Source organism: Bacillus rossius, chromosome 3, assembly GCF_032445375.1.
Source record: "Bacillus rossius redtenbacheri isolate Brsri chromosome 3, Brsri_v3, whole genome shotgun sequence".
In the NCBI taxonomy this organism is placed as follows: Eukaryota; Metazoa; Arthropoda; class Insecta; order Phasmatodea; family Bacillidae; genus Bacillus; species Bacillus rossius.
In genome coordinates, this window is record NC_086332.1 from 74,024,823 (window position 1) to 74,169,001 (window position 144,179).

Consider the following 144,179-nt stretch of genomic DNA (forward strand, 5'->3'; position numbering starts at 1 on the left):
GTCACAGCATCACATCGTACCGTTTGTGTTATAATAATTATTTCACTTAGCACCATATTTAACATACATGTCGGTATACATTTGCCTATAATCAAAGAAAATATTGTTTGTGTGATTAATGAAAAAAATGCAAGAAACATTTCAACACAGTTTCGTGCATAGTGCACGTAACAAACGCCCACTCAGCCATTTAGTTCTTCAATTCCTGATATGTTACCTTTGGAATATGTGCTGCTGTTGTCCGAAAAGTCCCATTCACTGTCTGAGCTGGACTCGCCAAAGTTAACAACAATTTTCTCAATTTCGTGCTCCATTAGACAGTCACCTGTCCAGTACTCTGCTTTTGTATGTTTTACATGTAAAATAGCATTTTGCCATTCTTCTTTGGTGACGCTATTGATTGCTTCTGTTGTGATGTTTTCAATGGTACGTGATTATTGAGCGACATTTTTTTCAGCAACACGTGATTTCACAATGTTCCATACATAATAGCATTAAGCTCACAGTGGTATGGTGGTAATCTTATTACTTCATGCCCATGTTCTTCTAACATCTCATCTATGCGAAACCTGGAAGGTGGACGTCGACCACGAACGAGCTGGAGGAGTTCACATTTTGTCATGTCATTGCCATGCGGAATGTTGTTCTGTAACCATTGGATGATATCTTGTTTTCTTGTACCGGCTGTTGGTGGCTTATTTAACTGAACGTAATGATAAGGGACATTATCCATTACAACCAACGACTTAGCAGGAAGATTTGGAATAAGCTTGTCTTGCACCCATCTGGAAAAGTAACCGGCTATGTAACTGGCTATGTATAGTTTTGTGTTTTGTTGTTCTGCCCGATGCCATTTGTCAATGCACGTTATATTACAGTCAGGATTGAGACAAAACATTAAATTTTACAATAATTTTTTTTGCCCACATTTGAAAGAATTATTTCCAGTGTTTAAAAAAAGATAGAAATGTCGTCGGCTGTATGACAGGGATAAATGAACGCCCATACGTACGACAGGTTTGTCATGGCAACGACGCCTTATAGAAATACGACTTTCAATCCATGCTCTGTCTTAGTGGCGAACGGTCATATCGATGACGCGTCATCCCTATGACGGTTGAAAAAGATATCCATGCTCGCCCTGCTGGAGCTGTCCGCAACTTTGCCATTGGTAAGCCTTCCATCCAAGTTGTCGTTAATGATGGAAAATATGCCATATAGCTCACTATAATAGGTAATTACGTGACTTATGCACCAAACTAGTCAAACAAAAAGATCCGCACTGCACCACAGCCAGATGTGAACTGAGAGTCGCATCGTCACATATATTCACATATATTCGCAGCGACTGTATGAGACGCGAGCCAAAACAATAGCCAGGTAAATTTTTATAAACAGGTTCTAGCTTGCACTTAACTGACCCAGTGCAAATTTCGTAATGTCAATTTAAGCTATCTAGTGGTTAAATTATTTTACTACATTTTATGAACTGAAATAATATTCTTTCTGCATTATTCAGGCATGCGGTGTATAATTTTTAATAAAAACACGTATTTACGCAATTTAAAGTAACTTATGTTTTTATGCAATATATGAAGCTATAATTTTGTCATGGCATATTTTTTGTATCATCCACTATCTGACCACAAAAATTAAACTTAAAGTATTTTTACTCCTAAAAGTGTTTTCAAGTAATCATAAACTGAGTTTTGCATGGGAAATTAGTGACTCAAAGCTACTAATAAATACAAATGTACCCAACTTACCTATTAGCAAGATTAAGTTAATACAGCCTGGATATTCTGATATTGATTTACAGTCCAGTTAAATTAAAAATACTATAACTAATTTGAAAGGGAAAATTCTAATGTGTTTTATGCAAATGGCACTTTTTTGTACCCAGAGTTTGCTAGCAGTCTATAAAATACCTCGTTAATTAATTTCACACACTATCTTATTGTTAATTTGTATATATCTGAACTGCGTGTACCATACAGACAATACAACCCTGGTTTTAGTCACAACGAATTAATTGAACAGTACTCAGTGGAACCGTTAATCAACTGCACATAAGTGAGTGAAGTGTCATGTGTGTACTTCAAACAGTGGTAAGAGTAAATATATATTGTCTGAACCCTACATCACATGATATTTGGCAACTCACGACGGCACCAGTCCACATGCCTTCATTTGTATGCTAAAACTATGTATGCTAGAATGAACACAACCGAGACAAATTTTATGCACTTTTACAATGAAATAAGAGTGTACATACAATGCAGTGTAATGGCAAAAAAAATAGTACATTGATTTATTTAAAATTTTGTTGAATATGTAATTTCACGTATACATCTATATGTTTTATCTAACGCATAAATTGTTTTATTAAAATATTTACTTCTGTGTAGTTTTATTGAAGCCTGTAGCACAATTTGTTTATCTAAAAACATTTGTGTAAAATTACATAAACTCTACTTGTTTTCAAATATTACACTACAAAAATGTAGAGTTACTAAATATTCTATAATTTTACGAAATATTTTCAAAATAATTTTTAATTTGCACTACAACAGTGTATTTTTACACCAAAGTTAAATTTTTAATATATCACCTTATGTTTGTCTACATTACATGTTGTTGTAATCATTTGGCACAAGTAGTGATGCATTATAGATTCACAGTGACAATAGTGATGCACGATAGACTCAAAAGGACAATAGTGAGAAAAATTATAATTACTAATAATGTTTTCAAATGCATAATCTTTGTATAAAATTATACACGCCACGTTGGTGTATTAAAATTACAACATAACGTTTAATTTTAATTTATGTTAGTTAAATTTTACTAGGACATTGCGGGCTAAAACCTATCAGAAAAATCGTCAACTGTATATTTTTACACCAATTTGGAGTTCTTAGGATATTAAATTACATTTGGTGTAAAATTCTCACGATGTATTTTACACAGTTAATGTGTAAACATATACTAACTATTGGTTTTTTATAATTATACGACAAAAAATTTAAAAAATACACTGACACCAATAGAATGCAGTTACAAAAATATATATGAATGGGTTAGGTTAAAACGTTGTTAAGTTGGGCCCAGGTAAAACCATCATAGACACAGGGTAGAGTCAGTTTTGCCTATCTTTTTGGAGGGCCTGCATGCCTTAAACTATTGTAAAGATATTAATTTAAAACTGTTATTTTTGTTTTATTTTTATTTTGTCTTTAATTCTCTTATATATATGTTTTGGTTATTAGGTTATAATATGCTATACTTAGTCTTAATACTATAATACAGCCCTAGTGTGCTGCCTTGCACAGGCCATCTCCTCTGCCAGTCGCCACTCCGAGTCTGTTTTGCCTTATTTTTGCGTTTGGGAGCACACGCTGATGGACGTTATTTTAAAATGCTAGGTACATTACTTATTGTAATATGCCACGTCTCACGCAGGAACCAGGCGCAGGAAATACATTTAATATATACTACTTATGACGTAGATCTATATTATACACTTTAATTACAGTGATGGAACTGATAGCATGTAACAGAAACCTGCGAATGGAGACCTAAATGCATTCGCAAGGTATTTATTTTGAAGTTTGCTATTGAAGATCCTGTGTCTGTTAGAAATACTACCGGCGCTGGAGGTGAAGTCTGCCAGGCGGGTCGCGCCCGTCGGACACAGGGATTCAGCTCTACCACACAGGCAGTGAGCACTGGGGTTCCGTGCGTACACCTGCGTGCTTCGGGATAGTTTCGATTAGCAAACAAGTTATTTTAGACACGATTATTGAAGCCAGCAACTCGCGGAGAAAATTTTCCCACCAGTACCAGTCCGCAACGGCGGGGGGCCGGGGTCGCGTGATTGGCCGATCGCTCAACCAATCACAGCGACCTACATACAAAGTTCTTCGGGCCAAGATTGAGACCAGCGTTTTATTTATTTATTTATTTATTTTTTGCAATGCAAGTCTGGATCTTGTTCACTCAGGAATTAAGTATACGGATTTTGCTTAACGCATCTTTCGAGTATGTATTTCGTACCCCTAAACTATCTTAGGTCCTTTGACCATGTCGCGATGGCGCCGCCGTGAACCCAGGTCTCCTGCAGACGTCTTCATGCCCGGCCGCGCTGCCCTTGTCGTCTCTCTTCCCCCGCGGTCGGCAGCGCGGTGTCACTCGCTGCGAACACTGTCTCAGGGCCGGCGCGTCCATACAGGCGAACTAGGCAACCGCCTAGGGCGCCAAGTAGCTGGGGGCGGCGCAGCACCACACACAACAGCTCATATCATATGTTAAACGATTATTGAAACTAGATGGAAATGGATTTTTGTAACAGTTTGGAATGTTTATATTGATATAAGTAATTATTTCAAGTCCACTGTGACCTGTTTATGATTTGTAATAAGTAAAAAAGTAAAAAAAGTAAAAAAAAAACACACACACAAGCCTGCTTACATTTGATTGTTGACAAAATCTTAGGCTTACGTGATGTATTTTGAGGCAAGGAAAAAAATTTTTGGTGTGTCCGGCGGGCGGGGGGGGGGGGGGGGGGGGAACATTAAGTTTTTTCTCCTAGGGCGCCAATTTACCTTGCACCGGCCCTGCACTGTCTTGACGTGGACCTAGTCTACTAGTACAACACTGCTAGTCCTTCCTCAAAACAAGCCTAACACATTTCTCAATGTCCTACAATTTGGCTTTGAAGCTGCTATGACTTACAGTTTATTGTCTTTTTTGCTTTCATCTGGGAAGCATTGGTCAGGACCAACTATATAATATACATATTCTGAGGAATATCTTATGCATGTTATTCGGGTGACGACTTAACGAATGGTAGGTGCAAAACAAAAAAAAAAAACGAAAATATTACAGAAAAACATAAACACGTATTCGTTACAATCTGTAAGATGCTTACTCGATGGCAGTTTAAGAACACATTGTCTGCAAAAAAAATATCTATACAAATTGAGGAGTTACACATTTGAATCAAATGAACTTTTAACTTCAGGATTTATTTTAGGTTATTACTGTTTTAATGATATGTGTAGACTGTGAAATGTATCTCAGACATTTAATTTAATTACATAAAGACGGGCCGAACCTTAAGAGACAATGACTTGTTAACCCTTGGTCACTGTAGCACTACGTGATTTAGAATTCCCGGGAGTGAAAATTGGTACCACATCGAGGGAAATTCATAGGATAAGCTTGGGACCCACTAACCTATCCACTGGACCGGAACTCTTGGGAGAAGTCGGAGAAGAATTTTTCCGGAGACTTTCGAAAGTATTGAAAAAAACTTTCGCTGATCTTTAAGTAAATCGGGGAACAGGTGGTGGAATTCCTCGTGCATTTCTCTCTTCTCGTTAATCGGCGAACCAACCCCAAACTTTTTCACCTCTCCTCCTCTTCCAATTCTAGTAAATTAAATTTCAAAAAAAAAAAATCTCAGAGCTAATCATGACGTTGAAAATAAAAACCAAACTAACCTTACCTGAAAACTACTAATAAAACTAAAATGAAACAAAACTGGTCACACATTAATACTGCTGTACTCCAGGTTACCACTGAAGGAATTGAGCGGAGCGGAATCAAAAAAACGGCGTCTGTAGTGTACGTCGCCTCAACTTCCCCCCTCTCAACCACCCGGGGTAACTGAACAAAAAGGAACCATCGGAAATGTCCACAGGACGGCGCGGCGCGCAATAGTGTGCGATGAGCTTCAGTCAGCCGGTTTGCTGAGTCTGCCGCCCGGTAGCCACTGCAGGTCTGCCGCTGCTGTGGACCGTCCAGCGACACTCCCTGCGCCCTCCCGGGCGAGTTGTGTACGTCGTGCCCTTTCGTGGAGAACTGGCACGGTCGTGTCCTAGCACCTTCACGACGTTTACTTACAACCACAGCGAACCGTGGCAGCTTGTAGATTCCTCGTGTGTATTTACGCTTCTTACCAACCAAACCATGTGCACGGGAGGTAGGTGCACAGCCACTGATAACGACGCCCGTAGGCACGCTGAGTATTAACAGGTAAAAACTCTCATGAAGTTCCATGTTTGGCTTCTCCCTGTAATGTAAGGTAGGTTATTAGATTCTACACACACACACTATCTTTATGGTATAATATAATATACAATATCAGTGCCCCTTGAAAATGTCATATAATATTTATTTTTTCTCCTCCCTCGCCTTTATATGTCTTATTACTATCTCATTTCTATCATTATTCTTATCACTAGTTATTACTGACTTATTTGTTTATATAATTATGATCTATTCAGATGGCGTGTTGACACAGTTTCATTGAACATTAGATTTGCTTTGCTCATTTGCTACACGACTGTTGCAGGACCCAATACCTGAAAGGGATATAAGATCAAGAATGGGATTTAAATGTTAACGACTTATGTCAAGCTTTGCGTCTGTGACCGTGTCTGGTCACAAGACGTTAAATTAAATTTCCACCACCAAAACATTTAAGGACATGAAGAAGCTTACCTTCTATGTTGACATGTGGGAATAAACTGACCTCTTGTGACGTCACGACTCATAGATAAGCTACGGCTGTGTGCGGCAGAAGACAGTGCACTTTCAACAAAATACCATAGACAAAGTGGAGACTTCATTCCTACACAACATCGAATTCAGTGTTACCAACTCCGAATTTAGCAAGAAGAAGAATAAATCCCGGAAATTGGTTGTTTATCGATTATGTGAACTGGTATGAAGATCTTTCTAGAACATTCGAAAATTATCTCTATTAATCCCGAGAAATAAGAGGGGCAATAGGAGGGAAGGGGGGGGTGAGAAATGGGTATATAATCCCGGGATTTTGATCAGTTAGGCATGGAGCAGCAGGACCATCACCAACATCATCATGAGGCATTAGAGAGAGAGAGAGAGATTGACAGAAGGCAAGGTGTTTTTGGAGAGCTAAGTATGGGTGTTGTAATTATTTGTTATGATATGGGCAGTAGAGTTTAAAGTTTTGATAATGATGAAAACAACTGTGAGTAGTAACCATTGGACTTGTGTTTTGTGCGAATATGATGCACCTGTTTAAGCTTAGTGTTGCTTTAGGTGTTCATAATGTGGATTGGCACTTGGTAAATTTTGTTGCACCTCCTGTGCATTTTGCTGTTGTTGGCGGCCATATTGCTTTCAATAATTAATTGATTTTTAGCTCTCCAAAGACCTTTTCCTTGCGAGTTGATTAATGGTTTGTTTATTTTTGGTTTAAAGTCATTAAGCATTTAAATGTACCTTGTAATAAATTTTGGCTCTATCAAAGTCAGGAATATTTATTGTGTGTAAAGTATAAAATATTTGTTATTTATGAGATCTAACTATTCTTGTATTTATGAGATATCTCTAGTCAATTATAAAACATTTGTGATATTTTTATGAGATCTAACTATTTTTGTACTATTTGTGAGATATTAAGATTAACAATAAACTTTGAAAATATATTTGATGTGTTCGGTCAATGTTTTTGCCACCTTACATTTTTCAGCATAGGTTTTGATGTTCACGTTGATTTTGAATTTTAATATGCAGGTTAGGCCCCATCTGGGCAAGTATTTACCTTGTGGGAAGTAACAGGGATTTTGTGCTTGCAGTGGGAGTTGGGACTCTGATGGGGCCCGGCCTCATTTCCTGCGCAGCTCTGCTTACCTTTGCTCACACTCTTTTGTAAGTGTGGCATAACATTGGGGAAGTTGGTGATATTGTTTACTCTTGTGTTTGGAAAAGTTGCTGGGTGTTTGCCACAATGTCTACAGGACCTCGTACTGCATGGATCCAGTCCCTTAGCAAGGCTTCTCTGATCGCGTTACTCACAGATGCAGGGATATCCTGCCAAGAGAGCGACTCCATAAACAGTCTCCGAAGCGCGGCCCGCTCGTTAGTCAGAAAGGACGATGAGGCAGTTAGTGAACCGGGTGAGTCGATTCTGAAAAAGTTAAAATCTCTCCCCAGTAATGTGGTAGAAAGGGTTCCTCTGCTTAAAAGTCTTGGGTTGTCTTTGGTAGTAACATTTCTGGTAGAGATTCTGAAAGTAAGCAAACTTGGAATATGTAGTGATAAAGTAGTGTTTGCTGCGGCATTGCTAAAAGTTCCTGAGTTACTTCAGCCTATTTTCAGTGAAGCTATTCACAAGAACTGGGATTTTGCAGGATTAAGTCAGGAAGTTTTGAAGAATGTGGGATCTAGTGTGGCTATTCAGAAAATCCGAATGCAGATTCTGGATAGGAGTCAAAGTCGCCATGAATCTATGCGTTCATTTGTTTATGAAACAATGTGTCTGGTGGAAGTGTTAGGATTTCCCTGTGAAGAAAGTTATTTTGTTGAATTGGTATTTCATAATCTGGCCCCAGCTTACAGTCGTTTCTTCGTTTTCTCTAAGAAACCAGCCACATTGTCTGAGTTGCTTATATTGGTCACCCAAGTAGAATTAACCATTGCTGACAGTAGTTTGAGTATTGCTCCTAAACCTAAGGTCTCAACACTTCAGAAGTGTGAATTTTGCCATAGAACTAACCATATCACTGAGAACTGTTTTCGGCTTCAAAATTCTAAGCCGGTTAAAACCGAAAAAGGGAAAGTTTTTAATGTTAAGCAGACTAACATTTCTAAAGAGTCGAGCTCCCAGGCAGAGGTTCAGGCAGTGGATAATGTGAGACCCGAAAATGGGAATGTTTCGAATAGGATTGAGGAAAAGAAGCAAATTAAATGTTTTTTGTGTGGTAAAGAAGGGCACATTCAGTATTATTGTCCGATTAAGAAAAAGCCGCAAGGTTTGAATTATGTATGTAGAATGTAATGTGATCTCTCTCTCTCTCTCGAGATCAAGTCTTTTTATCTAAGAGTATCCTGTTGTTATATGTGAAAATGTAACCTAGTTAAGCAAAATATTGTTGTTGATCTTTGTTAATATTATGATTCTTGAATATGATGTGTTCAAAATCACCATGCTCCTTTTAAGATTTTATACGCTTACTAATGATGTGTTTTTGTATGAAATATTTGGCATATGTTGTCTAGTCAAGTTTTGATCTGTGATATAGTTTGTAGGTTGTACGATGAGTTTGTTTTTAACATGAGAATTAGTGTCTTGGAGGTCTCTCTCTCTCTCTCTCTCTCTCTCTGTTTTTTTGGGAAGGGGTTGAATTACGTAGGTCTCTCCTTTTACTCCTCTTGCTCCCTCTGTTTCTGGGATTACCTCGACACCGAGTACACCGACTGCTGCATGAGAACTTCGAGAACTTCATTTTCTTCAAGATCATCTACAGTTCAGCATCCAACAGCAGAAGCATGCCGCTCCCCCGCTACAAAATCACCCACCAGTTCGTCTCAGTTACATCAGCTCTGATGGCAGCTCGCCCACCAGCAGGTACTTCGTCCGCTTCCTTGAATACTTCGGCTTCTAGATCTGTGGAAACTGACAGGTGAAGATCTGACTTGTGACTGGCCATCCCAAGACTTTTCATCACCTGGAAGACGATGCCCTCCTGCAGTGAAGTTTCAGGGGAGGAGGATGTGACCGTGTCTGGTCACAAGACGTTAAATTAAATTTCCACCACCAAAACATTTAAGGACATGAAGAAGCTTACCTTCTATGTTGACATGTGGGAATAAACTGACCTCTTGTGACGTCACGACTCATAGATAAGCTACGGCTGTGTGCGGCAGAAGACAGTGCACTTTCAACAAAATACCATAGACAAAGTGGAGACTTCATTCCTACACAACATCGAATTCAGTGTTACCAACTCCGAATTTAGCAAGAAGAAGAATAAATCCCGGAAATTGGTTGTTTATCGATTATGTGAACTGGTATGAAGATCTTTCTAGAACATTCGAAAATTATCTCTATTAATCCCGAGAAATAAGAGGGGCAATAGGATGGTAGGGGGGGGGGGTGAGCAATGGGTATATAATCCCGGGATTTTGATCAGTTAGGCATGGAGCAGCAGGACCATCACCAACATCATCATGAGGCATTAGAGAGAGAGAGAGATTGACAGAAGGCAAGGTGTTTTTGGAGAGCTAAGTATGGGTGTTGTAATTATTTGTTATGATATGGGCAGTAGAGTTTAAAGTTTTGATAATGATGAAAACAACTGTGAGTAGTAACCATTGGACTTGTGTTTTGTGCGAATATGATGCACCTGTTTAAGCTTAGTGTTGCTTTAGGTGTTCATAATGTGGATTGGCACTTGGTAAATTTTGTTGCACCTCCTGTGCATTTTGCTGTTGTTGGCGGCCATATTGCTTTCAATAATTAATTGATTTTTAGCTCTCCAAAGACCTTTTCCTTGCGAGTTGATTAATGGTTTGTTTATTTTTGGTTTAAAGTCATTAAGCATTTAAATGTACCTTGTAATAAATTTTGGCTCTTCTAGCCTAGAGTATTGAAACCAAAGAAAAGTATCAAAGTCAGGAATATCTATTGTGTGTAAAGTATAAAATATTTGTTATTTATGAGATCTAACTATTCTTGTATTTATGAGATATCTCTAGTCAATTATAAAACATTTGTGATATATTTATGAGATCTAACTATTTTTGTACTCTTTGTGAGATATTAAGATTAACAATAAACTTTGAAAATATATTTGATGTGTTCGGTCAATGTTTTTGGCACCTTACATTTTACATCATAGGTTTTGATGTTCACGTTGATTTTGAATTTTAATATGCAGGTTAGGCCCCATCTGGGCAAGTATTTACCTTATGGGAAGTAACAGGGATTTTGTGCTTGCAGTGGGAGTTGGGACTCTGATGGGGCCCGGCCTCACGTCTAAGCCAAATAGAGTCACTCTCCTTGTATGTGCTTGCTTTAAAATTGTTATTGAACCTGGTTTTCTGTGTTTTCTGGCTTTGCATAACATTTATTTATGCGGTATTCTTATCACGGCGGTTTTTTTATCCTCCAATCCAATGACAGCATGTGACGTTGAAAGGGCTTTGTTGTTTCGAATTTTTCTTCTTGGCCCGTTTCGGTATCGATTGTCTTGATATTGGTCTGATATACTGATACCTGTAATATAGGCTTTGTTAATACATCATCCTTACTCATATTTGTTTCTAGAACATTTCCTTTGTTCAATGTGGGGTTACCTAGATTTTCGTGAAATATTGTGTGATCATTTCAGTGTCTGTGAATATATTTAGCAATAGTGTTTTGCATTTCACTTGCTTTGTTTTCTTCCGGAAATAATGCGTCTGCAAGAGGACAAATAATTTAATTAGATTGACCGGACCTGCTCTTACTTACTATTTATTCCTTATTTCAAACACGTCTATATATATAATATTCGTACGTGATTGGCACACGTGGTAGTGCATATGGAATTTTAATATTCACGCATTTCACTATTTTTCTTCAAAATCGAACTCCACAACTGATGTGGCGAATTTTTTTATTCGCATACAATGTTCCGCCATGCTTCTTTAGCATCTCGGACTAGTATGGTCTGTCCAATAGTAAATTGTCTGCCAATAGATATTGCTTGAACAGATGGCAAAAGTGTTTTTACATCTAGATTGCTGGAGAGCTCTCTTTTATTTATGCTCAGAATTGAAGTTCAGTTTGTGCAGGCTATAGCTCGACCTAAACTTCTTTGCTGTCCACGCATTTTCAGCTTCTGGGCCTTTAGAAATTATGCTGGGGCTAATGAAATAATGCCATTGATATGTAAGGCACCTCAGCCAGGGAGTTTGCCTAGTTTCGCGGTCATGGGTAGCTGTAACACAGTCGGAGAAACCACATCGCTAACAAAGTTAACTGTACGAGCTATAGGTATATTCGGCAACACCAACGAGAAAGTGTGACGCGGTGTAAACAAGCAGGTGTTGGATGTTTGGCATATTTCCGCTGCTTGTATAATCGACGAGGTCTAGAAGGCAAATTGTGTCTTTAATACCAGTCAAGTGACTTTCTCACCGACGAGTATTTTAAGCAGGAAACACTTTCGTTTATCTCATAACCCGCCACAAATTAACTGTCTCGGCGGTTAAGAACATTATAGTGAACTTTTTTTACACTCACAAAATTATTATCTTTGAAAGATTTCTGCAATGTGAGTGCATAACTGGATGTGAGCTTTTGGACATACGCCATTGCTAAGCACATGTATGTCTGTAGAAGAAAACTACTAAAAACCAAAAGACAAAAAACACAAAAAAAAAGCAAAACATTTCTGTTGTCAACAGGATATATACACCACATTATATTCCATAACAGGAATATGGTCAACAAACTAAGAAAAACAAAGAAAAATGGACAAAGAGAACGAGCACAATAATATTGAACCCCAGAAAACATTTAGCACAACAGTGGAGACGAGACAAAAACACACCAAAACGAGAAGACGAAACAAACACAGTAGTTTTCCAAAACAGTAACAAGCGATGTTTCGGGAACTGCTATCTGCTGCCGTCCTCAGGCTGAGACGCACATGGTACGAAAACACAGGTGTGACTGAGTAGGGGCTGGAAAATTGAGGGTACATCAAGTCACAAAATTATTGTCTGTGCTGACCGGCGAAATATACCGTGTCAAGCAGGCGGGTGAGTTAGTCCGTTTTTATCGGAATCCGAGCGCCCTGCATTCCACATGACGCAGTGCGCAGTAGCGCGAGATTCCAAACCGCTAATGCCTGCCCCCTGGTTCAGACTGTCCCGAGCACTCGTGGGCTGTGGAGTTGGAGGAGGCCACAGCCAGGCTCGTAGCCACGATATTGTGAAGCAGGCGGTCCAGTGGGACCGTCATATTCATTTGAGGAAGTTTTCTTTATAACAATTCTAAAAAATAATTATTATCACATCTAAATCTCAGGGAACAGTAATATTTAGATCTCAGTTTACAGAAAAAAAAAATGCATGTTTTATATTTCGGTTTTGTAATTTTTTTTTAAAGCTTCTTTCGATATTTCGTTAAAACAAAGTCATACGTCAAGTTTTTATTAAATACATACTTAACAGTTAACACGTGCTATTGTGTACATTAAGTATATACTACTTGAATAAAACAAAGTAATATTTCATTTCATTTCTGTGTATAAGGAATCGCAGGCTACAATGGCGAGGAAACGCGTTATTTTAACCAACAAAGTATTAAAATAATGCTTCCGAAGTAATTTCTCTCTCAATTAATTTAGCTAATTTGCTGGAATTTTTTTATATCAGTCTTTTTTTTTTTTTTTTTTTTTTTTGTAATCCTACAAAGGATGAGGGCTAAGTTCCTGCCTCGATAATTTATTTGGAGTTTTCAAATTTCATGACATTACGTGATTAGTATTTTAACAACATTTTAAACATTTCACACTATTTTATACTTTAGTTTTATCCGTGTTTCTCGGCTTTCTTGGCCTCTGCTGACCAGAACATCGTTCCACAACTTGAATAATGCTTCAAGCTTAACATCTACAACGTAATGACTTAGAAGTTAAGGCGCACCCTTATAAATCACGGTTTTGATGGTGACTTATGTGTTTTTTTTTACTTAATGTAACTTTGCAGTAATGCTGCCTTAGAGATACAGCCGCATGCCCTGAGCTTATTTAGAGCACCGTGACAGGGTCTCTGGTTCGACACTCGATCAGGCAGCAGAACACGCCACGCCACAGCTTGTGACCGGCTTGTTTGTGCGTGTCCGGGTGAGAAGCAGTAGCAAAGCTGCAGTTTCGGGTTCATGGCGCTTCACTTGCGTTTTTTTTTAAATTTAAACTCTGATGTCCATTGTTCCCGGGTGGTTACGGTGACCGAGATGAAAATCATCCACTATCTCCTCTGCTACGGATCCAGATAGTAAATATACCGTGCATTAATTTATGTTCCTACCACTTTCCAAAAATGGTTCGTCTTTTCAAAAATTGTAAGAGGCAAAATTTCAGATAAACATTATTAGATTGACAAAATATTTTGAACGAATTTGATAGTATAAGTACTTATTAGAACAGTTAATTGTTTTAAAATTATACCACTGTTTTTTCAACATCTTACAACTGTGGTTTATCTTATGAAATGTAACAAACAAAAAATTTAGAAACAATTGTAAGATTAATACATAATCTGTATGAATTCGATGTTTTGCCTAAGAAGGGATTTATGAATTTATTTGTCCTCCAACACTCGTTTCCTCCACCAGTAGTATAGAATAGGGCATACTGGGACAGGGTCCAGGGTGAGGTGCCGAGGTGCCGACCGCCATATTGGATTGTGACGTCACGGCGGCCATCTTGGATGGTTGTGACCTTGACCTTTGACCTTGACCCCGGCGGCCATTTTGGATCCGCCATCTTGGATCCGCCATCTTGGATGACGTCATTGTGTTCTCGAAAATTCCGGCTATGTGTTTTCCGCCATTTTGTATGATGACGTCACCGTTGCAATTTTGGTTACGGCCGCCATCTTTAATTTTTTTTATTTATTATCCGATTTTAATAAAAAAAATTTAAAAATTATAAAAAAAATTAAATAATAAAATTTTAATAAAATATTAATAAAAAATATACTTTTACGACACGGAGCTCGGAGTCCTCGGTTCGAACCCGACGAGTGCAAAAAATTAAAAATGGCTACCGATCCTTCCCTCACAGTGGACGCAGGCAGACTGACCCCCACCACTTATGTCAAAGTATACATATCTTCACCTAGTATGACGTCATGTCCGCCATCTTGAAATTTGGACGCCATCTTGAAAATCTTTATTTATTATCCGATTTTAATGAAAAAAATTCCAAAATTCATCAAAAAATTAATGTATTTGAATTCTGTTTGATTATATCGATGTACGTCCTTGGTTCGATTCCCGACGAGAGTAAACTGTCGATCCTTCCTCCATGAAAGCTACCTAGACTGATCTACCACCACCAGTACCAAGGTATATATCATCAACTGGTATGACATCATGTCCGCCATCTTGTCTTCATCTGCTGGAGACCACCATCTTGTTTTCGTCTGCTAGAGTGTGCCGATACCATGTAGTATAATTATCTGGTCACCATACTTTTGTCCTCAACTGTTGACATTGATCATTGACCTTGACCTTGAAATTTGACCTTAACCTTGAAATTTGACCTTGACCTTGAAATTTGACATTGACCTTGAAATTTGACCTTGACCTTGAACTTAGACATTGACCTTGAAATTTGACCTTGACCTTGAAATTTGACCTTGACCTTGAAATTTGACCTTGAACTTGAACTTTGACCTTGACCTTGAAATTTGACCTTGACCTTGAACTTTGACCTTGACCTTGAAATTTGACTTTGACCTTGAAATTTTACTTTGTCCTTGAAATTTGACTTTGTCCTAGTCGACCATCATGGATCCGACATTTTATGTTCTGTACATGCTACCAGGAGCGACCACCTGCTGGAGTACACCATCTTGTGCGTGTACTCGTATTATAGAGTACATTTCCATCTGGTTAATTTTATTCTACCCGCTACATTGCAGTAATCATTTATTACCGAGGTGCCCCCCGTTATCTTGAAATTCGGACGCCATCTTGAAATCATGTAATAATGTAGCTAGAAAAGCGGAAAAAAATCCAAAATTCATCAAAAAAATCACTCATTAACTTACATATCGATTTGATCCGCTCCAGTCCTTGGTTCGACCCTCGATCGTTACAATAATGTTTAATTTTATGAAAAAAATAATAACTTCAATAAACCATGTTCAACATTCTTAAAGAGACTTTAAATCCTCTACTACCATCATCCTATAAGCCATCAAGACCACCATATTGGAAATTCGTAATTGTAATGCTAGAGAATCGGGAAAAAGTTCAATATTCATTAAATAAATTTGTAATCTATATACTGATTGATTAGATCGACTAAGGTCCTTGGTTCGATCCCTGGACGATACAAAACAACTTTAATTTTAAAAAAAGTACCAGAAAAGTGTAAGGTTCGAGAAATAAAACACCACAAAGTCTTTTACAATCATAATATTTACTACACAATTTCTATCCTACTACAGGATCACTTGCGAAAGACAGCAATCTTATAAACATTTAGCTTTGCATAGACGTGCAACGACTACTTCTTAGCTCCAACAGCTCCAAATGCTCCAACAGCTCCAAATGCTCCAACAGCCTCCAAATGCTCCAACAGCCTCCAAATGGCTCCAACAGCTCCAAATGCTCCAACTACCTTTTCTTTCAACAGCTCCAATGATATTGGGCTACAATGCTACGAGTCTAAGAGACAACGAGGCTACAAGGCTACGAGTCTAAAAGGATCTAGCTGGTTCCGAGTTATACATGGCTGAGAGACTGCATGACTAACCGACTGGCTACGAAACTACATGTCTATGAAGCTACATGGATACAAGTCTACTCGGCTCCAACACGCAATGAACACACAGTACACACAGGAAAACGAAAAGTACACACAGGAAAAACGAAATGTACAGACGGGAAATCGGAACGTACACACAGTACACACAGGAAACGAAACGTACACACAGGAAAACGAAACGTACACACAGGAAACGGGACGTACACACAGGAAAACGAAATGTACACACAGGAAAACGAAATGTACAAACAGGAAAACGAAATGTACAAACAGGAAAACGAAATGTACACACAGGAAAACGGAATGTACAAACAGGAAAACGAAACGTACAAACAGGAAAACGAAATGTACAAACAGGAAAACGAAATGTACAAACAGGAAAACGAAATGTACAAACAGGAAAACGAAATGTACAAACAGGAAAACGAAATGTACACACAGGAAAACGAAATGTACACACAGGAAAACGAAATGTACAAACAGGAAAACGAAAGTACACACAGGAAATCGGAACGTACACACAGTACACACAGGAAACGGAATGATCACACATACAGTAGCGGAAACACAGACTTATTTGGAAATCAGGATACAAGAAATAAAACATACTTTTTTAAAATATAAATAATTCATTTTATTTTTCATTAGTACACACATGACAGTTAATCAAATGATTAATGTATGGAGCCAGCGTTCCGAAGTTCTTTAAGTATGGTCGATACTTCCACGATATACGAGTAGTTTCCTCTACGAACAGATGCCACCATCAGTCTTAGCCGGTCAACCAATATGTTTGGATCTTTCCATGATGTGGAATCAATCTCTTCTGCCACCATCATCCTTGCACGTTTATTATAAATATTCTGATCTCTGCTGTCCTCCGTTTTAACACCAACCTCAGGGTTACTTTCATCATCGAGCCAGTGATCATCACAAGCTTGATCAGATTTATTTATTATAACACGACGTTTCCATCGCTTCGGTCTCAGGACACCACCACATTTTTCGGTCTTGTCAGCTTTAGGTTCTGCATCACAGTCTTCGATCACGTCGCCAGCTTCAGAGTCACTGTAGCAATCACCGTAGAAGGCATCGTCTTCACCCAGATTACCGTATAAGAACTCGTTATCGTCGATGTCGAAATGTCTGCATCGCCTTCATGCTTCCTTTTTAGGAGTCCATTATTTTTACAAAGTATGGAGTATCTGCTAAATATAGGCTTGAGTGTATTTTCACTTTTCAAAGTGTTGATACTTCCAATAGTTTCAGTCTTCCCGAAACCATCAGCATCCTTCAATATTTGTTTCTCGTCACGATCGGCGTGCTACGGCTTCCATCATTTCTATATTAATAATATTATTTGTCTTAAAATCTCCGCGTCAGTGTCACTATCACAGACGTAAAGATATCATCTTTGTAGCTGTCATCAATATTACCATGAGCTGCATCAATATCACTCATTTTATGATATCGTTTCCACATTTCAGTTGTCAGTGATTTACCCGCAATCTATGATCTTGTGAGCTCCATTCTCATTTTCTGTAAAAGCTAGTGTGTACAGTTATATTATTTAATCCTTCAACCCATCATCCCAAACCCAATTAAATCATCTTAGTATATAGAAAAAAATCATCAAAGTTCCTTTCATTTAATCATAGGAACCGCTTCATCCCTTTCACCTTTAGTAGGTATAGTTTCTTGAGCCCAAGAGTCTTTCATTATATACCATGCAGTGTTCTTCAAGAGATGTGATATACCACCATTTCAACATACATATCCATACTATCATTAATTTGTTTACACAAAAAAAAACCTTCACGTTATTTTTACATGTCTTATTAAATTACCACTTCGACTAAAATAATTACCACACATAGTAATTTCTACAAAGGACACATTGTCCAAGACATTTTAACCAGCATCTGTCTGAAAACAACCATGTCCCATCTATATCACAAAGTAAACGAGGGTTAGTGGAGAAAGGTCAAACAAGTGCTAGTCACTCATAGGGTAAGAACCATGTGTTCGATACCTATCTCTAGCAACTCTGTATTTTTCTTACCTCATGTATAAAAATATCTTCCTATACATACGTTTTTAAAAATATTCACGTACGTCTAGTCAAAAGTACCTAAATTCAAGCACGTCAACCGCAAAAAAAAAATTCTCAAGGATAGAGGCAGAGACTTCACGATCGTGACACGCCTACCATCACCTGCAAATGAACATTGACAACTCGCGCGGGAATTGCAAGCTGGCAGAATGCTGCGACACTCATATGTTTTGCTCAAGACATGCATACATCACGCCGCTAGCCTTCCAACTCATTACATGTAAAACTCCAGTGGAATCGTAATCAAGCTCATGTAAAGTACTTGACGGAACCACTTCAAAGTATACATCACTGAACCAGAGCAGAAAATCAGCCTACGAACGTATATCCTGCTACCTACAAAAATAAATGTGTAGCACATAGCCTATACGAGAGGAGTCGATTCCTACATACCATACTCAATACTCTGATAATTATAAGCAGCAAAATATTTTAAATCAAGACCTTAGCCAGTATACATTTTTTCTGTTATGATGTAAAAATTCATGTTAGTAGTCAGCAACGAAGGAGTGAGTAACTTGGACGAAGAACCGCTTACCAAGTATCCGGAATCTTACTGATACAGCCCATCCAGTGCACCAGCATACCCCGAAGTGTGGTCAATTGATAAACATTCTTTAATTTTTTAATATCACCTCCATAGTGTACACCAATATATGACAGGTTACGATTAAAGACCATAAATTTTCCCACAAGTCCGTTAGTTTTATTTCGAGAAGTAATAAATTATTTCTCAAAAATAATAAATCAAGTTTTTAGTCAGATTTGCTCTAATGCTACGGTATTACCTGTACCAGCACTTTACCAAAACATCTCCCATAAAAAATCTTAAGAATGCAGATGACATACACAGTCAAAAATAATTTTAGCAAAAAAAAACAGTCTTTATCATTATTGGTAAAACAAAATAATACACACAAACAAGACAAAACGGACATTACAAACCCGACCTAAATTACGTGTCACATGTAGTTTATTACATTAAGATAAACAATGTAGGTTAGGGAAAAATAAAAAAAAATTCTTTAATTCTATAATTTATTTAAAATTGTACATTTATACACAATAAAATCTGACATGGTATAAATATCGTATGCATTTCTCAGTCCGTGAACATTCATTTTTATTAAAAATAATTATTATAGTTCGTATTAAGAATGACAAAATACAAATAATTCATACAGATCACGATACATCAGTTCAGGAGTGTAACACCTTAGAGGGTCTGAAATTATGCTAGAGACCTTCCTTTACAAAATTTATAATGTTTTTTCAAGTAAAATTTTCGTGTAACCTGTATACCGCACTTCTCACACAGAAATTTTACACGATCAAGATTTCTTCTGCAGCCATGCTTTTCGTGGAAGCGTGTACTTCGTAGTCGTTCAAATCGTTTACCACAGTAGCAGCACTCATACAGATATTCATTGCAATTACCAACGCTTCCCCGATGTACAACTTGCAAATGAACTTTGCTTTTACAATGCCTAATCAAATTACTTTTGTTTGTGAAATGTACACCACACGGGTCACACGGAAATGTCACTCGATTAGCGTTTCTTCTACAGACATGATTTTCATGTCTTCTTGCATGTTGTCGGTATTTAAAACTTTTGTCACAGTACGTACACAGATGTCTCGTCGTTAGACCTTGAGTCACCGACGGCTCGGAAAGTATCTTACTTTCAATGTGCACTGCTGTTGTAGGCGACGAAGTCCCGTATGTTGCATGAGCTGGAGATTTCCCAGTCGACATTGACAGATCATCTGTACTGGATGCCAAAGAATATGATGTATACACGACTGATGCAGAAGCTGGGAATTGCTCACAAAATGTTGTATTTACCAAATGCGATGTAGTTGCAGGTATCGGAGTCTCCTCTGCGTTCGATAATGCACACATTAAAGTCTCTTGAAGTGAAGAGACAGTAGATACAGCCATCATCGGGATCTCTGGAGATGGTAGCCTCGTTACCATCGGAATCTCTGGAGCTGCTCTCATCGTTGTCATCGAGATCTGCTTCGTCATCATCACCTCAGTCGTCAGGGACCCCGGTGAAGACACGAGACCCTCCGTCAAGATCTATGCAGTCGTTGACCCAGCCACCATTGGGATTTGTACCGATGTCGACGTTGCTACCATTGAGTTCGGATACACATCAATATTCATATACAAGACTTATATGCAGACAAGCCAAATCATCAGATCTGCACTGCACCACTACAAGAGGTGGACTGAGGGACCTGCTGTCTAAGTCTCGCTTAAATAACCATGTTCGCTTGTAAAATACGCAAGTCAATACATCATCCATTGTTATTACTTAACAAAAATAAGGAATTTCAAGGAATGTTAATTTAAATTATATATACAATCAACTAACCACACATCCTACATACACGGTTAATTTAGACTTAATAGAGGAGCAAGAGTCTGTAATCAATGGAACTTTCACAACCCAAACAAAATTTAAAGTAGGTACTCAAATTTAAATATTATGTAGAGCTACACATAACATCCAACTGACTCCAAATGACTACAACACATGACTAAAATAATTTATACGATACCAGGTTAGGTCCAAAGTCAATTTTTTTTTGTACCTCTCATCTTCAGTTCAGAGGACCTTCAGTGTTGATATAGCTACAGCCAAGACATGTCCAGTACCACACATCTTCAAAGCCTTCAAAGTCGATCCTTGTTAAGCCTTACGACAAAAGTCTCCGAAACAAGAGACCTACTCTACAAGATTACTGGACATTTTAAGCTTGTCATAGCACACATCGATAAAAATCTTCGTAAATAACCCAAAATATTATCAGACCACTAGCATTCGATTTATGCACATACAGTAGGTCACCAACATATTCGTCAACACATAACCATTCTACATTAAGCTCCTCACTTACTTATATCAGCCTAATCGACTACACTCAGCACACATAAACTAAAAGAAGTCAAATAACATCCTATTATTTATTTACATTCGAATATTTAACAGCATGCCGACTGCTAATTAAATAAGCCTGACAGTGAACATGTTAGCAAAGTTTACTTTTATATAGGACCAGGAATCCATTGAACCTTCAGAACCTAGCTACACATACACAGTGCTGGATGCAAGGAATTATACACTCATTTGTCATCACTGACACTCATTTTACATCATAGGCACTTGAGTCAACACTCATTTTCCATCATTAACATTCACACAAACGCAAATTAACCACCATCGACACTCAATTCAACACTCACTTTCCATAATCTAAACTCAATTCGGCACTCATTTCCCATAATCGACACTCAATTCGACACTCATTTTCCATCATCGACACTCAATTCGACACTCATTTTCCATAATCGAAACTCAATTTAACACTCATTTTCCGTCATCGATACTTAATTCTACATACTCCTTCCTTCTTCGACACTCATTTTCCATCATCTACATACAGTAAAATGGAAACTTTTCATCATCCACACACACACACACACACACAGATACATATATAAATATATTCATACTCAACTCAATTCTTTAAAGTAGCAAACACATGAACTTTATTAGGGCAGGAATAACGACACATTTTAATAACAATTTTTAAAATTATAATACAAAAGTATAAAATTTCATCAGTCAATACACATTACTAACTTATTATATATACCCTGAAATTCTAATTTCATCAAGAATAGTCCACGTTTCTTTGATAACTGATACAATTTCGTCATCTTGTGAAACAAGTAAAAGTCGCAACCTGTTCGTTAACACGTTCGGGTCTTTCCACGATATATAATCAATTTCACTTGATGCCACCATCTTCTTCGAATGTTTGCTGAACATATTCTGAAAATCGTAATAATGATTATGATAATTTGTATCAACATCATCGGTGATGTTCACATCTTTATCAAACACACTGACATCTTCATCTTGCATATCCCAGTATTTCGAATTTTTTGACATTGGAGTACCATCATTGGTATCAAGCTTACTTGCTAATTTTTCAAAAAAAAATATTCCAAAGTCCGTAGAAGTCTACTATAAGACGACTTGTCACTTTTTTTGGAGATGTTACTTTCATTATCTTCTACCTTACTTATATCTTCAACACCAGTTAAGCTATTTCCTTCCTCAAAACCTGGAGATATTTTAACACAATCGCTTTTAAGACTAGGTAGATCAATTTCATTGTAAGACATACTGTCCCCGAGCATAGCGTCTCCATCTACGTACTTTATCTCCTGCGCGAGCTTGGCTTTACAAGTTTTATCATGTCTTTTTAAATTATCTCTTCGTGTCAACCGTCTTCCACACTTGCCACAAATTAGTAATTGACGGTATGAGCTTTTATCACATTCGTTCTTTTCATGTCTACGAGCATTATAGATGTTATCAAATTATTTGCTACAGTATGTACAATGTCCTACAGATCGAGATCGATATTTGTGTATCGTACCTTCACTAGTCTGTACGTACTCCATAATGGTTGAATAGCAACTAAAAGTATTTCTTAGGTACTTCGTATTTTTATGTATGAACATTTATCAATTATTTACGAAAAAAGATTTTTTTTTTCTCATTTTGAAAAAAAAATCATGTTCCACGCAGTTTTACTACCCACCTTCATATTTCCTCATATGTTATGTTGTAAAAGCAAACAAAGTTGGTTGTAGGTTATGGAATGCTCACTCACGATCTCTTGAAAAAGGTGTACCTCCCTAGATCTCAAGAGGAAGAACATTGACCTTATTTAAAAATTAGTGAATAATATCATGGTCTAGCAAGAATCACAAGATAATCTATTCTCATATTAGCAACCATCATGTATCAGTTGTCTGTATAAGCAGTCAATGTTTTGTGTGGGATGCAGGATGCTCCCTTACGATCGCAACAGAAGGAAGGCTTCGCTAGAACTCAAGGGGAAGGGAAATCTTCGTGTGTGATAGCGTTTCTCAGTTGTTTCATGACGTAGTGATCGTCTGATTAATGAACTTTGGTTTTTGTGTGATTTCCACCTGTTAAAATTATTTTTTAAGTGTTGATTTGATAATATGACTTCGGAAATTTATACGAAACTCTGAATAAAATTACCTATCTTAGACACCAAGAACAATACAGTTTGTCCTTCATGTTAATGCTTATCAGCTGTCTCAAAGCATATTATTTGTCTGAGTAAGGTTATTATTTTTTAAATCCACCTGATAAAAATATTGTAAGTGGTGATTTATTGACAGAATTTCACTTATTAAATGTAACTCTGAATAGAAATGACATGACTCATTAAGTAAAAAATTCTTCATGCAGAGATAGATTTTTCACAAATAATCAGGAGCACTCGGAGAAAACCATCAGATGTCTAGCCAGGAATAATCAGAAACACTTGGAGAAAACCATCAATATATTAACAAGAATAATCAGGAGCACTCGGAGAAAACCATCAGATGTCTAGCCAGGAATAATCAGAAACACTTGGAGAAAACCATCAATATATTAACAAGAATAATCAGAAGCACTCGGAGAAAACCATAAGATGTCTAGTCAGGTATAATCAGGAGCACACGGAGAAAACCATCAATATATTAACAAGAATAATCAGAAGCACTCGGAGAAAACCATAAGATGTCTAGTCAGGTATAATCAGGAGCACACGGAGAAAACCATCAATATATTAACAAGAATAATCAGAAGCACTCGGAGAAAATCACCATAATATTGTCAATAATAATCGGAAGCACACGGAGAAAATCACCATAATATTGACAAGAATAATCGGAAGCACACGGAGAAAACCACCACAAGTTTTCTTTGATATCATAAAAATACAGAAAAAAATATTTAATAAATATCAAAAAAAATAATAAAAAATTTTAAATGACAAAATAAAATACAAAAAATAAATAAACAGATTCTGCTAGCTTGTGAACATCTCATTGTTGAGCAAAGATATAGTTCTAGTACAAGCCAGAATTTTATGTATTTTTTGTATTTTATTTTGTCATTTAAAATTTTTTATTATTTTTTTTTTTTGTTATTTATTAAATATTTTTTTCTGTATTTTTATGATATCAAAGAAAACTTGTGGTGGTTTTCTCCGTGTGCTTCCGATTATTGTTGTCAATATTATGGTGATTTTCTCCGTGTGCTTCCGATTATTATTGACAATATTATGGTGATTTTCTCCGAGTGCTTCTGATTATTCTTGTTAATATATTGATGGTTTTCTCCGTGTGCTCCTGATTATACCTGACTAGACATCTTATGGTTTTCTCCGAGTGCTTCTGATTATTCTTGTTAATATATTGATGGTTTTCTCCGTGTGCTCCTGATTATACCTGACTAGACATCTTATGGTTTTCTCCGAGTGCTTCTGATTATTCTTGTTAATATATTGATGGTTTTCTCCAAGTGTTTCTGATTATTCCTGGCTAGACATCTGATGGTTTTCTCCGAGTGCTCCTGATTATTCTTGTTAATATATTGATGGTTTTCTCCAAGTGTTTCTGATTATTCCTGGCTAGACATCTGATGGTTTTCTCCGAGTGCTCCTGATTATTTGTGAAAAATCTATCTCTGCATGAAGAATTTTTTACTTAATGAGTCATGTCATTTCTATTCAGAGTTACATTTAATAAGTGAAATTCTGTCAATAAATCACCACTTACAATATTTTTATCAGGTGGATTTAAAAAATAATAACCTTACTCAGACAAATAATATGCTTTGAGACAGCTGATAAGCATTAACATGAAGGACAAACTGTATTGTTCTTGGTGTCTAAGATAGGTAATTTTATTCAGAGTTTCGTATAAATTTCCGAAGTCATATTATCAAATCAACACTTAAAAAATAATTTTAACAGGTGGAAATCACACAAAAACCAAAGTTCATTAATCAGACGATCACTACGTCATGAAACAACTGAGAAACGCTATCACACACGAAGATTTCCCTTCCCCTTGAGTTCTAGCGAAGCCTTCCTTCTGTTGCGATCGTAAGGGAGCATCCTGCATCCCACACAAAACATTGACTGCTTATACAGACAACTGATACATGATGGTTGCTAATATGAGAATAGATTATCTTGTGATTCTTGCTAGACCATGATATTATTCACTAATTTTTAAATAAGGTCAATGTTCTTCCTCTTGAGATCTAGGGAGGTACACCTTTTTCAAGAGATCGTGAGTGAGCATTCCATAACCTACAACCAACTTTGTTTGCTTTTACAACATAACATATGAGGAAATATGAAGGTGGGTAGTAAAACTGCGTGGAACATGATTTTTTTTTCAAAATGAGAAAAAAAAAATCTTTTTTCGTAAATAATTGATAAATGTTCATACATAAAAATACGAAGTACCTAAGAAATACTTTTAGTTGCTATTCAACCATTATGGAGTACGTACAGACTAGTGAAGGTACGATACACAAATATCGATCTCGATCTGTAGGACATTGTACATACTGTAGCAAATAATTTGATAACATCTATAATGCTCGTAGACATGAAAAGAACGAATGTGATAAAAGCTCATACCGTCAATTACTAATTTGTGGCAAGTGTGGAAGACGGTTGACACGAAGAGATAATTTAAAAAGACATGATAAAACTTGTAAAGCCAAGCTCGCGCAGGAGATAAAGTACGTAGATGGAGACGCTATGCTCGGGGACAGTATGTCTTACAATGAAATTGATCTACCTAGTCTTAAAAGCGATTGTGTTAAAATATCTCCAGGTTTTGAGGAAGGAAATAGCTTAACTGGTGTTGAAGATATAAGTAAGGTAGAAGATAATGAAAGTAACATCTCCAAAAAAAGTGACAAGTCGTCTTATAGTAGACTTCTACGGACTTTGGAATATTTTTTTTTGGAAAATTAGCAAGTAAGCTTGATACCAATGATGGTACTCCAATGTCAAAAAATTCGAAATACTGGGATATGCAAGATGAAGATGTCAGTGTGTTTTATAAAGATGTGAACATCACCGATGATGTTGATACAAATTATCATAATCATTATTACGATTTTCAGAATATGTTCAGCAAACATTCGAAGAAGATGGTGGCATCAAGTGAAATTGATTATATATCGTGGAAAGACCCGAACGTGTTAACGAACAGGTTGCGACTTTAACTTGTTTCGCAAGATGACGAAATTGTATCAGTTATCAAAGAAACGTGGACTATTCTTGATGAAATTAGAATTTCAGGGTATATATAATAAGTTAGTAATGTGTATTGACTGATGAAATTTTATACTTTTGTATTATAATTTTAAAAATTGTTATTAAAATGTGTCGTTATTCCTGCCCTAATAAAGTTCATGTGTTTGCTACTTTAAAGAATTGAGTTGAGTATGAATATATTTATATATGTATCTGTGTGTGTGTGTGTGTGTGGATGATGAAAAGTTTCCATTTTACTGTATGTAGATGATGGAAAATGAGTGTCGAAGAAGGAAGGAGTATGTAGAATTAAGTATCGATGACGGAAAATGAGTGTTAAATTGAGTGTCGATTATGGAAAATGAGTGTCGAATTGAGTGTCGATGATGGAAAATGAGTGTCGAATTGAGTGTCGATTATGGAAAATGAGTGCCGAATTGAGTTTAGATTATGGAAAGTGAGTGTTGAATTGAGTGTCGATGGTGGTTAATTTGCGTTTGTGTGAATGTTAATGATGGAAAATGAGTGTTGACTCAAGTGCCTATGATGTAATATGAGTGTCAGTGATGACAAATGAGTGTAGAATTCCTTGCATCCAGCACTGTGTATGTGTAGCTAGGTTCTGAAGGTTCAATGGATTCCTGGTCCTATATAAAAGTAAACTTTGCTAACATGTTCACTGTCAGGCTTATTTAATTAGCAGTCGGCATGCTGTTAAATAGTCGAATGTAAATAAATAATAGGATGTTATTTGACTTCTTTTAGTTTATGTGTGCTGAGTGTAGTCGATTAGGCTGATATAAGTAAGTGAGGAGCTTAATGTAGAATGGTTATGTGTTGACGAATATGTTGGTGACCTACTGTATGTGCATAAATCGAATGCTAGTGGTCTGATAATATTTTGGGTTATTTACGAAGATTTTTATCGATGTGTGCTATGACAAGCTTAAAATGTCCAGTAATCTTGTAGAGTAGGTCTCTTGTTTCGGAGACTTTTGTCGTAAGGCTTAACAAGGATCGACTTTGAAGGCTTTGAAGATGTGTGGTACTGGACATGTCTTGGCTGTAGCTATATCAACACTGAAGGTCCTCTGAACTGAAGATGAGAGGTACAAAAAAATTGCTTTTGGACCTAGCCTGGTATCGTATAAATTATTTTAGTCATGTGTTGTAGTCATTTGGAGTCAGTTGGATGTTATGTGTAGCTCTACATAATATTTAAATTTGAGTACCTACTTTAAATTTTGTTTGGGTTGTGAAAGTTCCATTGATTACAGACTCTTGCTCCTCTATTAAGTCTAAATTAACCGTGTATGTAGGATGTGTGGTTAGTTGATTGTATATATAATTTAAATTAACATTCCTTGAAATTCCTAATTTTTTTTAAGTAATAACAATGGATGATGTATTGACTTGCGTATTTTACAAGCGAACATGGTTATTTAAGCGAGACTTAGACAGCAGGTCCCTCAGTCCACCTCTTGTAGTGGTGCAGTGCAGATCTGATGATTTGGCTTGTCTGCATATAAGTCTTGTATATGAATATTGATGTGTATCCGAACTCAATGGTAGCAACGTCGACATCGGTACAAATCCCAATGGTGGCTGGGTCAACGACTGCATAGATCTTGACGGAGGGTCTCGTGTCTTCACCGGGGTCCCTGACGACTGAGGTGATGATGACGAAGCAGATCTCGAGGACAACGATGAGAGCAGCTCCTGAGATTCCGATGGTAACGAGGCTACCATCTCCAGAGATCCCGATGATGGCTGTATCTACTGTCTCTTCACTTCAAGAGACTTTAATGTGTGCATTATCGAACGCAGAGGAGACTCCGATACCTGCAACTACATCGCATTTGGTAAATACAACATTTTGTGAGCAATTCCCAGCTTCTGCATCAGTCGTGTATACATCATATTCTTTGGCATCCAGTACAGATGATCTGTCAATGTCGACTGGGAAATCTCCAGCTCATGCAACATACGGGACTTCGTCGCCTACAACAGCAGTGCACATTGAAAGTAAGATACTTTCCGAGCCGTCGGTGACTCAAGGTCTAACGACGAGACATCTGTGTACGTACTGTGACAAAAGTTTTAAATACCGACAACATGCAAGAAGACATGAAAATCATGTCTGTAGAAGAAACGCTAATCGTGTGACATTTCCGTGTGACCCGTGTGGTGTACATTTCACAAACAAAAGTAATTTGATTAGGCATTGTAAAAGCAAAGTTCATTTGCAAGTTGTACATCGGGGAAGCGTTGGTAATTACAATGAATATCTGTATGAGTGCTGCTACTGTGGTAAACGATTTGAACGACTACGAAGTACACGCTTCCATGAAAAGCATGGCTGCAGAAGAAATCTTGATCGTGTAAAATTTCTGTGTGAGAAGTGCGGTATACAGGTTACACGAAAATTTTACTTGAAAAAACATTATAAATTTTGTAAAGGAAGGTCTCTAGCATAATTTCAGACCCTCTAAGGTGTTACACTCCTGAACTGATGTATCGTAATCTGTATGAATTATTTGTATTTTGTCATTCTTAATACGAACTATAATAATTTATTTTAATAAAAATGAATGTCGCACAGACTGAGAAATGTATACGATATTTATACCATGTCAGATTTTATTGTGTATAAATGTACAATTTTAAATAAATTATATAATTAAAGAATTTTTTTTTATTTTTCCCTTACCTACATTGTTTATCTTAATGTAATAAACTACATGTGACACGTAATTTAGGTCGGGTTTGTAATGTCCGTTTTGTCTTGTTTGTGTGTATTATTTTGTTTTACCAATAATGATGAAGACTGTTTTTTTTTTGCTAAAATTATTTTTGACTGTGTATGTCATCTGCATTCTTAAGATTTTTTATGGGAGATGTTTTGGTAAAGTGCTGGTACAGGTAATACCGTAGCATTAGAGCAAATCTGACTAAGAACTTGATTTATTATTTTTGAGAAATAATTTATTACTTCCCGAAATAAAACTAACGGACTTGTGGGAAAATTTATGGTCTTTAATCGTAACCTGTCATATATTGGTGTACACTATGGAGGTGATATTAAAAAATTAAAGAATGTTTATCAATTGACCACACTTCGGGGTATGCTGGTGCACTGGATGGGCTGTATCAGTAAGATTCCGGATACTTGGTAAGCGGTTCTTCGTCCAAGTTACTCACTCCTTCGTTGCTGACTACTAACATGAATTTTTATATCATAACAGAAAAAATGTATACTGGCTAAGGTCTTGATTTAAAATATTTTGCTGCTTATAATTATCAGAGTATTGAGTATGGTATGTAGGAATCGACTCCTCTCGTATAGGCTATGTGCTACACATTTATTTTTGTAGGTAGCAGGATATACGTTCGTAGGCTGATTTTCTGCTCTGGTTCAGTGATGTATACTTTGAAGTGGTTCCGTCAAGTACTTTACATGAGCTTGATTACGATTTCACTGGAGTTTTACATGTAATGAGTTGGAAGGCTAGCGGCGTGATGTATGCATGTCTTGAGCAAAACATATGAGTGTCGCAGCATTCTGCCAGCTTGCAATTCCCGCGCGAGGGGTCAATGTTCATTTGCAGGTGATGGTAGGCGTGTCACGATCGTGTAGTCTCTGCCTCTATCCTTGAGAATTTTTTTTTTGCGGTTGACGTGCTTGAATTTAGGTACTTTTGACTAGACGTACGTGAATATTTTTAAAAACGTATGTATAGGAAGATATTTTTATACATGAGGTAAGAAAAATACAGAGTTGCTAGAGATAGGTATCCAACACATGGTTCTTACCCTATGAGTGACTAGCACTTGTTTGACCTATCTCCACTAACCCTCGTTTACTTTGTGATATAGATGGGACATGGTTGTTTTCAGACAGATGCTGGTTAAAATGTCTTGGACAATGTGTCCTTTGTAGAAATTACTATGTGTGGTAATTATTTTAGTCGAAGTGGTAATTTAATAAGACATGTAAAAATAACGTGAAGGTTTTTTTTTGTGTAAACAAATTAATGATAGTATGGATATGTATGTTGAAATGGTGGTATATCACATCTCTTGAAGAACACTGCATGGTATATAATGAAAGACTCTTGGGCTCAAGAAACTATACCTACTAAAGGTGAAAGGGATGAAGCGGTTCCTATGATTAAATGAAAGGAACTTTGATGATTTTTTTCTATATACTAAGATGATTTAATTGGGTTTGGGATGATGGGTTGAAGGATTAAATAATATAACTGTACACACTAGCTTTTACAGAAAATGAGAATGGAGCTCACAAGATCATAGATTGCGGGTAAATCACTGACAACTGAAATGTGGAAACGATATCATAAAATGAGTGATATTGATGCAGCTCATGGTAATATTGATGACAGCTACAAAGATGATATCTTTACGTCTGTGATAGTGACACTGACGCGGAGATTTTAAGACAAATAATATTATTAATATAGAAATGATGGAAGCCGTAGCACGCCGATCGTGACGAGAAACAAATATTGAAGGATGCTGATGGTTTCGGGAAGACTGAAACTATTGGAAGTATCAACACTTTGAAAAGTGAAAATACACTCAAGCCTATATTTAGCAGATACTCCATACTTTGTAAAAATAATGGACTCCTAAAAAGGAAGCATGAAGGCGATGCAGACATTTCGACATCGACGATAACGAGTTCTTATACGGTAATCTGGGTGAAGACGATGCCTTCTACGGTGATTGCTACAGTGACTCTGAAGCTGGCGACGTGATCGAAGACTGTGATGCAGAACCTAAAGCTGACAAGACCGAAAAATGTGGTGGTGTCCTGAGACCGAAGCGATGGAAACGTCGTGATATAATAAATAAATCTGATCAAGCTTGTGATGATCACTGGCTCGATGATGAAAGTAACCCTGAGGTTGGTGTTAAAACGGAGGACAGCAGAGATCAGAATATTTATAATAAACGTGCAAGGATGATGGTGGCAGAAGAGATTGATTCCACATCATGGAAAGATCCAAACATATTGGTTGACCGGCTAAGACTGATGGTGGCATCTGTTCGTAGAGGAAACTACTCGTATATCGTGGAAGTATCGACCATACTTAAAGAACTTCGGAACGCTGGCTCCATACATTAATCATTTGATTAACTGTCATGTGTGTACTAATGAAAAATAAAATGAATTATTTATATTTTAAAAAAGTATGTTTTATTTCTTGTATCCTGATTTCCAAATAAGTCTGTGTTTCCGCTACTGTATGTGTGATCATTCCGTTTCCTGTGTGTACTGTGTGTACGTTCCGATTTCCTGTGTGTACTTTCGTTTTCCTGTTTGTACATTTCGTTTTCCTGTGTGTACATTTCGTTTTCCTGTGTGTACATTTCGTTTTCCTGTTTGTACATTTCGTTTTCCTGTTTGTACATTTCGTTTTCCTGTTTGTACATTTCGTTTTCCTGTTTGTACATTTCGTTTTCCTGTTTGTACGTTTCGTTTTCCTGTTTGTACATTCCGTTTTCCTGTGTGTACATTTCGTTTTCCTGTTTGTACATTTCGTTTTCCTGTTTGTACATTTCGTTTTCCTGTGTGTACATTTCGTTTTCCTGTGTGTACGTCCCGTTTCCTGTGTGTACGTTTCGTTTTCCTGTGTGTACGTTTCGTTTCCTGTGTGTACTGTGTGTACGTTCCGATTTCCCGTCTGTACATTTCGTTTTTCCTGTGTGTACTTTTCGTTTTCCTGTGTGTACTGTGTGTTCATTGCGTGTTGGAGCCGAGTAGACTTGTATCCATGTAGCTTCATAGACATGTAGTTTCGTAGCCAGTCGGTTAGTCATGCAGTCTCTCAGCCATGTATAACTCGGAACCAGCTAGATCCTTTTAGACTCGTAGCCTTGTAGCCTCGTTGTCTCTTAGACTCGTAGCATTGTAGCCCAATATCATTGGAGCTGTTGAAAGAAAAGGTAGTTGGAGCATTTGGAGCTGTTGGAGCCATTTGGAGGCTGTTGGAGCATTTGGAGGCTGTTGGAGCATTTGGAGCTGTTGGAGCATTTGGAGCTGTTGGAGCTAAGAAGTAGTCGTTGCACGTCTATGCAAAGCTAAATGTTTATAAGATTGCTGTCTTTCGCAAGTGATCCTGTAGTAGGATAGAAATTGTGTAGTAAATATTATGATTGTAAAAGACTTTGTGGTGTTTTATTTCTCGAACCTTACACTTTTCTGGTACTTTTTTTAAAATTAAAGTTGTTTTGTATCGTCCAGGGATCGAACCAAGGACCTTAGTCGATCTAATCAATCAGTATATAGATTACAAATTTATTTAATGAATATTGAACTTTTTCCCGATTCTCTAGCATTACAATTACGAATTTCCAATATGGTGGTCTTGATGGCTTATAGGATGATGGTAGTAGAGGATTTAAAGTCTCTTTAAGAATGTTGAACATTTAAAGTCTCTTTAAGAATGTTGAACATGGTTTATTGAAGTTATTATTTTTTTCATAAAATTAAACATTATTGTAACGATCGAGGGTCGAACCAAGGACTGGAGCGGATCAAATCGATATGTAAGTTAATGAGTGATTTTTTTGATGAATTTTGGATTTTTTTTCCGCTTTTCTAGCTACATTATTACATGATTTCAAGATGGCGTCCGAATTTCAAGATGGCGGGGGGCACCTCGGTAATAAATGATTACTGCAATGTAGCGGGTTAGAATAAAATTAACCAGATGGAAATGTACTCTATAATACGAGTACACGCACAAGATGGTGTACTCCAGCAGGTGGTCGCTCCTGGTAGCATGTACAGAACATAAAATGTCGGATCCATGATGGTCGACTAGGACAAAGTCAAATTTCAAGGACAAAGTAAAATTTCAAGGTCAAAGTCAAATTTCAAGGTCAAGGTCAAAGTTCAAGGTCAAGGTCAAATTTCAAGGTCAAGGTCAAATTTCAAGGTCAAGGTCAAAGTTCAAGGTCAAGGTCAAATTTCAAGGTCAAGGTCAAATTTCAAGGTCAAGGTCAAATTTCAAGGTCAATGTCAAATTTCAAGGTCAAGGTCAAATTTCAATGTCAAGGTCAAATTTCAAGGTCAAGGTCAAATTTCAAGGTCAAGGTCAAATTTCAAGGTCAAGGTCTAAGTTCAAGGTCAAGGTCAAATTTCAAGGTCAATGTCAAATTTCAAGGTCAAGGTCAAATTTCAAGGTTAAGGTCAAATTTCAAGGTCAAGGTCAATGATCAATGTCAACAGTTGAGGACAAAAGTATGGTGACCAGATAATTATACTACATGGTATCGGCACACTCTAGCAGACGAAAACAAGATGGTGGTCTCCAGCAGATGAAGACAAGATGGCGGACATGATGTCATACCAGTTGATGATATATACCTTGGTACTGGTGGTGGTAGATCAGTCTAGGTAGCTTTCATGGAGGAAGGATCGACAGTTTACTCTCGTCGGGAATCGAACCAAGGACGTACATCGATATAATCAAACAGAATTCAAATACATTAATTTTTTGATGAATTTTGGAATTTTTTTCATTAAAATCGGATAATAAATAAAGATTTTCAAGATGGCGTCCAAGTTTCAAGATGGCGGACATGACATCATACTAGGTGAAGATATGTATACTTTGACATAAGTGGTGGGGGTCAGTCTGCCTGCGTCCACTGTGAGGGAAGGATCGGTAGCCATTTTTAATTTTTTGCACTCGTCGGGTTCGAACCGAGGACTCCGAGCTCCGTGTCGTAAAAGTATATTTTTTATTAATATATTATTAAAATTTTATTATTTAATTTTTTTTATAATTTTTAAAATTTTTTTTATTAAAATCGGATAATAAATAAAAAAATTAAAGATGGCGGCCGTAACCAAAATTGCAACGGTGACGTCATCATACAAAATGGCGGAAAACACATAGCCGGAATTTTCGAGAACACAATGACGTCATCCAAGATGGCGGATCCAAGATGGCGTATCCAAAATGGCCGCCGGGGTCAAGGTCAAAGGTCAAGGTCACAACCATCCAAGATGGCCGCCGTGACGTCACAATCCAATATGGCGGTCGGCACCTCGGCACCTCACCCTGGACCCTGTCCCAGTATGCCCTATTCTATACTACTTCCACCCCTTGCAGTTATGGCTGGTCGTATCAAAAATGTATTTAGACAAAAGTTTTTGTCATTACCTACTTCTACGACTTATAATATGTTCAAATAGAAGCAATTATTTGTCATATTATGAGAATAAATCGTTTTTATGTTGTTTTTTTTTGTAAAAAATTCCTACCCCGTGGGTTGGATTTTGCCCATTAACGACTTGACGAAGATGTTCCATTACTATATTTTAGATATCAGTTTGGATGTGATTTTTGCAAAATAACGACAGTTATAGCTGCCATAAAAATATTACATATATATAAACGTTTGAGTTTACGATTGTTTTGGTGTCTATATATCTTGAAAAAAATACGACATAAAATGTTCCGAAAGTCACACCATGGTAACGCCTACAATATGTAGTCTTCTTCGAAATCTGCCAAAAATACATTTTAATATACCAGTTTGTTTTCAATTTCATAAAAGCTGTTTACATATTTAAAAGAATGTAAACTACATTTTGGCAGTGTCGAGTTACTGTAATTGGAATAAAAACATTCTGTTATTGTATCTACTCGAAAATGTCTAAGGCAATAAATGTAAATTCAGATACGAGATTATGTTAATCGAGGAGTGTTGTTGAAAATAATGATAATTTGTTGAATAACAATGCAATGCAAAAGAGTAGACCTCTGTCTCTCTGATACACATTTAAGTTAAGGTAGCAAAAAATGAAGTGTTAAAATTTTATTGAGCAAATAACGGAATAAATACTTCAAATTAAATTTTTAGTCTCAATAAAATATTTACACATTTTTTCTTGTGTAACATTGTTTTATTCATTATTAAATTAGAAAAATGATGTTAATTTAGACCAAAATTATTGGAAACTGGTAATATATTGATTTCAATTATTAAATCTTTTAGGATTATATTTCATTTTGTAATTAGAAAACAAGGTTCACAAACAAGAACAAGTGCGGCAGTAGATTTTTTTTTAGTTTTATTATAATAAATAGAAATAAATAAACACAAATATTTCCAACAAATAAATATACTAATATACATGAAATTTTTATGGACATATATGTAAATATTCTGAATGAAATTAGAGCTTCCTTCTTACATAATACGGCACTGATTCTCAGAATTACTTTTTATTGATGATAACTTATTTAAGCAGAAAACAAACTGTGATATATTTTTAATATTATATTAGAGCAATACTATTAATAGCTACACTCTAGTTCACTGGCTTTGCATTTCATAAAAAAACAATTGCAGATAAGAAGAGCACTTTTCTAGTGTCCCATTTGCTGATTAAGTTTGACTCTTCTCCAGTACAGCTTTCCAAGGCAAAAACGTTATCCTTATCTCATACACATTTACATTTTAGTGGTACTTAATACTCTAATTTTCATAGACATACTTAGTATTACTAAAGGGTGCTATGAACACAAATTTCATTCAAGTATGATCACAAGTTTTCCGTATTTTTCAGTATTTTTTTCCACAATGTTTAAACAATGTAAAAGATTTGAATGAATTTTTGCCTTTAAACATTATTACACAAATAAAATTTCATAATTGACAACTCTTTAGAAAAAGGTTAATACCTTAGCTTAAAAACATTTCAGAGCAATACAACAAAATTACTTTTATTCTGAAAACTGCCATTGTACAAATACATATTTTTTCTAATCCCCTGCAAACTAAGTAGAACAATAAAAAAATTAATGTTGGGGCTAATAATGACCTTTGTCGGTAATCTAATCAGAGATTTCATTTACCTGGAACTAAATAACTATCATAAACAGACAAATATTGTTCTCCAATAACCACAAATCACATTTTAATTACAGCAACATGGCACATTGTATTCAAGATCGCATTGGTCATGACTTCATTTTGTTAGATGAGAAACTTCATTGACACTTATGTTAACATTAGTCCATTAGCAGTTGATTTAAGGATAATTGCCTAAAATTACCTTCAATTCACATCTGTTACAAATATCAAGAGATAATTTGCACATGACATAGTGTAACCTCACGCAGACATGTAATTTCAAGATTATTCTGTATAAGGAAGAACGCCTAATATTTATTCAGTATGCTATATTTGATTAGACGATAATCCTTAAGGTAGAGCGACACTCTTCAACTTGGAGATATTTCACTTTTGTTAAAACCGTAATCCATTAAATTACAAAGAAGTGCATTAAAATCCGAAAGCCAAATAACAGTTATAAGGCTGGAGACAATTGTATTTCACGAAAATATCTTGTGCCAAGATATTATTCAAAATAAGAAGCTGATTCTTAATGCTGGTATAGTGCTAGAGTTAAATTTCACAAAGCGTGAATTTTTTTTCAATCAAATCATATACGTTCAGTAATACATAAATATTTGTATCACCTGCTTGAGTACTAAATTAGTTCTTACTTATCGGGACGAATTCAGAACATTGCAAGTGTACACACAGTATTACAAAGCCAACCAATCAGTCGAAATATTTCTCAAAATTCAACGGTCTCCACATTAGGCAGGATAACTCTAGAAAGCGTGGTGCGTCTTACTAGCTGACTTCACTCCGCTTACCTAATCATGTAAAATGGTGGAAGAATTTGATAGTCAACTCCGTGCTTCAATGATCCAGGCTGGGATCTTACTACTGATGACTGAATGGTTGCCATTAGTTTGAGGTCCTCTATCGCGTATTTAATCACGGTGGATTAATCGCAAACGGCGTAAAGACACATATACACCTCCTTGTGATGATTGTGCTAGATACATAATTATACATAGCTTATGGGAGGTCATGTTTGATTCCATTTTAAACAGATTCCGTGGCCATGACCTGAAGTCACATAATTTAGATGAAAAACTGCACAGCTGTTTCAAAACCATATGTTTTTATGAAAATACCATGGTATGAATCTGGTTTTTAACAGTTTTACGCACCATTACCTGGTGCGTTATATTCGTCATGAAATAAACTGGAAAACTACTAGCACTTGTTTTATTAAAATAACATCCCATGGTGTTGTTTGGCCTTCCTAGCTGTATAACGATCTATGTATCTCTTCAATTAGTTCCGTGTTCCGTCGTCGGCAGCAGTAAGCGGCGCGGAGCCGGCTGGCCAGTGGCAGCGACTGGCGCAGAAGTGCTGCGGACGCGTGCCGGTCTTGCCCGCGACTGTACGCTCTCGCCGCCGCGCGCCAGGATGCAGTTGGAAGCACCGCAGAGGCGAGGGGACACTTGACTCGCGGAGGCCTACCACGGGCAGGCGCCGGCGCAGTGCCCCAGGTACAGTGCTGAGCGGCTCGACACCAGTGGGGAGGCTGGGTGCGATACACAACACTCCGTGTGTGTGGCACGCGAGGTAATGTGGCTCCCCATGCAGCAGTGCCGCAGGTTGGCTGCGTCGACTTCAAAGACACTGTCTTGTCTTCTGCACATTAGACTGTCATTGGCTTACGATTATCCATCAGAATTTTCAAAATCAGATATTTAAACATTTAAATGTTGTTTGTTTGCTAGTGGCTTTTGAACAGTTTACAAAAAAATATTTAGTATAAAAAAGGTTAATTTGATGTAAACAACTAGCGGATGCCATGTTCAACACGGAGATTTATTCCAGATGAATTGTTGGCATGTTCGAATTCATAAATTTATGCGTGCATTCTTAAGACATCTGCATTATGTACTTTAAGAAAAGTGGTCTGCTAAAAATAGCATCCCTCCAAAATAAAACATTGCGAATGGTTGAGCTGCAATGGCAGAAACGCATAATGTGATACCAGCCTTAAGCTCATTTAAAATCCCGGGGATTAAGCAGCCCGCCTAGGAAGGTGTGTATTTGTGTTTTGAGATGGGATGATATGTGGGCTGGTTCTTATAGCGCGGTTACGCCTCTAAGCGCAAGGCTGTGGTCTGTCGCGCAGTCTTTTAATCGGGCACAGGGTAACAATGAGATTTTAGTGGCAACCATAACATTATCCAACGGGGGAATGAAGATAAAGGTGTAGTGCCTGACCCTTAGGTGCTTTCAAAATTCTATAATGGTGTTTCATGCCAAAAATGTGCTATTAAAATACGTGTTTACCCTTTTTTTACTGTCCTAAAATACAGTTAAAAAAACGAAATCAATAACAGAATTATTCATCCGCCTTTAGCGCATTCTCAAACGTTTTTTATTAACATTCCCCACTCGTACATGTTGAGCAGGTTACCAATATCGTGTTTATTTCTGAAGCTCTAGCCACCGTGTGTGTGCCCTGGTAGGCGGAGCACTTATGACCTCAACAGGGAACGAGATATTGGCGAAGGAGCGCAGCGCAGCTTGGACGCCCGGGGAGAGCGTGCTGCTCCCTGGCGGCGACGGAGACTACTGCGGCCACACGACGCCCTCGATCCACGCCACGTAGCTGGACACGCGCGTGTACACGGCGGGCTCGGAGCTGCCGCACAAGGCGGGGCCCATGCTGGTCACGCCCACCACCGACATCATGTTGCTCCACTCGCCGGTCACCGTCTGCAGCGGCCCGCCTGAGTCGCCCTGCAACATGCAACTGGTGAGCTGAGTGGGGTAGGGGGCTGGAGGTGGTGCATAAGCTGTGATGGGTAGCCTCAGCCTCTGTGTATAGCTAACGGCTCTAACGCCCCTCCTGGTTGCGTATGCGGCGTAACCGCATCCATGCCCATGGGGGCCCCAGCCTGGACAACCTTATAGGATATGAAGGCTGGGTTATCAAAAATGGAGGAGAGATCCTCAAAACCTGCAACATGCCAGTGGGTCACAAGCACCTGCCTTGAGCTACCCTGAAGCGAGTTTTCCGCTTGGGTTTAAAAATTAATAATATTGCACTGTGAATGATATTAAACTGTGTGGTTGAATATGTGTGCAAATATTTAAGCTATATTTTATTTAAATAAATATAACTCCACAAGTAAGTATAATTTGTTTGATAGTGTTTAACTCAGTTCAAAAGTGTACTACGTTGTATATTATAGCAAATGTTTGTTTGAATAAAGAGATAATTTGAAGGCTTATAACAACATGACCACCGATTGCATTATTCGGTAGCTCTTGTAAAAATTCAATTATCTGTTTATCTTAAAGTAATAACAGTAATCTACAACGAAAATTAAAATTAAATTTTTTTTATTAAAGATTTACTAAACCAATGGGGATGAAACAACGCATGTAACTCAAAGTGACAGTATAATCATAATATTATAATACATTTCTCAAATACACCTCTAAGCCCGAGGCTCAGATTGGGACACAATCTTCTTGTAGTGCATAGGACAACTATGAGATTTGCGTGGTAGCAATGTCATTATGTGGCAGGCAAATAAAGATAAAGGTGCGGTGCAAGTCACTTGTTGCGTACTAGTTTCTGCACCGGGTGGCGCTGCAAGCGAGAAAACAACAAAGCAGTATTCGCGCATGCCCTTATCTAACACATTTTTGAGTTACTCTTTGTGACCTTAAAATAAAATTCAACAATGCTTCCAATATTGATACTGTTAAAATTAATAGCTGGGACATACTGTCTATTCTTATAGCTCACTCCAGCTTTACTCTTCCACAAATCCTGGTTACGCCCCCTAGCCCCTCTGCAGTGCGCGCGGACTCACCCTGCAGGTGTCCTGGACGCCGTCGGGGTCGTAGGCGCACACCATGTCCGCCGTGACGCCGTAGCGCAGCGCGCGGCCCGCCCTGGCGTACGTCTGGTTGCAGCGGCCCAGCGGCACCGACTCCACCGTCGCCTTCATCAGGTAGCGGCTCTTGGTCTCGCCTGCGCCGCGCCAGAACAGTTCCCTCGCTCGTTGGCTCCATGCAGCCAGTTGAACCCCCCCCCCCCCCCCCTTCCGAACAGCGAACACTCATATACACACATTTCAGGGGAAATATAATTAGCATGTTGTTCGTTGTCATTTCAAATCTTTGTTGGAAAATTTTGACGTGACAACGTCTAATAAATCGATGAACGCTGGCTGCACGCACGAAAAATTGTCCCACTACGGATGTGTCCTGTTTACGCATGCGTGGCATCTCTCTGGTATGTTTGCGGACGGTACACAGAACTCGGCCGGCACGTGGCGGCGTACTGCTAAGGTTTCACCCCGCCATGCTGCAGGGATAGGCGTGTCACGCCGGTTGGATCACGCCTGCGCATGTCGCCACACACGGCTTGGGGCAGACGACAACATAGCGGGGTTCGAGGTTATTGTTGTGCACCGCGCCACGGGAGTATATTCGCAGGGAAATGGCGTTCTTACAAGTACGTATTATTTTAATTACTAGTGTAAATCAGTATATTTTTAACAGTGTTGTATGAGTATTGTTTTAGCTGTGTAACTAAATATTTATTGCTGGTATGATACTTTTCACGCTTTAGTTTGACATTGGTAATTATTTGTCATGAGTTATTATTTGATAAACTAAATCACACACCGTATTATAGTTCTGAGCCCACGAGCGTGTAAATATTTCGAGTCCAACAGAGAATATGGTAGTTAAAAGAAATTCAAACAAATATCGTGCGTGGAATATTATTAATTTATAACATCTGAAACAGTTGTTTCCAATATGGCTTCGTGGCCGTGCTGTTAGCATCGCTAACTACAAATCCAAAGGTTGACGGATCGAATCCCGGCCGCTACAATTCTTTCATTTAGGTATTCGTAAAAAATAAATACGGCGCGCGTGACACTACAAAAGTAATAAACATATTTCAATTAATGAATGCAAATAAAAGTAAATTTATCAATTAAATTGTAGATTTCATTTCACTCCTTTGTATCGATACAAAATAGTGATAATTCAATACAAATGATTCAATTTTATTCATAAAAGTATGTAGAGGTAGATTTATCATACAAAAGATAGAAAATTTTAAAAAAATTTATTCCTCAAAGAATAAAATATTTTTAATGCCTAAATGGTTTGGTTGCAAAAACCTATTACGGCTCAGTCTCAGGCCGAATATGATATTTCATTTTTTTCTGGATCAATCATTTCATCAATGTTTTGTTATGACGTTGTCACGTTAAACTATCGTCTGTAAACCGACTTTACGGACAACCAATTTTTTTAATTAATATTTTCATAAATGATGTTCTGCCTTTTGTAATGGTTTCTTATTGTATGACACCATGGACCCTCCTCCCCATGAGAGATAAATGCCCTATATCTTAACAGAGTTGCTTACGATTAAATGGTTATGCATTTGGTTAGATGCTTATTTTCGTCTGTTTAAATCCTTCGCAAAAAAACAATGGTGAAAACGTTTGAATAAAAGTCCTGCCACCAACGAGAGAGTTACAAAAAGCAGATTCACCGCTAGGGTAATGGGTAGATTACCGGGAAATTACGCCGGTATTTTCCGGCCTCAGGGTGGAATTCGTAGTCACAGGTGTGCTCAACCCATGATTACTTTCCCTTTGGTTGGTTTTGTAGCGAGAACATGTTCACTGGCAATACTTGACTCGTTGCTGGATCGCGGAGGGACGTGGAACACGGAGCGAGTGGGGCACTCACCCAGCGCGTCGGTGGCGCCCCAGCCGGCCACGGTGAGACCTCGCCGCGGCTCCTCGGGCTCCCGGTACAGGCAGGCGGGCAGCACGTTGGTGGCGAACCTGACGGCCGCGGCCAGCCGCACCAGCGCGATGTCGTGGTAGCCCTTGCCGTAGCTGGGGTGCGGCACCACCTTGTCCACGGCGAGCTGCTGCGAGTTGTCGTCGCGCGCCTCCAGGTCCGTGCCGCCCAGCCGCACCACGGCCAGCCGCCTGCGGGCAGGCCACAGTGGAGAGTATCAACCCGCTACTTTGTCACTGATACGCACCTGTATCAGGTACTGCAAACGAGCACACTGTTCAAGTATCAAGTACTTTAGTATCAGTTTAGAATTCGCCTGGAACAACACCACGGCCAATGTGCGCAGAACCCGATCGCAGATGACGGTCACTTGGGCGGAGCTTGTGAAAGGGGTGGGAGCGACACGACGAATAAGGGATTAAGAAGGGAAAGAATGTAGGGGAGGGTGTAAGCCTAAAGTGTACGTCAAGTTCCGTCCCTGCCCGAACACGCCCGAATATTCACCTTCGGCCAACCTCGGGTTTATATATATATATATATATATATATATAATTCTCTGTTTATTTTAATGTAGATGTACTAACCTAACTAACCGTCCATGGTGTTCTAAAGTGTTTTAATGTAGCTAACCTAACCGACCACTTTTAATATTTGAATTCATTTTTCCTGCGCAAAAATAAAACAAATCCCGAAGGTGAATATTCGGGCGTGTTCGGGCAGGGACAGAGTTTGATGTATATCTTAGGTTTCTCATCAAAGTACGCTTAGTGCGCAGTACGTGCTCCTTGCGAAGATTGAAGACTCCGATTACGAAAGGCGTGGAAAGAGAACACCGATACCTTTTTTCGACTACGAAGAATGTAGAATGAGAAAACTGATACCTTTTTACAACTACGAAGAATGTGTAATGAGAAAACTGATACATTTTTACGAAGAACGTGGAAAGAGAAAACTGATACCTTTTTTACGCTGGTGATGACGGCACGGAGGATGTGTAACCTGTAACGAGAATGCTGATACCTTGTTGCTTCCTGGGACCGCTATGTACTGCTGTAGCTGATACAGAAGTATCAGCTACTTGTAACTAGTATATTACTGTATCAGTAACTGGTTGGAACAAATACCGAAAATTGCTGTAACAACCCACCTCTAGGCGACAGTCTGTCGTGACATGCCGCCCGACGAGCACACGTCAACTGTTTGCTGGTTGGCGACACCAGTGTCAGCCGGCTTTCAATTACGTTTAGACATCGGGCTTTTATTTATCAAAAATATGTATTCCAAATCTATTGTGCAGTCATACTTGTAAACAGATGCATCCACTCATACTATATGGATCTGAAACTATTGTAGGCAATGTAAGATTATTTCCTCTTGGATAAATTACTACATTTGCCATCCAGTGGTTATCTCACTTCACTAACCTCGCTACGTTTTAACTGGCAAACTGCTGTAATGTGATATGTTCTGCCCGTATAGTGAGACAAGACGATAAGAAGCTAACTGCAAAACAAAGCAAAACGTGAGACTGCACAGCTGTGGAATAGGCGCGCTGCCGAGAGGAGCGAAGAATCGCTCTAGATGACTTCACGCACTTAAAGCAGTCCGGGAGTCTAGTTGGCGCTGTCCTGCCACCAGGGTGGGAGATGGCGGCTAGTTGAGTTTCGGGATGAATTTTAACGGTTCGTTTTACCACGATGCTATATGGTGAGATCGTGTTTACGGTCATTGCCATAGTAACAATTGCGTTATTTAGATTTAATTATTTTTAAGTGTGGGGTTTTAAATACAATATTAATTCCTGTAGTTCAGCCGCAACAATGTATGGTTATTCGTACAAGATGTTAGAACACATTATCAAGCCACAATGAGTTCTGAAGCTTACCATATTACGAATACATATATGGTATTAATCCTACAAGTCAAATTCGTGTTAATATTATTCTGAAAGGCACAACATAAAAACATTAAAATACAACAAAAGAACGATCCTTGAAAGTTAGTTTTATTGCAATGATGTAAATCATTGACAATATATTTATCACAGACAAACATATCTACAAATATTTGACACTATTAATTCAACATTTTGTACAAAATATTACGTATGTTATTCATATTTGACTTTGTACATTAAAAAATAGGGAGGAACATTATAAACTGTATATATACAGGTATATATTTATACTAGTTGGAGTACCCGTGCTTCGATACGGCAGTCTGCCGGCAGAACACTCTCGGACTACTCATTATACATGTCACTCCTCGTGGGTGCGCCATTGTCGTTGCTTAGGCCGTTGCCATGGAAGGCAGAAGGCATCAACAATTCAAAAACCCGTTGCTATGGAAACGAAGAAAACTTCAAAAATACCGTGGTAAAATTTCATCATGAATTATGAAATTCTGTTTCGAGGTATGATTTTGTCGAAATCTCACCTAGACAGTGGCCTGCCTAGTGTCAAAGTGCAAAATGAAGGGTCAAGTGTGCAACCATCGGCTGAATGGTTTAGTAACGCATTCAGAAAAAATAAACAAACATGTATATTATACATATGTATATAATTAGGAAAATATGGTTTTGTAAACAAAACAAAAAGGAAGGGCCTGAAAAAGTTATTTAACCCTTCCCTTCGATTTTTCTTGATGTACATGCGAGTAGAAATACATTAAAGGATCAGCCACTTAATTTCGCTTGTGCGAGATTGCTTATTCCGTGGCGCGCGCGTCTCCGGGTAGGCTCGGCTTCCACCGCGCGGGGTAACCGCATCGCCACGCCATTCACTGTTTGAATATGTTGTACCTATACAAGGGAGGTCCTTGGAAACTCAGTTGTCCGCGATAACAATTGTAAAACTGTAAGACATAGCATTGTAAAAGTACAATTTTAAAACTGTTAGGTTTTCTTTATGGCGATTGTGCTTCACTGGCCAGTTTACAACCACCAAAAAAATTGTCGATGACGTAAAATTATTTGAGTGAAATAAACGAGGGTGACATCATAATTCTCCATACTTTTTTTGTCGCTTTCTTAATTACGATTATTTTGAAAAAAGACGATTTCAGGCTATCGTTAAATTTTCTGTGTTTGTAGAAATTTGTTAAAGTTAACCATTATCCTGACGCTTAGTGTTCCATATTAAATAATCTCGATTATTGCGATAAATAAAATTTTTAACTTCTATTTCAAAGTGGTGAACCAGCCTTAGAAAGCACTTTAAGCCATATTTGTATGTTTTTAACTTATAATCCCGAGATGAAAATTTAATTCAAGTTTGTAAATGGTATTCTGTCTTGTCTTGTAACGGTATTGAAATTTTCTTTTTAGAATTCATTTTTGCACCACCACATATATTCCACGCGTTATATATCTGCTGTCTGTTAAACAAAATCAAGCAAATTATCGTAATGAATATATTTAACTAATATTGTAGCTTTGTCACAAACTGTAAATGAATTTGTTGTGTTTTTCGCTGCGTTTTTAATTCTAAAGCCATAAAAATTATCTTAAAAATCAGGCTATTATCTAAATAATTTCTTAGGTTTTTTCACCGAACGCAAATCAAAACCAAAAACTCAAATGTACTCATTGATTAAGAAAGTTTATTAAATAATTAGTTTAAAGTTGTTGGCCGGTTTGTAGAGGGTAGTTGCTTCTGGGGAATGAATGAACTGGACACGTTACCTGATAACTTTGAAGAAGCCAACATATTGCCGATATAATCCTATTTCCAGCGCGAGTAAGGACCTTGTGGAACTATAATGTGTCAAGTCACACATCCCCCGAAAATACGGACCGATCAGTGTGCGCCTACAGGCCGAAGCCTTGACATGCAATTCTGTTTGTGTGGTACCATTTTTAATTTTTGTTGATTAATATCTCAACTCATTTAGTCACACGTTGATTTCTTTAATTTTTTATTTTAACTAATTTATTTTTTGATACTTTTGTAGTGCAATTTTTAATCTCTTATTTTAATACATAATAATAATATTTTTTTTATTTTATGATATACAACATAATATAACTTTTTTTGATAGCCCTAAAGAATGTGGTCGACTAGGATGCAGACTACACCATTACCCTCACATTCAAAGTGTAATTAATCCATGTGTCATTATACTATTAAACTAGTATTATAAATGCGAAAGTGTGTTTATTTTGTTGTAGGTTTGTACTTCTTTTCACGCAGCAGCAAAGCAAAGGATCTAAATGATTTTTTTTCATCGCGGTAGGCTACTTTGTAATATCCCGGAAAAAAAATGTACGGTTCCTGTAGGGATATATCTGGAACGTCGTATTAATGGTATCGGGCTTTTGCAAAGATGATACCTTCTGCGTCTCCATTGGGAACGGCCACTGCATCGGTTGCTTGGATTCGTCGATTAGTTAACACGGGGGTTTTCCGAAAATCAGCCCCCCAAGGGTGGTGGTTTAGCCCGGGCAACGCCGGGTACTTCAGCTAGTTAAGCTGTAAATGTTCCACTCCAGCTGACTAATAGGCAGAAGCATTGAAGGGCGGTACCTGCGCGAGTTGGAGGCGCAGTGCGCCGCCGTGAGCACATAGCGGTCACTGATGAGGCTGCCGCCGCAGTCCCAGCTGACCTCCCTGGAGCCGGAGCGCACGTACCCCAGCGCCGCCTGCGGGCACGCGACACGCCGTGCAGTTGCGAGCAATGCTGCTTGCCAAGCACCCAGTACTTGGTTCCCTTTATTCAAGCATGCAGGGCCGGCGCGTCCATACAGGCGAACTAGGCAACCGCCTAGGGCGCCAAGTAGCTGGGAGCGGCGCAGCACGACACATTACAGCTCATATAATATGTTTAACTATTATTGAAACTAGATAAAAATGGATTTTTGTAACAGTTTGGAATGTTTATATTGATATAAGTAATTATTTAAAGTCCACGGTGGCCTGTTTATGATTTGTAATAAGTAAAAAAAGTAAAAAAAAAAAAACAAAGCCTGCTTACATTTGATTGTTGACAAAATCTTAGGCTTACGTGATGTATTTTGAGTCAAGGAAAAAATTTTTTGGGGTGTCCGGCTGGGGGGTGGGGACATTAAGGTTTTTCGCCTAGGGCGCCAATTTACCTTGCACCGGCCCTGCAAGCATGGTGCATAAGCAGAACATTCAGAAACTGGCTACCTTGTGTGTTTGTCCCGTTCGTACCGACAAACACAACTCTGAAGTCGAAATACACTTAAATTAAGGAGACCTCTTCGTTTATTTGAGGTGAATTCTTCGTTGAAAAGCGATAGGAAAAATTAAACATAACTACACAGTTACTACAGCCACAGTGTCTGCTAATGTATGCGCTCTCTCCCTTTCCGGATCACTCACACGATGATGTGTCTCTGGGAGGTAATAGCCGGGTCTAGGATTGATCTGTCTAGGGGGAAAGACATGTAACATACAGCCTGACTGTCACGAGCGGTCTTATAGATTTGCAATACACTCACAACATGTTTTAAACTAGGCAGCCTTAACACAGAAAACTAAACAAACCTCTAAATACAGAAATCACTACACTCTTGTGCATCAGTTAGTCAACTAACTGAAGAGGTTAAAGAGACACCAACCCCTTCCCTCCCTCCCTCCCAATAACGCGATCGGACATAAACACATGCGACAACTCTTTTACTTCTTACTGGACCGAGAGCCACCTTTAAGGCAGACCACGCCCCACCATCTTGGATTCTTCTACCTTTTTGCTATATAAATTATTTTTAACTATTTATCCCAATTGTTGTGATTTTTAGGCATAAATAATATCTGCCGGACCTTCCATACTTTGTTGCAACCAAATGTTTACTAACGTGTTCTGTTGTGTAATCGCCATTAAGATATAACTTAATTTTAGGTATTCGTGGGCGACTACAACTTTCCCGATAATCGCACCGGTTCACAAGTGTTCACTTCAACAAGCAGCCAAAGACATGTCCTGTGCTATCACAAACCAAAAGAATTAGCATGGCAGCTTTATTGTAAACGGTAATAAAATATTTTTAATTTGCAAGATGGCGAGCCCTAATCCTCCCCTTAATTTCAATTCCACACATTTTGCGCCCGGCCGCCGTGTCCAATGAAGCGAACAAAACGTCTGGTCTGATATGATGCATTGAGATCCTTCGTAGCGAATTACGGGAGCGGTAAGTTCCGCGTGTCGTGGTCACTCGCCTGCATAGAAAATTTTTTAGTTCGCGTGGTTTTCTCGAAAGTTCCGCACGTCTTACGTATACACGGGTAGGCGGGTCTGTTAGAGTCCTCTAATAAATACTAAGCAATATGGCAGTAACCAAACTTTCGTAAATCGTGTTCCTTCAATTTACTTAAGCATTAAAACAAAGCGCTGCACAGTTTCCGTAATAAATACGTTTTCTACAGATGACTTTTGTAATTTTATTCTAGCTACATTCGAGAGTTCCGAAACGATGCTTGCGAAACGCCACAAGCCTTCTCAGTCCTCCAGGAAAGTCTGAAATGCGAGTCGTTTCTTTGTGAAAACAGATTGCCGGAAACATTTGGTTGTCTCTTGTTTCAAATATTGGAACACAAAGGGTCATCGCTGACCGTGGCAACTAACGCTTCCTTAATTACTTTACGATGCTACCGCACTGTTATAAATTTTCTGCTACAACTAACGAAGAACGCTAATTACAAATTATCCAGGGAGCTTTTTACATCTACGGTTATCTTCGTAAGTTTACGAGTTTTGAGTTAACTCACGCTGAACATAAATCAACAATAATATTTTCATTACATTTACAAAGTATTCAATAAAGTTTTAATTTAAATAGAAATCCTCCTTTTTTCTTTCGCTTGTAATTTTACCTTATTTACAACGAAACACGGAAATCGGAATTCGAACACGGCGTAATTTCTACGAGGACACGGTTATCTGAGATTACGAATAACTCTTCGTTTATTTAATGTTAATTCTTCTTTTAAAAGTCCGTACATTTACTGTAATTACTAACAGTGCGTCTTAAGACGTCCACATTCGCTGCAATTGTTTGCTTTGATAGGGTCATGCGCAGAGGCTTGAGGCGACGAGACATCCGTTATCATAGTGGGCTCCGAACCACTCAGCCACCAACTCGTGTGCTCGTACAGTGAGACATGCCTGGGTTGGGGTCGAACCCACGACCCTTGCCACTTTTGCGCGAAACTTTCTCCTAATTTATTTTGCTTTGAGTATTTCGTGTTTTGCACATTTCTAAATAAATTCATAATATAACCATATTTTATTGTTTAAAAAAATGTGTTTTCTACTAAGCAAGTTCTTATTTGACGGTTTTTTTAAATGAAATTAAAGGTTTTTTTTCAATCGTAGCATGTACTGAAACCATGAAATCATATTGTATACAGTTTTAGTTTAACTGTTCATGTGTAGCCTTCATCTACCTACATTTAGATTTTTCAAGATTTTCGGGAAACCTAACTTTTATTGATATTAATGATATAATAATATAAATAATTTTAATATGAAGGCTACTTACGAACGGCATACGCAAAACTACATAGCATATGTAGGTTTACTTTTAGTACATTCTACGATCGACAGAAATATTTGCCTTTAAGGTCATCAAAAACAACATTAAATAAAGGACTTCCTTAGTATAAAACACCTTTTATAAAATTTTAAACTAGGTTGCATTATTAATTTATTAAAAGCGATGTCCAAATCACGAAATATTAGGACCAAAGTACTGCATGATTCAACCCCCTCAAAGTCAAATATTTGGTTATGCTGCGTTTCCAGCCCAGGCCGACTCACCATGTGCGGGAACTCCCCGATGTCCGCAGCGGTCCCTCCCAGGATGAGGGGGTTCACCCTCAGGGGCACCTCGTTGCTGTACGACAAGCATGCTGCCAACACAACAGAAACACAAGCTTCAAAACACTGCTCGTCCTCGCATCTCGCTGACCATGTTCCACGACAACCACCTGCACGGAAGATTTGTCCTGGTAGTGGCCAACAGAACTTTTGCCAAATGCCTTCAAAATGTGTATCGTCCTTACCTTTGTCCTAAGAACAAAATAATTCATTTGAATAAGATTAACGTACCAATACCAAATTAATACGTACCACATTGTCACTCATTATCGATAATTTACCGAAATCGTTCTATTATGTAACTCAGTGCTATACGTATAATAAGATGAAAAGTTCTAGCTTAAACAACATTATTAATATTGTTTCTAAAATAAACGGTAGTTATCATTACGTGTTTTATTGAAGTTATGTATATCACCATTTAATATGTTGTTTGCGTAAAACTTAATCAGACAATATTTAATAAAAAATATTTACTTCTATATTGTTTAAAGTTCGATAGAGTATAACTATAATTGGTTCTGACAGTTAAATGAAATTTTTAAAGTCACTGAATTTGTAAAGAATGATTATATAATTTGGAATTGTAATAATATATGTGTATCAGTTTTTAATGTGTTAAAATATTTTTATTAAAATTCAGTTCATTGGTTTAATGCATTTAAACTTCCTCCATAAACCGGCTTGTATAGGATGTCGGTACTGATTTAATTTCTCAATGTTTGGCTCTACCGAGTGAGTGTTAAATTATGTGTTTCCTTTTCCCCATTCTTTGATAAGTTAATGTTAATTGTGCAGAAGTAAACCTGAACCCCGTAGTTGCATTTAACTGAAATACTTTAAGTTATTTTCTTATCTATTTCAACTTATATTTATTTAATAACCATCCCCTGTTTTATCCTCACCAAAGCACCCTCGTTACAATATAAGAGTTTTGTAATATTTTTATGGGGTAGCAGTAACCCGACACGTGTACATATCATTCCGAACAACAGTTTAATGTAATAAAGTTTACTGTGTTGCTTAAACTGTTCTGTGGCTCCTCAAACTTAGCCTATTGTCGTTCCAACACTGTAGCGAAGTTTTGTAATTTTTTTTTTAATATTTATAAACATATAATGCAAGTTAAAACCGATGAATTTGTATAGGAAATTTAAAATACAAACATGGTACATTTCCCATGCATTTAACTTATTCCTAAACAAGGTTAGGAGATATGATATGGAAACATTAAAAATTTTCATACAATACATTGGGTTAAAAGCTTTCATTATTTGTTTAGGAACATCAGAAACCTTTTTCCAGTGTATATTATCTAACTTAGTTGGATCCAGTTGTATCACGTGGCCATAGTTTTCCCTTGGTGGTCTTCTACCACCAGGGAATTCTTGAGCGAACGAGGTCTACGAGACCCTGAAGGCAGTGGCGTAGCGTGCCATCTCGGCGCCTGGGGCGGGAGACCCATTTTGCCGCCCCCATTCTATAGGTGCTTAATTAAAATTAAATTTCACATGCAATGAGGTACCTTTTATTGAAGTTAAAATAGGATGAGTGGTTTTACAAGCGGATTCTACGGGCCTTATGAGCAGCGAAGTCAGAAATAACTTTGTCAAAATCAATATTAGCAGCCAATTCTTGTTCAATCGACAATATAGCCAAGTTTGATAGTCTAGCGGAGCTCATAGTAGATCTGAGGTAATTTTTTATTAGCTTCAACTTCGAAAATTTTCTCTCACAACTTGCAACACTAATCGCCAAAGTCAAATATATTCGAATCAATATGACTATATTTGGAACCGAAATTACGAGATTCAGTTTTTGAATGAACTGAAGGAGCTCCAGTGGTCCTTTACCACTTATATCTTCCTCTGATTCAGAACAGGCAACAACAACAAACTGCTGAAGACGCTTCCGCTCCATCTTAAACTCGTCCTTGTCGATGTCTTCTAATACATGGGAAAGATCACACTCGAACTTGCTGTCCAAAAGTTTCGCTGGCATCAAAAATCCGAACTTGTCCGATATTTCTTGAATTTGCTGGAATCAAATCGTCATTTCTTGAATGATCTTGTCGAATGATGAGATAATCTCTCGACGGATTTCCTGTTCGTGAGACAAAGCTGCATCTTCAGAAGAATCATCGCCATGCATGCGTTTTTTCCTGCGAATTCTTCTCGTTTTGAGTTCGATTCCGAGTTTTTCGCAGAGAGTCTTAGCAAAGTCAATTGCATCTTGCACGAAACGGTCTCTACTTTCCACTAAGAGGGTTTTTAAAGCGCAGAGTTTTATTTGCATGTTAAGGTGTGTCAATTTTTTGCTAGATTTCGCCTATGTTAATTGGTATTTACAGCGGTGATACGCCCGGTGCGTATCTATATTTGTATTTGTATTTGTATTAATGTGTTCTTATATATTTTTAATGCCTTTTTGGTAATTATATTTAATTTTCAGAGCTCCGAAGTATATGATCAAATTATAATTTTTGGGGGGAATTGTTAAAGTATTTTTTTAGTATTATTATATAGCTATTTTTATAAGTAGTAATAGGGTATGTATTTTATGATGGATGCGCCGATTTGTGATGAAACGATATATATATATTTATTAAATGTTGTCATATAAATTTTGCGTCTTTTAACTTGCTGCCTCCTCTCACTGTTCGCAACCTTATTAGTATTTTTTAAGCCTGCTATTAATTTGGGTTTTAATATTTTTTTGGGTTTACCTGCGCTCGCGGTACGGGGCAATATAGGAGTTTTACTGTGTCCCGGTTTGTGGAAGTTGTTTGGTTTTCCCTGGGTTAAGGTCAAACTTTACAGTACAATGCGTAGTACTAAATTCAATGAGTGCGAAAGAGAGGCATCGACACGGGCCGACGCGTGAAACAAAAGATTTTGTATGAGTAATGAACATAATAAGGAGTGCCGCTCAACTCGGCTCGCGCGCGGCGTGATGCGATGTTGCCGTTCGTATGTAAACAAACAAACGTTATAAAGAGCTCTGTCAGTGATTTCGCAGTTTTTCTTTTAAATAAATATTAAAAATAGTTGGTGTGCAAAATGTTAGATAAAAATGTAACATTATAGTGTGTCTGACACATGCAATGAATGAATCATAGATCAGATCTCAACCCGCTTCACCGGCGACCCGCCCCCGCGGGCTGCCGCCCGGGGCGGGCCGCCCCCTCCGCCCCACCCACGCTACGCCACTGCCTGAAGGGACTGTCCGGCACATCTTGGCGCCGCGTGAAGAGGTCGACCTTCTAACTGCAGCTTCGACGGCGCCAGGCCATGCTGACGTCACGAGGCATCGAATCTTCTTGTCTGCGGTCGACGAAACCCAGCGACGCTGTATCCACTTCGTCCCTTGTGGATCTAGTTTATCTTCGACAGTTCGAGGTAACGCACCCAATTGTCGGAATGTATTTCCCGTTGCAGCGTGTACAAACCAGATATTTATGAATGTTAAAAACTACTGAATATGCATCCAATAAGTAAACATTTTCATGCTTGAAAAATCCAGGAAGGTTGATGCCAATCATCATATGTTTGAAGTTTGAAAATAATGACGTAAAGATATACTTCCACTAATAACATCCCATTTAACCATTAAACTCAGTTCCCTCATGCTAATTGACCGAAAGACATTTTTATTACCTGTCTGTTCTCACGTCGGATAGGGTAGGCACAAACTATGACTCCGTTTGGACCTATCTTGAGCAACTTACTCAACGTGAATGAGCGCTTGTTTGGCCGGGCGTGTTTTTTTGTTTTTTATTTGGTCAGCATGCCCACCAGCCGTACAGGAGAGGTTTGTTTTTCCTTTCGAAAGCTTTATTACTTTAACATTTATAGCAAATTTTGTTTGGTCAGTATATACTTAACAAACTCCAACACAGCTTCGTAACTAGTGCCACGATTATTCCACGTATTCTCCTATAGATTGTTCTTAACTTGCTCTAATGGAGCGATGTGGCTCCGTGGTTACGATCTGGAGTCGCTCTCCGGTTTCGAATCCCGTCCGGCCATCCTCATTTTGGTTTTCCATTGTTTCCTGCAATCTCCGAACCAGAAAAATTTTGGCATTTTTTCAAGGCCGATTTCTTTACTAGTATTCATTATTTTTTTTATTTTTGTGTGTTACCTATCTAATGACATCGCTGTGGACTACACGTTAGGTTCATATAATGTTACGTTACCCCGGAAATGTAAAGATAAATGTGAGCCAATCATCTAAGTAAATCAGATGTAAATGTTCATTAATTTCATTTCGCCGTGCGCCCTGCCTGCGATCTGACCCGCCACGGGCTAATGTCGAGCCATCGACACGTGGCTTGAAGGACCGGCCGGAGCGGTTAGCCTGGGAGCGCAATGCCCCGGTTCACAGTCGCGTGCTGCGGGCTGCCTACATTCATGCCTGCAGGCGCACACAGCAGCGGGACATATTTTTTCCAGGTGTTTATCATACTCAATTATTTACATACTCTCTTTCTCTCTGTGTGATTCTTGATTCGCTTCAAGTGGTGGACTGATAGAAAAGTGAATTGATTCTCATATTGTGAAGATATGCCCGGCTTTTTTATTGCGGTTTGCAAGGCAAAAAAAAAAAATATTTGGTTGTCTGTAAAGTTGGTTTACGGACGATAGTTTAACGTGACAACGTCATAACAAAACATTGATGAAATGATTGCATACTTTTATGAATAAAATTGAATCATTTTTATTTTAATAATAAAAGAATAAATACTTGAAATTGTGGCCGGCAGGGCCACATTTTTACTTGTAATTTATTTTTGTTGCTGGTCTCTAGCTTTATATGGTTTTTTATTTCACGTATTTTTACGCCTTTTTTAATTAATGTTAATTTATCTGTAAATTTTTTTAATTATATTTGTTTCTATTAATTAGTTATACGCCGTTTGGTAGCTATCGATTATGAGTTTAAGAACATCGATTGTGTTTCACGTAAATACCACTTGGCGAGCGCCCGGCGGTTGGCTGATGACGTCAGACATTCGGCTTGCCGGGAGTGGAAAATCAGCTGGGGCCGCAGAAAGTGGGTGGCCAGCGACCGTGGAGGACAGAGCTATGTGACGGTGCGGACTGGTGTGCCGGACGGCAACGGCCGACGAAGAGTATTGGGATGGAGGATCCACGCTGGGTGGCAGGGCAATGGATTGCCCTGTGATACAGAAGTAATCAAGGTAAAGAGAGGCCGCGATTTTGATTTTTACCCTCGTGGTGCTGCACTGGTTTTTGGCAAACCTAGTGAACTGTGTATTTTCCCATACTAAATTTTATTTGGACGGAACTTTTATTAGCCTGTTTGGTGAAGAGGCCCATTTGTTTCACACGTTGTTCCAGTGTGGGTTTTTTTTTTTTAAAAGGTCGCCCGATTGCCTGTTTGGGAGAAACGAACATTTTGCAATTTGTTTTTGAGACTTTGTCTTCGGAATTTGCATACTTAAAGTTGGCTTTAGCTAATATAATCAGCTTGTGCAGTATTATTAAAAGTATGCGATCGATATTGCACTACATGCGCAGTCTGATTTTCGTTGGTGCGGCCATTCTACGTTTTTATGAAATCATTGGCAAGTTAATAAAGAAGTAAGACTTTGTTTGAAGTAGATGATAAATACTTCTGTGGTAACATAGTTATGTTACGTGAAGAGTTTTTGCTACATTTCCCTTAAAAATAAGATAATTTTTTTTTGATCATCGTTCACGCCTTTGTGAATTCGTACCTATGGCCCGGCGTGGCATTAGACTCTGGAGTTGGTGAGGAAGGTCAGGAAGCCAGCGCACGCCTAGGATATTAACTTTGTTTTTTGGCAAGTCTTTAGCAACGAACATCTGAAGAAAGACTAAACCGTTGATTGAGAGTTTAAGAACTTTATTTAAATAAATTTTTTGTACTTCAGTATTATTATTGTAGAATTTTTTTGTATTTATTTGTATTGGTTGTCTTTTTTGATTTTTGGTATTAGGGCAGTCAGTAAATTTTGATATTTTATAGTGGCCACGCCTCACGCCCTTATATATATTTTTATACTTGTTGTTATCAGTATTTATATTTTTACGATTTTTTAAAGGTTATTGTTAGTATCGCAAATGGGGATAAGATGCTGCCATTATTAACGTCAACTTTTGTAACTAAGCTTGTATGGTTATGTATAGTAAATACTATTTTTGCAAATTTCTATTATTTAATAACATACGTCCAAAGTCTTGCCTCGTGTTTGTTTAATGGTTACTCTGCTAATATATCCTTTGAAGTTTTTGGCCTGACCCCTGGGCATTGGTGTGGGGAATTTATATTGTTTAGCTTTTTATGCCTGGTTTTAATATTTATTTTTTCCCTTCGCGCCCAGAGTGAGTCGGGGACGCAACCCCTCTTCCAATTAAGGAGGAAGAAGGGTTCCAACCTGCGCCACTCTGCTTGGCAGAGACTTTGGACTTTTACGATTTTGCTGACTTTTTTGATTTTTTTTAATAATGACAGTTTCTTGGATTCATAAACTTCCCAAAGAACAGGTTTACGCTAATTTGCAAGAAGCGGGAGCAGGATCTGCACCAGGAATTTTAGTGGTCATTTAGATTACCAGTGTTGGTTTTGATTTTTTTCCTGTGAGGTTACAGTTTTTATTGTTCTTTGCTTTAGTTTGCAACCTCCGGGTTGTCAGACTTTGTTTTTTTTTTTTATCTTTAGTTTTTGATAATTTTGAAAGAGAAGGTTTTGTCTAATACGTTTCGGATTTGACTTTGGAGCTTGTTTGTTTGTTTTGGCATTCTTAGATCCCGTTTGTTGGGTTTGTGATGTTTAGCTTGTCTTTTCCGTTACTTGTTGGAAAATCCTTCTCTTGTTTTTTTTTAGCGTTGAAATTTTGGCTGGGGCTTTGGAGGCAAGTATTCCTTGTTGCTGGTTTGTTTGTTTGAGTTTGGGCTGGTTTGTTGGATTAGAAGTTTTTGTGAATACTTTTTCTCCAAGTCCAGGTTTTTTTTTGACGTTTTAGTTTTTTAAGATTTTCTTTGCTGTTTAAATTTTTTTTTGTTCAAGGCGGAGGTTGTGGCCGGCAGGGCCACATTTTTACTTGTAATTTATTTTTGTTGCTGGTCTCTAGCTTTATATGGTTTTTTATTTCACGTATTTTTACGCCTTTTTTAATTAATGTTAATTTATCTGTAAATTTTTTTAATTATATTTGTTTCTGTTAATTAGTTATACGCCGTTTGGTAGCTATCGATTATGAGTTTAAGAACATCGATTGTGTTTCACGTAAATACCACTTGGCGAGCGCCCGGCGGTTGGCTGATGACGTCAGACATTCGGCTTGCCGGGAGTGGAAAATCAGCTGGGGCCGCAGAAAGTGGGTGGCCAGCGACCGTGGAGGACAGAGCTATGTGACGGTGCGGACTGGTGTGCCGGACGGCAACGGCCGACGAAGAGTATTGGGATGGAGGATCCACGCTGGGTGGCAGGGCAATGGATTGCCCTGTGATACAGAAGTAATCAAGGTAAAGAGAGGCCGCGATTTTGATTTTTACCCTCGTGGTGCTGCACTGGTTTTTGGCAAACCTAGTGAACTGTGTATTTTCCCATACTAAATTTTATTTGGACGGAACTTTTATTAGCCTGTTTGGTGAAGAGGCCCATTTGTTTCACACGTTGTTCCAGTGTGGGTTTTTTTTTTTTTAAAAGGTCGCCCGTTTGCCTGTTTGGTAGAAACGAACATTTTGCAATTTGTTTTTGAGACTTTGTCTTCGGAATTTGCATACTTAAAGTTGGCTTTAGCTAATATAATCAGCTTGTGCAGTATTATTAAAAGTATGCGATCGATATTGCACTACATGCGCAGTCTGATTTTCGTTGGTGCGGCCATTCTACGTTTTTATGAAATCATTGGCAAGTTAATAAAGAAGTAAGACTTTGTTTGAAGTAGATGATAAATACTTCTGTGGTAACATAGTTATGTTACGTGAAGAGTTTTTGCTACATTTCCCTTAAAAATAAGATAATTTTTTTTTGATCATCGTTCACGCCTTTGTGAATTCGTACCTATGGCCCGGCATGGCATTAGACTCTGGAGTTGGTGAGGAAGGTCAGGAAGCCAGCGCACGCCTAGGATATTAACTTTGTTTTTTGGCAAGTCTTTAGCAACGAACATCTGAAGAAAGACTAAACCGTTGATTGAGAGTTTAAGAACTTTATTTAAATAAATTTTTTGTACTTCAGTATTATTATTGTAGAATTTTTTTGTATTTATTTGTATTGGTTGTCTTTTTTGATTTTTGGTATTAGGGCAGTCAGTAAATTTTGATATTTTATAGTGGCCACGCCTCACGCCCTTATATATATTTTTATACTTGTTGTTATCAGTATTTATATTTTTACGATTTTTTAAAGGTTATTGTTAGTATCGCAAATGGGGATAAGATGCTGCCATTATTAACGTCAACTTTTGTAACTAAGCTTGTATGGTTATGTATAGTAAATACTATTTTTGCAAATTTCTATTTTTTAATAACATACGTCCAAAGTCTTGCCTCGTGTTTGTTTAATGGTTACTCTGCTACTATATCCTTTGAAGTTTTTGGCCTGACCCCTGGGCAGTGGTGTGGGGAATTTATATTGTTTAGCTTTTTATGCCTGGTTTTAATATTTATTTTTTCCCTTCGCGCCCAGAGTGAGTCGGGGACGCAACCCCTCTTCCAATTAAGGAGGAAGAAGGGTTACAAAATTACACTAGTAATCAGATTTTTAAAATGCAAGAATAATTAACATTTATTGCCGAAATTGTTGCTGTAATAAGCAATGAAAATCACATTAACTTTTCACTTCACTTTATAACCAGTCGACGAAACAGTTCACGTGTAGATGTAAGTTGTGTGCTGCCGCTGTCTTTCTTCTCCTCGGACACATAGGCCAATCGAGTGGAAGAGATATAGATGCGACGCAAGCGTACAATAAGCGTAACGGGACACAGCGTAACGGAACAATGTGCGTAACGGGACACTTTTTCGTGCGTGCAGCCGGCGTTCATCGATTTATTAGACGTTGTCACGTCAAAAAAGTTACTGAGAGGAAGTATTTTCCCTCAAAAAATGTACTGTCCAGTGACTGCATGTACTTGCCGGTGACTGTTGCAAGTCAAATCTTGGCCGATATCTATTCACGAACATAGTTCGGAGGTTGGCTGTTTTGAAGAAGGTTTCATCAGCGCGAACGCACCTTGCCGTCCGAGCCCAAGTCCTGGCGGCTGGCACTGAGAGATATTGGCTGGCGTGCTCTGGGGCAACACGGGGTTGTCGCTGCTGACATTCACGGCGGCGAGTCTGTGGACTCACGTGTCCTACAAAATTTCCTGAAGTTTTCCTCATTTCCTCGCTCTCTCGCTCTCTCGCTCTCTCTCTCTCTCTCTCTCTCTCTCTCTCTCTCTCTCTCTCTCTCTCTCTCGCCACACTCAAGAAGACGAGTTTGGTGGTAGCGGGAGACTTCATGCCAGCGACGCTGAGAACAAGGTCGAACATGCGCGCTTTCGCCGAGAGCTTCTTCGTGTCTGTGGCTGGCGAGCGTAGACCCATCGCTCTTACGTTATACTTTTTAAATAAACATCTATGGCATCGGGGGTTTTGAGCACTCAGTTTCATTGCAACAGAGCACATAATGTGTAGTTACATATTTCTTTGTGAATGCGTATAAATTTTTTTTCTTGTTATGCTTCGAAAAAGTTAAAGTAAAAATTACTTCTAACGATATTTTTAAAGAAATGAAACACCAATTTTTATATTAAACCCCATGCAGTGGTGTCTTGTACCTATTCCAGTACCGACTCCCTTAAGGATATTTATGGGAGATTGCCATGATGTTCACATTAACGTCTGTTGGAGGTAAACTCGCGAGAGTTGTATCTAACGTCTTAAAGGACTTCACGCACCTTCTGATCACCGTGTCGGAGGTAGAAATCACTCACCTTCCCACAGCATACCATAGAGTTGGAACTATGGGTGCCGTCTAGGCATTTATGCAGAACCTACCTCGTACAATTATAATTTTTAGGCATTTATGTATAATTCTCTCAAAACTAAGTTTTTTCTAAACTAAATTTTTGTTCAGGGTTTTTGGGAAATTAAATTTATTGCTTACTTTTTAGTAACATACTAAAAATATACAGTTTCGCGACAAAGTTCAAATATCTATCATACCGTATGTGCTTGAGTTGGAATATAAGTGAGTCATTGCAGTTTTAAAAGCCATTAAATAAACCTATACTGACTTCACAACCTCTAATCGAAGTCAGATTATGAATTAAATTCAAATTATGGCTGTACTCACGAAATAAGGCTCGGTTGTAGACGTCAAGTTGATTACTTCATTTCATTGTCAATATTACTGTAATAAGTTCAGGACTTCTCTTGTAAATTTACCTAATAGCATTTTGTGTTTCGTCACAAGTTTTATGACGAGATAATTACTAAACGTTGTTTACTAACTGTAAAATGTACCGTTATTAGATAGCACTTTTTCAATACCTGGTGACAAATATTGTGCCAGCTATCATGATCAATCTACAGTAATATATATTAATATATAGTTATTACAAGAAAATTGAACGAACATGGTGGCATTTTAAAATCCTTAAGAGGAATATACAGACGCAATATTGGTTTCTAATGTATATATTAAGCCATAGCAATTTTCTTTCGTTTGATTATCAAAATTTGTTTCGTTAAAGCCTACTGTATTCTTCTTAATAATACTCTAACACTGACTAACAGACAACACGCAGCTTAAACGGTGAGTCTAGAAGCATGCAATTGTGCATAAAAGTTCCTTGTATGAGGGCTGACTTTTAACTTCCAGTGGGCAATAAATTGACAAATTTACATAACATAATTTTATCACCAAAAGTACAGAAGGGTCTTACTTATTTTTATATATTTTCACCAAAACGATCGAGGCATTTGTCAAATCGTAACACAAGCTTCTCGATACCTTCTTCGAATAAGTTATCTGCCAATGAAGAGAAAAACAAGGCCCCCTGTTTCTCGCGACGCCGCTGTAAGGCGGATATACTAATCACGCGATGCGCAAGTCTTGACGCGGGAGTCAGTGCGCCACGCGATTAGCCCACCCGCCTTACAGCGGCGTCGTGAGGGAGAGGGAGACCCGGGCGCTGGCCTGTATCTCTCCTCATTGGCGGCTAACTTCTTAGAAGAAGGCATCGAGAATCTTGTGTTACGGTATGATAAATGACTCGATCTTTTTTTTCTTTTTTTTTTAGCACATCGAATGTTTTTTATAGCACATCGTATATGAGCATAAAGAAAGGATTTTTGAAAATTCATCATCCAAGCAGGTTTAAATATGGGATGCAATTTAGAATAGAAATTCGTCATTTTTTTATTTAGAAACATGGAAATTTGTGTTAAGGCTTCTGATAATAAATAAAAGTCAGTTGTATCATCGTTTTTGGTAATGCATCAGTGATGAGAATCAAATACTTTCTTATCGGGAGCACATAGCTAGTAATTTAATGAATGTCATTAAGTTAATAGTGACTTTATGCTACAAATAGTTTCCTCTTTGAAGTCAACGGCGTTTGGCTCAAATTAATTTTCTGGGAATGACTATAGTTGTAATTTTACTGTCAATAGACACTACATATGTCCTTGCAAATCTCTGCATTAACGAAGGTAAATATCCAATATTAAGCGGGGGAAAAAATGGTTGTGGCGTGAAATAATATGGTGTATTCGGCGTTCGTGCCGGGGGGGGGGGGGGGGGAGAGAGAGAGAGAAAACTAACCAATTTCCCAAATTATAAAGAAATTCTATCTTTCCCACCAAAAAGAGGAAGGAATTTTAAAGGAAAACAGCTGTAAAGGTGGTCTCCATCCCCCCCCCCCCCAAAACTTAGAAATGAAATTCTGCGTATGCCCCTGTCTTTCTGTTCCTAGCGTCCTCCCTTGCCGCACCAGCAAAGCTGAAAGTGAGTAAACAGAGGTGGGGATGGACAGGCACGCCGGGAAGTCCGGGCTCTCTCTGCGGTGGAGGGGGGAGGGGGCCTCTTCCGGTCCCGCCGGGCCTCGACCTCCCGCCGGCCGCTGACTCAGCGCCGCGCGCCGGCCACTGGGCGGTTAGAAAGTCGCTCCCCGACCACTGAAGGTTGGCACAGGGGTTCCCAAAGTGCTCAGCATCGCGCAAAGACCACCGCGGCTTTTTTTACGTTGTTTTTTTTTTTTAATTGATTTGAAGACCTCGGTTTGTAAATAGTTATAACCCTCAAAATAATAAATTTCCAGTTTTAAGTTTCTACCGTGTTCTTACAAGGAAAAAAAAACTATATTGAAAAAATACAAAAAGAGCAACCTTTTTGAAAAAAATTTCTTCTCGCTGATTTCTTAAAAATCCACTTCAGTGTGACCACAATAAATAACTAATAAGCATGTTGGTTATTACTATTCACATTGCACTGATGATAAATTCTTTACCGTCGTGTTACATCTGCCTACTGTTTCTAGATACGATAGACTTGGATAGGCGTCTCGCTGTGCTCCAGGATGAGGTTCTCCTCTGAGTTGAACACAGGTCAGCTGAACGGGTTAGTTAGGTTGGGTGGCAATGATGCTGGTATGGGTTGCCTCAGACTCTCGTTGTAGCTCCTCCTCAAAGACCCCCGGGTCGCGATGAGATGGAGTATTCTATTCGCCATGTCTTAGGAAGCCACGCCTAAATCAGTTCTACCTCTACAGGGGTGCTGTTGCTGGTCCCACAAGGGACGGTTTGGCATGTGATAAATAGCAATTGGATAATGGAATGATTTGTTTCTATAATTCCAACTCTTTACACTTTCCTATCTCACCATGTTAAGTATATATTTATTTAGCCGCTTAATTAGGATATAAATAATTCCAAAGTTAAATCTAAATATAAGTGTAAATTTAAAAAAGAAATAATTCAATTTAGACATGTGGGTTGTTGCAATAAAGTTTGTTTTACCGATTTTTGGGACGAACCTCTTATTGGTTCGTATTAGAGCGCTGCCGCGGGTGTAATACATTTGGGGCCCCCTGGGTTATGAATATGTCATGTTTTAATATGGAGCTGCATCTATCTTGCACAAGGTTTTAAATTGTAAGTTTGCAATACTGAAATACTGTAAATGTTTTTACGTAATGTTTAATGTTACGTTAATGTGTAGAAACCGGGGGAAAAAAGCTGTTTTATTTCGCGATAGGCTTCAATTTAAAACACCATAACTGATTATAATCCTACCTCTGCCCTACAGTTGGGGCAGTGATATTAGCCGATGAAGAACCCTGAACCTAGAAGTATCTAGTCACGGGCAACCCAGCTAAGACATTACTCAAATGAGCAACCAATCGGGCTATATAAAAGGGGGGGGGGGGGGGAGAATTATTTTTTGCTGAAACTTGTAGAGAACTGCCGACAAGGGCGCAGATATGCAGTATTCGCAGGAAGGACCCAAAGAGTGAGGCCCAGGGGTTCTGCGCTTGGGGGTAGCCGACATAAGTCAGCTCACTTGGTGGTCTACGCCTATATGCATTCAATAGACGGAATTCTTAACATATTAAAAGCATGGTTTTGGGTTTATTATTACCGTTAACAATCCTGTTACACAGTTACAATTGATGGGATCTACTTACACACATGTCTGCAGAGTCATCCAACTTGTCAAACAAACATGGCTGTGCTAGTGACGTTTTCAGTGACCTCATAATCCTCCAATATTATTTTACCAAACATATTGGAAGATTCTGGAAGCAAATGTGCGACTTTGCGACATGAACCTTAAGCCAAATTTACCGAATATGGCGTGGTTATCACTACATTGTTTCAACCTTATACCTACGAAGATCACTGGTTACTTTTTAAGCTTATGAATGTCTTCGTAAATGTACAAGTACCGAGGTTACTCGCATTAAACATGAACTTACAAGTATCACACACGAGTTTCAAAGAAACCTTTAAAAGTTTGTTAGTCCTACAACAACGACAGAAATGGTTGCGTGGCCGCCACACTCGTTCCAAGTGAAACTTCACACTCCAATGTTCCACTTGAAAGGTGGTCGCTGATCTGAGGGATCTCCCCGGCGTGCCTGGGACAGGCATGCGGAGGAGCGGGTGGCACTGGCCATCCCCTTCTTAGTTTCAAGTCTAGGCCGGCTGGCGACCGGGTGGGAAACTACGAAAGTCGCCCCCCGAAAATCCCGTACTACCCGAAACCAATGTGGACGCAGCATCCAAGTTCCCGCCCCTTGCTTGGTAATTCCTTTTCTGCCGCGATCAACTTTTCTACCTGGACCATCCTTCTTTCTCCTGTAACCAACCTGCTTGCTCAATTCATGACTGAGCCCCTGGTTTTCCCTGCGTCTATGCAGGTTCTACCTAGGCCCAGTCTAGAGTTAAGATATGAGAGCTAGTCCTGGCTGGCTAATTCCCTCCTATCACATGATGCGTGCTACCTTTCCTGCATGAAAATGCGTATATTCTTCGGCCTGAGCCACGCTTAGGCCTCTCCCAATTACACTGAGACACCTTTCAGACGAGGCGATTAGTTGATCCCACCAGTTTAATGGGCGGATGTCGAGGAGTGTGGCGGTGTAACAAATTGATTGGGAATTGCTCCAATGCAGTCAACTCGACCGCTCTGGCGTGTTCCCGACAAGCTAGTAGACTCAACAGAAAAGACACTACTCGGCATTCGTCATTCACTCAAGTCGCCTATTTGAGTCCACCGAGGTCGTGATGAAGCAGTTTATAGTAGTTAGTCCTGCAATATGGGATATGAGGTGTGAGGGATACAGCGATAAAATCAAAAGGAGTGAAGATTGGCGAGAAGTGGTACGAAAATGCTATGCCGGTCCTTTTACTGCCCCAGAAGAGCAAGCTCAAGAAGTGTTCCTGCTCTCTCGGGTTATAACATCGTACTGAACTCCCGTTGGTAAGAGAAGTTGATTCCGCAAGTTTCCAGGTGTGATACCAGCCCAAAAAAAAAGCGTCTTCACGCGGCAGTGAACTAGTTTTAGCGTCAACCAGGCGACTTTTTTTGGATCGTGTGAGAGGTGCCTCGGTGTCCAGCTAGGTTAGTAACGAAGGGCAGCCGGCGCTCACCCTCCTGGCTGGGCGACAGGCGCGGCACGGGGTCGGCGCAGCACACCACCACCCGGCTGCCCTTGAAGCTGCAGCGCCGCGGCTCCAGCGACCTCTGCTGGAAGTCCTCGAGCGCGGAGCGGCACGACTCGAACAGCCGGCACTCGCCCTGCTGGCCGCCGCGGGTCTGGCAGCGGTCGCCCTCTGCAGCACCGCGAGGGGAAACAAACATACAGGTATTGCAACACATTGCTATGGCTATTTTTGCATGAATAAAATACCTTTATCGACATATTGCTTACGAAAATTGGCGCAGTTCATCATCTTCATCACCGCCAACAAACAACTAGACACCACACATCACCACCAGCCCCCAAGGACTCTTTTGTTTGAAGGGGCCCAGTGCCATGTAATTTATTGTAAATATCTTTTCTTTTTCTTTTTATTGTATTCAGATTTTTCCCTCCATGTAAATATTTTGTACACTCTCTTTTTCAAATAAAGAGGCATTTTTTGGCGGGGTGGACCCCCTGGAGGGGAGGGGGTCCCCCATTAAAAAAAATTATATTTTAATCGATATTTCATTTATATAGATATTTTTTCAAACCATGGAAAAACAATATAATATTCAACAACTAGAGTTTATTTGGTTTTATCATGCTTATTAATGATCGCAGTGAATGCTGGAAAACTATCCGAGAAATGGTTTACAGATAACTTTAACCATCGGAGGTACTGCGGGACAACACAAAGCATAAATGCCCGGTTAAGAATCCGAACACTATTTTGTAGTGATACAATTGTTTTCATGTAAAAGTTTACAATTTGTAATTCCACATGAATATTTATGTTCCATTTACAAAAAAAAATTACAGCGCAAGGAGACAGCGCCGGACAGGGCCCCGTTATTACTACACTATCAGACATCAACCTTGAGTCTACCAGCAACTCATCTTACAAATAATTACCCAAGGATATTCGTAAATGTGCATGTGCTGAGATCCATTTCTTCAAAAATTAACTCAAAAAGCATCATATTAGAGTATTAACGAAACATTATTTACTCTAAAACAATAACAAAACAAAAAAACATAGTTGCGTGGCCGTCACGCGTGTTAAAAGCGAAATTTCACGCCTCCTACACGGTGGAGGTTCACAACTGTAACGAAAATGACGATAACAAACATGCAAAGTCTCTCCGTTGACTGACTCTCTACTTTGTTCGTCAACCTTCCTCCCCCTTTCCGTCATCGAGCGCCCCTCTTCTCCGCGTTGCACTGTTCGTTACGCTCCGGTGAGTCTATAGTAACGGTTGTAAAGAAGCTTCATCCAAGATCACTGTCCAAACTTCCACGAGCACGTTTATCCTGTTCACGACAAAGATCTCAAGTAAGAATATGGTGTGATATATGCAAAGATCCAGTTCAATGTATCTGCGAAGAATACTTCTTTAGTTTAAGGTTTATTCTCAATAGAAAATTCTGTACATTTACTGGCATCTCTAACAGCGTAGCCACCATTTCACTGAAGATACTCGCAACCACGCGAGGCCGTTACAAACTGTTCTCGATTGTGTACATCACTATGTCATAGGTGTGTTTGTCAATTGTGTGAATATTTCATTTAATTATTGAATGCTCGGACTTTCACGCCACACTGGGTTTTTTCTTTTCGTTTTCTCGTAATTGCGTTTATTTTAGGGCTATTTATGTTGTATATATGTATTATTAACAGATATTTACTAAGTGTAATATTACATTGTGAATATCTGTCGAAAATATATGTGACATAATAACAACTACAAGGAAGGTAACGCACTTACTTAAGAGAAACAGCTCTAAAATAATATAAATAAATAAAAGCTTTAAAAATAATAAGATGAAACCGACCATTAAGTGACCATATTTGGTATAGGTACCGTAAGTCTACAAGATATCAGTAAAAAAAACTTTTGTGTCAGTACAGTGCTGCAGAAACAAAAGTACGTAAGTCAAAAATTATTTTTCTTTTTGCTTCTATCGTTGCTATAGGTGAAATTTCGTGATTTACACCTGGTAGCAAATTCTCTCATTTCACCAGCCGATCCAATAGCCGAAGGTCAGAAGGTTTCGTGGTTTTGCGATTGTTGTAACTACATAAAGTCTTGTGCATCTTTTAGACTTACGAACTTTTGCTATTTGAGTGACTATGTGGTACCGCGAACTTAGCCCTTTTTTTCTTTATTTTAATTATACGATTGTTGTTTTAAAACAATATCCAGGTTTACACTGAAAGTCACAGAAAAAACTCAATAGTTGATAACAAATATAAATAAATACAGCGTACAAAACAAAACCAGCTGATATCAAATGCCAAATGCCTAGACATCCCAGTGCATTCCGTGGAAGACATTTTGTCAAAAAAAAAAGTGATAAATTAATAAATTACAGCACAGACGAACACAGTGTGCTGACAGCGACAGGAAAGTTGCGACAAAAACAGTTAATACAAACAACAACGTTAAACGACACGACAAACAGACGAACGCAACGATGATACCAAACAGATAATCTGGACAACACAACGACTACAGCACAGACGAACACAGCAAGCTTCCTGCGACTTCTCGGGAACTGACCCCTGCTCCCGTCATCAGAGACGCCTCCAGTGTTCGCAGGGAGTGCGTGCAGCAGGGAGGGTCCGTGAGCCGTGCGTCGCACGCAGATACGTTAACTAGACTGGTGTCCGCCCGGGGCGAGAACTCATCTTGGCAGCCCTTTTGATTTTCAAACCGACCAAACAGAAAACATTTCCTGACAAACACCTCATCTGCCACCACATAATGTTTCCACCATTACAAATATTTTTTTTTTATTCTACTTGGATGGTAAATAAATATATTTGTTTTAGGTCATTTCATTTTTAACACATCGCAATTTGGATAGTACGTAATTTTTCAAAAAACGTGACGACATACATATATGCATTTTCAACGCAAATAATTCAGATCATCTGCCCTCTAACATTACGAATTGGCTACCCCAAAACTGTATACCACATTATTTAATGCTTGCAGTACATACATAAAAATTTGTCTTTAGGTTCATAAAAACATTTAATTAGGACGATAGTAAAAAATATAACTGTTATAAACTGACATATATTCGAGTTAAATTAATGTAGCATACTTCCCCCTTAACGGATTGGGGGGGAAACAGGAGTGCGCCGAGAAAACCCCTCCAGTCCACGTAAATGTTTCCCAGCCGGATTGCTTTGGTGGGAGGCGAATGGCAGTTATCCGACCGTTCCTGCGACCTCTTCCACATCGCCTAGTATGAAGATAACGCAACGTTATACTGCCCCGTGTGCCCAAAGAAATAAAATAAAAGTTGTGAGCGAGTCTCTCAGTATTCGCCAGTGATGTGTAAACATCTAACAACCTCGGTAACGAGCAAATTCATGTGTTCTCATGCTGAAAATAAACTTATAATACGAAACTTGGTAACGTAGAATTCTTTTAAATAATGCCTATAATACCTATAATTTATTAGCCAGGAGAATCGTGTTTGGAACAAACATTTTATTGGTTCTCAAAATCATTAGGAACACGTCGCTCTCTTTTATTTATTTTTCAAATTGAAAGTTGCAGAAATAGATACATTAAAACATATTTAACCTGGAACATTTTAAAACGCATATTATAATACCAAGTATATATACGTAATATTTGTTATTGCTTAAACGACTTACATCAGTCTGTAAATAATTCCTAAAAACAAACGGTAACCTTATTGAGCTGAAACAATATATTGTTAAAGGATAGTTGTACTATTATAAAGATTAGTTTGCACACCAATACGCTATGTTCTCCCCCCGATGTCCACGAAAGTTAATACATACGGAAGAATCGCGTGGGTCCACCATAGTTTCGAGATTTCTGAGACTTCCGCAGATATCACCACCGTGTTTACACGTTTCCGTTCCAATCGACTTCCGTTCCATTCACTCGATTACTCTTGGCAAATGCCGTATGCCGAGAGCTGAGATGTGCACACATCAGAAACTCTCAACGGTGGCTCTGCGCTGCGCTGTGTCGCGACTGGTGGCTAGGGATGAAACAGTGTCGGAGCGCCATCTTTGATTGAACCCCCAGCAGAGCGGGTGACGAGAACTGCGGTGCTTGGACCGGCGGACACTCTGTGCAAGGTTACCGCGGTGGGACCTGCGGTGTCCTTGGGAATACTCGGCCCCTGGAGCGCCCGCACACAAGTTACGACACGAACACGTCCTTGCCCTTCGGCATCGCTACGGCTCTCAAAATCAGCTCACGTAAAACAGATGGCATGTGCATTTGTTTGCAAAAACCGACACTCGCTTTCGTTGTTATGACTAAATGTACGGTTTGGATATAACGCAGATCATACTTTAATCTGCAAATTATCAAACACTTGGCCGTACAAACTATAAAATTAGTGCAAACGAATTCCGCCATGACACACCTGTTTGATATATTTATTATATTTCCAAGTAGTTCGACGTTAGGACAATGGTATTTTTTTTACTACGTAGCTTCCTACGTGATCAACAGCATCATCAGTCTCTGAAAGCGTCACATCGTGCATTGGTTAGCGCCGAAGGTTTTCGCTCCAACCCTATGGCGTAGCTCAATAGTTCTACGAGCATTGAGCTGATATTCAGTAGATGGGAGTCCTTTTCTATGCACATCCGTGCAACGGAAAATTATTATCTTTACCTTTTACAATTGCTTCGATTATATTTGAACGTTTTTTTTAATGTTAAAAATGTCACCTTAGAAAAGAATTAAAGTGTTCATTGCCTCGTGTTTTAGTAAATATTTGTTATGTTGCAGCACATCGGGAACGTTATATTCTGAGTGAAAGTCTTATAAAACCTTTTTTAATGGTGCCAGGAAACCGATTAACTTAATTTTAGGTGCATTCTGGTATGGAGAGCTTAAGTTGCTTGTTGTTACATTAACGATGTTATTTGGACCAATATTGGTGGCGCGATGGGAAACATTAGACGCGCGTTCGGGAAATATCTTGTGGGAATACCGGTCCAGTCGTTTTGGTTTCGTGTTTTCCGTCGTTTCTGAAACCACTCCAGCCCAAAGCTGAGATGATGCCTTATCGTAGATAAGCCCTGGTCGATATCCTTTCCAATTTACTTCATTTATGATGGCGTAATTTGTTCGCGTCTGATTTATTTCTTGTCGGTGAGATTTCAAGAGTCCCGCCTAGTCAGGGGCGTATTTGTGTTAGCGAGGTGGGATATAAGAGCGACGCTCGCGGGTGCTTCTAGCGCGGTGTCACCTCTAAGCGCAAGGCTGTAAACTGGCGCGTAATTTTCTCGTCATACATAGGGTAGCTATGAGATATGAGTGGTAAACACAACATTTTATGGCGGAGAAATAAAGAGAAAGATGTAATGCAAGTCCCTCTCAAGAATCTGTACCCGATATTCCATGCCCAAAAATTATTCTTAAAACACGTTTTCCCTCTTTTAAAATACAATTTAAATACTAAATACTGGAACAGAACTACCCATCTGCCCTTACCGTATTCTTACATGCGTTTTCTTTGTAAACATACCCCACTCGGATATCTTGAGCGGTTTTCAAACCGCGTAGTTTCATCTGAGGCTCTGCACACCTATGTGTGCACAAGTAGGCGGCGAGGCCCTTAAAACAAATATTTCAAGTAATTCAGACACGTAACAGACTCCTACAACTGATCATTTGAACGTGAAAAGAGCCGTCTTTCACATCCCGTAGTGCTGACAGATATAGTCGCCGCACGGTAAGTTCGTACTTTTGGGAAGAACTGTTGAAAAATGGAACTAAGAATATTTGGTTTACTATTGTGCAATTTGTTTGACAAATAAATAAACAAAATAGGACGACATAATTTATCAAGCTATTACGTTTCCGTACGTGTGTATGAATACTGAAATAATTTGTATTTGTTAATTTTATATGTAAGTTTTTAAACACGCGTGGCAACGATATTTATCGTTACGTTGGCTACACACTTGAAGAAATAGTTCCTTAGTATGTAATTTTGAACAGCTGAAATAACGATAAATATTGCTTAAAATGTTTCACATATGTTTATTTCCAGATCCTGGAGTAATATTGTTTAATATATACGAAAGTTAAGTTATTTTGTTTACAGATGACGTTGCAAGCTGTTGCGGATGAATCACCTACGTAACTGTGTGTCGGCCCGAGCCATGTTGAACGCTTGTTTGCTCAAAAGACTTCTGATTTTCCGAAAACATCCAGTGTATTTGTGTACTAATTAATTTTCTAATTTTAAAGGGTTGTCTTAATCGTCACGACCGTGAAAAAGTGAGTGACTAATTAACACGTTATGAAAGTATGTGCGTGAAAACGTTCCGTTAGGTTGGGGCGTGTTTATAAAATAGTGTAAAAGTACCTTCCTCGCAGCTTTCTTGTTTTGAATGTCGGGCAAATTACAAACAGACACGTTCTTATATTTTCGGTTATATATTAGGTAATGGATTTATTTGCTGTGCACCCGTGGAAAAGGTTGCAGGGCTGTTCAAGACAGCACATTAAATAATACATAGGTCCCTAGAGGTCAGTATAGGCCTACAATTAAATACTGTAAACATAATTGTGTAAACAATGCGTAGCGTTTTCTTTCATTTGTAAGCATTTTCAACCCACAACATCAAGGAGGAGGAGGAGGTTCACGAACTAAAAAATAGCAATTAATGTATATTATTAATTTAATTCAAGTAAAAAATGTATAATTGTGTTTACATTTTAGTGCAGTCTTTCTGAAAATTATTATAATCTTTTGTTTTGCGAAAAATACCCGTATGTTTGGTAAACATTAGAGATTATAAAATCGGTATGATAATTTTTATTTAAATTATTGCTTCTAAGCTGCATTTAATGATCCATTTGAGTTTGCGTAGGTAGGAATTTTTACAATGTAGTTGGTAGCTAATTCTTTTTGGCTAGTACACACACTATTAGTAGATTTTTGATAAAAATACTGATAACTTCATGAGTTTTATTACAGTATCAATTCTAGTGTACGATATAATATGTAGGCTTTTTTGCATTATTTTAAAATCTAAGATTAATTTTTTTATAATGTCCTTGGAATTTATTTTTTGCATGGGTTAATACATACTTTGTCACAGTTACTTTGCATACATGTAAGTCACCAGTGTAACTTCTATATGGAATGTTTTTGTATTGTTTGTTTGTTATTATTAAACCTTCATTTTTTCAGCACGTAGGCTCACTTAAAAGTAGTTTTCAGTACAATGAACAAAATAAATCATATGTTTGAGGATAAATATACACATACATTTAAATTATAAGCCAATTGCACATATATTTCATGAACCTGAGTAATAAAATGTTTTGAATTAGATATACATACATTAGGCCTATAGATCATTGCATAATGAATATAATACATTAAGAAAATTATCCTCACAATAGTAACCCTTGCAGTGTAAACAGTTTTGATAGTAACTGTTGTTCTGTCATGATAGCATATTCATAAGTGTTTTGCTCTTGTCAACAAATACTATTCATTCCTACTGCATTTTATACATCCCAATTTGAGTACTTTTATTTTTATTTTATATTCAATTTGTAGATCCTACACAGAGTAACAACTCAAGGATATAAGACTTATGGATGATGAACAAGTAAAAAAATTTACATATACACAGCAGTTCCTATCATAAACTATCATGATAAATGGTAACGTGAAAACGAAAAAGTGTATGTTAGTTAAAATTTCATGTTTTTAATTACATATGCTCAGGGTAAATGTGCTAATGTATGCTTTTTAATTACAGGTGTTCTGGATAACGTGTTTAGTGATATGTAATTTCTCTGCTGTGTTTATATGTGATTCTTAAACATTAGTTTCATTACAGGATATGACATAATATTGATGGTAGTGATAATTTATTGCTGAGTTTCGATTTATTTAATATATTTATTTAATTACAGATTCTTAAATTAAGTTTTTTATGGCAACAATTTCTTTTCTGCATTGTACATACTTAAGTGATATAGTTTTTAATTTTTATATGAGACAAACCACATAGACACATAAAAATACACACTTACAGAAATGTTTAATGTATAACTTAGAATTTGAATTAAAAATTTATTCTGCTTGATAGAAAATAATGCCTCTAATTACAAAAAAAAATGTTGGTTAGCCATAACCTTTAACCGATACTTAACTCGGTTCGTAGTGCCAGAAAAGTGTTACTAACTTGTTATTTTCCATTCACAAATGACCTCTCGATGTAATGGCAGTGATGTGCCTGGCACTCACGGCTTTAGGAAACTAACAGTTTACATAGCTACCTCGTACTGAATAATTTCTTAAAGTTAAATTCTTCATAAATGATACTCACATAATTTTCATGCTTTTAACCATAGCACTGTGTGATACAGTAATCTCGAAGCAGCAACATTTCTTTAGTAAAACTTAACATCAATTTTTATAGATATTATGTGAAGACACAGCACCACGCTGGGTTTAAACTCTAAAATATAAAAATTTGCTTAGATTTTTTTATATTTAATATTTGAATTATTAAACATGGTGTTATGACATTTTCTACTGACATTTAACCAATTATAAAAATTGCAGTGTAATTTTATTATCCATTAATTACATCCCTATTTGACAGTTACCCAACCAAAACATTGCCATGTGGTAGTCACTTGGTTTTCCACATGGCAATGTTATTGTTGATATTTGGCGGAAGGATACATAGTAACCTTGAAAATAGATCCCAGCTTGAAGCAGGGCTTCCTAAAAGTATGAACTTACCGTGCGGCGACTATAGTCGTAAGTGAAAACTAAAGAGAACGCCGCAGAAGTACGACTGTCTTCAAACTTATATTTGTTATGAATCATGTTTGCTGTAAACGCAACACTTCCAGATGTCATCATAATGCTCTTGTCATCCAGTTAGGAATACTTCAGGAGATGCTGTGACGTAGCTATAGTCACGTTTCACCACACCATCGCCAAATTTGCAACACCCAAAACATTGCGGAAGTGGTGCTTGACCATGAAATTAAGACCTTTATAACTGTTCCACCAATGCAAACATACATAACACTTCACCAAGAACGTATGCAGGATTTCATTTCCAAAAAGGAGGGGTGGGGGATAAAACCTCTTTGCCTGCTGTTTGTTTTCAAATTGTTTTTTGTTTGTTTGTGAGAATGTTAGATTTTTTTAATGATATATTATGATTTCTGAGTGTAATAGCCCTTCATCCCCTCCTCTTGCGAACGTGTTTGCGCTTCTCACACTTTTTTTTTCATTGTCCCGCAAACAAGGCGCAGACACTTCAGCTGGAAGAAATTAAAAAAAAACTTCATGCAGTATCCATGTAGTAATGCTTGCACTGCCACCTCCTGGCTTTTATATACGTGCGTACAAAACAGTTACGAACCATAAAGATGGCGTCACTGCGCCAATCACTCCCAGATGGACTCTGACGTCATGGGAAGGGCAGGCACATGCCCGCGAGGCGCAGTTTAAAAATGGACCCTGGCGTCAGCGCGGCTCCAGCTTGGTCGAGCTGTCAACATTCAACAGCCAACAGTGAACCGTCAACAGTCCTCTCCAGCGCCGCTCCACTGCTCGCGGCCTCCCCTGTCGGCGCTGGAGCGTCCGTCTCGCGACGCACGGGATCCCGAGTGCAGGGAGACGAGACAAGCTGCTCATGTCTCCCTCAGCAGATACAAAAAGACCGGAATACCTACGAGTGAATTTCACATAATTTTACCAGTTTTGAACAGAGCGAGGTACAGCAGCGTTAAAAATAAAATAAAAATAAAAAGAGCGAGTTTTTCAGTACTCGCCAGTGATGCGTAAACATCTCGTTAACGAGTGAACTCATTTGTTTTCGTGTTGTTTATGCTGCAAATTAACTTATAATACGAAGCTCGGACACGAAATTTAATGCGGAAATCTTTTAAAATTATGCCGAGCGTGATAAATAAACTGATAATTAAAATAGTCGCTTTTCAAATATCAACACTTCTGGATGCGTTTCACACACGCAATCTGCGCCTGCCGCTATAATTCACTGCCTGAATCGTAAACGTTGTTTGCCACCATCAAACGCAGATAGCAATTATTAGCACGAAAATACTTGAAACATTAAACGAATATAAACGGCTCCGATGAAACACCTACTTTGGACCTGATTTTCGACAGTAAATTTATTAAAATATTGCCCACTTCTTAAAATTCACTAAACAGTTAATACTAAAAAGTTTCCGCACACGTTAGAAGTTATAGTTCTATGGCATTACTAAAATACTAACTTGAAACATTTTAAAAGATATACTGTAAAACCAAGTATATGTTTGCTTATTTGTTTTTGCCTAAACGACTGAGATCAGTCTGTAAATACTTATTACAAAGAAACTTTAACATTAGTGAGCTGATTCAATATCATTATATTAATATATTATGTTGTTAAAAATGTTTAAAACACCCAGTGACGAGATTTGAACTTAGCCCCTTGAGGTTACCAAGCGCGCGTTCTACCTCTCTACTCTTAAGACAATTGGGAATTTAGAAGGAGAACATGTATTACAATCAGCGTAATGCCAGCTTTCTTAGATATTTTAAAAATTGTGATTATTTTATACTATGACCAAATATATTTCACGGTAGTTTCACTATCATAAAGTTTCATTATTTCATTCGTATCGGGGTGAACCAATCATTAAAAAAAAAAGCCTCGAAACTCAACTGTGACCCCCGTGGAGATTTTTCAGTCTACCCCCCCTTCCCTTTTCAACATCATTCTCGGAGGTCCTACTGGTGCGTTGTCAACCTTAGTGGGTGCATCACAGGACAAGAAGATATGAACGTCAAGAAATTGATTCCAACTGTGTTCATGTTAGCTACTGCACCACCTACACGATGGCAACGAATGAACTGGAGGAACTTGACCCTTTTCCTTCTATTCATCTACTGAAGTGGACAACTTATATCTCAATTAGAAATGATTTTTTAAACTTTGAATGTGTGGGTCGTGGTATAGCCTAAATTCAAGGGTTATGAAAAATATTAAATGTTATATTCAATTACATGTTATACCATTAAATTATATATTAATATGTATTATAATTAGAGCTTAAGATCATTACCACATATAATATTTTAAAATAGTTAAGTTAAAATAAGAAGAATTAAAATGATCTTAGGAAATCACAAATTGTGGCTGAAAGTGCTAAAGAGAATATGAATAATAAACTTAAAATTGTTTGAAAGGAGATCGCGTGGCAGCATTCACGTTGGTCCCTTCTGTTCCTCCGCAGAGCCCAGCACACACTGGTGGTCTGGTGTCTGGCGACTTTCCAGCCATGACTCTCACAGCCACGGCTCATTACGACCGCCATCTTGCAAGATCATGCCGATAGCAGGCCTCTGCGGCCGTTGTCTGATAGACTTTCTTGTCTTTCAAGGTTGAGCTGAGTCGCTGTGGTAGTGTTAACCGACACTCCTTTATGATTTTAATTTTCATGGTTGAGTATAGTTGATAGGTTTTTCTATATTTAGCTCCTTTTTTTAACCTGTCTTTTATTTGTGGGAGGTATCTCTCGTGCTTACTTGATTTTATTTCAATCTTATTTCATCATTTTAATTATTTTAAGTCTTTTTTTTTTCAATATTATGATATTGCTTATTATAAATTTCGGGCAAGTTCTAATACATGTTACTGTGTCAAATAAATATTTTTAATTTTTCAATCAAGAAAAATTAATTTTCTCCAAAATTATTTCCAATCATCACTCACTTGAGTTAATCTTAAATATTTTAGCATACTTTCTGAACTTAATTACCGTGTATTTTAAGGTGTTGCAGATTTATTTAAATGTTTTAAAGTTTGTAATATTTATCCATATACAAACGTTTCACATATTTATAACAATTAAGTCTTTCTATGATTAATGAATTTTTTAATCCTTGGGTTTGAGAGCAAACTCCATCAATAGCAAAATATTTATATATTTAGATACATATATTTGAGGTATTTATACATGTACTAGCCGTTTGCTCGATGGAATTTCCCAAATTTTCATACCCTATTTATCCCCCTTAGGCGATGAATTTTCAGAAATCCTTTCTTAGTGCTCAACTGCGTTATATAAGGAACTCCTGTGCAAATTTTCATGCTTCTAGATCAATCGGTTTAAGCTGTGCATTATTAATCAGTCAGTGTTAAGAGTTTTATTAAGTATATTTTATTACATTCGTTGTAGTTTATTCACTGGAATAGCTATCACAAGGACTACCAAATTCTCTAATCAGCAACAGTTAAACATTTATATATTAAGTACTATTAAAAAGATGTACGTACCTAGGCAAGTAGGCCTGTTAAAATGCCAGTAATAAAGGAATTGGGAAAGTGCGCAATTAGCACCAATTGCACACCACGTTTCATCCATTTCAGATATAGCTGCCATATTCGTAAACATACGTCGGTCGTAAGTAAAAGGGTACTTGAACTCAAATTCTGAATGAAGTTCCGCCTACGAAACTCAACCATGATGAGAAATAAACCAGTCAGTTTGGCAGCTTAAAAATATTTAGTTACAATCGCCTTCGTTTCGTGTGCATCACAGATGTGGGCATTTATTTTTCGCGAAAAAATATGATCTCTCATTATTCTGAAGTAATGCATGCCAGCGCATGGTAATTTGCGGCCTTCTGCTAGAGAAGTCATCGCCCTGTTTGGCCGGACCATTCAGGACTCGTTTGCTTCCCGCACTGGATGGCTGTGACTGGCGTGGTGGCAGGAGGCATGTACCTGACATAAATGCCCAGGTAACCACGAAACTCAGACAACGTTACAAAGTTTTAACGCGCAGATGGTGTAGAAATCTTTTTCGCGAAAAACACATGGCCCCAATTATAGAGCAAGGCATGACGCGGTTTCACATTACGACGTAAATCTAGTAAACTAACATACCAACGGCAATGATAACATCAGCATGTGGCGGAACCAGGGATGCAGCATATTCAATACTAGAGATGACGATTAACCGCGGGAAAATGTTTCTGTTTGCCAGGCTTCAGTACACTATGTCTGAGTTTGCAACACGTATTTTCTTACTGTCTCTTATCGGCGATAGAAGTTCGTTGAGTATTTCATTCAGTCCATGAGAAAAAAACATACCGCAATAGACAACTTCCATGATTGACACTAAAATATATATATTTTTCTTATCATAATATTAAGGAGACTTATAATTAATTGCAGACAGTCTTGGTACAAGACATTTTCGCTCTAAGTCGTCATCATTATTCACTAAGCATGCTTTTGTAATTAATAAATTTTCACTGCTCTCAGTAGTCCAAATCTGCAGTTTTCTCGCGTGTATGACTTCAACGAGTTGTAGAATAGTTTGTATCGTCTTATTTTCCTCCTGAGGAAAATAAGTGTTGGCACCATTGGACGGGAGGACGACAAGGGAACTTGGAACAACTTTCTTGTACGGCGTATTTTCCTTTTAAATGAAACTTCTTGACGGCCGATCGGATAAGTCGATGCGATGACTCATCAGAGCGTAACGATGAGTGAAGCGTTCGATGACTGAGAGGTGGAGGGGGAATATTGAACGTCCTACTCTCTATACTCTCGGGCAAGCGTTAGTGAAACTGCGCTATGGTGCTGCATTTTTTTGTCACGCTGAAATCAATTTACATTCGTGAAAAATTGTACATACATTTCTAATATTTAGTAATATATATATATATATATATATATATGACTTTTAAAAAAGTCGTTTCATCAACTAAAGTTGCAAAAAAATTTTAATAGTAGTTTTCTGCTGAGACAGCTTCGTTATCATATGTTTGTAAAACTCCTCTACGACACAATCCTGCTGACCCCCACTCCTCGTGACACATCTCGCGGGAAACACTCATTCCGTTTCCCAGCTGCACATCTCTTAGACATGGTGGTGTTTTATATGACTTAGTGTGTGAATTATTTAATATTTTGTTCTATGCTATTTACGCTTGGAGTTCCACTTCAAAAGGCTGCACCTATTTTAATTTTTGTTACCGTACCAATTTATTGCTGTGCGTAAAAGTTATTCTCGGCGATGACATTTTCGTCAGAAGCTTGTCTTGACGTGAAGTACGCAATTCGACGGAGTTTCTCAACACTTCCTTCATGACCTTGAGATTCCATGCGCTTCTTCCCGCGAGACACATACATAGCGGCGTTTGCGTTAGCGGTTACGTACGATTTCTACTGCCTTATATCTCAGTGGCTTTCAACTGTCACCGCGAGTAGCGTGATTACGTTGCGGCGTGTTTGGACTGTGTCTCTTCCTGTTTGCAAAACTGATGCAGGCACTCCAACAAAACATTTTGAACTTTCAACTTGGAGCACTTCTTGGAAAACATAGTTTAGCTTGAAACTGTAGAAACTTTTCTTTGTGATTTTCGCATAATTTCAGTCGGTCTGTTCACTCTAATCCATCCAGTGGTACTGAATATTTTTCGCGAAGGAAGGAATGAAAGACAGAAAGTAAAGTATTAATACAGGTGGTTTGAGTGCATTTCAACGCTTTGATATGAAATACAAAAGTAACCCGTCAAAATTGGTAAAATGGCTAATGGCAAAAACAAAGCCTTTTCATGACAATTTATCTGAAAACACTTCAATAAATAAAACTAACTCTATATAAGTGAGTTTAATGTACATTTATACAGGTTAGTTTCCCGTTGTTAAAAATTTGGTCGGACCAGAATATTTTATATTTAAGTCCCAGTATATATGAAGCTCTTAATAGTGTCGCTATAAATGCCCTGTCAGTCTGATAATTTTTAAAGTTTATTTAGCAATTAATTTGGACTAGAAATATTGTACTACAATTTCAATAAAACGCTTCTTTCAAATGATTTTGAAAACCTTTTTGGAAATTTATGACGCTGTTGAACTTCTTAATACGCCTAAGCGTTTTAGTATTTTTCAAAATATTAATAGTTCAACTTACTCTATGGTGAGAATTTAACAATATAATGGTTTCCTTTACAACCCCTAAACATGACCAAACAAAAGCAAATTTAACCTACACAAATAATGTATGTAATATTTAAAGTAATGTTTTCTTTTTTTACGTTAATTTGCAAGTCAATCAGTAAAATTATTGGCATGGACGTATTTCATACGAATGCAGGTTACGTTTTTTCCTGGATATAACTTTAATAGGCTCATACCATCAAACAAATCTAACACGTTTTATCATTCGCCTTATACACTAAATGTATGAAAGAAAGTGCAACTTACGAGCTTTCAAAAAAAATTGAATGAGTCTTTCAGTAATCGCCAGTGATGTGTAATATCTAACTTTGGTAACGAGCAAATTCATGTGTTCTAATGCTGCAAATTATAATAAGATTCTCGGACACTAAATGTTTACGTAAAATACTTTAAAATAATGAGCGTGATAAATATACGTAAATTGTGTTTCATGCTATATTTATTGACGCGAATCACACTTAGTTTCCGCACCCGCTGCTAGAATTCGCTGCTGGAGCAGCTACGTCAACTATTGAATAATTTGATAAGGAGACCAAAATTTGAAACTATATAATGAAACGGCTCCGATAAAAGCGAAAAAGACTTAAAAAAAAAAAAATACTAAACCCCATATTTGGACCTGATTTTAAACAAGGAATTTTATTAAATTACTGTCCAAATGGTGAAAATCATTAAACACTTTAGTATAAAGTTTCCCTTTGTACTTTGAACTTTCGTTCACGCCATTCATCTCAGATAGCGGTACCGTAGTTGTAACACATTTCCGTTCCCTGAATTCCGTCGCATTCACGAAATTACTCCCACCAAATGCCGTATACCGAGATATACATATCAAAACACTCTTGCAGTTGGTTCATTAATTACTTGTAGCTTCTTTGACAGATACGCTTTCAAACAATCCCAGTACGATAGAAGAATACAAGCTCTCTATCGCCGTGTCTCTGAAACACTATCGCACTATCGCGACAAAGTTGAAGTCACTCTGGTTAGCCATTAGTTTGCAAAACAAACCGTGGCTGCAAAAGAGGCTAATGCTATTATTTTGTTTAATATTTTGAAAATAAATCTCTAGGAAGCATCGTAAAAATGACAACACTTATTTAATTATTATTGCTAAACAAAGATGTTAACAATTAAGTAGGAAATTAGCGTTAGACTTAATTAAATCCGAAATGCAGATGGGAAAATGAAAGTATTTAATTATTAACATGGCAAATATGTCACACACCGAATCCCTAACTTCTTGCTTCCATCCAGAGGACAAGCATGATACGAGCTTTGTTGACCTGAGTGCAACTGTCAGCACGTTGTAAAATGCAACCAAATTTACTTGAAGTATATAGGTATATAAGTAAAGCTGTGATGCACTGTAAACCAAAACGCTACGTTTATTTACCTTTTGGTGTATCATTAACACACAAAACACAAGACACAAGACCGAAGTCTTCATAACCCAAACCAGTTCTTATTGACGTACGAGTAGTAATCACGTTGCTACGAACAAATTGAACTGTGAAACTTCTGTTTTCTGCACCTGCACCTTAAGGCCATATTTCAAAGATATTTTTATTCTATGTAAAAGAGATATACATGAACGCTTAAAAATTGTAGTTGTTTAAGAAGCGTAGTTTTCAAAATATTACACTTGAAAATTGATAATTTAGGTTTTTGTGTGACAGGTTTTTAATTGTCCATTGATATTTTTTTCTTCAAATAACTTGTATTTGGCATGATATGTACCATCTGCACAAAAAAAAAATTGTTATGAAATTGATAAAATAATTACAGAATGTCTGACGAAGCCCTGAGTGTCTCTTGATTTAGGCATTAATATTTTAGTATAAACCACAATTGAATCAAGTATTTGAGAAACAACATAAGTCACAAACAACAGATTTTACAGAAAGTGAATAAAATGTAATAGTCCATGGCATGTGGCAAAATATGTATATGTGATACTATGGATACATTACAACGTTAATTTACTTCTCTTTAATGTGAAAAAGAAAGATATTGTATTTACAACCCCCCCCCCCCCCCCAAAAAAAAACTATATTTAAAAATGCTGGACTTATGTTGTTTCTCAATTTCCTACATAAACTAAAAATATATTGTTCTGAAATGTGATATTTTTGATTTAAGGTAGTCATAATATTCCACAAAACATAATATTTATTTGCGTACACAAAGTAATACTATAATTTTACTTAGAACATAAAAAATACCAATAATTATATGAATATAAATGCATCCAGTCCCTAATGCACTAATCTTGCTGATATGAGAAAGTCTATACGATGTAGGTTTTTAGATCTACCTTTGTATATGCGACTTACACCAACTTTAACATTGAGAGATCACATTTTAATATAAATAAGTATGCACATGTCACTCTTCAAAATGCACTATTTGCTGATGATGTGCGGTAAAGTCTACATTGATGTGATTAATCATCAGGCTGGTTTTTCGTTACTTCTGTTACTCATGTTGGCCACAAGAATAATTAATTATAGAATGACTGGCAATCTTCTGTGTGTGGCAAGTAGTTTTGCAACTTGCGGAGGTCATCTATTTTATTCTGGTTGATAGAGATGCAACCTGCAGGATACCCCATGTTTTTTGGAAGAACAAGGTCAGCAAATGTGCATTTTAGAACCCTAAAATGGTGCTTGAAAAGGGAATCAATGAATGGTCGTGCCACAACAAGTCCAGCATTGTTACTTGCATAACTTAAGTGCATGAACTGACTTGGTTTGAATCTTGTTTTCTGGTCTCTAGGCACAGATTTTCCATAGGACTCTTGTGACAGCACATTCCTCTTAAAATACTTGGGCCACCATTGCTTGATGTCGAGAATGCTGATGGAATCTGCTATTACAACAGTGCTGGGGCGTGCCTGGGGGGGGGGGGGGTCGAACGGGACCGGACCACCCCCCCCCCCCCCCCCCCCCCGGGGCTAAAAAATTTTTAATATTAAATTCATAAAATGAAAAAAATAAATATTTAGACTTCATAAAACTGACTTTTATGAAGTTACGGCCAGTATTTTTAGATAGCCTAAATGGGCATGTGTCGTTTTGCCTAAAGGCGTTTTGCCTAATTTTAGGCAAAACGCCGTTAGGAAAAACGCCGTTAGGCAAAACGCCGTTAGGCAAAACGAGGTTTTGTCATCATAGTAACATTTTAGGCAAAACACCATTAGGCAAAATGCCGTTAGGCAAAACGCCGTTAGGCAAAATGCCGTTAGGCAAAACGCCGTTAGGCAAAACGCCGTTAGGCAAAACGCCGTTAGGCAAAACGCCGTTAGGCAAAACGCCGTTAGGCAAAACGCCGTTAGGCAAAACGCCGTTAGGCAAAACGCCGTTAGGCAAAACGCCGTTAGGCAAAACGCCGTTAAGCAAATCGCAGTTAGGCAAAACGCCGTTAGGCAAAACGCCGTTAGGCAAATCGCCGTCAGGCAAAACGCCGTCAGGCAAAACGCCTTTAGGCGAAACGACTTTAGGCGAATCGCCGTAACGAATTCATGTTTAGGCAAACCGCCGTTAGGCAAATCGCCTGTTACTCGCCTAAATCAGCAATATTGAACACGTATTTTTCAAAATTTTCCCGGGGGAGGATCCCCGGACCCCCCGCCTAGCTGGGTGGTATTCCATACTCCCAGGCCCCCCGGAAAGGCCGTAGCCTTCTGCCTGACCCCCCCCCCCCCAAAGCAAAATCCTGGGCACGCCACTGCAACAGTGAAGGATCTCTTGCTGGATGAAGCTACAATTATCTCAAAATTCTCCTTGATGGTGTACACTCTGTCGTACTTCTTGATTTTGCCTTGGAGTACTGAGAAATCCCTATCGCAGGGCAGGAAAGAGTGTCCTCTTATTGGGAAGTAATGTTCGATATGTCTAAAATGTTTAAGAGAAGTCAAAGCAGACAACATTCGGATGAATGTATGGTTCTTACTTTGTGCGCTGCACGCATCCGAAAATATGTACAACTCTTTGACTCCCTTCAATGACGTATTCAAGAACTCAAAAACAAATGAACATACCTCATTAAGCCCCTTTGTTCCAATTCCCTCATGGTACACAAAGAAAGTTGCATTGCCATCTTTGAGATTATGTATGCAGAAAACACTAATGGTTCACTGTCTAAGGTAAAACACCTCCTGGACTGGAGTGCAAGGCAACTGTAAATTCTGCATGAAATCTATGCAAATGGCTCCCAAATCACCCGTTTTATCAGCTTTGATTATCTCGCTGATTTCCTTTATTTTCGCTGAAAATTTCTTTTCTGATTCAGCTACTTTCTTAACACATTAAATATATGGCTATACGGGAATCAAGCAAATTGGTGCTTTGTGGTGTTTGAGTGGGGTATTTGAGAAACAACATAAGTCCTGGACTTATGTTGTTTCTCAAATACATAGCAACTAGAGAAGGCTATATCAATGGAATGATTGCGTGGACTTCAGTGGTTATTTGCTAGCATGTACAACTACCCTCCAACAAACTGTTATTGTTGGTAACTCATTTTCGCCAAAATGTGGACTTATGTTGTTTCTCAAATTCCCGATTCAATTTTTAGTTGATGGTTTGAAACTTCATCTGTTAAATCAAATTCTGTTTGATTTTTTCAGTAAGCGCCCCGTAACCCCTGTTTTTCCTACCCTTTGAAGCTATGTTTGGTTTTATCAAAAATTGTTTTAGATATTATTTATATGGTTTACAAATGCTTTAAGTGAATTTAATAGTGTTTCTAATAACGGAGTTATAAATTATTTTGTCCTCCAACCCCAATTTTTTTAATCCTTGCAGTCATGGTTAGTCGGATAAAAAATTAATTTCAACAAAAGTTTGCGGTATGATTCTAAAGAGATCAAATAACTTTATACGGATGGCTTGTCATATTAAGGATATTGTAGCAACTATCCACATATTTCGTGGCGTGTTATTACCCCCAATTATTTCAATTAAATAATTTTGCAACAGTGATAAAATTCGTAGCGGATGTATAATTTCATACAATAAAACAAAACACAGACGCTCAGTGATTCATCTTAAATACTTTCTTTATTATTTATAATAAAAATGCTCTTCAGCCTCAACTTCAAAGACGTGTACCAGCCCTGGGAAGCACTTTAGACCGCGAGTCGTACTGATTTTTTCAACATATGTTGACGTGATTAACCTGCAGCACAAGTTGGTCGGTTGAATTCAGTCTCAACAGGCATAGCTATATATATATATATATATATATATATATATATATATATATTAATTTATAAATATATATTTACAAATTGTTGAGATGGCAATGGTTTTTGTCTCTGTGGACCATAAAACGAAAAAACCATGTAAAAAAGTTCCTAAAGTCGCAACATTTAACGGCTACAATCATGCGCGAAAATCTGCTGGATCCGAAGATAGTACCCACGGGATAACGCGTGTCGTTCCAGTTACACAGTTACGATTTTGCAAGCGCAAGTGGGGGCCATTGCCGCCACCCCTCTCCGGATCTAAACCCTAAAAAAAATACAAATAAATAATTTACAAAATTTTTATCTGATAGTATAATTTTTCTTTAGATACATATATAGTGTATAGAGAAGGTATAAAGGTTCGCCTCTGCACAGCACCTACTCGCTGGGGTGGGAAGGTGGTGAGGTCGCTCCCTCCGCAGGTCTCACTGCACGCACGGGGGAAGCCTACAACTCACGTAGTTTCGGTTCCCTGCGAGAATTTCCGAAGATTTCCGAAGTTTTGCGTTTTGGTATTAACGCCACTTCAGCCGCTAAATCAGAAGTTTCCGATGAAAACAAGCATGTTGTGACTGACCTAACCTAAACCTAACCCTTCGATTTTTTTTAATTTCAATTTTTGAGAGAAATCCGAAGTTGCACGAACGTGGTAGGGAACCGAAACTACGCGTGTTGTAGGCTTCCCGCACGCACGGGAGCTGCAGGCGGCAGCCAGCACGCAAGTCACGCTCGGACGCGGGTCTGACGTCGCCGGATGCCGGGCCACGCCGCCAGGAGCGCCAGGGTGGGGGAAGGAAGGGGGGAAGTGGAGTGGAGAGCGGCCCTCGAGCGCTGCCGGAACACCCGAGCTAGAAGCAGGGGAGGTTAGGGAGGGGGGAATGTGCAGCAGCGCTATTTCCGGCGTCGCCGTGGCCCGCGATTATTGTGCAACGAGCCGTCTCCGTCGCCGTGCCCCATTGAGCGCCCGGGAGCGCCGAGAGAAGTCGGCCGTCCTAACGGCTGACGCCAGCATGCTTCCAGACCTCGCACCTCGCACCTCGCACCTCGCACCCAAGTGCCCGGCGCCTTAAGAGGCCACTCCAGTGTTTCAGGGGCACTACGCAACCCGCGTTAACCTCATAACATTCAATGCTATTTTCATTTTGCTTATAACTAATTAACTAATATAGATTTCGAAATGATGCTTGCTCGATATGTAAGACAACGATGCTCTTATCGAAGCCCCTTTCTTCAAAAACGTGCATAAATTATGGTTCAAACCTAGACAATACACTTATTCATATTAGTAAAGATTAGTGTAAGACCATAATTTATGCACGTTTTTGATGAAAGGGGCTTTGATAAGAGCATCGTTGTCTTACATATCGAGCAAGCATCATTTCGAAATCTATATTAGTTAATTAGTTATAAGCAAAATGAAAATAGCATTGAATCTTATGATGTTAACGCGGGTTGCGTATTGCCCCTGAAACACTGGATTGGCCTTTCAAGGGCCCCGCCTACCCGGGCACACATACGGTGCGCAGAGCTTCAGGAAAAACAACGCGATTTCAAAACTACTCAAGATATCCGAGTGGGGTCTGCTTACGAAAAGCATTTAAGAGTTCGCTGAGGGCCGAAAAGAACTTTTGATTTCGGATTAAGTTTTTAAACTGTATTTTTAGAAGAGTGAAAATGGCTAAAACGCGTGTTTTCAGAGTAATTTTTTAGACGTAAAACAACCGGTACATATTCTTGAGAGCACTTAAGGTACTTGCATTACACCTTCGGTTCTCCGCAATATAATGTTACGTTCACCGCTCAAATTTCACAGTTATCTTGTGACGACGAGAAGACTGCGCGCCAGTTCAGAGCCTTGCGCTTAGAGGCTATACCGTGCTAGAAGCACCAGCGAGCGTCGCGCTTATCATCTCGCCTCACTAACACAATTACACCCCTGACGAGGCGAGCCCCTTAAGGATACTCCTGTGGAATATGGTAATGACCTGTCATGCGTCACTTTGTCTGTTTACCCAGAAACCAGTTGCCAAGCAATTGTTTGCAATACTACAAAAAGGATATTGTAACTTTGTACAACACATCGCTGTGTATATTTTAACATATATATTATTTACGTTTATCGATATAATACTGAGAATTCATAAGGAAAATGGCGTATAATTGTATATTTTAATTGATGTTTCATTCAAGCAATTTTTTTTTGAATCACGGGAAAAATAATTGGACTTTATTTAGTTTCATTATGCTTATTGATGTGCGCAGTTAATACTGGAAACCTATTAAGGGAACGGTTTGCAAATAACATTAACTATTGGAGGTACTAGGACAACTCGAAGCATAAATGCCGCACTGACGTCGCCGATACGTCAAACGTGATTGGTTAGCGCGCCTCGCGTTGGTGTGATTCCCGGCTTTATGGTCCCGTTGTAGTTTTTTTTAGTATACGTATACATAAATACGTTATAGATGATCCCCATTCTCCTGTAGCTAGAGACTGGAAAAGAAATCGCGGATTTGTTTCACGCTACTGATATTGGTTCACTGTTAATTCCGAGGACTCTAGGCCAACTGGATACCCATCAGTCAATGAAGTATCGAATCACAATTTATCCCGCTAAGACGCTTCGTAAGTCAGCAGCCAATGAACAGTCGACGTTTGCCCAAGTATGCAGAAAATCGTCGAGGCCATTTATCCCACGAGTTTTTCCTGTGCCTGCCTATAGCATTACAATGTAGGTGCGACGATAAGCAAGAAAGAACATCAGGTTTATTGACCACGCGAGCCGTAGCTAAATATGTTACATACCACCCAAGAAGGGAAGATAAACCCCCACCTAAAGAATGTAAACCGATTCTTGTCTGCTGCCCGTGGTTCCTTCGTCGACACAACATGTCATTAGCAAGGTCAAAATCTACTGGAGTAAGTGACGATTCATGTGTTTTGTTTGCAAATGCAATTCAGCTCAAATGTGCATCTGTCAAGTAGTAATCTGACACCGTGCACATAGGGAAATATCAGACATCTGCTGGATTTGAAACTCGGGTCATCAAAGTTCTACGAAGATGGTGTACTTAAACTTCTGGCCGATTACGACAGCCGACAAACCTCTGCTTTATGTCCACCACTAAAAAAAATTAATGAATATAAATCCACACGACTTATTGTCTAAAATGCTTCCCCAGGTGTGTACTAGCCTTTGAACCACTGGTTTATTGCAAATAATGGAGACACTATTTAAGATGTAGCACTAAGTGTCTGGATAATTTTTATCTAAACAAAATTCTACAATTACTGTAAACTTTTACGCCGTCGTAAAAGTATTTCATTAAAAAAATCATAATATTCTTCCACGTAAATAACACAGGACTGCGATGAAAAAGTTTTTTAAATAAATTTATCACAAACATGTATATGTTGGTCTGTAAATAGCAAATATAAACTTTGTTTTAACGTATCACGTCACATTCTATTTGCATATAGATAAATATATAATAGTTCGTTAGATCGGTAAGTTCGTTTTTTTTTACAAAATTGATAGCATGATCTATATTTCTATTCTATACTCTATGACCGACCATCCTATAGTCTATTGTTACTAACCTGCCTTTCCCATGTGAGAAAAAGAATATAAAAAAAGTTTTATGTAGTCTATGACTAATCATAGTGGTTTAAACTGCAAATAAAACGTGTAATAAAGGATTGTTTTATTAAAACTGTAACTATGGATCCTTGGAGTTGCAAAAACAATCCAAATTTATTTTGCTATATTTGCGGACAATATACAATAGTTAAGCAAAAATATTGCTTCCACCACTTCACATCAAACTTGGTTTGATCAAACAGTTCGTAAAGGCATTACCGCAAGATGGAAATACTTACAAGTATCTTTGTGCATGTTTCCCTAGCTTATCTGATGCGAAGTTGAAAGAGGGATAATTTACGGGACCTGATATTAAGAAACTGATTAGGGATACAGAATTTGAAAAACTGATGACAACCTTGGAACGAAATGCCTGGCATGGCTTTGAATATGTCGTATCTAAGTTTCTAGGCAACACCAAAGATCCTGCGTACAAAAATATTGTCCAGGAAATGTTAAACACCTATAAAAATTTAGGCTGTAATATGAGTCTGAAAATTCATTTTTTTAAGTCTCGCATTGATTGTTTCCCAAAAAATCTAGGCGACTACAGTGAAGAACAAGGTGAACGGTTTCATCAGGACATAAATAGATGGAAAGAATATATCAAGGCCGTTGGGACGTTAATATGATTGCGGACTATTGCTGGATGATACACAGAGATGAAATAAAAAATCATAAACGAAAACAACAAAACGCAGCTTTTTTAAAAAAAAAAGACGTTATTATAAATTGTTTTCTACATGTATACCTTAATGTTGTATGTTAATAGCTAAAGACTCAATAAAACTTTATAAAATATTCTAAAATCATTCTAATTCATTTTATTAACTTTTTTTGTTCTTTTTCGTATTCAAATATTATATCATCTAAATCTGATAAATGTGACGTGGTATATAACATATGAATACCGTTTTCTATTACTTTTAAGACAATTAAAACAAATATTAACCATTTAACAAAAAACTTTTCAAAAAACATTTTCGCAGACCTGTGTAATCATTCGTGGAGAATAAAGGAATCATTACAATCAATATATAAAATAGTTCTAAGATAGCATAAGTAAGTTTTCAAACTTTTTTTTCGTAAAGAACCTGCAGCAGACGTTTCCTGTTGAAATTCAGACTCATTCATTACGTTACTTTTGGCTAAGTACAATTCAATTGCACTGTATATAGGAAAATGATAAAACTAATGCAAAACTTTTTGAATATGTATTAAAAAGTTAACAGAAATTCAAGCAAATTGCACTTATTTGCGGTGAATACAAAAAAATATATATAGAAAGTTTATTAGTAACTACAGCTTCGAGAAGAATGAAAAACACATGCACGGATGACAGCAAAAAAAAAATCCAAGATAAAATTTAAGGTGAAAATCGAATTAATAAAGGTAAGTATTCGACACTGTGGGATGCTCTCCTTGAGATTTACTTTCAGTGCGTATATTAATCTTCTAACACGAGTCAAAATTAACTTTGAATCGGGTGTGATGGCAGTACTTAAGCACTGGTGTCGTGAAGCTGTGAGGTTTTTTTTTATAAAACGTAATATGTAGGCGCAGGAAATTTTCACGGAAATAAAGAGTCTGGAGGCCCATTAGACTGCAAAAAGGTATGCCCGCGCCAGCTGTTGCTTCCTTGTAATTGGCGGCCATCTGCGAGAGAATCCATTGCCTTATTAGGCCGAGCCATTCAAGGCCCGTTTGCTTCCATAATTAATTATAGTTAGGGGCATGCATATTTCGTGAAAATATTCCGAGACCAGCTGAAAGTTAAAACACCGCATCATCGTCTGTGTTTCGTGATTGGGTAGGTTTCTTTCAGGTCCATGTAGATTTTTACAACACCAATCACAGTTATTAGGTGCGGAAGCAAATGCGTCCTGAGTGGTTCAAAACAAATAAGGCAACGACTTCTCTCGCAGACTGCCTCCAATCACAACTAAGAAACCGTTGGAGCTGGTATACCTTGTTGCAGTCTAATAAGCGTTCAGATTTATTCGCGAAAAAAAATGCCTGCGCCTGATTGTAGTGAGTGGTGTGCTGACATGCACCTGGTGGAAACTCGCCCAGCCGATGCCCAGCCAGTCTGGAAGTCTTTTCGCGCAACGGGCACTAAGTGGAAGGAAAGACTGAATGTCTTCAGGAGTCGCGGCTCCGCACTCGGGGGCGGAGAAGCGCGCGGGGAACTCACCGAAGAGGAGCGGAGGGGCGGCTGCGGCTGCACCGGCGGCGGCGGCGGCGGCGGCTAGGAGCAGCAGCATGGTCGCGGCGACACACATGTCTGATGCGACCGCGGCGCCGCCGCCCGGTATATACGGCCTCCTCCTCCTTCCCCCTCCACGCAGCCCGCGGTCCAGGATCCGAGCTGCTCGACGCGGGCGGACCGGGGTATTCACCTCCCGCGTCACCGCGCCACCGCGCCGAGTGCGGCGAACACGCAGAAAAAAACACTCTCTGTACTTTCACAAGAGATTCCTTTGGAAACCCAAAGATATTGTCAATTTTTACAATGCGTGGCTGTTGTTATTTTTGAATATACATGTTCAAAATACGTTTATTTTTTTTTTCGAAATATTACTGCAAATGGGAAAGATAATAATAATCAACAATTTTATTTTATTTTGTTGTATCATGTTTATTATGTGCAACTTATTGAGGTACTGGTACACCGCGAAGCATAAATGCCCGGGTAAGAAATTCTAACCCAGTATAACCGCGAACACTGTTTAGCAGTGACACCGTTGTTTTCACGTAAATGTACAGATTTACAAACATATGTAATTTTGCATGAATGTTGCTGTTGAATCTACTATATAGTGCAGTGTTGCATGGGGACAGAGACGCAAGCCCAAGTCTTCTGGCGTGCTAGTCCATTGTCTCAGAACTGCACCATATCGCTACGTGAGGAGTCTCTGTCTCTAGCAATAAGTACTTCGGTCTCCAAGTTTAAAATCATCACCAAGACGTATGTCATTAGTGAAGTGGTTTCCTTAGCAATATGGGAAGTAAGTAACAATAAGTATTATTGTCAGATCGTAGACTACTTTCTGCAAAATTATTTTTAGACGAGCCATGTGTTGAAACTTTGTTTCACTGTCTTGTGTTTCGTGGTTGGCTGGATTTTATTTCAGGTACATGTCTAGTGTCAGCACACCAATCACAGCCATCCCGTGCGGAAGCCAACGCGTCCTGAACGGCCCGGCCAAATAGGGCGATGGCTTCTCTTGCAGGCGACCACCAATTGCAAGGGAACAGTCTATTGCAGTCTAATGGGCGATCAGATTATTTCGCAAATAATTCATGACTAGAGACCGGAAAAATTTGCGAATTCATTTTGCGATAGGCTAAAATACAAATAGTTATACCTCAGTGCTGCCTCTGCTATTGGTTCACAACTCACCTGGATGACTCTGGGCCAATGAGAAACACCCAACCAAAGTTTTATCGAATCAAGGTCTGCTACGTTGGGACGTCTCACAAGACAGCAGCCAATGAGTGGGTGACATTTGACCGAGTGTGCGTAGAACTATGGAGTTCATCCTACAGGTCATTGAACCCGCGAATTTTTTCGGTCTCTATTCATGACCCTAGCCATAGTGACCAGAGTCACTAACTTCTTCTTATTGACTTCTGGTTTGAGGCCACGTCCTTGTAAATCATGAAGTGCCTGACGTTTCGGCGTGCCTTGTTGCAACTATACTCAAGAGCGATTTGATGGTTGGTGTTCTGGCTGGTGTCAGACAATTGGACAAAACTGGGAATCTAGTAAGCAGACTCGTCCTCACAACCCCGGCCTCCCCCAGGAACCAACCACAGCTCGACTTTGGATGGTCCAGAACACCGAGGCCTTCAGTTGTTAGTCATCCTTAGAGCCACGGAATTTTCGCGCATTCATTTAGTCGCAAGCTAGAATGCAAACCTCCACACTGTCGCACTGTGTTCATGATTGGACCGCAGTTATCTGGACACGCCCCTCTACGACCGTGAGCCAACGATGTCCAGCTAGGAGAGAAGTAAGCGAATCAAATAGTGCCAAATAACAAGGATAAAAATGTTCTCGCTAAGAAATCAACCAATGGGAAAGTAAACAAGGGGTCGAGCACACCTATAACTTTGAATTCTATCCTGAGGCCAGAGGAATCCGCAAAATTTCCGGGACTCTAGTCATCCTTGAAGATGGCTGCAATAAAAAAAAATCTGTATGCCGAAGCGTAGGTAACTTCAACCCAAAAGCTGAGAAAAAGTAAAGTGTTATCTTTTTCAACCAATTTTAAAAAAGTGTATTGTAAAAATGTTCATGGTTAGAGATGCGGAAATTTCAAGGATTCATTTGGTCGCAACATCCATACGCGTGCACCGTGATCACGTTTGGACCGCAGTTTTTTTTTTACACACACACCACATTCAAGGACCTTGAGCCAACGATTCCATGGCCAGGAGGGGGATAAGCGAATCACGTAGGGCCGATTAACAAGAACGAAATGTTTCTCGCCAAGAAATCAGCCAATGTAAGATGAAACGTAGACGGACAAAAACACGAGGCTTTGAATTTAAATTCGCAAAATTTGCTGGACTTGTGTGATGGTTTTGACTGTGTACGCTAGCCTGGGAGGTGGGAGCGGGTGCGTGGCGCGCGAAGGTCGACGATGTTGACCTCCCTCGCGCTCGCCGGCACTCGAACTGGCCCGTCAGCGAGTTGCCTCTGCAACCACTCCCGCCGTGTGGCTCTCCTTACACAGAACAGTTTTGAATACCTGTTGCCCACACATAGAAAGATATTGTAACTTTGTACCGCACATGGCCACGGTTATTTTTGTACATATGAAGAAAAAAAACGTTTTTCGAGATAATACGGAGTATTTCTTACGAAAATTAGCGCATGATTTTATATTTTGATTGAGGTTTCATTCGAACATTAATTTTTTTTTTAAATCCTTAGAATAGATGATCGAATATTCAATAAGAGTGTTTTTTTTTTGTTATTATGCTTTTTTTTTTAATGTGCGCAGTTAACACTGGAAAGCTATTTAGGGAACGGTTTACAAATAACTTTTAACTATTGTAGGTACTGGGACAACACGAAGCATGAATTCCCGGGTGAGAAAGCCGAACCCATCGGTATCACTGAGAACTCTACAGTTGTTTTCATGTAAGCGTGCAAAATTACAAAAATATATCTGTAATTGTACATTTTACAGCGTGGAGCTGCTCCTCCGCACAGCTGGCGCCGCGCCGCGAGGATCGAAGAAGGAGGGAGACCTCCGTGAAGGCAGTTCCATCTATAACGTCTCGCCTAGACCCCCCCCCCCCCTCCTGCGACGCCAAGGCTTCCAGGAACGAGTCTCTCGACACTCTCGCGCGGTGTCTTCTCCGACGCCGCGTGCCCTCTTCGAGGTCGCCGACTGGAAGAGAAGATAGAAGATAGAAGATGCCCCTGACGCCGACGTCGCGCGGTGGGGCCAGTTCGGAGAGCCGACCTGCGAGGAGCTCCTGATTCGAGAACCAAACAGATGCCCTGCCGTGAGCAACAACCGCGTTAAAAATGTTAACGTTCAGGGTTTTAAGTATCTAGTGATGGCTCAAAAACCAATATTCTCGAATCTCAAATCTTCAATTCGAATCCCAAAGAAAATCTCGAATACACCCATCCAGGGGCGTAGCCAGTGGGGGGGGGGGGGGTGTGTTAGGGGTTCAACCCCCCCCCCCCCTTAGCACCTAATATTTAATTAATTTCTTATTCATCACTCAAACAAATTTCATATTAAAATTAATAAAAATTTTACCATTACAATATTTAAAGTTAAGTACCGAAAACTGCTAAAATAGCACTATTTTACACCTTAAAATCCAAATTTTCCCGGGGGAGGACCCCCGGACCTCCCGCTTTAATACGGGGGGGGGGGCATGCTTCTTAACACCCTCCATACACAAATCCTGTCTACGCCATTGCACCCATCGAATCCGACTCTAGGTCTCAAGGGTAAAAAATAAAATAATATGCAAGAAATTAAAAATATATAACTATGGTGTTGGAACATTCAACCCTTTTAATGTTGGTTTCACAAACTAAGTTTCAATGTTAGTTATTGCGTTTCCTCAGCAGTTTTGGCAATCTTTCTAGAGTGGAATGTATTAAGAAGTATTCTTAAAGAGGGTTTTTGAACTTGGACTGTACTGTCTCTTGCGAACACATTTTTATATTCGAAACCATCTGGCTAAGTGCAGTTAGGTCTTGTCCTAAAACTAGATATAGTAGTTTTATTTATATAATACAAGTACAATATCTTGGGGATCGGTAAAAGGATTTCTATGAAGAAAAAAAAATATCCAGTATACTTCAGAGGTATTCAGTATTGAATTTTTTAATTACTTTATTTTCTCAAATATTTGTCTTTTGATCTTTTTTTCTCGAATATCGAATTTTAGAATTCGATTCGACCACCCCTGGTCTAAAGGTTTGTTCTCACACGCAGAGCTGGTCTTTCATTTTTTTGCCATTATTTTTAATTAAGGGATTGTCCAAGTAAATTTATTCAAATACCTTTCTTGTATTCGTTGTTACGTCATAAATTTTCTCCCCGTATATTTTACTAAGCATAATTATTTTTTAGGTGTTAAAACGTCACGCAAGTAATGATAGTGAAGAACATTTGCGTGATCATTTGCCGCTAATATATAGTTTTAGTAAAAAATTTGTTGAAGAATTTTAAGACCAAAAATAACTTGCAAGAGAGCTATTTTCATAAATTTACAGTAGAAGCCTTCCGAGAACTATAAAAATGACCAAAGTGGCGTGAGGGACTGAGCTTTAAGTCACCCGGTTTTTCATAGCGAAGGAGAGTAAGAGAGAGAGAAAAACACGGAAACTGCTAACTCCAACTTTTCTACTGACTGTAACGATATGCATATTGCGTGGCTCCTTAGCTTTACTCCTCATTTAGTATTAAGGTGATATAAACATACACTCATGACTCATGCTGTAAAAAAATGAGTACAATAATCTTTTACGCTTATTCTTTAAATTAAAATTTAAATTAAACGTTATTTCAATTTGAAGTTACGAGGTTTGCTAGTTGAGATTTACGAAAGTGTAAATTGTGCTCTATAATAAAATTTGCATTGGGTCTGAGTCTTGGAGAGGACATGCAGGATATAACAACTGTGACACAAAGATTCAAAAAAGTTGATTACGAGGTTTGCTGATTAGACCAAAGATAAAGGTTCAAGTATGCAGGAACTCCGATGTAAAAGAAGGCTCCAAAAGGACCTACGTTCCGACTCGTAGCTCGTGAACTGGTTCGTGCTGGTGGTCGAGGGGAAAGAGCGTGACGCCTGCTCCTGAGAGATCACGACCACTAATAACCGCGCGAGGCGGTGTAAATCTTCCGTGCGTTCGACTCTGATTGGCCAGTATAAATGGATTCAGACCATAAATTCTTTTTACATTTCCTTTTTTGTTCCGGCATCGCCGATAGCGCTTTATTTAAAAGTGGTTTCACATTGTGTTGCATCTCTAAACAGTGCGTAGTGAAGTATCGTATAGCTAGCGACCCGGAAATTCACATTTCTATGTAAGATATGCTTTCCTATTGGCTGATTTCTTTCTGCAGAACCTCCACTTCTTTTGAGTAGGTCAAATAATTTGGTCATTCCACTGCTATTTGCTAGTTAAATGGCACGCATCCATAGAGGGGAGTGTCGAAATTATCGTGACCCAATCATCAAAGAAATACAAAGGTATAACTGTTTTCAATCTGCCTTGTGACTAAAGTAATCTGCGAACTTTACGGATGTACGACTTAGCTAGTCGAGCTAGGTGGTGGCGAATCGAAGAAACCCAACGCTATATCACTGCCCAAAGACCAATTAAGATTTTTCCCGAATTGGGTTAGTATCTGCGTGCTCGACAATCATATCGGCGGAGAGAAAACCTTGGATTCGGACAGAAACATTTTTCACGTTTTATTGTTAGAGACATTTGTATTTAGCGAGAAAATGTGACTGTTTGTTGGACTCAGAAATACTGTGTTCGTTTTTAAGATGTTTCTTTCATTATTGATGTGGGCAGGTATTTCTTTCGAGGAAAACCGGAAGCTCATAAGACTACAATGAGGTATGTTTGCGACAGTGGATACTTCCTTGAAAATGGCAGTCGTCTGAAAGAGAAGCCATTTACTCTTTTGGCTGGTCCATTCAGGACGCATTTGCTTCCGCACAGAATTTCTGCGATTGGTGTGCTGGCAGTAGACACGTACCTGAAAGAAATTGTACCAATCACGAAACACAGACTCGGCCAGTCTGAAATCTTTTCGTGGAAAATACATGTCGCTGGGTATTGGCGTCGATCGATGAGAGTAGCTAGCTCATTCTACACTCGTCTTGGCCAATGGTAGAGTGGCTTATGTGCTGCTTGCTTCACATCTGTGATTTGTCTGGAAATAATTACGATCTAACAAACAGAATTCTACCCACCAGAGGAGAAACAAGATGTTATAGTGTTTCACTAAATATCGTGGTTCGATAATATAGTTTGTGAAATGTAACTACTTATGTGATATCCATGTTGGGTGTCAAATAAACATGCAGAACGTGTTCGGTGTTTCACAAAATAAATAGTCGGGAAACCCCGGATCACGTGAAACTGGAAATTTTGTGTACCTATTCATTTCGTGACACGCTTAAATTCCCATACTTTCTGATATTGCCTCAAAGTTTATCTGAAGGACTGTGGGCCAATGAAGGACCCTCGGCCAAAGAAGTATCGGATCACGGGCTTCCAAGTTGAGACGCCTCACAGGTCAGCAGCCAATGAGCAGATGACATTTGCCCGAGTATGGAGAGGACTAGGAGGCCATTGAAGCCGAGAATATTTTCCGTCCCGACGTGACACCATCACTAGGTCTTTGCATCGAGCACAGCCTCGCCCGGATGGAGCCAGACGAACGTCACCGCGCTTGGCTTTCGTCGCACGGTCCGTCCGCAGAAGCGCTGGAGAGGTTTCGGGACCTGCTGGTTGCGACACGCCCCGAGTCACCTGGGGGGCCGGCTCGCTGCCCGGGTCGTGATTCACGTGGCACGTCGAGTGTGGAGTCCTCTCCACGTGGGCGGCGAAGGACGCCCGAGGACCCTGTCTCCAGACGTGCCGGCGTGGCAGGCGAGCGTGTGGAAACACTCCGACACAGGAGTGTCCGCTTGTCGTCATCGTGAAACCACGTATGTGTAGTGCATTTAAGACGATCTGAGAGGGTCTGAATTATACAGTATGTCCATACTACAATGTCCCAGTTATAAATTTTAACAGTATCAAGCGTTGTAGGATGTTGGTTCAAGATCACAATTAAAGAGTAACTCAAACGGTTTTAGATAAGCGCGTGCGCGAGTACTGCTTTGTTATTTTCTCGTTTGCAGCACCACATACGCAAAATGGTGACTCCTGAACGTAAAGCGTTTTGTGTTCTGCAAGCTGCTAAGAGTGTATCTGTAATTTCAGTACAACTTGGTTTCGTTAAAAGTTTCATTTTGATCCCCCGTATATGAAAAAATATCCGCTGATGGTATTCGAGACGACATAGCACTTTTTCGCTGGCCTCCACGTTCACCTTATGTAAAGCTTTGTCATTTCTTTCCTTGGGGTTTTATAAAAAAAAATTGTGATATTGCTTGCATTACTCTGGACGGTTAACCAAAGTGTGGGAAGAATTGGACTTTAGGTTGGATGTGTGCCGTAAAACTAAAGGTGCACATATTGAACCTTTGTAAGATAAACTAGGGTAGTTTACCTTCAATTTTATGTATGATTTGTTGTAAATAATCTAAATTAAATTGTTGGAATATACCATTAAAAGGACATTATTTTATGGATACTCTGTATTTAAAAGTGATTTCTTCAAGTCGAAAAAGCAATCCTGATGTTTTGTCAGATGCAATAAACATCTAGCGGTTTCTGACCTGCAATTACATATGCCCACCTCAGTGATTCCTTCCTTGTAATTAACTTTAGTCTGCAAGAAAAGCCACATTGCCTCATATGGCCATTCAGGACACCTTTGCTTCCACACATAATTGCTGTGATTTGTGACCCGACAGTGGACATGGACATGGACCTGAAATAAACTCAGCCAATCACGAAATACAGAAGATGCTATAGTGTTTTAACACATAACTAATCTGGAAATATCTTCACAAGCAATGCATGCCCCTAGGCATAACACAGGCTATGTTTGGAGACCAAAAAATCACGGATTCGTTTCGCAATAGTGTTGATTCTTCTATTCGCTCACAACTCATCTGGAGGACTCTGAACCAATGAGAAACCTTCAACCAAATCTGTATCGAATCAAATGCTGCTACGTTGTAACGTCTCACGAGAAAGCGGCCTATGAGTGGGTGACATTTTTCTCGAGTATACGAAGAACGTGGAGTAAATTCTCGTGATCATTTACGCCACGATTTTTTCAAATCCCGAATCATGTTAGATTTAAATATTTTGCAGTCGTTCACAGGCGTGACTCAGGAATAGATTATGTTCATAATATCTGGAATGAAATATAGATACTAAGATTATGTCGATGAATATATTTTTACAACTCTTATAAATCGACACCCGGAAATTTCGCGTTTTAATATTACAACGGGTTAAACTCCGAACTTCTGCAGGGTTTTTTTCGACGTTTTCAGTTATGCCTCTTTTGTTTCGACACGTCCCGTGATTTAGTGTAAAAAAATTATCAAACCAACAACCGAACGTGCGACTCACATTTAGGTCACTTGAGAAATAGTGTATTAACTGGTTAGCAGCAACCAACAAAATGTGTTCACATTTTGGAAAAATTACTACTTCACCGTCAAGTCTCGCCTACATGTATTTTAACCCGCAACAATGGCGAGTCTCTACTTTAAAACATTTTGAGCTCAGAATATCCCGGTGGGTTTATGGAGCACGAACCCCACCCCTTCCCCCAAGCCATGGGTGTATTTGTGTTTGTGAGGCGGGATGATAAGTGCGACTCTAACCGGTGCTTCTCACTGGCGCGCAGTCTTCTCGTGTACACGGTAACTATGAGATCTGAGTGTGGTAACCATAATATTAATTTGAGTATAAATAAATACAAGAGTGTAATGCAAGGTGTGCTTTCAAGAATCTTTACAGAAAGTTTCGTGCGTAAAAACTATTCTGAAAACACTCCTGAAACAAAAAGTTTCAGAACAAAGTACGGAAACCGAACTACTCATCCGATCTCAGCGTATTCTTGAATGATTTTCGTGAACAGACACCGCTCGGGTATCTTGGGCAGTTTTCAGATCGCGTAGTTTCTTCTGAAGCTCTGCACTCCGCATGCGGGGCCCTTGCAGGAGACTAGCTTCCAGCTGCCTGTCCGAGAGCAGATACAGGAGCCGCGGTGTTTGGGCGCTCGGTATTACGCGCCTTCCAGCAAGGCGATCCGAGTTCTTTTTCCCGGCGTGGTTTTTTTTTCAAGTGGGTAAACGTGGTGGACGTTGCCGCGAGTTCGGTGGGTTTTATCTGGGTTCTCGAGGTTGAAGAGACGTTAAAATCTCGTTTATTATTCATCCACCTGAGAGCAGATCTAAGGGGGATTCCCTGACATCTCGGGGATTCGAACCCCCTCGTCCCTGCCTGCCACCTAGCCGGCTTAAAGAGAACGTTCGATTTCTTTAGACCGCTCGGCTACCGGGCAGTTAACGAACGCTCGGCAGCCTTTGTAACCCGGCACAAAAGGCCGAAACCTTGGGATTTTCCTTCGGGTTGGTGAAGGGGGGGAGGGGAAATTGAGGCATGTTTATTTCCAACTGATGCCAGGGGACACGTCTTTTGAGGCGCGGCGCAGCGCTTGGTCATGCCGCGAGATTGCAGCTTCGCCTGGGCGGCACCTGCTCCAATCAGACTCCCCGCGCTATTGTGCCTTGTGCGGGCGGAACTGCCTCGTCAGGGCGCTTATCCCTGGTTCTCTCTCTCTCTCTCTCTCTCTCTCTCTTTCTCTCTCTCTCTCCGGCGGCGCGTGCCGGACTCGAACCAGGATCTGCGCCGGTAGCAAGTCTAGCCAAGTGGTTGAAGGGGGGAGGGCACAGGTCCGCCAACCGCCAGCTCACGCACGGCGCGAGGTTGGCACTCCTGCGCCAGGTTCCCGGTGAGCGCGCGCGGGCGCCGCCGATGTCGCGTGGCGCTGGAAGCTTTTAACATTCATCGACACACGATCATTCCCCTGGACGTTCCCGAAGTTTCGCCGCTCGCTCGTGCAGCTTTCACGACTTGTAGAGTGTAATCAAAAATCGGTGACCTGACATAACCTAACCAACTCTTAATTTTTGTTGCGGATCACATAAATGTGCGACAACCTACCCTCCCCGTAAAAAAAAACCAATAAAAAAACTAATTCCGATGAGAATTTAATATATACTTCAATAATGATTATGCATTTTATATTATGTAACTAATCAAACCTAACCAAACTGTCATCTGTCCTCTCGGGGGAGGGGGAAGTAAAATAATTTTTGTGAGAATTTCATTTAACCTGACCAACGTTTTACATTTACAACAGCTAGGGGAAAATATCGGAATTTGCACGAATGCGGATGATTCGGGCGTCTGACTCCGGGTCAATGAATAGCAGAGTCGTCGCGCCGTTCAGGAGAGAGCTCTCGCAGCCTTCAGTTCACCAACGAGAGGGTCGCCTCCGTTGTCAAGGTCGGTCGCTCGCTGCAGCCCTGCGTCACGACCCCGCGCCGGCGAGAGCAACCTTCATAGCATGTTCTGATTCCGTCGCGTGTCGAAGTGAGGCCTCACGTGCAGCGGGGAGGGTGGGGTCGAGGGGATGACTCGCGAGGGGAAGAGAGAACATCGAGCGCCCCACTCCTCGCTCTCGGCCGAGCGTTTTCCGTCCCGCCGACCGCCACCCCTAGTGGACACAGCCCGCTGGAATCACTCGGGCTGTCTGTCATCTGCACATCCCGCGGACATTGTGTACTTCAGTGTTTAGTTCTATCGTTCATGTAAATGTTTTTCCCCCTTCGTTCAAGCGTAGACCTGCTATTGAAGTGTGAAGTTTCACTTCTAACGTGCGCGGTGACCATGCATCCTTTGAATTAGATCTCACCGTACAGCACAGTGCGGTGGGAACGGCTAGTTCACCAATCATGCTCAAAGTGAACTCTTTGGACGTGTTTACTAAGATGTTATTATTAACGGTTTGCAAGACAAACTTTAGGGGGCGGGGCTTTCTCACTGAGAGAAAGTATAATGCTAACATGTGTCCATGTGGTGATTGCAGGCGTGTATGGGTCATCAAATTATATAATGTGGGCTAATGAACAAATTGTTTGTTCGTTCGTGTGTTCCTTAACACAAGTCGCTTGTTTTTTCATTTCCTGCCACCAATTTAATTTTGGCCTCGAAATTTGAGAATATAGTCTAATTTATATATGTATGTATTTATACATATATATGAGCTTCTTGTGCACTGATAAAAAATTTTACCTTTAATTTACGAGGGAAGCTTGTTACAAATTATCCAGGGATCTTCCTAATTCTACGGCATTCTTCGTATATTTACGAACATTGAGTTCACTTACTTTGAACATGAATCCCAAAGAATATTCTTCGTATACTAACAAAACTTTTTAAAAACTGTTTAAGTCCACGGTAAGAACTCTCTTATTTTGTCCATACGTGTGTTTGCCTTTGTTTAGAACGTAACATAAAACTTGGAAGTGAAATACGGCGTAGTTTCACGATGACTCAGTTATTTGAAATTACGAAGAACTTTTCGTTTATTTTATTTAAATTATTCGTTGAAAAGTCCATAAATTTACTGTAATATCCTTGAGCAGTGTCTGTGCGTCTCGTGCAACAAAAACGACAATACAAAATTGCATTTAAACCTTAATCAGAAAATTTTACGCATATATGCTATAACAGTTTGAGTATGTATAATTTCAGTTGCGTGATTTTAAAAATAATCAAAGTTTCTTATCACAATTTCTATTTTATGTCGTAGTTACATTATAACTTTTTTTAGTTCTTAAATTTCACTTTAATGTCATGTAACAACCATTTTTTATGGATACAGCTTTTAATCGTCAACAGAAACAAATATGCAGCCCTGAGTTAGATTGTATTTAGACATCACTGATATATAAACATAGTTTGAGCGTGTATTAAATTGTTTTAACTATAACCTATTACTTTTTTGTTGTATTCAAAAGCAGCAATCAACAAGTGAAATATAACTCCATTCACAAATACAATGAATTCTGAAACACTGTTACCGATTTGTTTTAAGCGATGAGGTAATTCGTCTAATTGAACAAAAGACTTCTTCTTCGATTTTCTGTAGGAAAAATTTGATCCGTCGCATTTAACGGGAAATAGAAGAAAAACAGTAGCAAGTATGGCCAGTTGCAATAACTCTCTAGCATGTTGGGAGAAGGGTCTGGAAGAAAAAAAACAGAATTTTTTTTTTCACGTCTTACTTTTTTTTTTTGCTGAAATCAGACACTTCTTATCTAGACATGCTTGCGTCAAGGCGTTTTCCCCGCAAAAACTAAGATAGCAATGTTAACTTATCTTCCAGTCAACCGGTTCTTGAAACGAAACGACATCGCAACTTCGCGGAAGACGGATAGCTGGCGCACGTGACCATAGTGCGCTGCTCCGGTGCGCTCTTCGCCTGGTGGGAGTTGAGAGGCTGCAGTCCGCTAGGGCCAAGAACGGCTCTTCTCGGGAGGGGCTGCCGTGCTGAGAAAGCTTGCCCTCGCGAAACATTACATTGAAATAAGTCAGAGATAGGCTTGTAATATTTACAAATTTATAGTGTCAAATACTGAACTTCAGTAATTTCATTTGACTTTTCAAAAATAAAACTTTAACATGTATGCCCTAATTTTTTTTTTTTTTTTTTTTTTTTTTTTTTTTTTTTTTTTTTAAATATCTCAGCTAGTCTTTCGGTTCTCGCCAGAGATGTGTAACATCTAATCATCATCGGTAACGAGCGAATTCATGTTTTCTCATGTTGCAAATACGATTATAATACGAAACTACGTAGGTCACGAAATGCAACGTAGCATTCTTTAAAATAATTCCGAGCAAATTGTGTTTTCAACTACATTTCTGAACGCGGATCACACGTAGTTCCCGTACCCGCCGCTACAATTCGCTGCTGAAGATAAGAGCGAAAAAGACTTCGAAAAAAAACACTAAACCGTGGCTTTGGAACGGATTTTCGACAAGGAATTTTATTCAAACACAACCCATTTCGTTAAAATTCATCAAACAGTTTATACTATAAAGTTCCCCTTTGTAGTTCTGAACTTTGGCTCGTGCCATCAGCCATAGATGGCAGCACCGTGGTTGTTACACATTTCCGTTCCTTTACTTCAGTCGAATTTACGAAATTACTCCATCCAAATGCCATATACCGAGAGCTAAGATGTTACATATCAAAAAATAAAATTTGTGCTCGGGAAGGACTATCGCTTCTACCGCGCTTGGTTCAGCCTTTAAAATACGATTTTGAATCAAGTTTTATAACATTCACTGTCCGTAACTGTATAAAATCCAACGTAAGTATAGATATTGCTTACACCTATCAAGTTGGCAGCTAATCAAAAAATGTATTTCCATTACCTAACGTCCTACTGATAGTACTACGTTTGAAATGATTGGTCAATGAAATATATCTCTTATTTTTCGATTTTAAAACATTAGAGTAATATTTGATTAAAAGCAACACAGTTAGTTGTAAATGCTGGTATTTTTAACGAGAAAAAAAATCATCAACGTTCTTTAGACTGCAATAAAGTACGCACACACCAGTCGTCTTATCCTCGTTATTGACAGCCGTCTGCAAGTGAAGGGGCGTGTATTTTTTGCGAAAATATTTCGAAACAAGCTGAGAGTTAAGACACTGTAGAATCTTCTATATGTTTCGTAATTGGTTGAGTTTCATCCAGGAACAATTTTTACTGTTGGTATCTCGAATCACAACCATTCAGTATGGAAGCAAACACGTACTGTATAGCCTGGTCAAATGAAGCAATTGCTTCTCTTGCAGACGGTGACCAACTTCAAAGAGACCTCTGGCGCGGGCATACCATATTCCAGTAAAATGAGCTTTGAGAATTTTTCCTCGCAAAAATTGCATGACCCTGTTCATTACCCTTATTTGGCCAGCCCGAGCAGGACACTTTAGCTTCCGCACTATTTGTCCCGACAGTAACTATGAGAAACAGCCGACGATGTTACTACAACATAGTTATTCTCGAAATATTCGTCGCAACAAACACATAACCTTAGCTAATTGTGATTGCACTAAAAAAAATTTTTAATGGAACAGAAATATTCATGCTAAAATACAGATGGTTGTAAATTTGTACTTTTACACGAAAACAACTGTATCGTTACAAAATAGTGGTCGCAGTAATACTGGGAACGGATTCTTACCCAGGCATTTATGCTTTGTGTTGTCACAGTGCCTCCAATAGATAAAGTTATTTGTGAACCATTCCCTGAATAGCTTTCCAGTATGCATATTAATACGCATAATAAAAAAATTCAGTTATTGAATATTCGATTTTCCATTATTTAAAAAAAATGCTTGAATGAAACATTAATTAAAATATAAATTATGCGCCAATTTTCGTAAGAAATATTCAGTATTATATCTAAAAAGTAAATCATACTTAGATAAATAACCATAACTATGTATTGTACAAAGTTACAATATCTTTTTTGTGGTATCTATTACAAACTATTTTTTTGCAACAGGTTTCCAAAGAAATCTTTTGTAAAAGTACAGAATTTTGTTTTCTGTGTGGGACAATCAGACAGTTTCACTTGATTGACGTATGCATAAATCATTTGGCTCATAGCAGTGTCGAATTTTCCGTCGGGCGTAGGGATAAATAAAGAAGATTCATGGCAAAGCTCCCGGAAATGTTTAATTGAAGGCGAGCCAACTTTATAATAAGTGGAGTTAATGCGAAACTTGTTTCTTAGTTAAACATTGTGCGCAGAATCCAAAGCTACGCTCCTGACTTGTCTCAGCTCACGAGCAGAATCAACAACCAAGTGGCTCGGGGCACGCTACACTGTCAAAAATGTTCACCTTAAATTTAGGAAGAACGCTGATTACAAACTATCCAAGGATCTTCGTAAATTTACGGTTATCTTAGAAACATTTACGGACACGGAGTTCACATACTTCGACCATAAATCCAAAAGAATATTCTTAATATATTAATAAAACATTCAAAATCTACAGCACGAAAACTGTTCTTTCGTCCACGCTTGTGTTTACCGTGGTTTAGAGCGAAACACTCAGCTCGGAAGTCGAAATACGGCGTATTTTCTTCGAAGATTCGGTTATTTGAAATTACGCAAAACACTAAATTTATTTGAGTTAAATTCTTCGTTGAAAAGTCCATAAATTTACTGTAATTTCTAAGGATGGCATTATAACCAGTATTCTGGCGTTATAACAGCATTCTGCCATTATAACCAGTATTCTGGTTCCTGCTTCGGAAACTGCCTCGTGACTCTCGCAGCACAGAGTGGCTCTGCGGCATGCTTCCACTTCTCTTCATGTCCCTCTCTTCCTTCCCTGCCAAACGAGGCAGCGTTCCAAGTCCGCCGCAATTGCTTCTGCAGGCTACAGGGGCCAGTGGACCGGTGCTTAGCCCGAAGTCTGGCATGACTCACCGGCTATCCCAAGATGCGGTCATCGAGAGAGGATACGGGAAGAAGTGTTGGATTAAGGACCTTTCATAGACTACGCAATAAATGCAAGAAGCATTTTAGTTACGATCACCTAGGAGTGCGAACATTTCAATGATATAATTGGGAGTAACCCATTTATTTCCCACACATTTTTGTGACGTGTTACCACCCCAATTATTTCAATTAAATAATTTTGCTACAGCGACAAAATTTGCAGTGGTTGTAATATTTTTATCAGTTAGACATAATCCAGACGCTCAGTGTTCCATATTAAATACTTTCTCTATCATTTACAATAAAAAAATGTTCAGATCGGACTTCAAGGGCGTATACCAGTCTTGGGAAACACTTCAGACCATAAGCCGCGTAATTGTTTTCAACATATTTTGTCGTGATGAACCTGCAGCCGAAGTATTCAGTCTCGTTCAGTGTTCTTTAAAGGAAGATCAAAACAAAGAACGAAAAAATATTTGCACATACATTAGTTAATCATAAAGAAATAAAAGTTCTGAGTAAACATTCGAATTAAATTTGCCAAAATCGACAATATATATATATACATACTTTCCATGCATCCGAGGATGCATGAACGAGCGTTCAACTCGAGGTCATAGAATACCACCAGGTTGCCCTTCATGCTCACTCCCCGGGCCTTTTGCTAGCCGCACCGATGTTTTCGTTCCACGTCGGGTGACGTGGAAGTTGTTGGATTGGGGGGGAGACGGACTTGCAAGTGGGGCAGGCGGGTGACTGGCGACAGGTTCCGTCTAGGATCACGGATCTGCGCCTTGGAACGGCCGCCAGCCTCGCAATGCCAAGGTCGGCAGTCGGCTGTCACCGGCTCGCTTGTCAGCCGTCAGCGCGCCCGCGGGTCGCGGCCCGTTAATTAAAACGGACGCGAAAGCCGCCTCGCGAGCGCGTCGGTTCCGCGAAGTCCATCTGGCCAATTTGTAATCAGCGCTGGCCCAAGCGTCGTTTTAATTCCGCCGCTCACCACTGTAACAAATTGAGCGAATGTGCAGCCTACACATTTCCTGGTCGTGTATGCTCAGCAAAGTTGGTAGCGCCGACCTCCGTAGGTTAGATGCACGCCTCGTCTGCTTTCGGTGGGAGACGTTCTGGGTTCCGTCCAGGCACTCTCGACCAATCAGCATCAAGGATAAATACCTAAACAATAACGACGTCGTCTTTCAAAATGGCTCTAAAACACGTTAATTAGGCTTCTGCGAATACTGTTTATTTTATTTTATTTTTTTATAATTTGAATTCAATTTTGTATTGAATATTATGAATATCATAATCATAATATTCACGAATATCGACTTTTTTTTTCAAATCGAATTTTAACACACAGTGAAACTTATTTTTTCACATTTCACAGATGTCCAAGAAAAATTGATCCAAAATACAGTAAAATAAAATAATAAAGGAGTATCATGATGTAGGCCTATACACATATTGGTAAAAAATAATTTTAAAAAATTTACTTAAATTTAAATGTGGAATTTAATATCAAATCATTCATGAATATCAAAAATCAAATTTTTCACGAATACCGAAGTCACATTATTTAAGAATATCGAATATTTTTCGAGTATTCGAAATGTGGAAGTGTACGAGTATGCTATAAATCAAACATGCCAACGAGAACTCCTGCTGCCATCTGTGTTTTAAGTCAAGTAATGTGATTACTAATAAAGGATAAATACATTCTCGTTACTCTTTTTTGGTTCGTAACGCTCTGGTGGCTCGTTTGGAATTATCCTAACCGGCTGTAAAGATTTTTTTTCAATAGTCTCACAAATCTGGAAAATACCCTATTTTCTTATACTTTGCTCGGATTTTACCATTACCAAAATAGGTAAAACTGTTTTTTTTTTTCCTTATCAGTGTTGTTTAACTTGGCACGTAACACAAGAGCTATATATATATATAAATATATATATATATATATATATATATATATATCTTTACCCGTATACACTCTACGGCATAGACATCATTGTATATTCTACCAAATTCTATACAGCTGCCAAGACCTCCTCATTTAAGATAATGCCAAAAGGCAGAGTTGGTGATACCAGAGAGTCAGCGGAATCATGTGACATTCTAAATATTTTTTGTAAGGGTCAAATTCTCATAACGAACAACAAACCCACAATACACTGTTAAAAATGTGTTAGTTTACAAAAAAAAAACTCTGTAAACCCTTTTCCAAAATATTCCCTTGTAAATGTAACAATACAACAGTGTGAAGTGTACATTAAATTGCTGTGGAATATGTAAAACTAATGTTTCATCTGAAGAAGAATTTATTCTACTTTCTACGTAGTACTAAAATAAAATATATTTGGCAAAAAAAAATTACAAATACTTTTTTCTAAACGTTGAAAACATTTTTAAAGTGTACGTAGCAGTATTTCTAAACTTTGTGTGGAATGACATTTGTTTATTTACCATCCAGGACTTGTGAAATTCACGTTTTTATTTGGAAGTACGATAAAATATATAAAATCATGGCTTTGAATGATATTTTAATTGGAACGAAGACAGTCTTAAACGCAATATCGGACAAGAAACTAGTCACAAAATTATGAAATTCTTATGGGCCAAACATTTGTAATCCGGAAAGGAGATTATCTTAAGCTGTAGCCAATGGAAGAAAGACACCGACTTGTTGATCTAAAAGTTTGTGGAATCCAGTCTGGTGGCAGACCAGATATCGCTGCTTATCAAGTTTAAATTAAATTATTATTGGTTTTCTGTACTTTCGGAGAAAATATTGTAACCTCATTTCAATATTAACTTTATTTCATAAACACAGCATTAACGTAACTTTTCTCTTCACTCGTAAACATATCTTAAACTTCCAACGTCGACAGGCAATCATGACGCCATGTTAAAGATAATAATTTTAAGCAAGCTGGCCAACCGTGTTAGTAATAAACATTTAAGTGTTATATTTTTCTAGTCTTTCGTATACTAAATATATCGTTATATTTTCGATACTTTTAAGTAAATATTTTTCTAAAAATGAGTTCGTTTAAAATTGGATTTACGCGTGTATAAATTCAATAAATTAAATGCCTAATATTTATTGTTTATGCATAACATGCTGTTCGTGTGTAAGCAATTTGTTTTATAAAATGCACTGTTTTTACGTTTGTGTTGATGTTTCATTTGCCGTGACCCTGATAGCTTATATTAAATCTATTGTGAATTTGAATCACTATAAAAAGAAAATATCACATCATCAGTGTTTTAATGTGAATGTAAACGTTCACGGACGTAAATCAAGTTAAACATAGCAAACAGGACGTTTAAAGAGCACGGCAGATGAGAGTAATTTCACAAAAACACAAAAAAAAAAAGTGAAATTGTGAATTAGAATCGGAACAGAACCTGGAATCGAGGGAAATTGTGGAATCGGAATCGAAGAAATGTGTAATCGACCCATCCCTAGTTCAGTTTACCGATTATACGTGATTTCGGTTGTGATCTTATCTTCAAATAATGTACTACGTCTTTTGTAAGTTAGTGCTAGGCAAGTTGCGCAAACATTGTCAGCTTACCGGCCGGAAAATACCACAGTTGTGGCTAGAATCACCTAATGTGACTCTATTTTCCATCCATATTATCGACAGTTCTTATGACCTAATGATTCTAAATATGATACTGTTACGAAGACCGTGGTGCGCGCCAGGTTCGGATTGGGCTGGCGGCCTCGCACGGCCACTGATGTCACACGCTATCCATTTACGTGCATGCCGCGCGTGCCTGGCCGGATTACGAGGGTCCTCCGTACCCACCCCCTCCACTCCCCGCACACCGTCCCGCCTCGGGCTATTGTCACTTTTAGCGGTCTGGGAATTTCGAGTTTACAGAGGCCGCCGCGAGGAGTGGCGTGTACAGGCGTCGCTGTTCTGGGTGTTTTGTGATGACGTACCACGTCACAACCGCTCTCGTCCCTTTGAGAAGGACGCCACGGGTATATAAGCGACGACGCCGGCCTCCGCGGGAATTCCGAGGGTTGGGAGAGTTCTGAGGATAGGGGAGAGAGTCTCCCCCTCGGGGAGTGATACTGGCGATACCCGTGCGATCAGCGAGAGTCGAAGAGGGCGAGTGGCCCTTGCTGAGCGCACCGGACCTATCGGGAGGCGATACCTGCGAGAAGGCCTGGCGAGCCAGTCGGGTGCGACGAGCGATAGTTGAGGACTGTGCTGCGATGGGTGAGTGTGCGAAGGAAGCGGACAGAGGCTGACATGCGTGAGCCACTTTCGAGACAAGCTCCAGTGGAAAGTGTTAATGTTTCAATGATCAATGTAAGACTAATTGTTGTGCACAGAAATATCGAGTGCAGTAATCAAATTTATAGTGTAGACATTAGTAATAAATAAAACTGTACTAATTAATTAGGCTATCCCTTACGAACCCAGTAATTATCCCCACATAACTCGTAACAACGCGATTATTCATACGGTACGATCTTACAGCTTGAGAATCGACGGTTACGATTCCAGGTTAAATCGGTGGAATCGAAGCACGGAAGAATCGACATGACATTCCTTAAATTTAACTATTAGAGTTACTGAGGCAACGAAAAGCATAAATTCTCGGGTAATAATCCGAACCAAGTAATACTGTGAACATTATTTTGTTGATACAGCTGTTTTAATGTAAATACAGAAACATGAATATTTATGTTCCACTAGCTGCAGTACCCGGCGTTGCCCGGGCTGAACACAGGGTGAAGGGGAACTGTTTAGAGATCAGATGTAGTTAGTAATTGTCTTCTTAATTTGAATGTCAAGTGTGCAAAATAATTTATATCACTTTCAGATCCCGACAGACGTTGTTTTGCCAGTTTATAGTTATTTACCTGGTCTGTATGTAATCTAGACACGATAAAGAAATATAGAAAAAAGCTGAAAAATAAGAGATTACTAATATTGAAAAGATTCCATTATCTAGCTAATGCTCGGCATGCATTGCAATGCCTCATTCAGTTTTGTTTTGTAATATGTTTGAAGTAGGTACACATATACAAATAATCTATCCATCTCTCTAAATATATATTTATCTCTATCTACATCAACATATATATATGTATCTGTCTATCTCTATTTATCTCTTTATATCTACAGATATACATAGATACCTCATACTATCTCTATCTATTCTATATATAAATCTCTATATAGCTTTATACATCTATATATCTCTTTATCTAACCCATTTCATTCTCTATACCTCGCTCTATCTCAACTTATCTCTCTGTCTCTATCTATCTCACTATATATAACACTCTATCTCTGTCTGTCTTTTATATTTAAATAAATTGTGTCATGCGTGCCACTTATACAAAAAAAAACAGACGAAGTGCCGCTATATAATATTAAATCAACACATTTTTTGAAACGATTCGTGCTCCAACTATTGCAAAATAATTGTACCGTCTCAGAAACCTTCACGGGCATGCGCATAACAACTCACCAAAATTTCATTTCAATCGGATAAATCGTATAAGAACGCATACGGCTGAAACAAACGAAAATTAAAGACTTGACAAACGCATCAAACGATGGTGCGTTTAAAATTCAAGGCAACTCTATCTATTGACGAAGTTAAGAACAAAACTGTTATTAGCGCCTTTATTTTGCTAGCCGCTGCGAGCTCCACTAAGCGGGCTGGTCTCACCAAGGAGAAAAATATGAATTTGCCAGACCTTACTATGTGTATGATCGTGTGGCAGACATAGAGAAATGACACTCACTCACTATTTGTATGTCTATGACCTATGATTTGTTCTGTTATAAAATGAAATTATCACTTTTTTACTCCCTTAGGGATGGAATTTCATATAAATATGTGGTCTATGTGTTAATCCAGTATATGAGCTCGCTGTAGGCAAAATTTCATCCAGATCGGTTCAGCCGTTCTGGCGTGATTGAGTAACAAACATCCATCAATCCAAACTTTCACATTAATAATATTAGTGGGATTTACAAACAAAATGCAGTGTAAATAACACGTGTGGACACGACTCTCTCCTAAACAGTTACAATTTTGTGTCGCGGAGCCTCTTGCCTCCGGGGTACAGGTATGTACGTCGTTTAGGGAAACAGATAAAATAATCATGAAATCTGGGAAAACGTTCGCAATGGACCCGGCATCTCACACGTCCCGCTCGTGGCAGTTCCGCGTCATTTTCGCCGAGGGCGGAGCCCCAGGGACAGGGTCGCGGAGTGGCTCACGCTGGTACCGCGAAGCGCGCCGCTAGTTCCGCATCGCTCGCTCGCCCTCGGTCGATCCGTCCACGGTCGGCAACCGCTGCTGTGACTCCAGGCAAACGTTCCCAGCGCGGCTTTTGCCAGACATTTCTCTTTATCTGCTGCCCTGACACGTGGTCGCGGAGAAAGATTGCTGTAATCCTAAACTGATATCGCAATAAAAGCATTTAATGGATTTAGGCTACAGGTGTGGCTTCTTAAAATATTCACAAAAGTTAAAACTTTTTAGATTTATCTTCCCACACTTTCTATATTAGGGTCATTTCAAATTCTGGTGACGTAAACACAGAAAAACAAATTGATGTGCTTTTACAAAAGATTCCTTTAGAAATAGTTTGTAATACAAGAAAGATATTGTGTCTTTATACAACACATGGCTATGGATATTTTTGCGTATATTAAATACGTCTTTCGAGATAATGCTGAGTATTACGTAGGAAAATTGGCGCATTATTTTATATCTTATGTTTAATTTGAACATATTTTTAAAAAAATCAGGCAATATTTAACAATTTGATTTTTTTGTTGTATATTCCTAATAATGTTGGTAGTTAATACTGGAAACTTTAACTATTGGAGGAACTGGGACAACACAAGCATAAATGCCCGGGTAAGAATATGAACCCAGTATAATTGCGAACAAACTGTTTTAGTGATACAGTTATTTTCATGTACATGTACCAATTTACAAATATCTGCATTTTTACATGAATATTTCTGTTTCATTTGCAAAACATATTATAGTATAGACAGTATTCAATCTTATGGCACGTCTTCTGAATCGTGTCGATAAATGCAGTTGCCATTGATGCAAAGACCCTCTCTTTAAGGTGCTGGATGTTCGCTTTAACATACCTCCACAGAAAAAGAGTGAAGTTTTCTTATGACCCAGCTATTAATTTTCGATTAACCTGTACTAGCAGTGGTACCTGTCATTGACGGGTGCAACTTCTGTTTTGTCGCAACGCGTTCTAACCATCTCAGCTCTGTATTATCTATATCACTATGAAAATAATTGGGATCCGTAGTATCATAACAATATGAAATATATGAGACTGATTATTATAAAATTGAAACTTAAAACTAATGCAAACGAAAGGTTTGTTAAAACTTTAACATAGACAGTAGGCTACTCGCTATTGATACCGCTAAACTCTTAAAATTGTCAACTTATATTTACGAAAAATTCTGGTTCAAAATTATCCAGGGATCTTCATAAATTTACCATTATCTTCGTAAATTAACGGTTACTGAGTTAACATTCTATGAACATAATTCCTTTAGAAAATTTTGATATATTAACAAAACCTTTTAACACTTCTAAAGTCTACAGCAAAAACACTCATCTTTATTCCACGTGTGTGTTTGCCTTGTTTACAACACTCGGAATACGGAAACGGCCGTAGTTTTTTTTTTTTATGAAGATTCAATACCATTCGCGTATTCGATATTCTTTTTCCGTTGAAAAGTACGTAAATTTACTGTAATTACTAACAGTTTACTGTGGCCAGTGTCAACGCGCGTTATTGTTATACATAAATTAATTTCAATGGATATTCCCTTATAAAATGTGCTTTTTAACGGGAAGAAAAGTACCCCATGTTTATTCAAATATATGGGCTACATGCGATCCAAAATCATCTAGTTATTAAAACTTTCACATTATAATAGGTTAGCTCAACGTAACATAAGAAAGCAGTCAATTTCGTGGTTTTTATTTCAGATTTAGCTACGGAACATTTTAAAAAAAAAGTATAACCTATATCGATATGATATTATGTAGATTTATAACAGTGAGAGTTTTATTCAATCAGCCAGGTTGTTTTTGAGGTTACCTATTTCTTAAAAACAAACTTAAGCTCTTTCTTTTTAATATTACAATTGGTAGCAGAGCATCAGGAGAGAAATTGCTCGGGAGTTGGATCGACCATTGAGTAGTCTTTCTGTCGTCTTGTTCTTTCTTGCCGTCCGTTGCCCAGCAGGCAACGTTGTCTTGTAGGCTGTCTGCACGTTACACCGAAGAGAGGTGATGCGTAGAGACATGGGAAATTCGCTCTTTTGTCTCGTCCCGGGTGATCTGATAATCCACAAAGGTGTTCACAATCAAGGTGTAATTGGCTGCTGCACTTTCTCTCCTGGTCGTACATGATTCGTTTATATGATATTAAGGTGTGTATCAGTCCATCAGGGTGTGATAAATGCTGTTCTGTGTACAAATATTTGCAGTCTAAGCTGTCACCTAGCAATAAGGTGAATATTTTAGATCTCTGGTGCTGAGATTAGAATGGAGCATCGACGAGGTATGCTCCACCAGGAATCAAACCCGGGTCGCCTTGGTTGGAAGCACGTTATCTGACTGCTTAACCACTGTGGTCCCTCGCGTTAAGGTATGCGTGCGAGGCATCACTCGCCCACACGTCAGGTGTGATCAGAAACAAAGTTATTGTTGAGAGGTTATTCACTGGCTTTTTTGAAGTGAAACCATTCTACAGCCGGTAGAGTGACATCATAATCAGGGGACAACGGACGTAATTAACGTAGTTAATGTATGTAACGAATATTGCTCGATGGCGCGGGGTGTAAAAGGTTTTGAATTGAAACATATTTACAGCCGGTTACAGATGGCACATGGTTACACATGATTTAGATCATTTTCCACTACTTCTGTAAACTTTTACAAACTTTCTCATAATTTTGCGTACTTCACAACTTGTGATTCGCAAATCTAAACTCTCGACTCGGGTTCGATCCGGTGTTAACATTAGAATTGTGATAATTTGTATAGACATATCTAATAGGGTTAGTATGATATTTTAACTATCATATACCCATTAATTCATTCATAGATTCCATTTGAAGACACGGAGAGACACTAGTAAATAAATCACTATTTTTAACGTATGATTACACGTGTTTAAAATATTAGAGCAACCTAAAATATTTTCTATCCCTTTTATTTGTAAAGGTTCTATTCTAACGCACGTGGCAACCACGCGCCAAATTATTATAATTTGTTTCTGTAGCTTTATTTCACTACCTGAACACCGTGATTTGACTTTAGTACAAATTTCACCGTCCCAGTTCACCTGACAGACGATATTTTTCGGATGCAAGGAGATAGCAAGGTACCAATGAACGCTTATCTGCAAACTACGGCGGTCTGGCCAACTTTCACCGCCGCAGTGATACGCCGACCCTCATCATGTCGCGTATTCTCGTTTGTTTTGTTGGTGCTTCTGCGGGAGACTGTTCCCTGATTTCTTTAAAAAAAATTCAGATATGTATTGGGTAATGGTATGTACTAATGCCATTTCTTTTCAAGATTTTATTTTACTTTCAAATTTGTGTTGTTTTTTTTTTTTTTAGTAATAAAAATTAGTAGGTACACACCCAATAATACCAAATGTTTCATGTGCTAATTTTTTAGTACTTAATGGTTCTTTATTTTATTAACAATATCACTAAATGCAGAGTGGCGTTATTGCATCCCTATTGGCTACAATAATGCCACATTAAAAATTCATTTCAGTGTTACATTTAAATAAATTACATTCAAACTAATTATTAAGCGTTTGACATAGACGGAGGGGCAGTCTTTATTCGTTGTCATAGTCAGTGCAGATATCACAAATACCAGTTTTTTATACCAACTCTACACAACACTTTTCGTAAAATTGACTGCATTTGGTGCTCTAAACTCAGCTTACTTTATATTTCCTGCATCATCAAAGAAGTATCCCCCAAAATCTGCACAATAATTGCTGGTATCTGCACTAGTGGTGCTGGTTCCCCGTGGATTTCAGAGATGGATGCTGATGGAATCGGCTAGACATACCAGGAAATGAAAGTTTTCGTGGCACTGTTGCATGGATATTCTTAGACTTTCTTGTACTGGTTTGAGTTCTTTGGATTTCTGGTGTGTCTATTAATGTATTAATGATGGCGTTTTGCGAAGAAGATAAGCAGACTAACTGAAAGTGATTGGGAATTTCTAATAGTGGCACAAAAGTGTGTTAAGAGCGAATTCAGTGGGTGAAATAATGATAGCATTATGGGTATATTCCGTTTCCGCGAAATTAAGATACAGCATTATTGGAAGTTTATGATCTCAACCATGCAACACAAGAGACTTTATAAATTTGCAGCATTCCGATATGATGATCAGGAATCGTTCTTCTAAATTTGTCAAATTGATTCTGTCCAGAAACCTTTTAAAAGGCTTTAAAAAAATCCTTCTTCCAGTGGTTGAAGCTCATGACTGTAATGAGCAGGCAAAATCGAAGGTTGTATTCCAAGTGATTCGGCTGTATCCAAAACTCTGAGGTCTTGGTGACTTTCATGCCCATCTAAGATAAGAAGAATATTTCCTTTCGACGATTGTTGTTCAAGTAATAAAGCCAATTGCAAAACTTAAATTTGCATGTAGGCCTTTTCAGTCATTGCATAAACTACCTCAGTTAGAAATCCATATCCATTCTCAGTGTTATTTACTTCCTTTAAAAGTTAAGAAACGGGGAATCTAGTTAGTTCATGTAGCATTTACATAGCCTACATCAGAAACTGTTTCTCCTTCTTAGAATTTGTTGCCGCAAAGATTCTTTTGTTTTATTTCTCAGCAAGCACTTCCTCAGAAGAGCTGTAGCACAGTATTTTGTAAAAGAGTGGAATATCTTCCCAATGTTTCTCTGTTGAAATGCATCAACATACCGTAACTGAGAAGTTCAGGAGTTCTCATAGACAGCTCAAGGTTAATAAGTAAGAATGCTTCAACCCATCTTCGTCCATCTTTCTCACCACGAAACAATTTTTTTTTATTGAAGCACAGTAATTATGACCCATCTCACAAACCCGCTTGTTATGGGTACCCGTGTACCTGAACATAAATATGCGTGAGCCCCTGCGAAATGTGATACTGTCCCGGCTCTCATGGAGCGCGCGTGCTACTTGAGTGCCGCGGCCGCTGCCTCGTCGGGGTCGGCGAACATCGGCAATCCTCGTCGGAGGTCGGGGAACTTCGGCAATCCTCGGAACTCACGCCCAGAGGTCGGAAGCGGAAATGGCGCTCATCGAAGGCGGCTTTCCAGGTTAGTCTGGATGTTTCGACGAAGGTATCGAACTCGTCTGAAGGGGTATATAAACCCCTCCTCAGCTCTTTCAGCAGGAGTAGCAGCCCGGTGGACGACGCCGAAGACTGCCACGCTGCCGGAACACCTCGCGAGCTACACCGTCAACAAGCTGCACGCTTCCGCCGCCCCGCCGATAACGTCGGGAGAAGATGGACTTGTACTCTGATGAGCCCTGTCGACTACACTTTGCTTGAGTTAAAGAAATAGACTGGTCGAAGATCGTTGCCGAAACTGGAGACTGTAGCAGTAAGGAATAACTAATGGTAATTTATACTCGTTTAATAAATTTAAGCGCTCAAGCAACTACGAAGTTAAGGTCACGAAGACAAGCGGCGGTGGCGAATTTCGCGAGGTGCAGGCAAGCAAATCCTAAGAGACATTACCGGATTTAACATTGTTCCCCTGTGGAGTCGCTGACAACACAGAAACACGTTCGTATTCAGTTACATTTTGGTCTTGGTGTAGAGTCCCCTACAGTGAGTGGAAGACACTTATTAGTTTCGAGACTCGATAACATAGCGAGTGTTGGGAATCCAGAGGAAGGTGCTGTTTGAAGGAACGAGTGTGACAACGTGTCGCTGGTCACCAAGTTTCAGTATTTGTGAGTGGCGAACTGGTTCCGCAACTCGTCGGGAGCACCGCGAGTAGCCGAGGCCCCGTCAGCGGGTTCGCGGTCGGGAGACGAGTTCCTGTCGCGGACGACTCGCTGCTCAAGTCATCCCCTGCCACGGACGAGGCGTTGAACCATGTGTGGCTCCCGCGAGAGGACGTCGACAGCCCGGACGAGTCACTCGTGGAGACTTTCCTGCAATATTCCGAGGCGATTAGAGAACCGCGTAGGTAGGCGTATTGTGTTGACAATCTCCTTAAAGACTTACCGCGGCGGATTTTGGGCCCGCCTGCAGTCACAAGACATTTTGTATTTTTGTAAATAATTCTGCAAATTTGTCAATAATCAGTATTGAATAATCCATCGTATATAACCATTAAATGGCAAAAATAGTAATGCCAATATTTTAGTTTTCCAAGCTCTCAGGTAAGAGAAGAATTTAATGTTAACATGTTAATAGCCCTGTGTTAAATCAAATATACTGGCATCGATGTTTGCTCTCATGCTATAATATATTATTGTTTGGAGAATAAAACTATAAGTAAATATTGTTTCACGTAAGGGCTTTAATGATCATTGATTAAATTTGCAGCAGTCCATACCAGGACATAAAATGTTAAGTTTTGTTTCATAATTAATATGCCAAGCATTTATACATCTTCGTAGTTATTTTTATAACGTTGCTCCTTTACCTGTTTATTAGAGACATTAGCAGGGCGATCGCCAGTGCGGTGGTCAGTCACCGTCACTATTAAGGCTCGTGCTTGCCAATTATTCAGGTCCTTGCCAATTTATGATTTCTCTTAAATATTGTTTTAGCTAAAATTGTATTTGTTATGTTTACAGACCTGGTGCCGTAAGGGAGGCAAGCATATACTGAACCCTGAAATTTTAGATGCAAATAGTTGTTGTAATCATATTTTACTGGATTGTAAATTGTACAATAAACTGTCTGTTATCGTACGTATGCGTTCACTCTCGCACTTAAGCATAAGTTGTCTTGGGTCCCTCTCCTTTTTAAGGGGAAGGTAACATGCTCTCTTGTCAAAATAAGACCAATCTGTTGCATCTTCTTAATTCTGCAATCGAGATTATTATCTTGTTCTTGTGCCAAAAGTTCTGTCCCGCCCGAGTTTCTTAAAACAGCTGTTAACGTAACACGTGGTCACGTTACGTTATACGAAACACATTAGTTTCCTTAGCAGCTTTGGACCCTGATGTACAAGTATACCGCCCTGTGACCAGTTGCAGAGAATCCCTTGTGACTTGTATCGCCCCATTTTCCGGTAGAAAACCAATTAATAAATAATTTTGCAGTTGTGTGTTTTAATTTAGTGTTGTGTCTCTGGGTTTTGGTGCAGAAAAAGGAAATAGTGTCGATTTATTTTACTTGCGTTTATTTTACATCATTTTTAGACTCAGTAGCGCTAGTGAACAAAGGCCAGTACGATACAAGTTGGCATTTGTCCTGAAAATATTACGAAACTATAATATTTCTTAATAATGTTGCATTTGAAACTTGATTTTAATTTTTTTTTAAAAAGTATTTTTTTATCATTTTACTAGTTGTATTCCAGAGAGCAAACAAGGGTTTGATAGAATCGTGACATAACTTACAATTAAAAATTCCTCATTAACAATTTAAAAATTTTCATTAACAATTGAAAATCTTTTAGTAACCTATCCTGTAGTTAGAACTCAAACCCACGACATTCATGCGAGAATTATACAAAAAAGTTCACAAAGTAAAGCTGTAAAATTATTTTTTGAAAATAAATTTTTAACTTAAATTTTCTATGAATTAATTAATTATTGTATTATTCAAAACATTTTTCATCCAAATTTAAGTCATTGTTGTTTCTAGTTACGTGCTTAACAAACGAATAAGTGCAATAATTAGACGACGAATGTATCAAAATAAAATCGCAATGATTATTCAGAACGGCATATAAAAAAGTAGATGTATTTGATCCATTAGTTATGGCATTAATGTATAAATTCACACTTAGTTGATATTTTAATATTAAACATTTGCAGTAGCTTCTTGTTTTTATCGGCATGTCAGTAGTATAGGTTAGCCGGAACTGGCACAGGCTTTCGCAGGAGGTGCCAGAGGTGCCGACCGCCATCTTGGATTGTGACGTCACAGCGGCCATCTTGGATAAGCGTAACGGGACACAGCGTAACGGGACACATCGTAACGGGACATAACGTAACGGGACAAGTAGATCACGGCGGCCATTTTTGGATCCGCCATCTTGGATCCGCCATTTTGGATGACGTCATTGTGTTCTAGAAAATTCCGGTGATGTGTTTTCCGCCATATTGGATGATGACGTCACCGTTGCAATTTTTGTTACGGCCGCCATCTTGAAATTTGGACGCCATCTTGAAAATCTTTAATTATTATCCGATTTTAATGAAAAAAATTCCAAAATTCATCAAAAAATTAACTTATTCAAATTCTGATTGATTATATCGATCACCGCCCTCGGTTCAAACCCGGTGAGTCCAAAAAAAACTAAAAATGGCGACAGGCTCCTTCCTCAACGGTGGATGCAGGCAGACTGACTCCTAGCACTTTTTTTCAAAACATATATATCGTCAGCTGGTATGACGACATGTCCGCCATCTTGTCTTCATCCGCTGGAGACCACCATCTTGTTTTCGTCTGCTAGAGTGTGCCAATAACATGTAGTATAATTATCTGGTCACCATAATTTTGTCCTCAACTGTTGACATTGAACATTGACCTTGACCTTTGTCCTTGACCTTGAACTTTGACCTTGACCTTGAACTTTGACCTTGACCTTGAAATTTGACCTTGACCTTGAAATTTGACCTTGACCTTGAAATTTGACCTTGACCTTGAAATTTGACCTTGACCTTGAAATTTGACCTTGACCTTGAAATTTGACCTTGACCTTGAAATTTGACCTTGACCTTGAAATTTGACCTTGACCTTGAACTTTGACCTTGACCTTGAACTTTGACCTTGACCTTGAACTTTGACCTTGACCTTGAAATTTGACCTTGAACTTTGACCTTGACCTTGACCTTGAAATTTGACCTTGACCTTGAACTTTGACCTTGACCTTGAACTTTGACCTTGACTTTTAAATTTGACCTTGACCTTGAAATTTGACTTTGTCCTTGTCGACCATCATGGACCCGACATTTAATGTTCAGTACATGCTACCAGGAGCGACCAACTGCTGGAGTACGTCATCTTGTGTGTGTACTCATATTATAGAGTACATTTACATCTGGTTAATTTTATTTTAACCTGCTACAGTGCAGTAATCATTTATTACCGAGGTGCCCCCCCGCCATCTTGAAATTCGGACGCCATCTTGAAATCATGTAATAATGTAGCTAGAAAAGCGGGAAAAAATCCAAAATTCATCAAAAAAATCACTCATTAACTTACAAATCGAATCGATGGATCCCTGTCCACGGTTCGATTCTTGACCAGTGACAGTTGTAACTAATTATTAAATAAATGTTAGGTTCTGTTTTCCATTACCTTTCGCGGAGTTTATTAATCATTCGCTCTACGAAAAACAACTCAAGTCAATATACCTGACCAACGAATTAAATCAGTGCCGATTAGCCTATTATGAAAGTCTAATTTTTCAATAATCTGAATAACATATAAGCCGTTCATGTACAAAGCCACACATATAGATCAATTGTCTTCAGTCCATAAGACCGAGTCATGACATTATCAGACGTATAGGCTAGTCATTTCAGGACCACATGAACTTCGTCGTTATCTAATTATATTCTATTAATCCAACGTGACATTTTTTAAACATACTAAAGGACCAAGTAACCTTGAAAAATATTTTAGTAACACCAAGAGGTTTTAAATTAGTAAATATTCAATCACTACATTTTGTATTACGCGCAATCAACAAAAGGGAAGCACCGACAACGTAAAGGCAGCACCACCAACGAAAATGCAGCACATTTGGAAGCACCGACAACGAAAAGGCAGCACATTTGGAAGCACCGACAACGAAATGGCAGCACATTTGGAAGCACCGACAACGAAAAGACAGCACATTTGGAAGCACCGACAACGAAAAGGCAGCACATTTGGTAGCACCGAAAACGAAACGGCAGCACATTTGGAAGCACCGACAACGAAAAGGCAGCACATTTGGAAGCACCGACAACGAAATGGCAGCACATTTGGAAGCACCGACAACGAAAAGGCAGCACATTTGGAAGCACCGACAACGAAACGGCAGCACATTTGGAAGCACCGACAACGAAAAGGCAGCACATTTGGAAGCACCGACAACGAAACGGCAGCACATTTGGAAGCACCGACAACGAAACGGCAGCACATTTGGAAGCACCGACAACGAAACGGCAGCACATTTGGAAGCACCGACAACAAAACGGCAGCACATTTGGAAGCACCGACAACGAAACGGCAGCACATTTGGAAGCACCGACAACGAAAAGGCAGCACATTTGGAAGCACCGACAACGAAAAGGCAGCACATTTGGAAGCACCGACTACGAAAAGGCAGCACATTTGGAAGCACCGACTACGAAAAGGCAGCACATTTGGAAGCACCGGCAACGAAAAGGCAGCACATTTGGAAGCACCGACAACGAAAAGGCAGCACATTTGGAAGCACCGACAACGAAAAGACAGCACATTTGGAAGCACCGACAACGAAAAGGCAGCACATTTGGAAGCACCGACAACGAAAAGGCAGCACATTTGGAAGCACCGACTACGAAAAGGCAGCACATTTGGAAGCACCGACAACGAAAAGGCAGCACATTTGGAAGCACCGACAACGAAAAGGCAGCACATTTGGAAGCACCGACAACGAAAAGGCAGCACATTTGGAAGCACCGACAACGAAAAGGCAGCACATTTGGAAGCACCGACAACGAAAAGGCAGCACATTTGGAAGCACCGACAACGAAAAGGCAGCACATTTGGAAGCACCGACAACGAAAAGGCAGCACATTTGGAAGCACCGACTACGAAAAGGCAGCACATTTGGAAGCACCGACAACGAAAAGCCAGCACATTTGGAAGCACCGACAACGAAAAGGCAGCACATTTGGAAGCGCCGACAACGAAAAGGCAGCACATTTGGAAGCACCGACAACGAAAAGGCAGCACATTTGGAAGCACCGACTACGAAAAGGCAGCACATTTGGAAGCACCGACTACGAAAAGGCAGCACATTTGGAAGCACCGTCAACGAAAAGGCAGCACATTTGGAAGCACCGACAACGAAAAGGCAGCACATTTGGAAGCACCGACAACGAAAAGGCAGCACATTTGGAAGCACTGACAACGAAAAGGCAGCACATTTGGAAGCACCGACAACGAAAAGGCAGCACATTGGAAGCACCGACAACGAAAAGGCAGCACATTTGAAAGCACCGCCAACGAAAAGGCAGCACATTTTGGATGCATCATCGAATAAGGAAGCACATTTGGAAGCTCCATCAACTAAAAAAGGCAAAAAGGAAGCACAAGTTACGAGATCTAAGTCTTAGTAAGAAATCATAATACAAGAAATAAAAACATTACATTCTTATAATTTAAATTATTTATTTTATTGCTTTACATTATACAAATGCAAGTAAAACAAGTCAATATTGTATGTAGCCAGCATTCCTCAGTTCCTTGAGTATGAAGGATATTTCTTTGATGCACGAATAGTTTCCTGCACAAAGCGATCCATGTAGAAGTCTTAGCCGGTCAACCAATATGTTTGGATCTTTCCATGATGTGTAATCATTCTCTTCTACCACCATCTTCCTTGCACCTTTATAATAAATATTATGATCTCTGGTGTCTTCCGTTTTACCACCAACCTCAGGGTAACTTTCATGTTTGAGACGGTGATCATCACAAGCTTGATCAGATTTATTTAATATATCACGTCGTTTCCATCGTTTCGGTCTCAGGTCACCGCCACATTCTTCGATCTTGGCAGCTTTAGGTGCTTCATCATAGTCTATGTCTTTGTCAACAGCCTCAGAGTCACTGTAACAATCACCGTAGAAGGAATCGTCTTCACCCAATTTACCATAATAATTCGATGTTGATGATGTTGAAGTGTCTTCATCGTCTTCGTGCTTCCTTTTTAGGAGTCCATCATTTTTACAAAGTAGGAAAGATCTACTTGAATTCGGCTGGAATATATTCTCACTTTTCACGTTAAGGATTCTTCCATTGTCTTCATTCTTCCGTAAATCATCATCCTTCTTCAATTTAAGTTCTTTGTCGAGATCGGAAGAGCCAAGAAAATTATTGTCGTAATGCAGATCACTCTTCCTTAGACTAGTAGATTCATCGTTGTCCTCTAGCTTGTACGCAGGCTTGGCGCTACAAGTTCTGCCATGTCTTTTTAGGCTCTCATTCCGCGTAAACGACTTGCTACATCGAACACAACTTATCATATTGCGCAGTGGATTTTTAACACAGTCATTCTTCTCGTGTTGTCTTTTATTCTTTCTCAAGATAAACTCTTTACTGCAAAACTTACACCTATGTTCTTTCGATACAGCGTCAGATCCCAAATCGGAATTCATATTAGTTACTGAGACTAATGCCAGATACCAATTGAGTGTTTTAAATTATATTCAATACTTAAATAGAAATTTTTTCATATTTCATCAGCGAGAATTAATATATCTCATGCAAAAGTACTTTATGCATGTAGTTCTGCTTTTCAACAACAGATGTCGCCACATGTTGCTTGCAGGTAAATAATAATTAGTTATTTTATGCGGGATGCGGGATGCTCACTAACGATCGCAAAAGAAGGATGGCTTCGTTAGACTCCAAGGAAAAGGAAGTTCGTCTTGCTTGTTGGTGCTCCACAGATGTCTCATGGCGTAATATTAATTTGACTGAGTAATGATATTTGTTAATTCCACCTGATAAAAATATTGCAAGTTTTGATTTAGTAGCATAAATTATCGAATTAAATGTAACTCCAAATAAAATGACATGTCTCATTAGAACAAAAAAAATTCCATGCAGAGAGCGGTTTCTCAGAATAGTCAGAAACACTTGAAGAAACCACAGGAATGATTGCAAGAACACGGGAAAAACCATCAAAATATTGTCAAGAATAATCAGGAGCACACTGAGAAAACCACTATAATATTAACAATAATAATCGGAAGCACACGGAGAAAACCATCATAATATTAACCAGATTAATCGGAAGCACACAGAGAAAACCACCACATGTTTTCTTTGATATCATAAAATTACAAGAAAAAATATTTAAAAATAAAAATAAATTAATAAAAAATTTAAAAAAATATAAAAAAATGCATAAATTTCTGGCTTGTACAAGAACTCTATCTTTGCTCAACAATGATAAGTTTACAAGCTAGCAGAAACTGTTTATGCATTTTTTTATATTTATGCGTAAAGTAAGAGATGCTTAGGAATAAAATTCTTAACCATGGAGCCCGTAATTTAAAAGCTACGTAAATTTTTAAATTGTAATTCAGTCTAATCACATGCAATCAGGAAGGTTGCCGTTTCTGAAGAGCTGTACAAATTCCTGTGCGACCAAATGTCACAGCTGTTGTCACTCGACTAAATCCTCTGCCTGTGAGTATTAAAACTACCCATAGCAGGAAGTCGGAGCAGGGTACAAGCGCTGGAAATACCACTGAACAAAAAAGTGGTGCTTTTGTAGCCATGGTGTTATTGCATACGCTTACCCCTGTTAGTAAACTACGCCGAAATTTGCTAAATTAGAAGTGTAAAATGTATTAAAAGTAACTAAAATACAAATTTTTATGTGACAATGTTAACATTTATTTACATTTTCCTAATAGCGGCACGTTCGCTGGGTTTGGTATATTTATTTCTAGTTATATTACATGAAACCTGCCACTTTTAACAACATAGATTTACAGCATGTATTTGTTTATTATTATTATAATTACTCATTTAAAATTTTAATTGCATTCAGAAGTTGTCCGTTTCTCTCGTTTCAACGAAGATCCATGTTCTCGTGATATCGCTGACGTCATAAGTAGGAGCAAGGAAATACCGTGGGTTCATATAGCAAATGAAAATGTGAACACTTGCATGTTTCGGCAACTCCTTCAATTGGACAATTATTGTTTCGACACGCTCCGAGGTTGTCTAAAACCAATTAACAAAACAACAGCTACTGAACGGTCAAATCACGTTCAAGTCATCCAAGACTAAAATGTCTTCTCTCGAAGAGAGCAGCCTATATGAACAAATGACTAAGGCAAGTGCAGCTCAATGGGAAGCCGCGCCCACCGCAGTCCGTGACAAAGGTAAGAGCTACAGTATTATTTTTAATTTTTTTACTTTAGATGGCGTATTGTTTACTTAAATATTTTGATTCATTTGCTAACTTACCTTTCATTAAAATTTGTGCGTATGTATACGGAAATTTCATAATCATTCGCCGTATTCATGATTGGTCTCGGTTGTTTGGACTCAAGGATGTATGCAGGAGGTGTTATGGGGAGGGATATATCCATCCCCCCAAACATAAATCCTAATAAATCCTCTTTTTTTTTATCTATTATTCTCCTCCAACCTAAAGAAACAATTTGAAAGCAAACAGTTGTCAAAAATTTTCTTCCCTCTCCCTCCCAAAAAAAAGAAAAAGAATATTGCGTACTCTCCTGTTTGAACAACCTCCACCCTCCCCCCCCCCCTCCTGCGTCAACGAGCTATTCATGGCCGGCTAGGAGGGAAGTAAACAAGAATAAAATTCTTTCTCGCCAATAAAACAATCAGCCAATGTAAAAGCAAATAATTCTAAATCAAACATAATGCTTTGAATTTTAGACTGACTCCAAACGAATACGTGAAAGTTCCAGGTCTCTAGATTTATGAAAGTGCTCAAGTTCACTTTTTGACCCCATACATTTGGTAAATATTCGAAGGCCGAGCTTTGTATTATTTTTTGTCAGGTGTTGCAACTGCATCTTTCTTTGGTGTAGACTAATGCTTAATGAAACTCACCATCAAGCCTATTCTGTAGGTCATTGAATCCACAAAACTCCCTGGTCTCTAGTCATGTGCATGATCTCAACCTTCGAATAGCTCTATGGGCTCCTGTAGACGCTCCCCCAAGTGGTTTGTAGTTTGGCGTTGCCGAAACCTCGATGTTTTTTGGCATTGTTACTGTCCAGCGTAAAAACCTACAACAATATTTTATCCTCCTTCAGATAGCGATTCCCTATCACTGAGAATATTCTGTTTATATATAGGTTGTACATGGTTTCTCTGGCTGGTAAATTCTTTAGTGATCTCTCTCCGTACAAGTCTTCTAGCATGGTCATGCCGCTGAAGAGCTCTCTCTCTTTCTCTCTCTTTCCCTATCTCTCTTGGCTGCTTTCTGTGAATGATTCTTCAAAGTCCGATTTCTTTCAAATTTCTTTTCTTTTCACTTCTTTCATAAAAACCTAATTAGTTATTTCTAGAAACCGAAAAAATTCGCGTCTTCGGTGACCTCTTTAGGAATGACTCAACAGCCCTGTGCATACTCGGGCAAATGCTGTCTTCTCATTGGCTGCTGTCTTGTGAAACTTCTCAAATGGGTGATATGTTATTCGATACTTGTTTAGTTGAGGGTTTTTCATTGGCAAATATTCCTCCAAATTATCTGTGAGCCAATAGCAGAAGCAGCACAGAGTTTAATCAGTTTAATGTAAACGTATTGTGAAGTGAAACCGTGAATTTTTCCGGTCCCTTGTTATTTCATTCAGTTCAGACTTGTCAACTGTTCTCGTCTTCATAAATGTTATATAGCACCAGATAATACAGAATGTCCATAAAAGAATGTCCCAGTATCAATATAGACTATTTGCAACAAATCATACAGCAAATTGAACGTAAACTACCCTAGTTTATCTTACAAATGTCCAATATATGCACCTTTAGTTATACGGTACACATCCAACCTAAAGTCCAATTCTTCCCACACTTTGGTTAACAAATCCGGGGTAATGGTAACAATAGTCTTTTCAATAATTATGTGGCTCAACTCTGCCAAATATTTAGGTAGCGGCGGAACGTAGACACGATCTTTTAAAAAGCCCCATAACAAATAATTTCGCATGGCGTGATGTCAATTGAACGTGGAAGCCGGCGAAAACGAGCTCTGTCGTACTCAACCAGTACGACCATTCCAACGGTCAGGGACTTCTACGTTCAGACACACTCGTACAAAGAGATTCCAATGAGGAGGAGCTCCATCCTGTTGCCAAATAAAGTTTACAGGTTCGACCTCTACTAATTGGGGAAATCACGCTCGGAAGTCGCCATTTTTCAAGCGAGAAAGCAACAAAGCAGTACTAAACTGTTTGAGTTACTCTTTAATTGTGACATCTACAACGCTTACAGTTGAATACTATTAAAATTTATAACTGGGACATTCTTTTCTGGACATACCTACTGTATGGAATGGACATGCCAACTGTAACTTCTAGGTGCGCTGTTTTAAAGCAAGAAGTGGCTGTGTTGGCCACACTAGAGGGACGGGTATTGACAGTCGTCGACGGGGGGGAATAACCGTCGCCCGGGAGGGGGGGAGGGTGGGAAGCCCGCGCAGTCGGCCGGTCGCCCGCGTGTGCCGGTCACCGGGGACCCTGCTCGCCTTGAACCCCTTCGCGCGCATCCTCGCCGCGGCACGTGCGTGCGGGACACACGCTGCCGTCTCTCTGCGCTTCCCAGTGGCCTCAGCTCCGCCGGTACTGCCCTCTTCTTCCTACTCGCAGCTAGCACTCTGGGCAGATCAGGTTCCTCCAAACATCACAACATTTATCATCAGTTTTAAAGCAGCGCATCATGCAACTAAATACTAAGGTTTTACAAAGACATGGGCTGTTTGTATTTTCTCTTATTTAAATTCAACAAATGGTTGTTGCAGTTTTATACAGCTATTAATATAAACATGAGTGATAGTACATGGTATATTGTTAAACGAGTTATTATATAGTTATAATAAACTGACCTTTCCCCTTGATGTGTATTTTTGAAAGTCAAATTGTTACCGTACGTTAAAAAAAAAAAAAAAATCTTATTTTTCCCGTCTTCCAAATTTTTTGTCTTTTTTCTTCGCACCTCATAATCTCTAAACTGGCACACTGGGCGAATGCCCAGAGTTGGCCCGTTTGTCAATCGGGGCCTTCCTGCAGTGGATCTCTTGGGGGAATTAAAGATCAGTAAAGGTTCGACAATACAATTACTGCCAGGTTTCGACTTCAGTCAACACATGAATACCGCAGTCGTCACCCAGTCCAGTTACTACCCTATAGCTCGTATAATTGAGAGAAAGGCTTAACCGCCTCGCTATCGCGCCGTTTTAGGCCTGTCTCGCTCTCTCGCCGTCGCTGTGCTTCTTCTCGCGGCAGCGGCTGACCTCTCGTCGGGGCTCCGTCACCTCGGCCTCCCCAAAAAGCCCCTTCATTTTGGACGTGGCTGCCGTGTTCGAAACCTCGGGTCCGCGCCTGTGTTGACGATATCATCGTTCCTACTCCCCCTCCTTAACCACGCGACGAGGCGCAGGCCTGTTCGCCGGTGCGATGCGTTTGTGTCGTACCAACCCGTCGCTTAGGCGCCCTGTCACGCTGTCAAAGTTCTGTATCCAGCTATACTTGACAATAGAGCTTGAAGGGTGATACCGGACGGAAAATGACTTCCCATTTTCTCCGTAAAATAAAGTTGGACAGATTACCTCAAAAATGTTTGGATCATGTCCCACTATCAAAGTTTATTTCTGGCCTGGGCTATTTCACACTTTTTCAATCTTGATCTAATTTTGAAATTAAATAATGGTACACAGTGCTGGAATTAATTCTTGAACTTATTACGATGGTTGTCCATTTTTAAGATTTAAAACATCCATGAATTATTTAACTCACATTAATATTCACTTTCGCTAATTTTTAAAATTTGCTTTTGGTATATAACTTTTTTTGCTTGTGACATTCATATTAACATTACATATATAGGTTATTTCACTTTTATTACCTCTTTAATCGGCCAAGTGGTCTTCGACATTTCAAAGATTTTTGGTGACGGAAACGGACGCCATTTCCGTTTTCACAAGACCCGATCTTGATTTATTGATTGCATCCAACATAAGAATATTTAAAACGCGTCCTATATGCAAAATATTTTACCGAAAACTAAAGTCATCCGACTTGTCAAACGAACATAGAACGCGCTAGTGACGTTTTCGGTGACGTTTTAACCTTCCATTTTTTTTGATAAAACATATTGGAAGGTTTCGGAAGCGAAAGTTTGATAGTGTAACACAGCCTTTAGGAAGTTTCAACCGAAACTAAGAACAGTCATAACTTTACATTGGCGAAACAATATACATAACTAGAGCTTTCTTAAGCTAGAAAGATCAAAACTTAAAAACGCAAGTTAGAATCCTCATAACTAAGACAACATCAACTTAGAAACATATTAACATAGAAAATCAATACTTATTACTGTCACAACTTAGAAACACACATATAAAACCTTTTGATAACTTAGGAACACGTTACTTAGAAACATGCAACTCGGAACTATTCAGTTTATAAACGTCATAACTGAGGAACGCGCAATATAGAACTATCATTAATTATCATATGAACACATGACTCAGAACTGACATAACTAAGAAAATTATATCTTGTATGTTCCTAAGCTATGTGTTTATAAGTTGAATGTTTTTAAGTTATGATAGCACCCCGCCCACTTTGGCGACAAACTCTGGAAACCTAATCTAACACGTTAAATACTGTAGTCAGTGCTTCTACATGTAGCTGGCATATTATGAGCTTTCGCACTGCCGCTTATATTAAGGAAGTTTTTTTTGTTAGATGTTTCATTCAGCACAAACGTTTCAGACACATTCTTGCAACGCTGCAGAAACATTACAATATGACATTTCTGTTCCGATCATGAAAGTAACCCGTCGACGGGTTTTCAGCCATCAACCTATCAATGGTCGTCAGTGGCCGTAGTTGCTTTATTTGGCGATGAGATAATACAGGTAGTTGGCTCAAATTTACCCACTGTAATGACTCAAATTATAGTATGACCATTAAATAGTTACCGAATATTTCGGCACTCACTATAATCATGAATGAAGATCACGTAATTGGCATTTCTGGGCTTAACCCTACAATTAATATTTTCATATTAGAATGATAACTTAGTGCAAGCAGTTTACTTATTTATATATTTTTTTGAAGATTAACTTGTACTTGTATGTAAAGGTATGTTATTACATCTTATTTTTAAGCACTGAAAGGCTAATAACGACGCAATCTCAAAAAATGATAAAATTTATAATATTCACCTCAAAGGCCAGGTTAAATTCACATAGTTAATGTTGGACTTAGTAGGCATTGAATCAGTGGTACATAACCCGACAGTTCTGACCGCCCAGTTCAAAAAAAAACTAATTTTATTCAATCCTGGCAAGACTATAATGCTAATAGTTACATCTTTACATGTGGTATGTAGAAAATTTTCATAACATTTCGTTTGACCGCAGTACTGATGAATGTAGTCAGAACTAAATAGGCAACACGAGTATAGCTTCAAAGTCGAAAGTTTTTTAATAGTGGGGTTCAGTCTGTAGTTCAATACAGGATCGATTAATCTTTTGGTGCTCTTAAAGTGTTACGGGTCTTGCTAATAGTGGGGTGCCTTTTACTTGAAAGACACTCGGTGCTTATAAATTACAAGTAATACCAGCTATTGAGCTCGGACTGTTATTGGCCTGTTCTTCTCGCCACAAGAACGTGATCACGACTCACTGGGAGAGAAAAATATGTGAAGCGATTCGTGCATTTTTCCATTTTAAGATTTAAGCCAGAATCCTAAGATTTTTGTTTTAACGTCGTATCATTCACTTAGAACTTTTAACGTTCAATAGAATTGTTAAAAAAAAAAATCCTACGTATACTTCGTGTGGGATAATGTAAACAGGAAGACAGTTTGTTTCAGTCCCAGTAATTTGGGTTAACCTTGGTGGCCATTTTCACCGAAACGTCGCGCACCTGCGGCAAGGATCGATGGTTCGATACCAACTATGAGCACGACTCGATTTATGAACATCGAGTCGGTATCCAAAGGTTTCGAACTTGTTACAATCTAATAGGTCGTAACAGCGTGACGTAATTTCAAACCTTTTTGCTTTTACTTTCTTTTGAAAAATAATAGTATGTCATGCGTCTTCGTGTGTTTCAAGCCGGTCTTGTTTCACATAATATGTGCCTGAAGATGGACTAGTCAGACTCTAACTATGAAGTGCTAGAGTAGATGTCGTATGTGCAGTTGCCCTCGGATGCACATGAGTGCTCACCCAAATACATCCTCACGAGGTGTCGGGTTCCTCTCTGAGCTGTCTGAGACTAAAGTCGGAGTCCTCTTTTTCAAAGAAGCCTGTTTTTCTTTGCCACATTCTTTGTGCACGCGCTTCGCTCTGCATAAACACTGTGTTCCGCTCAATCAGCTGACTAACCGAGAAAATTTTTTGCATAAACTCGTTTCGATAAAATTATTATATTTTTAAAACCCTCATTAATTGTTAACTGCTGCCTTTCACGTTGGTTAAATATTATAAATCAAGATGAAGAAAAGTCTCTCACATAAGAATAGTTATATTAGCAGAATTAAGGGTCATTTTCGTAATTAAATGTTTATTTGAAGTATTGCCTCGAAACCATTGATAGTTGCATAATACAAATTTATTCTGACTAGCAATTATACTTTTTTTAGGCTACAGTCAAAATTATTTTCAACAATTTGTTACATCACAATAACTGTTTTATTTATAGTGACATCGAAACTGTTGTGTTAATAACTGAGAAATAACCGCTCATACAAAATTTATGTGTATCAAGTAAATTAGGTACATGCACGCTTGTATTTTCCTCGTAATAATGCGCTACAGACGACGTTATAACGTGCATCAAATGCCCCATAGCCTCTGAAAGAGTCCATTGGTCTTAGCAGTCCATCCTAAAGTATTCAGATATTTAGATTTTCAAGTATGACTTATTATTTGTTGAAAATTAATTACCATAATTTGGTTGCCCATAAAAATATCGTCTGTATTCAGTTCTTGATAAATCAATTTTAATTACGTTTGCAACCATTTTGATGAACTGGTAAATTATTCTACCGGTCTGATGATGACATGACCACCGGTATGATCATAATTTAAATTGCGTATTTTAAAAAAAATTCTCCGGCGATCCAAAATTAAACTCGAACTCCAAATCCGTAGAAAACAACAGTCCAAATGATATGGCCTTCAGCACTTGCCATCGATCTAATAGTTTCTATACTACCAATTTAAACATTTTTTTTATTTATTTATGGTTTTCCTTGTAGTCATTGCTGCGTAGAACACGTCCACGGAATTCCCCCAGCTTCTACCGCACAGTCGTCAAAGGTGGTAACAAGAAGCTCTTCCAACGATTGCCTGTTGGCCTTTCTGGGAGTGATTCGTGGCCGTAATAACTGTAATGACCGGCGGACAACCTTTGTCAGGCAGATGTGGGTAACGACCCGCACTAGATGAACAATGCTGTGAGTAGCAGGGTCAGTCCATCCCCTCTTATTTTAGGTGACCTTACAGATTCCACTTCTTACACTTTCATGTTTTTTTTTTGTTTTTTTTTGTAAATGGAACAGAAATATTCATGTAAAATTGCACATGTTTGTAAGTCTGTGCATTTACTTAAAACCGCGTTAACACTACAAAAAAATAGTGTTCGCAGTAGTAATGGGTTCGGATTCTTACCCACGCATTTATACTTTCTGCTGTCCCAGTAACTCCAATAGTTAAAGTTATTTGTCAACCTTTCCCATAATAGCTTTCCAGTAATAACTGGGCACATTAATAAGCATAATAACACAAAATAACGTCCTATTATTAATATTCGATTATCTAATCTATGGTTTAAAAAAATTCTACTTGAATGAAACGTCAATTAAAGTATAAAATTATACGCTAATTTTCATAAGACATACTCAGTATTATCTTGAAAAACGTATTATATATATATAACCATAGATATGTGTTGTACAAAGATACAACATATTTCTTGTTGTTTTCCAAACTATTTTTTGGCAACTAGTTTTCAAAGGAATCTTTTGTAAAAGTACAGAATTTTTTTTTTTTTTCAATATACAATGATTCGACTCTTTACTCCATGGCGTATTCAAGAGGAGATTTCCGTGGGTCACAAGAAATTCCTGTTCAACAACGTATTCACTAGAAAACTCGTATATGTCTGTATTTTAAGGCCAATTTTTTTTACAAAATAAAATATTTATTTTTGGTTTTCTTTTAAAAACTGTTGACGTAGTATGTTTTGGAAAAAACTAGAAAAATTTTAAAATAAATTACTTTGTATATGTTTGGCGTGTTTACATCAACTACACATAAAAATATTAGATTTTAAACTTTCAAAAAATTGTAATTCTCTTATGATAGATTATTTACTATCGTAAATGGCGCATGCCTTGTGATTGCATAATAATTTTCTAGTATTAAACGAAATGCTGTAAAATTATTTATTAGGCTGGTCCAGTGACCCTTGCCGTAAAATAATAAAATACTCCTTTTCATTGGTTTTTACTTGAATCCTTAATGGTGGTTTCGTTCACGAATCATGCTGTACAGAACTTCAGTGATTGGCCACGAGTGGCGATATGATCTGTTAGTGAAAGGCTTGCGTCCCTGAGATGCACAAATCTCTGTTAACCGAACTTACAAACGTGCGAGCAAGAGGTGACAAAGATGCGACATACGGGATTTCAAGGCTGACTATAAATGAGGGAGTTGGGTTTTGTGTAATCATTTGCCGTGTTCATAATTGAATTTCTAAAGTTTAACGACGCCCCTCACTCCTCCTAACATCTGGATAGCTTTTTTTTTAAATCAAATTAAACTCTAATTCCTTGCTGAAGTGTTTACATCTTTGTTTAACCACACTCATTCCATTAAGGCATCTTTATAGTATTTTCATAGTATTTTTTCAACTATATAACAGACACCCACTCCATTGACTAATAGTACCTCTGTGGGAAAAACACACTTCACGTGTCTAAGAAACTGCTTGCTCTGAGACCAATCAGATGACCAAGGAGGGAATGTTTTTCGCTCCATCTTCAGACGCGTCAGATAACTTAATGTCAGGGAGCCTGTTTCGACGAATCGGTGTGAGGGTAACAATTACTTACCCCAGGGTGTATTTCGTCGAAGTCAGGAACACATTTTTCATTCTATCACAGAACCACCCCGAGAGTGCAGTGTCATGCGCACAGCGTGTCTGACTCATCTTTCGCAGCTCAGGTGTTCGATTCCGAATGGCCGTGCCAATGTATCTAAAGCGTGATGTTTCGTCGTTGCTGGCCTACAGTTCACAGGGATGAAAGCCACTACCCCAATCCGAACCTTTCCGAAGTTTACCGAATCAAAATTTTACGTTAGGTTCTGTCTGCGTAATAAATAAAAGTTCTTAATTTTTTTCCGGGTTAGGTTAGGTTATCGTAACGAAAGTGAAAGGTTGGTAAGATTAGCGTTATTTAAAATACTCTATGAACGTAACAATATTAATCCTTCCAATATGGTCGGCAAAATTCGGAGAACTTTGGAACTGTGCAAGTGTGACTCTCATCCCTCTGAACTGCAGGCTTCCCCAAAAGGGACAAAGAGATGAACATACAAACACACAGAAAACCAGTCAAAACAGCTGATGTCAAAAGTTGAATGCACAGATAGCACAAAGAATTGCGTGGAATGAATTATATTTAAAAATATCGCTGTAATATTTTTCTGAATGATTCTTACCAAGAAATTATCTGTGCTTGCTATGCATTTAACTTTTGAAATCAGCTGTTTTGGCATGGATGTATTAGTCTTTGTAGTGGGTGTATGCTCTGAAGTTGAAGTCAACTGGTTAGCAATTGGATAGCAAAACAAATCGTTGCTGTATAAAGGCCAATACGCTATACATTTGTTTAATAGCTTTAAAATAACTCGCTGGGAAGAATCGTAAAGATACCATCATGCAGTGAATACAGCTAAACAGACATAATACCAATACATCTGCAAAAAATTAGAGTTAAAAATTCATTACATCCAAAAATGTTTTCGCTATGCAGATAGAAAAGGGGGTGAGGGTTCGTTCATATTTTGACTTCAAGAATTAACATGGCAAATATTGTTCTTCTTACCTCCGTGGTTTTCGGCTTGTTTTCTGTGTGTTTGTGAATTCATCTCTTTGTCCGTTCTTGAGATTTTTCTATAACAATCAATGTCGTATGTTCAAAGAAACGTTTGAAGTAATGAATGATTACCATTGCCTCGGGTTTACCTATCGCATTTCGGATTAAAGATGGTGAAATCATGAAAAATTCAAAAAAGCTTTAATGTTTGTCTGGCAGTATTACAGTAAGATTCAAAGCGATTTGGTAGGAACACTATAGTTACGCTCAGTAGCTTCAACAGCATTTACTAGGCTAGTTAAACTATAACTATAGAGGATTAAAAAGGTTCAGTCAAGATGGTCTGTGATCTTCTGTGTCTTCTTACACTTATGACAAGAAACAATAATTTTTTTACGTGACTTCGATATTTTAGGGTGAATTACGCACGTTCTGTATTGCAGTATGTATTTTCTTAATGTTAGAGACCGGAAAAATTTTGCAAATTCATTTTGCTATAGGTTTTAATGCTGCTTCAGTGATTGGGCCAAAGTTTATCCGACGGACTCTGAGCCAATGAATAACCGACAACAAAAGTCACAAGCATCTCAGTTAATAGGTGTCACGAGTTGATAGCCAATGAGCAGATGGCATTTGCCCGAGTACATAGAGAATTTTGGAGTCCATCTTAGAGTTCACTGAAACCGCGAAATAGTTCAGTCCATACTTATTGGCAGAATTAACTGAGCAACGAGATTCTTTCACCGATAACGTAGAGACATGCAAAAATCGCGGATTAATTTCGCGATAGGCTAGCATCAAAACAACTATACCTTCGTACCGCTTCTGCGATTGGCCCACATTTTATCCGGGGAACTGTGAGCCAATGGGAAACACTAAACTAAGAAAGTGCCGAATTACGGACAGCCTAGTTGAGACGTCTCACGCGTCAGTAGCCAATGAACAGGTGTCATTTCCGCAAGTATTTAAAGGACTGTGGAGTCTATCCTATAGGTCAATGAATCCGCGAATTTTGCAGGTCTCTACGTGATAAGATTCAATAAGTAGGGCCATTAATTTTTTTGCGAAAACATTTCGAAATTCGCTGTGTGTTAAAACAGTGTATCATCGTCTGTGTTTCATGATAGGTCGAGTTAATCTCAGACTCAACTATACTGTGGGCACAAGAATCACAGCCATTCAGTGCGGAAGCCAACACGTCCTGAATTGCCCTGCCAAATAGGGTAATTGCTTCTTCTGCAGACGGCCGCTAATTGCAAGGAAGAAACCGCTGATGTGGGCATACATATTTTCAGTCTAATAAGCATTCAGATTATTTCGGGGAATATGCTTACCCATTCCAATAAGGAAAGACATGTTGGAAATGCGAACAAAGTGTTTTAAAGCTTATCAAACATTCCAAATTTCCAGCAATACATAATTATTTTTCGCGAAAAAATCTGAAGGCCATTAAACAGCAATAAGTTGCTCACGTCAGCTGTTTATTGCTTGTAATTGGTGACCGTCTGCAAGAAAATCCATTGCCTTATTTGACCGAGCCATTTAAGCCGCGTTTGCTTCCGCACTGAATTATTGTGATTGGTGTGCCGGCAGTAAACATGTACTTGAAAGAAAACCAATCACGAAACGTAGGGGAGGCTCCAGTGTTTTAACTTTCAGTTTAACTTTCAGCTAGCCCCAAAAATGTTTCGCGAAAAGTACATGTCCCTAATAATCATCTCTAACTAAAATTAACTGAATCACTTCTACAGTACTTCACCTGTTATTTAGCCATTCCAGAACCAGATCTTCTTAAATAGTGTGCTATTAAAATGTTGCGTGATAATTTATTTCCAAACTAAGTTCAGATAATTCTTTTCGTCGAAAATAAGAAGAGAAAATTCGAGGGGTTCATTTCGCGATAGGCTGGCATTCAACTGTTTATACCTTTGTACTGTGTCTGATATTGGTCCATAAATAACACAGAGGACTTTAGGCCATTAACAAAAGATGTATCGAATAACATTCAACCCAGTTGAGACGTCTAACCTGATTAACAGATGGTATTTTCACGACTATAAAGTGGACTGGGGTCTAACTCTATAGGTCATTGGAACCGTGATATGGCCCAACTAAGGTTTAAAAATTATTTTCACAAGCGGCTAACACATACGGATTTATCATACGGCTGCAAACGTTTATAACAAAGTTGTAGCTTGTAAACTACAGTTATAACAGGGCCATTTAAGGCTCAAGTACTTGAGTTAATTTTTTAACCTTTTAAAGGCATAGGGCTGGAAACCAAAAACATTGTCAATAAAACTTTTGACCAAACAACCTCTGTTTTAATGGGGGAAAAACGTGTTTTTTCCAGATCTATCTCGCAACAGTGGAAGGTTTGTGCTCCCCAGGTACAAGGTGTTGATCAACTTTAAAGCCATCTTCGATGGTGCTAGGTTCCTCTGAAATTCTATTAATTCTTCATGTTGTTAAAAAAATCGACCTAAAAAATGGATTCAGAAATTATTTAACATCTGTTAAAACTTCGGAAGTATTTATTAACCCACATTTTTAATTTATATTCATAGAGAAAGAGGTTCTAACAAATTCTTCAAAACTTCCTTGTTGATCCTGCAGCCAATGAAAAACACCGAACACTCCTGCTAGGGTGGTCTGTCCAAAAACTCATTATCTAACTGAAATGGGTTAATTATTTTTAAAATAATGTTATGTTTGGCATAGACTACTTCTAACGTAATTTTTTTGCTCTCAACGCGTGGCAATGAGTACTGCACAGTAAACATTTGTTTGATCATATTTTCAAAAACTAAACAATTTAGCAACCAATCAGTAAGTATTCAAGAAATTTTAATGAGTTAGAGCTTGGAAAAAGTGAGGGATTATTATCAACACAAAAGTAGACAAATATTTTTTTTAATAAACTTCTTATATAACAAAATACTTACATCATAGCTATTTTGTCAAATTCATAATTTAATATAATGCCTTATAATAGTGACTGACAGCTACAAAACGTTTTTCCTGTGAAATAATACTTGAGGTTAAGGATTTAATTTTTTTTCCAGAATGACTAGAACTGATTTGTAACTGAAGATGGTATGCAAAATAAGATTTTTAATGTTAACAAGCCGGGCAGTATCAATCTGACTCCAGTGTACGCCATTCACTCTGTACAGCAAGCTAAGAATGAGATAAGCTATGTTTACAGTATATTTGTTAACAGCTTTTTTCCGTACACTGTTAAAAATAACCTTAAATGTGGGAACTTCTCAACTATGAACGCACTTGAAACATACGAATGGTTTTCCGTATTTCAAGATGTAACTGAATCTTCGCAGAAACTTCAGAGTTTTGGATTCTGCTGTAAACAAAGTTAACAGGCAAGCGGATGTATTAAAAGTAGGGTTTTCTGTGTACGTGACAAATATATATATATATATATATATATATAATGTCTAGCTAACCCTTCGAAATAATTCTTTGCAGGTCACTGTTCGAAGAAAGTATGTAATCTAAAGTACACGTTAAATTGAGAAAATATCCGGGGCCAGTGTTCTTCGTAATTTGAAATGCGAAAATATTTCAACGGTGAAGCAACATACTTCCTACTCATTTCTAGAAACCTATATCACGGAAACTAAATCATTAAATTAAAAAAAAACACGGGTCAGTTCCGCTTAAACTTTTGTGTCCCCGTTGACGAGAAGTTCTGGCATCCGGCAGGACTGCCACCAGCGACAATCAGTCTCTGCCGCGAGGCCCCACGGCGCGTCCACGTGGCCCAAACTCGCGTGACTCACTGCTCGAAACACAGTCCGTCTCGGAGCACAGTCCGTCTCGAAGCACAGACCGTCTCGGAGCACACTGCGTCTCAGAGCACAGTCCGTCTCGGATCACAGTCTGTCTCGGAGCACAGTCTGTCTCGAAGCACAGTCCGTCTCGGAGCACAGTCCGTCTCGCAGAACAGACTGTCTCGGAGCACACTGCGTCTCGGAGCACAGTCTGTCTCGGATCACAGTCTGTCTCGGAGCACACTGCGTCTCAGAGCACAGTCCGTCTCGGATCACAGTCTATCTCGGAGCACAGTCTGTCTCGAAGCACAGTCCGTCTCGGAGCACAGTCCGTCTCGCAGAACAGACCGTCTCGGAGCACACTGCGTCTCGGAGCACAGTCTGTCTCGCAGCACAGACCGTATCGGAGCACAGTCTGTCTCGGATCACAGTCTGTCTCGGAGCACAGTCTGTCTCGAAGCACAGTCCGTCTCGGAGCACAGTCCGTCTCGCAGAACAGACCGTCTCAGAGCACACTGCGTCTCGGAGCACAGTCTGTCTCGCAGAACAGACCGTCTCGGAGCACACTGCGTCTCGGAGCAAAGTCCGTCTCGGAGCACAGTCTGTCTCGGAGCACAGTGCGTCTCGGAGCACAGTCTGTCTCGCAGCACAGACCGTCTCGGAGCACAGTCTGTCTCGCAGAACAGACCGTCTCGGAGCACACTGCGTCTCGGAGCACAGTCTGTCTCGCAGCACAGACCGTCTCGGAGCACAGTCTGTCTCGCAGAACAGACCGTCTCGGAGCACACTGCGTCTCGGAGCACAGTCTGTCTCGCAGCACAGACCGTATCGGAGCACAGTCTGTCTCGGATCACAGTCTGTCTCGGAGCACAGTCTGTCTCGAAGCACAGTCCGTCTCGGAGCACAGTCAGTCTCGGAGCACAGTCTGTCTCGCAGAACAGACAGTCTCGGAGCACAGTCTGTCTCGCAGAACAGACCGTCTCGGAGCACACTGCGTCTCGGAGCACAGTCTGTCTCGCAGCACAGACCGTCTCGGAGCACAGTCCGTCTCGCAGAACAGACCGTCTCGGAGCACACTGCGTCTCGGAGCAAAGTCCGTCTCGGAGCACAGTCCGTCTCGGAGCACACTTCGTCTCGGAGCACAGTCTGTCTCGCAGAACAGACCGTCTCGGAGCACAGTGCGTCTCGGAGCACAGTCTGTCTCGCAGCACAGACCGTCTCGGAGCACAGTCTGTCTCGCAGCACAGACCGTCTCGGAGCACAGTCTGTCTCGGAGCACAGATGGCGCGGCTCGGCTAGCTCGGGTGGAACATCCTCTAGATTGAGAAGGACGTGTCTGCCAGTCATTATGGGATTTTTCCATAACTATTGCGGAATAACGATCTTTTTTTTTTATTACGGAAGCAGCGAAACTTAATGACACGTCAGAAGTATTGAGTGTCTATCATTGTTCTGTATCAAAAAGCTCGCACATATTTTTGTTTGTCTGTCGACTGCGTATTTGACACAATGATTTTTGTAATGCAGTTTGATTTAATTCAGTTCATCTTATTAGGGGTGCTATATAATTAAATATATCCCCAAGTAAATTCATGAACACAAGTTTTCAATGTTTGTGTTATGAATTGATTATAATAAGGTAGACGTGAATTATCTAACATGAATAATGATACTGATCTTTATTTAGTGTTTTTATAAAGATGTTTATAGACCTTTGTAATCATCAAACTATTTAACGAATGGATTATCTCTTCACTGTAAAAGTATGTTAATTATTTTTTAGAGCCTAGTATTTGAAGGGTTTCTGGCAAAAACAACCAATGTCAAAAAATGCCAAAATTGAGTTTTTAGTAGGATGGGAATAACATTTGTGTCATTTTTCTATGGAAATTTCATATTCCACAAAAACATCCATAGTCACTAAGATACAGGTGCATGAAATGTTGGTACTTCTGCAAAAACAACCAATGTCAGCTGGCTTTCCAGTAAGAAAAACCATAGTCACATGACAATGATTTTTTTTGCTTACAAACTATAAACAGTCATGATTAACATTTAAAATAATTTTTACAACATTATTTGCAATAAAGTACATATAAATTATCCTTTACATATCAAAACTATCATTATTCATTAGTGTGCATAGTGCAATTTATGGATTTTGTTAAATCCGGAAATTAAACTATTTACATTATTTACTCTTCTATACTAATAAATAATAATGGAAAAAAAATAAATTACATTCAAAATTCCCGCTAAGAAATTTTTAGTTTGGAAAACTGATACCACAGCGCTGTAATAAGTTTTAATTCAGGCTAGGAAGAACCACTTATATACCCTGTATGTTCTATGACAGCATTTCTGTCATGTTGTGTTCTGGGCATTTAGAGGTTTGTGTTGCACACGTGATGCATTACAGTTACAAATAGTGTGTGCAACAGACCATACAGAAAAGAACATACTAATGCAGAAGAAAGAGTTGCATCAGAGAAAGGCCGATAAATTTTTTGAAATGAAGAGAGCATACAGCAAGCTGTTATAGAAGGGACTCGCATGGTTATTTCGTTTGACTTCGTGCAGAACCTGCCATTGCCCCACATAGGTACCAGTGATGTATTCTTCTCTAGGCAACTATGGTATTATGTATTTGGCGTTCACGATTTAGCTGATGACTGTGCTACGATGTATGTTTATACAGAAACAGTAGGAAGTAAGGGATCAAATGAAGTAACGTCCATTTTGTTACATTTTTTTAATAGCAAAACCATAACTGCTGATCATCTAGTTCTACTGAGTAATGGATGCTCTGGACAGAATAAAATCATACAAAGGTCTATTTCCAATACATACTAGTTAACTGCCTCCATCTCTTCAAAAAATTAACTCACATTTTTCCGATGAGGGGCCACTCCTTTCTTCCAAATGATCAAGACTTTGCACTGAATGAGAAGAAAAAGATAACTACTTCACCAGAAGTACCAAATTACTGGAATGAAATAATCAGTAGCTGTCGCAGCAGACCATTTCCATTTTATGTCATCGTTGTGGCCCAGGAAATGATTTATGATTTTAAACTTGCACAAGCTCCTTACTTCTTGAAAATGCCAAGAC

The 144,179-nt window shown here is 38.8% G+C and overlaps 1 protein-coding gene across 1 annotated transcript; it reads right to left on the reverse strand.

Annotated features, from left to right (window-relative positions):
• Positions 1-35,701: 35,701 nt before the first annotated feature.
• Positions 35,702-91,550, reverse strand: LOC134530896 (serine protease snake-like). Its single transcript, XM_063366185.1, has 7 exons — positions 91,462-91,550; positions 65,295-65,477; positions 50,101-50,192; positions 46,845-46,960; positions 42,265-42,512; positions 40,359-40,519; positions 35,702-39,273 (listed from the first exon to the last, which is right to left on the reverse strand). Exons 1-7 carry the CDS (start codon positions 91,547-91,549, stop codon positions 39,103-39,105), a joined length of 1,059 nt encoding a protein of 352 aa, XP_063222255.1. The 5' UTR covers position 91,550; the 3' UTR covers positions 35,702-39,102.
• Positions 91,551-144,179: the final 52,629 nt, after the last annotated feature.

Excerpts from the sequence above, each read along its gene's own strand:
- LOC134530896 (XM_063366185.1), bottom strand. The coding sequence starts at position 91,549 with ATGTGTGTCGCCGCGACCATGCTGCTGCTCCTAGCCGCCGCCGCCGCC. Across the intron at positions 40,520-42,264 it reads GGGCGCCACCGACGCGCTGG|GCGAGACCAAGAGCCGCTAC; the intron begins GTGAGTGCCCCA and ends GGCGCGGCGCAG. Across the intron at positions 39,274-40,358 it reads GCGTCCAGGACACCTGCAGG|GGCGACTCAGGCGGGCCGCT; the intron begins GTGAGTCCGCGC and ends TGCATGTTGCAG.